Below are 144,179 nucleotides of genomic sequence, written 5' to 3'. Positions count from 1 at the left end.
ACACAAAAAACCAGAACCACTCCAACATGATCCTCAGGACATTCACAACTTCAAAAATGTGATTGCACTTTGCTGAACATACTAGCATACAGATAGTGGGAACAGAACACAAAGGTAAATGGAGCCAGCACATGTCCTTCTTAGCATGAGGCTCTGAAGAGTCTAAGAAAAACTTTACTTTCTTCACTCTTTGTTTTTTAGTATTTGGTGTGAGTCAATCCTTGCTATCCATAGACCTCTAATTTGAAGTGGCGGACGAGAATAGCAATGACATAAACCTGCCCTAACATGTGGCTATATGTAATGAGAACCTACAAGAAATTCTCAGATGAGATACTGCTTTGGCCTACAGCAGTGCAGTCAATGATCAAGTATGATTCTAGGGACTTCAAGATGGGTGATGATTAAAAAGTTCCTGGAAGCTAATGAAAATGAAAACACGACCTACCAGAAACTATGGGACAGAGCAAAGCCAGTCCTAAGAGGAAAGTTTATAGGCATTATTGTATATATTAAAAGGACAGAAAGATTTCAAATCAATGACCTAATGCAACATTTAAAACCCTAGAAAAACAAGAACAAGCAAATCCCAAAACAAGCAGGAGAGAAATAATAAAAATAAGGGCTGAAATTAATGAAATAGAAACAAACAAACAAACAAAAAAACCATACAAAGAATCAATGAAACAAAAAGCTGGTTCTTTGAAAAAATAAATAAGATTAATGGACTCCAGGCAAACCTGACTAAAATGAGGAAAGAAAAAAACCAAATCAGTAAAATCAGAAATGCAAAAGGGGAGATAACAACAAACACCATGGAAATCCAGGAAATCATCAAAGACACTTTGAGAACCTATATTCTACTAAATTTGAAGGTCTTGAAGAAATTGACTGATTTTTAGATACCTATGACCATCCAAAATTAAACCAAGAAGATATTGATCACCTGAATTGATCTATAACACAAAATGAAATTGAAGCAGCAATAGTCTCCCAAAAAAGAAAAGTCCAGGACCTGATGGATTGTCTGCTGAATTCTATCAGACCTTTAAAGAAGAACCAATTATCAACCCTACTTAAACTGTTCCATGAAACAGAAGGGGAAAGAACATTGCCTAACTCATTTTATGAAGCCAGTATTACACTCATCCCCAAACCAGACAAAGACACCTCCAAAAAGGAGAACTATAGGCCAATCCCCTTAATGAACATCAGCACAAAAATCCTCACTAATATAATGGCAAACCGAATGCAACAAAACATCAAAAAGATCATTCACCAAAACCAAGTCAGCTTCATCCCAGGGATACAGGGGTGGTTCAACATATGCAAATCTATTAATGTAATACAGCACATCAATAGAACCAAAGGCAAAAACCACTTGATCAAATAGATGCAGAAATAGCTTTCAACAAAATCTAACAGAACTTCATGATAAAAGCTCTAAGAAAACTAGGAATAGAAGGAAAGTACCTGAACATTGTAAAGGCTATATATGACAAACCTATAGCCAACATCATACTTAATGGTGAAAAACTGAAACCATTTCCCCTAAAATCAGGAATAAGACAAGAAAGCCCACTATCTCCTCTCTTATTCAACATAGTACTGGAATTCCTAGCCAGAGCAATTAGGCAAGAAGAAGAAATAAAAGGAATACAAATAGGTAAAGAAACTGTCAAAATATCCCTAATGGCAGACAACATGATTCTATATCTTAAAGACCCAAAAAACTCTACCCCAAAACTCCTAGACACCATAAACAGCTACAGCAAAGTGTCAGGATACAAAATCTACTTACAAAAATCATTAGCTTTTCTAAACACCAATTATGAACAAGCTGAGAAAGAATATATGGAAACAATTCCATTTACAATAGCCTCAAAAAGAAATCAAATACCTAGGAGTAAACTGAATGAATGATGTGAATAACCTCTACAAGGAGAACTAAAAATACCTGAAGAAAAAGATTGAGGAAGACTACAGAAGATGGAACGATTTCCTGTACTCATAGATTGGTAGAATCAACATAGTAAAAATGTCTATACTACCAAAAGCAAGCTCCTTGTTTAATGCAATTCCCATCAAAATCCCAATGACATTTATCACAGAGATTGAAAAATCTACCCTAAAGTTTATTTGGAAACACAAGAGACCGTGAATAGCCAAGGCAATACTCAGCAAAAAAAAAGCAATGCTGGAGGTATCACAATACCTGACTTCAAACAATATTACAAAGCAGTAGCAATAAAAACAGCATGGTACTGGCAGAAAAACATACATGAAGACCAGTGGAACAGAATAGAGGATCCCGATATGAATCCACACAGCTATGCCCACCTTAATTTTTGACAAAGGTGCCAAAAACATATGGAGAAAAGACAGCCTCTTCAACAAATGTTGCTGGGTAAAGTGGTTATCCATCTGCAAAAAAATGAAACAAGATCCATGCTTATCACCCTATACTAGTATACACTCAAAATGGATTAAGGACCTTAATATCATCCCTGAAACTCTGTAGTTAGTACAGGAAAGAGCAGGGAACACTCTGGAAGTAATAAGTATAGGCAAGGACTTCTTCAATAGAACCCCAGGAGCTCAGCAACTAAGAGAAAGTATGGACAAGTGGAACTACATAAAATTAAAAAGCTTCTGCACAACAAAAAAATGGTCTCTGAACTGAAGAGACTACCCACAGAGTGGGAGAAAATACTTGGCAGCTATAATGAAAGAACTGATAAACAGAATACATAGGAAAATTAAAAAGCTAAACTCTCCTAAAATCAATGAACCAATTAAAAAATGGGCATCTGAACTAAACAGAACTTTCTCAATAGAAGAAATTCAAATGGCCAAAAAACACATGAAAAAATGCTCACCATCTCTAGCCATAAAGGAAATGCAAATCAAAAGCACACTAAGATTCCACCTTGCCCTTGTTAGAATAGCCATCATCAAAAACACCACCAACAACATGTGTTGGCGAGGATGTGGGGAAAAAGGAACCCTCATACACTGCTGGTGGGAATGCGAGCTAGTGCACCCACTCTGGAAACAAATATTGAGGCTTCTTAAAAATCTAAATATAGATCTTCTATATGATCCAGCAATCTCACTCCTGGGGATATCCCCAAAGAAATGTGGCACAGGTTACTCCAGAGGCACCTGCACACCTGTTTCTTGCAGAGCTATTCACAATAGCCAAGTTATGGAAACAACCAAGATGCCCCACAACTCATGAATGGATTAAGAAAATGAGGTACTTATACACAATGGAATTTTACTCAGCCATGAAGAAGAATGACATCTTATCATTTGCAAGTAAATGGACGGGACTGGAGAACATCATTCTGAGTGAGGTTAGCCAGGCTCAGAAGACCAAAAATTGTATGTTCTCCCTCACATGCGGACTTTAGATCTAGGGCAAATGCAACAATGTTTTTGGACTTGGGTCACATGCTAGAGGACAGCACATACGGGTGGTATGGAGATAGGTAGGAAACCCACAACATGAAAGTGTCTGATGTCTCCACTCCAGAGGAACTAATACAGATATCTTAAAGCGACAGTGGTCAATATGGGAAAGGGATCAGGAACTAGTGAAAAGGTCAGGTAGAGATGAATCAATTTGGGGTGTAACACTCTTGTGCATGGAAGCAATGCTAGGAATCTCTTTGTATTACTATCCTTATTTCAGCTAGCAAAAATGCTTTGTCTTTCTTATAATTGCTTATGTCTTCTCTTCAACAAAATTGAAGAAAAGGGCAGAACAGGTTCTGCCTGGAAGCGAGGGGGTGGGGAGGAGAGGGAGGGGACAGGGGCAGAGGGGAGAAATGGCCAATTTATGCATATGTGAATAAATAAATAAATTTTTTAAATTTCTAAATGAAAAAAAGAGATAGGTGATGAGTACTTTTGTAGAGTTTGGACATCCTGGTCCAGTATAAAATGAGTGACAGTTCCACACTTACACACCATTCAACAGTGCTAAAGTTTGAGTCTACTTCCTGCTTAAAAAGATGTGACAGAAAATGAGATGGATCTAATACACAGGTTTTATAAATATAATCTTTTGCCTGTAGATGACTGGGGAAAATATTTTAACTTCTGTATGTCCACTGTTTTGGAATTGAGGATTTCTCCTCCTTGTGAAAAAAAAAAACTTTCCAGTACATTGTGCAATTTGTATCTTTACTCTCAAATGCATTCTTGCAAGAACGGGAAAATAACCATTTCTTTATCTGGGCATTCTAAGCTTGAGGCTTTACTAATGTATAGTGGTTTTTAAAAATGTGGCTCCCCAAAAGAGTTCTCAGGAAGTCTGAGTACAAATAAAGAACCTCAATGTCTGCTTCTCTAAGTTAAGATGGAGCAGAAACTGAAGAGAGATTGTTCTTGTTGAGAAAGAGTGTTTATTCCTAACAGAGGTAACTTGAAATCTAGGTTATAACTCATCTTTGTCCTATTATCCTAGGTGTGCCTGGAAGGATGTCACAATCAAGGTCTACTGTTATTTGGTATGTGAGATTCTGGGTATATGAACTAAACTTAGAGTACCAGTATAAAGAAGTATTTATTTTCCTATTCTTGCAAGAATGTATTTTGAGAGTAAAGATACAGAATGTAGCAAGTATTACATTTTTTATACAAGGAAGAGAAAGTTGTGGGGGTCTTAGCATGCTCCCAAGCTTTATTTCATTTAGGTTTTTGACATGTGTGAGCATACTTAGAGAACTGGTGATAAGCAATTCCAGGAGCTTAGCAACCAGAGGAGCCAAAGAACCTCCTGCAAATGAATTCTTTCTTAGGCAAGAAAATGTCACAGAACTCAGGATGACTTCAAATCTAATGGCTGAGTGTTGAAGTCATTTTAAGAAGGAGAGGGGAGAAGAGAGAGAATAATGGAAGGAATTAACCAAACCAGGGTACATCGTATGTATATATGGAAATGTCGCAACGAATGCCCCCTGTGTAACTATCATATACTAGTAAAAACATTTAAAAAAACAAAGTTAATGAGTCAGTTCCATTAGAAAGGTGATTCTAATTGTAGAATAGGTCTTGAGAACTCAGTTGAAATAGTCACAGACTCAGCTTCTTCATGGGTACTCATATTTTGGTACTAAAGGGATACAAGAAAGAAAGAGTTAGAAAGAAGGAACTGTAATGATCTGTTTTACCAACATTTTCATGACACATTAAGACTTTAAGTATGATGCTGATATATCAGGAGCTTTAATATTAGCAATCTCAGATGGGAGATGGTATCTTCATTCCATATAGGCATCTCAAGCAAGGACATCAGTGACCTTTGTGCAAAAATGTCCAGGATTATCTAGGTGCTACTGGCTCACGCCTGCAATCCTAGCTACTCAGGAGGAAGAAATCAGGAGGATCGTGGTTTGAAGTCAACCCAGGCAATTAGTTTGTGAGACCCTATCTTGAAAACACCCATCACAATAAAGGGGCTGGCAGAGTGGCTCAAGGTGAAGACCCTGAGTTCAAGTCCCAGTACCACAAAAAAAAATGTCCAGGAGTGCCAGCAGAAGCAAGAACCATCAATAGTCATCAGTAGTGAATTGCACCTTAAGAGGAAATGGATCCCATAGCTTATTATAGCATAGAAGGCATTACTAAAGCAAGAAGAGGAATAAAATAGGAGGCATAATGTTGCATCCAAGAGAATTGGTGAGTCATGTGGCATTTGAGAAATACACCCTCAGTACTCTCAAACCTATTTGTGATGTGCTGGGTCAATGAGTGGAGTAAAACATAGTAGGCACAACATTTTTTACAGCAAACATGTCAAGAGTAATAGTGATATTATTTGATGATTGTTAGCATAACTGTACTTTATAGCCATGATGATGTGGCCTGGAAAAAGGAAAAATCACTTACGGTTATATTGTTTTTCTATTAAGAATTTAAATGTATACCAGAAAAAGAACTTAGTATTTTAAAATGAAATGAAAGTAGGCACAATCACTTTGTCTAGTAATATTAATTTCCTAATTCATAAAACTATAAGTGGATGCACTAAGTGATGGCTTAAGCACAATCAATAAGAGATTATCAATGCAACATATCATTGATGAAATTATCAATGAGAGATTATCAGCTCACCAGTAATGTATTGAGCATAATGAGCATGTACTGTGTGCTATGTACTTTGTATAAAAGCTATCTCACTCAATCTTCCAGCAACTCTGTACATTAGGTTCACATTCTACAGATGAAAAATACTGAAATCAGGAAACTATGACTCTCTGAGATACTACAAATACATAGTAGAATTGAGTGTGTGATCCTATTCTGGACTACTTTAGTGCTGATGTTCTCTTTGTTACAATAAACTTCCTTATAATAAGGTTGATTTTAAGAGATTGACATAAGCATAGAAAAATGTATACAGATTTCACAAGAATAGCACATTACTATGATTCACTGGGATTGGCTTTTATATTAACATTCAATTCATATATTCCAAGCTCCTCAAATCTCAGTTGGTGAATATTATGTGATCAATAAAAGGTACTTTGGATATCTGTACATGAGAAAATAGGATTTTTACAAATGGGCCAACTAGTAGTGATGAAATTGTAGCTTTTAACACAAAAAACACATCTTAGGTAAGTAGGAAGGAAAATGAAAAGCAGTGAGGTAAGATCTGAAAAGACGAATATATGAATTTTCTTTTTTCACAAATACAACTAATTTTCCTTCAAATGGAAACTTTTAAACCCCGAATTACCATATGTCAGGTAGTATGTCAATTCTAGTTCTCTATAAACTTTGGAAGTTGGTGGAAATGTGGACAGAAAGGTAATGGCATGTTTCTTGGCTTGACAACATAATTTTTTCTGTTTTTTAGAATTCACTCAGTTTTGATTCACTGTAGTCAGTGAGATCCAAACTGCTTACATTCCTCTGTATATTTTTATCAAATCTGGTTAATCAGACATAGAAACATTGAGAATTTTCCTGAGTTGAATGTATGCAACTGAAAAATGAAAACTTTTCAGGCTTCTCATGTCTTCAGTATAAAACCCCGATCTTTAATGAGCAAAGAAAGCACTACAAAATATAACATCTGCCTTTCTTTTTGCACGTCATCTTACCTCACTCCAATCCTTAAACATAACAATCCAACCATACTGGTTCAGGATCACTGTACGTACTGTGTCCAAATTATGAAACATTTCCAATGTTATTTAATCTTCCTATTAGAAAATATTTCAAATACAACGGTAAGTATATAAAATGAGAACTGATAAATATGGTCACAAAGAACTCTTTGAAGAATCATATACTATTGCTATGAAGTTTAGATTTATCAAAAACAAATTACTTTTATGAATCACTTGTCCTAGCTGGGCAAAGCTAAATGTTATTGTTTAAATCCTCTGTCTTTTTCTTCAAATAATTCTATGAGACTCTAAATCCATTATCGAAGAGCACCATTGCACTCTTCTGTTTTTCCTCTGTTTCTTAAATGTATGTAGATAATAGGGGGAAAGAAGAGTACACTAAACAAATTGAGAGATACAACACCCAAACCAAACATGATATATGGACTTTGTTTACATATAATGAAAAACTAAATGTGTAAATAGACATCTTTGAGTTAATCAGGAAACTTTTGAACTAGTGAGTATTAGATGGTATTAAGGAACTGTCAATTTTGATGAGTATGATAATGACATGTAGGAAAATAAGTTCTTTTAGTTAGATAAACACACTGAAATAATGGAAGGGTAAATTGAAACCGGATCTGAAATTTCCTTTAAAGTATTCCAGTAAAAGCAGAGGAAGTAATAGATGTAAAGTGACTGTCATAAGGTATGCTGAACACCCAGCATAAACACCAAATTCCAAAAATATATAAAATTATAAAAAGACAAAGAGAAAATACAGGCAAAATTTCTTTATAATAGAAAGAACAGAAAGTAACTAATAGAAGAACAGGAAATAATAATAATAACAATAATAATGGAACAGGAAGACCTTTTACTATTGTTAAAAATCCAGATGAAAGGAGAAAAGATTGAGCATGTTAACCATTTTAAAATAAAAACTTCAACGTAATTTTGAAGGACAAATGAAAAAGTGAGAAAAGTGAGAAAAATATTAACAGACAAGAGTTAATATTCGAAGTTAACAAATGCCCCTCTGCAAGAAATTGAAACTAGATCAATGTCTATCACCCTGTACTAGTATCAACTCAAAATGGATCATGGACCTAAATATCAGACCTGAAACTCTGAAGTTACTACAGGAAGGAGCAAGAAACACTCTGGAACTAATAGATATAGGCAAAGACTTCCTCAATAGAACCCCAGCAGCCCAGCAGCTAAGAGAAAAGATGAATAAATGGGACTTCATAAAATTAAAAAGCTTCTGCACAACAAAAGAAATGGTCTCTAAATTGAAGAGACCACCCACAGAGTGGGAGAAAATATTTGCCAGCTGTACATAAGACAAGGGACTGATAACCAGAATATACAGGGAACTTAAGAAACTAAACTCCTAAAATCAATGAACCAATTAAGAAATGGGCAACTGAACTAAATAGAACTTTCTCAAAAGAAGAAATCCAAATGGCCAAAAAACAAATGAAAAAATGCTCACCGTCACTAGCCATAAAGAAATGCAAATTGAAACCACACTAAGACTCCACCTCATCCCTATTAGAACAGCCATCATCAAAAATACCACCAACAAATGTGTTGGCGAGGAGGTGGGGAAAAAGGAACCCTCATACACAGCTGGTAGGAATGCAAGCTGGTGCAACCACTCTGGAAAAAAATTTGGAGACTTCTAAAAATCTAAACATAGACCTGCCTTATGATCCAGCAATCCCACTCCTGGGGATATACCCAAAGGAATGCAACACATGTTACTTCAGAAACACCTGCACACCCATGTTTATTGCAGCACTATTCACAATAGCCAAGTTATGGAAACAACTAAGATGCCCCACTACTGATGAATGGATCAAGAAAATGTGGTATTTATACACAATGGAATTTTATGCAGCCATGAAGAATGAAATCTTATCATTTGCAAGTAAATGGATGGAACTAGAGAACATCATTCTGAGCGAGGTCAGCCAGGCTCAGAGACCAAAAATTGTATGTTCTCCCTCACATGTGGACTTTAGATCTAGGGCAAATGCAGCAATGTTGTTGGACTTGGATCACATGACAAGGGGAGAGCACATACGGGAGATATAGGAATAGGTAGAAAATCCAAAACTTGAAAGTGTTTGATGTCCCCACACCAGAGGAACTAATACAGAAATCTTAAAGCGACAGAGGTTAACATGAGAAGGGGATCAGGAGCCAGTGTAAAGATCAGTTAGAGATGAATCAACCTGGGCTATTAACACATGGGTACAAGAAAGCAATATTAGGAATCTCTCTATATAGCTATCCTTAACTCAACTAGTAAAAACGCTTTGTCTTCCTTATTATGCTTGTGTCTTTTCTTCAACAAAATTAGTGATAAGGGCAGAACAGGACCTGCCTGAAACTGAGGGGGGGAATGGGAGAGGGGGGCAGGGTGGACAAATGACCAAACAATGTATGCATATGTGAATAAATGAAAAAACAAACAAAAAAAAGTTAACAAACGAGTTATAGAAATTGATAGGAAAGAGACAAAAAATCTAACAAAACATGGGAACAGGATGTAAATGCACAGTTCACAAAAACAGAGTAGAAATTCCTTATACATATAAAAATGCTCAACTTCAATTATAATAAGAGAAGAAGAATAAGAAAAACTCACAGAGCTACAATAAAAGAGAATTTCCATTAATCAGCTTCAGGAAATAACACTCATACATTTTTATAGCATAATAGCTATGGAGGATATTTGGCAAAATTTATAAAAAATACAAATGATTTTTTCCTTTGGTTCAGCAATCATACTGAAAAGTTATATCTACAGGTAAGCTTACATTTTTTCAAGTTTTATCAAGGATTTATTTTAGTATAACAGGATAAAGTATGGGGGGTATTTCCAGTTCCCCACCGGGAAATGGGAGCAAAGATTCAAAATGACAGCCCCCATCTCCTAGTTTTACACTGGAAAGCTGGGGTAAGATAAACTTTCATTTGTATGCAAAGCCATTTATTACTATGTTGTTTGTAATAAAATATCAGAAATAACTTAAATGTCTATTACTAGAGAACCAGTTAAATAAATTATGGTTAATAAACAAAGAATGAGGACCTTCTATCTCTCTGTATGTGCTTACATGGGAAGGTTCTAGAATACAAAGTTAAATGAAAACAAGGAAAGGAAAGAAAGAGTATGTACACCATACTATTTTTTAATAAAGAAGGGAAATTATAATGTATGTATCTTCATTTTCTTGTATTTATGTAAAGAAACACTTGAAGTATCCACAAGAATGAATGAAAGAAGTTAATGGAAGAAAATGAGAATAGGACTTTTTGACATAAACCTTGTTATATTGCTTTACTTTGAACAATCTGATTACATGATCAAAACAAAATAAGTAACATTTTAAAGGAAAAGCACCTCAACAAAACTTCCTATTTTTCCCAAGAAGATTCAGTCTTTCCTTTTATTGTGCTCCCACAGTATTTTATGTAGTCTGTTTTATATATACTGTTTTCTACAACACTCCTCAGTGCTGTAATTTTTGGCTTCTCATCAATCATTCTTACAAAGCTATGAAGATCTTAAGTGTGGCAATCTTGTGTTATTGTATCTATGTCTCTCTCATAATGAGCCCAGTGCCTGGCATTTGGTAGTTGCCCAGTAAATTGCCTGTTGCATGTTATTTTGTCAAATCCACCTTGTCCTAATGTATCTCTTCACATAGAATCTTGCTTCTTTCTATTTTGTTGCATTTATCACTATCTTGTATTAGAGTTACTTACTTGGAAGTGTTTAAGAGATTAAGCCCCTGGAGAGATAGTAGGTGTTCAATTAATATGGTGAATTGAGAGACCTTGAAAAGCTAGAAATATTTTTCTGTAGTTCCTAAGCAAGTGATGCCAGTACTATCATATCTAAGATAATAGCTTTCCAGATAAAGAACCTAGAGGTTCTTTAGGGGAAAATAAAAATTAAATCTTAACATCTTTGTTCATTACAGGGATACATTTAGCTATTGGCATTTTTAACTTTATGAGAAAGGGATTCATACTCTATGTAATCTTCTGTAACTTATTATTTCATTTAATGTTAAGATTCATTTATTGCTAATATTAATCCATATCATTGTATATATCTTTAACTTATTAATTTAAAACAGGTTTTTTATTGTATACAAAAAGTATACAAAGCATAGGTACAGTTTGAAGACGTGTTATAAAGTAGGTGCACATTTGTAACCACTACATATATCAAGAAATAAGTGTATTATTAAGTATTTGATTTTGTATTAATCAGTTTTTCATCACTGTAACAAAATTACTGAGAACATAAACTTATAAAGAAGAAAGGTTATTTGGGATCATGGTTTTGGAGGTTTTAGTCCATGTCTGCTTAGCACATTGCTTTTGGGCCTGTGGCAAGGTATTAAATTATGGCAGATGCATGTGATAGAGCAAGCTGCTTACCTATTGGCAGCCAGGAAGCAAAGAGAGGGAGAGGAAGAGGCTGGGGTTTCAATATCTCCTTCAAATGCATTCCCCCAACATCCTCACTTCCTTCTACTAGACCCTACTTCCTAAAAGTTCTACCACTTTCCAATAGCACCATGGGTTTCAGACCAAATTCTTAACCTACAGGGCTTTGAGGACATTCGAGATACAAGGTATAGCAGATACTTTGTGTATTTTTTTTCATTATGTAATCACAATAAGTTTATTATTTTTAATAGAAAAGAAAACAATAAAGAAGTTATAGGAACAGAATTTGACATGAAATGGAAAATAAGAATTTACAAACAGATGGAACTGACTCTAGCACATGAAGTCAAGGGTTTTAAATTAACTAACAGCAAAAAACATATTCACCTTCTCTGTGAAAACGAGCTAACAATGCCCTTTAATTGTTATGTGATTAATATCAGCCTAATATTAAATGGATATTCATGGAGGATATAGTTCCAAAAAATATGGTTAATAAACAGGTAAGATATCTTACTTTAAAAATTGGACAGCATTCAGCAGCCCTGTCCCCTCCACAAGTACTTCAAAATCCTAATAAATTTCTAGAAGAATTTAATGCACATTTCTAAGTTTTTGACAGAATTGAAAACTCCAGCTATTCAGTAGCCAAGTCACTAGGAAAAAATGAAACCACGTACAATGCTGAAATGGTTACTTTTCCATCTTGTCATTCAGTTTTCCACTTCTGAACACTGGGAAATGTCACAGACTTCGTAGCATACCTCTGGATTGCTTGTGAAACACCATGGTCCCACTTCTTCCCCTCGAGGATTTCGACAGTAGTTTTCTTGCAGGTCTTTACCCCGATAGCTCGAAGGCAAAAAGCTGTGTTCGTGTGGTATCATGGAATTCCAGGGCTGGCATTTGATGCCACTCTTTGTGATAGACACTGTTCCCTTGTAGCTGCCTCCTTTACCTATGATGCAATTTCTAATGTAGTCTTTGTTTTCGTAGAGGTCAAATTCATGGCCGAACCCTTTTTTCACTCCATTTGACATGCTACTGAAAGGGAACCAGGGGCATCGTTTTCTTGCTTTATCAAAAACAAAGGCCTTGCAGGTCCTTTATTCCTTATACATCTGTTGGCACACTGGTCTGCAGCATTCATTTTTTTTGGTTTTAATCTTAAGTAACGGGTCTTCTTTGATTAGAGTAGTCTTGGCTGACTTTTTGAATTCATGAAGTGTATTTTTTCTTTTCTTTTGTCCCTCTGCATAGGGGATGGCGATGGGGAGCAGAAGGAGATGAAGGAGGACATGCTGCAGCAGCAGGACTGGCAGAAGTTTGGTCACCCACATGGTGCTGCGGGACGAGCTGGCGGACCCCACAGGAGGAGATGCCCGGGTGAAAGAATCCTGTTCGGAGTCAGTGCAAAGAAGAGGTCACCTGGCCCAAGGCCAGCTTTAATCTACTTTGTGTATTTTTATATGGTTTATTTTTTCGAGGAGTTTTAGGTTCACACCAAAATATAGCAGAAGATATAGAGATGTCCCCCTTTCCCTAAACATGCATCGCCTCTTCAGTTATCAACATTCCACACTGGAATGGTCCATTTGTTACAACTGATGAACCTATGCTGGCACATCACAATCATCCAAAGTTCATACTTGTCATCAGGGCTCACTCTTGGTATTGTACATTTTATGGATTTAGACAAATTTATAATTATGCTGTTATAGCACCATACAGTGTAGTTTTGCTGCCTTAAAAAAATCCTTCATGCTTTTCTACTCATCTTTCTCTTTCCTCTGAACCCTGTAAGCCACTGACTTCTACTCTACCCATAGTTTTGCCTTATCCACATGTTGTGTAGTGCCTTTTTCAGATTGGCATCTTTCACTTAATAAGGTAGATTTAAGTTTCATATATGTCTTTTCATGTCTTGATAACTCATTTTATTCAATTTTGGATAATATTCCATTTCTACATGTACCATAGTTTACCTATTGACATCTTGGTTGCTTTTAAGTGTTAGAAATTACAAATGAAACTGTTACAAACATCCATGTGCAGGTTTCTGTGGACATAAGTTTAAATAGCAAGGAGACCCATTGTTAGATCATATGGTATGAGTATGTTTAGTTTTGTAATTGTCTTCCAAAGTGCTTATGCCATTCATTTTGCATTCCCACCAACAAAAAATGACAATTCCTATTATTCCTCACCCTCACCAGTGCTTGATGTTGGTGTTCTGGATTTTGATCATTGTAATAGGTGGGTAGTGGTATCTCATTGCTGTTTTAATTTGCATCTGATGACATAGGTTTCATATACTTATCTGGCCACCTGTATATCTTCCTTGATGAGGTATCTGTTAAGGTACTTGTCCTATTTTTCAATTGTGTTGCTTGTGCTTTGTTGTTTACTTTTATAGTTTTTGTATATTTTGGATTACAGTCCTTTATCAGGTGTATCTGTTGTCAGTATTTTTTTCCAGTCTGTGGATTCTTTTTTTTGTTCTTTCACAGTATCTTTTCAAATGATGTCCAATCATGTTAAGAGCAGTAAGCCAGGCTCAGAAAGACAAAGGCTGGATTTTTCTCATATGTGGAAGACAGATCCAAACGATAAACATATAACAAAAACAAGTATGATAATACACAAACTCATATAGAACATGCTTGAAATAGTGGAACTACTCTATGGAATTCAGTGAAAGAGGGAAAGGAAAAGAGAATGATAGAGCATCAATAATATCATGAAACATAACATCTGTGAAGATACAGGCTATAAGGATGTGTATTGAAAGCTGTTGAAACTTGGAGGGTAGAAAGTAAAGGGGTAAGGGAGAATAATGTAAGGGGTTGAACAGACCAAAGTAAAGTATGCACACAGTGGGGATACATTGAGAATCAATTTAAATATTAATAATGAAAGACAGAGCTGTAAATTAGGTGCAGTGTATGAATGGGGGATACTACTAGAAGAGGGGAGGGTGAATGAAGGAAATTAAGGAGTGGGTATATGGTTGATAGACTTCATATGAAGTAGGGTGGGGAGAGGGTTGAGAGAGAGATGATAGGAATGATTTAACCAATGTACAATATAAAATTAATCAGAGTACAAGTACCACATTTTCTTCATCCATTCATCAGTAGTGTGGCATCTTGGTTGTTTCCATGACTTAGCTATTGTGAATAGCGCTGCAATAAACATGGGTGTGCAGGTGCCTCTGGAATAACCTGTGTTGCATTCCTTTGGGTTTATCCCCAGGAGTGGGATTGCTGGATCATATGGCAGGTCTATGTTTAGATTTTTAAGAAGTCTCCAAGATTTTTTCCAGAGTGGTTGCACCAGCTTGCATTCCCACCAGCAGTGGATTAGGGTTCCTTTTTCCCCCACATCCTCACCAACACTTGTTGTTTGTACATTTATTCACATATGCATACCTTGTTTGGGCCACCTTCTCACTTCTCCTGCTTCTGGGAAGAACCTGTTCCACCCTCTTGTTCTTTGATTTTGTTGAAGAGAATACATGAGAAGTAATAAGAGAGACATAGTGGTTTTGCTAGTTTGAGGTAAAATAAAGATAGCTATGCAGAGAGATTCCTAGCATTGCTTCCATGCACTTGTGTATTGCAACCCACATTGGTTCATCTTTACCAGACCTCTTCACTACTTCCTACTCCCCTTTCCATAGTAGCCTCTGCCAGTTTAAGATTACTATATTCATTTCTCTACAGTGAGCACATCAACCACCTTCAAGTTTTAAGCTTCCTTCCCTTTCCCTATTCCTCCCATGAGCATTCTCCCTTTAGTGTGTGACCCATGTCCAATAATATTGCTGCATTCGTTTTAGGTCTATAATCCTCATATGAGGGAGAACATACAATTTTTTTGCCTTCTGAGTTTGGCTAATTTCGCTTAAGATGATGTTCTCCAGTTCCATCCATTTACTTGCCAGTGACAAAATTTCATTGTTCTTTGTGACTGAATAAAGTTCCATTGTGTATAAATACCACATTTTCTTAATCCATTCATCAGTAGTGGGGCATCTTGGCTGTTTCCACAGCTTCATTATTGTGAATAGTGTTGCAATAAATATGGGAGTGCAGGTGCCTTTGTAATAACCTGCGTTGCATTCCTTTGGCTATATCCCTAGGAGTGGGATTGCTGGATCATATAGCAGATCTATGTTTAGTTTTTAAAAAGCCTCCATATTGTTTTCCAAAGTGGTTGTACTAGCTTACATTCCCACCAGCAGTGTATGAGGGTTCTTTTTCCCAACATCCTTGTCAACATTTGTTGGTGGTGGTGTTCTCGATGGTACCTATTCTAACAGGAGTGAGGTGGAATTTTAGTGTGGCTTTGATTTTCATTTCTTTTATGGCAAGGGATGGTGTGCATTTTTTCATGTGTTTTTTGGCCATTTAGACTTCCTTTGAAAAAGCTCTGTTTAGTGCAGTTGCCACCTCTTTGTTGGTTCATTGATTTTGGAGGTAGTTTAGTTTTTTGAGCTTCCTGTATATTTTGGTTATCAGTCCCTTGCCTCATGTATAGCTAGCAAAGATTTTTTTTTCCCACTCTGTGGGTGGTCTCTTCAATTTACAGACCATTTCTTTTGTTGTGCAAAAGCTTTTTAATTTCATGTAGATCCATTTGGCCATATTTTCTCTTAGTTTCTGGGCCACTTGAGTTCTACTGAGGAAGTCCTTGCCTATACCTATTGCTTACAGATTATTTCCTGATCTTTCCTGTACTAACTGCAAGGTTTCGGGTCTGATCCTTAGTCCATTATGAATTGATACTAGTATAGGGTGATAAACATGGATCTAGTTTCAGTTTTCTGCAGGCAGATAAACACTTTTCCCAGCAAAATTTTTTGGAGAAGCTCTATTTTCTCCATTGTATGGTTATTGCCCTCTTGTCAAAAATAAGATGGGCATAGCTGTGTGGATTCATATTTGGGTCTTCTATTCTGTTCCACTGGTCTTCATACCTTTTTTTGTGCCAGTACCATGCTGTTTTTTCTTGCTATGGCTCTGTAATATAGTTTGCAGTTGAGTATTGTGATACCTCCAGCATTGCTCTTTTTGCTCAATATTGCCTTGGCTATTTGTGGTCTTTTGTGTTTCCAAAGGAACTTTAGGGTAGATTTTTCAATCTCTGTGATGAATGTCATTGGGATTTTGATGAGAATTGCATTGAATATGTAGATTGCTTTTGCTAGTATAGACATTTGTACAAAGTTGATCCTCCCAATCTATGAGCATGGGATATTTTTTCACCTTCTGTAGCCTTTTTTGATCTCTTTCTTCAGTGGTTTGTAGTTCTCCTTGTAGAGGTCATTTACATCATTTGTTAAGTTTATTCTTAGGTATTTGATTTTTTTTGAAGCTATTGTAAATGGAGTTGCTTTCCTATATTCTTTCTCAATTTGTTCATTCTTGGTGTATAGAAAGGCTACTGATTTTTGTAAGTTGATTTTGTATCTTGCTACATTGCTGAAGCTGTTTACAGTGTCCAGAAGTTTTTGGATGGAGTTTTTTGGGACTTTGAGGTATAGGATCATGTCATCTGCAAATAGGGTATTTTGACTGTTTTTTTTTTAACCTATTTGTATTCCTTTTATTTCTTCTTTTTGTCTTATTGCTGTGGCTGGGAATTCCAGGACTATGTTGAATAGAACTGGGGAGAGTGGACATCTTTGTCCTGTTCCTGACTTTATGGGAAATGGCTTCAGTTTTTCCCCATTGATTATGATGTTGGCTATAGTTTTGTCATATATAGCCTTTATAATGTTGAGGTATATTCTTTCTATTCCTAGTTTTCTCAGAGCTTTTATCATGAAATGGTGTTGCAATCAAATGTTACTTTCTCAAAGATCATTTGATTGCATTTATTGAGGTTTGTTTCCAGGCTCTCTATTGTGTTCCATTGATCTCTTTGTCTGTTCTTTCACGGTTACCACATTGTCTTGACTAATGTTGTTTACTGTAAGTCTGAAAAATGGTTAGTTTCAGCTCTCTGAATTAGCTTTTGACTTTTAATTTTGGTTTTACATTATTTCACATGCTATATTTAATTTTTTATTCCTTGAATCTGCTAATGATATGTTAGAATCCTATTATAATTATGTATTTATCATGTAAACAGCTACCTTGTTAAATCACATTTAAAATACTTTACATATTGATATTTGCATTTTTATATTATTCACAATTAATGACATTTAAATTTATTCCATCCTAATCATTATGTCCTACTTTCTTAATATTCTTGTTTTGTCTAGAATATCTAGGATAATGTTGAACAGAAGATGCAATAGTGGATATTCATTTTTCATTCTCACTATCTGAGCAAAAACTTTAGTATGGTGTTTGCTTTAGGTATTTGTATAAATCCTCAATAAGTTTAAATAAGCTCTCTTATTTCTAGTTTGGTATTTTTAATCATAAGTCATTGTTGAATTTATCAAATTATTTTTCTCCATCTATAAAGTGATCATATGATTTTTTCCTTCCTTTAGTTAATGGAGTAAACTACATTAAGTACTCTTTAAATGGTGAATCAACCTTGATTTCTTAGTTTTGGGAAATCTCTCTCTCTTGTAGTATTTTGACTTCTACTCAGTCAATAAAAATGGGCCTCCTTTCCTTACCAAGAGATAAAGTGCCCATGGCCTGTTTCTAGCATTGTTGTCCTTAGGAGAATATCTTTCCCTGTTACTGACTTAATGACTGTTCCTTTTCTCTGATACGTATATGCATCAATGGTCCACAGGTATGGCCCCGGCTTTCAACATTTTATTTCAGATTTGGTAGGGAGGTCAGAGTCCTTCCTCTGAGGCACAAGAGAGGTGTGCTTGGCCAATTGCCTTGTGTTGGCTGCAGAAGATCTACTAGCCATGGGGTAATAGACTTACACAATTAAGGCAGATCTTGCTCTGTTTTTTCTGTTTTTGAGTGTTGTTCCATCCAGTGCTTGAGTGCATTGCATTTTCCTTGGTGACTTCAAAACTCATATGCAATGGGCAAAAGTGATTACTCTTCCTCTGGGATTTTAACTGGCACTCAATGTTCTGCTTAAGAATTAGAATAACATACTTAGTTATAAAGAATTACCACTTTGGTATACTACTGCATGGGTTTGATAGCATTTTGTTTAGTAACTATACTTCTATTTTTCAAAAATTTGGATTTCCTTTTTTAATGCACAGTTAAACTTTGAAATGAATACTAAGCTGGTCTTGAAATGATTGGAAAATTTCTTTTCCATTACCTGGAAGAATATGGGCAAATTGTGTTTACATAGTCCTTAAATGTTTTGTGGAATTTTCCAATGAAATCATCTGGTCCTTAGTTTACTTCATGGGAAAGTTTGTAATTATGTATGCATTTAAAATTTTTTCTCTAGCATTTTAGTTCTATGAATATTTTAAATCCACAAGATATTATTATCATGGTTTTGCATAGTCTCGCTCATTCCAGATTTATTCAAATACTTATTATTTCCATGGCTCTTCAGTCCTTACTATATCTCTCGGTTTCCATCTATAATCTGTTGTTTTTTTTTCTTTTTCTGCATGTAACAGTTTTTGCATGTAAGCATTTTAATTCATGTGGAGCTTCTGATGAAAATTCTATTTGTTTATCAGAAATTGTCTTAATTTCACATTAGTATATAAGTGAGTATATATGAGTTTGAGGTCATAGTGGGTTACATAGTGAGTCCCAGGCCAGCCTGGGCTATAATAGTGAGATCCTTTCTCAAAAACCAAACATAATACACACACACACACACACACACACACACACACAAAACAAAACAAAACAAAAAACAGCACATGGTGACTCACACCTGTAATCTTAATTACTCAGGACGCAAACATTGGGAGGATTGAAGTTTGAAGTGAGCCTGTGCAAAAAGTTAGCTAGATCCCATTTCAACAAACAAGCTGGGCCTAATGGCCCATATCTATGTTCCCAGCTATGTGGGAGAAATAGGGAGGACCACAGTCCAAGTTGGCCCAGGCAAAAAATATGGGACCCTATGTGAAAAACAAAAATCTAAAAGGATTGGGGGTGGCTCAAGTGGTAGCATGCTTGACCAGGTATGACACCCTGAGTTCAAACCCCAGTAATGCCCCCCAAAATTGTTTTGTTATTTTATGCCATTAAACTTTGGATACAACACAAAAATTGTTACAAAACAGCATTAAGAGAAATGAGTTTGGAAGTGTCACTGTAACTAAAAAATGAAAATAAATAAAAGAATAAGATTAGAAATGAAAAATGCTTGTAATCTTAGCTACTCAGGAGGATCGCGGTTCGAAGCCAACCCAGGCAAATAGTTCCACGAGACCTTATCTCAAAAACAAAAATTCACAAAAATAGGGCTGGTAGAGAAACTAAAACAGATACCTTAAAAGCAACTGAGGCCAATAGGAGAAAGGGACCAGGAACTAGAGAAAAGGTTAGATCAAAAAGAATTAACCTAGAAGGTAACACACATGCACAGGAAATCAATGCAAGTCAACTCCCTGTATAGCTATCCTTATCTCAACTAGCAAAAACCCTTGTTCCTTCCTATTATTGCTTATACTCTCTCTTCAAAAAAATTAGAGATAAGGACACAATAGTTTCTGCCGGGTATCGAGGGATTCAGGGGGAGAGGAGGGGGCGGACTGGGTGGAAAGGGAGGGGGTGGGGGCAGGGGGGAGAAATGACCCAAGCATTGTATACACATATGAATAATAAAACAATAAAAATTAAAAAAATAGGGCTGGTGGGGTGGCTAAAGTGAAGATCCTGAGTTTAAGCCCCAGTACCACAAAAAAAAGTAATGAAAAACTGGGATTACAAGTATGTACTACCAAATCCATATTCTGAATCTATAGTTTACAAAAGAAAATATCCAAATGACAATAAAAATAGGAAAAAGTGCACATTGCCTGTATCAATGTCTTGAAGTGCTTCCCCTGTGTTTTTGTATAGTAGTTTCAGAGTTTTGGGTCTTACATTTAGATCTTGAGTCAGTTTTGAACTGACTTTTGTAAAGTGTAAGAAACAGGGGTAAAGTTACAATCTTCTGGATATCCAGTTTTTCCAGTACTATTTATTGAATAGGCTTTATCACAAGTCAGTTGGCTATACATAAGCGAGATCATTTCTGGGATATCTGTTCTATCCATTGGTCTATGTGGCCATAAAACATAGCTATACCATGTTTGGCATAACAAGTTTGTGTTAGTTACTGTGATTATAACAGTGGTACAGGCCCCCCCAAATCACAGGAAACAAAAGCAAAAATAGTCAAATGGGATTGCATCAAGATAAAAAGCTTCATGCACAGCAAAGGAAATATTCAACATAATGAAAAGATAACCTATTAAATGGGAGAAAATATAATGAACTCAAAAAGCTTAACAATAAAAAATAAGTAATCCAATAAAATAGGCAAATGAACTCAATAGATACTTCTAAAAAGAAGAAATACAAATGGTCAACAAATATATTTTTAAATGTTTGCTGTTATTAGCCATCTGGGAAATGCAAGTCAAAATTAAAATGAGCTATTTTCACCCCAATTAGAATAGCTGATTTAAAAACAAAACAAAACAGAACAAAATAACAATAACCCAAATGCTGGTGAAGATGTGGAGAAAAAGGAACTGTTATTAACTATTGTTGGGAATATAAATTAGTAGAGCCATTGTGGAGAACATTGTTGAGGTTCCTCAAAAAAGTAATGATAGGTGTATTAAATAATCCATATATCCCAATTCTAGATACATATCCAAAGGAAATGAAATAAGTTCACAAAAGAGATACCTGCACTATGGCACTATTCACAAGCTATGGTATGGAATCACTCTAAGTGCCCACAACATATGAATTGGTAAAGAAAATGTGACACACACACACAAACACACACATGCAGTAGTATATTGTTAAACCACAAAGAAGAATGAAATCCTGTTATTTCCTGTTATTTGCAGCAAAATGGATGGAAAGGGAGGATACTACATTAAGTGAAATAAGCCAAAAATACAAGGTTGAATATTGCATACTGTGTCTCATATGTGGAAGCTAAAAAAGCTGACTTGAATTAGATCAGTGATTACTGAAGATTGGGAAGAATGTGGGGGGAGGGCAGAAAAATGGTGTTTAAATTTGAGCAGTGCATTCTGTATATCCCATTGAACCCAATTACATGTTCAATTAATACATGTTAATGCAAAATTTAAAAATATGTCTGATTGAGAAAAAACTACACAGCTTCTTAGTAATCAAGGAAATGTAAGTTAAAACCACAAAGAGGTAACCATTCCATACCAAATAGAAGAAGTAAAAGAGAAGCACAGGGTCTAGACTGGGAATTCCACATGACTGTATATGTTGCTAGTCACATAATACTTGGATTATGACTTTCATTTTACAGACCAGCTTTTGTAGAAGCGAGAAAAGGACAAACTGAAACATATTTAGAAGATAGACCTCTGGAAAAATAAGAAAAATAGAGAAATTGAAATTTTCACTTGGAGGGGAGTTTTCCTATCAAAAGGATAGAGATAAATTTATAACTGTGAGACATTAGTATAAAAGAAACATAAAAGGATGTCAGGTTAACCTCAAAAAACTTTTCAAATATTTTGAGTTGACCCAAGCCAGATTGGGGATGCCTTCAAGGAATTGTGAGTTGACTATAGCTGAAAGTGTTCAAAATTGACTGTTGGATGACTGTTTTATTTCTCCTTTTATTTTATCATTTTAAATTTACTTACATGTGTATAGATTGTTTGTACCACCTTCCCTCTCACCGCCCACCCTGTTGGATGATGGTTATTAGTAGGATATTCAGAGTCTAGGAGGTGAGGCTGAATGACTTCTTAGGTGTTTTTCAAGTTTGTAATTTCATAAATCATGGTGTGTGTGTGAGTTGGATTAAATAATACCTAAGCAGTTGTCCTCCAGCATAATCTTATTTCATCTTTTCTTATGATAACTGAGTTGACTTATTTTTCTGGAATCAGTGATACATAATGAAAGAAGAGTGTGTCAATAGCCTCACTCCAAGTATCAGCAGGTTTTAGAAATAGTTACTCTTGCCTAGAGTCTTATTGTTTCTTGAGACCTTTCATTGTAACTACTTAGAAATGATGGCTGACAGGAAATTGTATCTTTCTGCTGTACAGAGCTGATTAAAAATTATATCTCAAAATTTTTTTCCTTACTCAAGGACTTTTATTTTCCATAGGTAAGTGGCACCCTCTAGTGGCTACAACAATGCACTTACCATTTTTGATGTGATCAGAATTCTGAACTCAATACTTTCAATATATCTTTGGCATAGAGTCTTAAATTTGCTTCCTGATTATGCACATCAGGTGACTTATGCAGGTGCCTGAGACAGGCTGAGAACCCCTACACTCAAAACTCTCTTATATGATTTATTCTAGCTCCACTGCAGATATTACCCTTCTGCTGATACTTGGGAAGAATAGCAGGAAGTCCTTCAAAATGCACTGTATTTTTGTGTGTGTGTGTGTATGTGAGTGTGTGTGTATGTGTGTGCTTGAGATATGTATGCATTAATGTCTCTGTGTCATGTGACTGGTCTCCCATCTTCCAAAGCAGGCAGAAAAGTGGGTACCAGGACATCTCTGAATAATATTGATGTTTCATTCATCAAGTCTCTTTGAAGACCATTAAGACTATTCTTATTTTGCAACCACACTCCACAGTGTAACAGACATATAAAATGTAAATGTACCCACAGTTTTACTTAAGTACAAATATTAAGCTAATCTATTCCTGTGAATTTAATAACTTTGATTTTAATTTGCAATTATTCAGTCAAGCAATTCATTAAACTATGCTTGGCAGTGATTTCTGTGCAGACATTATACCTGGGAATTCTGCTAATGTGGGAAAAATCTAAACTTTATTTTTGAATGAAATTTTTATGAATACTAAATTTAACATCTAATAAAGTTGGCATGGTAATGTTTAATAGACATTTCATTAAACATTTCTTAAGTGTAATTTTGTAGTGTTTTTGCATTGTAGGATTAAATAATATTTTTACTTTTTCAAAAGTTAAAAAAGGAAATTTTCTGTCACTGGCAATGGTGGGATAGATTATCTGAAACAACTCTCACAATTTAAAATGTTAGAAGATAATTCGCAAAATCTTTCTTAAAATAGCAAAGACCTAAACAAGGAAGTGAGGAATTACCAGGGTAAGAACAGGGAATAGGGTGCAATTACAAAGAGGTCAGTGAAGAGTTAGAGCTACTTCTGCCCAGGAGATTGGAGTATTTTGCTGAGCAAGAAAATACAGTTTCTTTTGGCAGTGGGGTTGAGGATGAACTACATGAGAGTCCCAAATCTGAGTGGGGCATTGAATCATAAACAATCCCCACTTGAGAAGGAAAGTGCTGTCCTGAAGAAACAATGATAAGGCAATGAAGTGGAAAGGTCAGAGAAAAGATTGACGATAAAAGGAAAATTACCTCATTATAGAGTGGAAACTTCAGTGAGTACAATGAAAGATTTGGGAGGACAGAAAGATGGAGATTGAAACCTGGGGTAGAATTTGTGAATGGGAGATGTTTTCTAGTTCTTATCCTATGTTATCTGTATAATCTATATAGACTAGAGGTTATCGAGGTACTTTATGGAGCCCATCCAGGAGAGAGATTATCAATTCTGTCGTCCTATTTTGTCTGTTCACCTATGCCCATGCCACAGACTCTAATTCTCCCATTGCGTCTAGCTCACTAAAAGTGTCATATACCTTCCAGCTCATCAACTGTTCCTGGATGGTTATCCAGGACAGAAACCAAAATTGTATTTTGAGAAGTTCTATGCTCATGCTAACATCATTACTACATGAGTGCCTACTCCTTCAAAGGGGATATGGGGCAGGGGAATACTGTTTCCCACCTCAGAAAAGTGCAGAACAGTAGAGTACTACATCAGGAAAATCAAGGGGATGTGAGGAACAAGTAAGTAAGGCCTGTTAAGAACTGTCCAATTGGCCAGGCACAGTGGTTCACATCTATAATCCCAGCTAGCGATCAGGAGGATCTCGGTTCAAGGCCAGCCCATATGAAAAGTTAGACTCCGTTTCCACCAATAATGCTGGGCATAATGGAGCATGCCTGTCATCCTTGCTGCATGGGAAGCATAAATTGGAGGATCGCAGTTCAGGACAGCCCCAGCAAAAACACAAGACCCTATTCCAAAAATAACTAAAGCAACAAAAGGGCTAGGGGTGTGGCGCCAGTGGTAGAGTGCTTGCCTAGCTGGTGAGAGGCCCTGAGCTCAACCTCCAAAAACAGAAAAAACAAAATAAGCAAACAAAAGAAAAAAAACCACATTTCTCACTCTATTCTCCACAACCATAGTCCCAAGGCCTCAAACTAAATCTGAACCCAAGTTCTTCAGTGAAATAAATATTCTTATCCCACTCCAAACAAGGGCAGTACTAGTTCTAAATTATAATATCGTAACAACAAACTAAAGTGCCTGTTCAGTTTGCCAGCAGTTCTACATTATGGATTTATTCCTAAGAAATTGTTTGAGATGTAGGCAAAAATGTATTGATATATGTGGCAGCATTACTATAGTGTAGAGTAACTGAAAATGAACAATATGCTTGATAATAGACAATTGGTTACAAAAATAGAATCATGTAGAGTCATTCAAAATCTTGTTGGAAAATATGTTTTCTGGCATGTGGAAATTTTAAAATACACTTTCTAAGTGAAAAAAAGGCATTTACAGAATAGCACTTCGTAATTTTTTTGGGGGTGAGAGTGGGGTTTGAGTTCAAGGCTTCACACTTGCAAAGCAAGTGCTCTACCACTTGTGCCACATATCCAGTCCATTTTCTCTTGGTTATTTTGGGCATGGAGTTTCACGAAGTATTTGCCAGGCCTGGCCTCAAATCTCAATCCTACCAGATCTCAGCCTCCCAAGTAGCCAGGATTATAGTCATGAGCCCCTGGTGTCTGACTTCATGACAAATTTTTTTAAAGCAACTTTCACTCTCTACTCTACCCCTGACTTCCTATTCCTAGCCTCACCTACCTATATCTAACTAGACCTAAAAAGGCTTACAGCAACAAATTATCAGTGGTTATCTTCAGATACTGGGGATATTGTTACTTACTTAATTTTGGTGGTACTAAGGTCTGTACTCAGGACTTCATGCTTGCTAGGCAGGTGTCCAACCCTTTTTTACTTTATTTTTCAGAGAGGGTCTAGCCTTTTTTCCCAGACCATAATCCTCCTGACTATTTCTCCCCCATATCTGGGATTACAGCATGTACCACCACATCTGGTTTATTGAAGTGGGGTCTCACTAATTTTTACCCCAGCTGACCTGGAACCAGGGTCCTCCTGATTTCTACTTCCTGGATAAGTGGGATTACAGTTGTGAGCCATCTCATTGGCTTTGGTTATTTATTTATTTGTTTAATTGTTTAGAGACAAGGTTTTACTTTGTTGCCCAGGCTGGCCCTGAACTCCTGGACTCAAGACATCCTCCTGCTTCATTCTCCCAAGTGCCTGACTATAAGCATGTGACACTGCACAGCTTGAGTAATTTTTAATTTGCAGTGTTTTCCAACTTTTCTGCACACAGCATGAACTTATTTTGTATTAATGTCTCGTTAGTAAGATTTTCTGTAGTAATAGGTCACACATAATATTTGAAAACTCCTTGATCCACCCTACTTTATTCAGGCCTTAATCTTTCCAGTCAAATTATATGAGCAAATGGTTTGAGAAGACTGCTCTATGAAAAATTAACATGAAAAAAATAATGACCATTCTAGAATAACCATTCTAGGGATGGTTGAATATAGTAATGAGCAAGTCTAACATTATCTATAATATTAATGTCTGTGATGGAAATATTGGTAAAGTTCTCTCCCAAGAAATGTATACCAAGTCCTGTCAATAGGATCATAGATTTTATAAATCAATTTATTGGAAACATTTTCACTTAGACTAATGTATATGTCTATGTGTGGTTCTGGAGATAAAACTCTGGGCCTCATGTGCTGTAGCACTTAGTTATATTCCCAGCCCCAATATATTTACATATAAAGAAATAAACTCAGAAATCATCTTCTCATTTCTCAAAGGTCCAGGTAAGGCCCACCAGGCTCAATGCTAATGTTGCAATTCAGTTCTCTAGGGATAATTTCATCTTGTGGGAATGTAGAAAAAATAGGATTTTCCTTTCTCTTACTTTTTTCAAAATTTGAAAAGACAGTAGAGGTCCAAAAAAAAGTACATGTGGATCATTGAAGGGGTAGAGGTTTTACAATAGTAGTATGAGACAAATCATGTCTATTTTGCCAAATCAAAACCAGAAGGAAGATTTTTCTGTCATGTGGGCCAGGAAGCAACAGCCCTGGTGTTGGAAATGAGAATAGTTAGAAGAATAGTTAGATCACCTTGACTTAGTGTGCCTGATCATTTGTATGAAGATTTTGAGTTGTATCACAAAAAGGTTGAACTTGATAGGTGGAAAAGGCAGAAAAAGATATGAAAATATAGGAAGAAGATAAAGGAAGGGAAATAAAGAGCAAAGGCATGAAAGTGGGAAAAATATGGTGACTATAGTGGGAGTTTAATAGTGATCATGTCAGAAACTTATTTTGAGGGAGCAATGGGCAAGATTGTATGAATAGTGCAGGGCAAGACTATGGCGGTGGCTCCTCAGCAATATATTTAACTTTGTTTGACAATGGAGAGCTATCTTAAGTACTTCAACTTACATTGTTTTTAGCAATACATAAAAGTGATGTCTTACAAAGAAAACAGCTAACATTTTCTGGGTACTTCCCTTTTCCAAGCAATGTGTTACAATAATGGGCAAAAGGATGGTCTTTGGAGTTGGTTGGATTGAGTTTGAGTTCTCACTCTGGAAGTTACTTAGCTATATGATTTTGGGAAAATTACTTATTTTCCTGGATTTCAGTTTCTTTATCTGTAAAGCTGATGTAATAGTACATACCTAGTAAGGTTGTTGTTGTATGGACCATATGTAAAGGGATTAATTTGGAATTAGTGTATAAAATAGTTTGGAGAAGAGAGAACCCATTGTAAGAGGTGCTTCAACTGCTTTTGCTGAAAAGCAGTGACCCCCCCCTCCCTTACTTGGGACCACTTATTAACTACAATCAGGAGAAGCTTAGCATCCCTGCCTCCATTTTGTATCTGTCTTTGCTCTAAGCCATTGTTTTTGCAGTCACTTTGTAATCACCTTGGATTCCAGAAAGGACAGAACTGATAATGTCTTTATAACAAGGGACTGAAAACTCCCCATAAGGGCATTGGAGAGTTGCACAATAGACCATTCTTCTAAATGAGGACAATTACCTGTAATGACGAGGCTGCACCCTGGAGCAGGGGCAATCATCTCATGGAAACCAGATCACAGGGGGAACCTTTGGACTGAGATAATGATCAACCAGAACACAGGTGTGACTTGAATTTTTAAGTATGCATACCTTTTGTCCCCTGCCCCCAGTTCTTTGTCTTCTTAAACCTATAACTCATGTCTGTACCCCAAAGATGGCTGAAGATGAGCTGAGTGCTTACTCTGTGTCTTTCCAAGGCATATCTTGAGCAGTTAAATAAACTTCCTTTCTCTGCCTTCACCATGCCTCTTTATTTGTCCTTTAGGGGCTGGTGACAGGACCTGGCATATGGAATCTCAGGAGTTTGGGCCTTGGGTCCAAAACTCCTGTTTCACTGTGGTCAGGGAGAGGTTGGGAATCTACTGAAATTTTTGAGCTTAGCAAAGGTTCTAAAGCAGTAGAATGGAGAGGGAGGACAAATTACAAAGGAAATGTAAAAAAGTAAGACAGGTGACTGACTCCCTCTCAGACATCTTGTAAGTTTTTTTTTTTCTGTTCATGTGACATAATATGGGAAATTCAAACTACATTTTGAAGTAAATGGGCCATTGTTGGACATTAACAATTGTTTGCTTATTTCCCTAGAGCTACAAATAACCATCTGGTCTCTACACCATTTCAACATGTCCTGCAACATATGCTCCAAAAGTCAAAGTACTTTTGTACATAGTATTTTCATTTTTTTGTTTGTTTGTAATTTCCTCCTCCGTTTTTGAGTTTGGCAATCAGGCCTCCGGCAAAATCCCACAGAAACATGGTTCCCTATTTCAACCAAATGCAAAACAAAAAGAAAAACAACCCTTCCTTTTCCGGGAAACCTGAAACTTCTCTTCAACCCTCTGTGGCATCGCCTTAGCATTTCAGTGCCCAGTTCCTGCAACCAGCTAACATTAAAAAGAATCACTACATTACAGAAGTCTTAAAATGTGTAAAGGTTTGAAAACATGGATTTTCTTACTAGTGCGTGGATTCACCAAAGAGCTTGCTCTTTGAGGAAGATTTATCTTCTGATTTGCATACATTTCTGAGCAGGAGGTAATGCGCAAAACTAGTTCTAGTCTCCACAGCAAAAGGTCCTTTATTTTAATCTAAAGCAGTTCAGCGTCCCCTTTTTCTTTTCCTTTTTCCGTCTCCTCCCCCTCTTCTTGGGAAGGGAATAGACTAAAAGATTTGTTTCAACAGATCTCGCGGTGCTGTTCGAGATTCTCCATTAAAAAAAAAAAGCATTTAGAAATGATGCAAAGGAGCCTGAGTCTTCCGGGTTTGAGGCTGGGACCGCAGAGCTGAAAGCTCATTGAAAGCAGCTAAGGGTGGAGGCGGGACTCTGGCAAGTTCCCCTGGCACCTTCCCCCACCCTTCTCTTCCAACCTCTGTTCCGCCCCTAGCTGGATTCCAGCCGTTGCAGCAGCTGCGCCGCAGCATTTTTCAAGACCCCAACAACCGCAAGTCGCTGTTCCCAGGATGGTGATCCGTGTATATATTGCATCCTCCTCTGGCTCTACTGCGGTAAGGATAGTGGGGAGCCCACCTTTGTTGTTTTCTTATACACTAGTCCTCTTCTTCCCCAGAACCGTTAAATTGCAGAAGTTAGTCTACAGCTTCTCCTTCGGAAGACACACGCATCCTCCACCCCACCCCCCTTCTTCCTTTTCTTCTTTTGTTGCATCGATTTTATTTTTCCACGGAGTTTAGCTTTGTTTTACTTATGACGCTGGGGCCATATTTATCCACTGAAGAAAAAAGAAAACCACTGAGTTTTTGGTAGAAGGGACATGGTGGTATAAGGTTTTTAGGATTAGGTAAAGTCAAGTAAAAATCACACACTGGTGGTTTCGAGAGGGAGGTATTTGACAAATACTCTCTAAGTACTGAGTAAAGGGGAAACGGCGCGTTTCTGTAAAGGATGGAAGTGCACTTGCTCTTAAAGATGGGGGTTGAGTGGAAGCCTACTGAGGCACTGGGGTTATTTTAAGAGTGGGAACGCTGTAATAGAGTTATCTTGAAAGTGTGTAGGAGAAAGTGTTTTAACTTCATCTTGAAGGCCTGTTAGGACTGGACAAAATGGGAAAGGAAATTGGGAACAATGACACAAAGCTGGTTTTCTTTTTTAATCTTAATGTGATGTGGGGCATGGTTTTTCCCAACATTGTTCCTTATTTTGACTTTTTTCTTTTCTTTCAAAAGATTTTACTTCCAACATTTTTAACTGCTTTACATACATTGAGAACTGAACAGAGAACTAACAAGCGGCTTCTTATGAAGTAGCAGGCTAAGTTGCTGCCTCTTCAAAACACGAGTTGTTCTCTTCGGATTCATTTGCTAATTGTTAACAATTTTTCAACAGCTCAGAAGAAAGTAAAACTAGAAGGAAAGCTGAGTGTATGTCCATGTTGAATGAAACTGCCTCTGTTCTTCCCAACTCAGGAGAAAAGCCAAGGATGGCAGGAGCAGATGTGTGGTTTCAGGATGTAGGATGTAAAAAACCCTCCCTTTTCCTTAAGCTTCAGAGCAGCAGCAATTCTACATTTTGCTTTTGTTTTTGTTTTCTTTATGTTCACATCAAAGAGGATTTGGAACAGAATTGAAGATTACATGAAATCACAAGAACCTTGAACCTTGAACTTTGTCTTCTCTGGCTGCTCTGTGTGGGTGTGTTCAAACTACTTGAAAATATAGGAAAATATGATCTTACTATATTTTTGGAACAAGTTGCAGTTGAAAAACAGAAAATTCTTAATATTTCTTTTGAGGCCCTCTTTGTAAGTCTCTTGCCTTACTATTTTCCATACATGTTAATTCTGACACTTCAAAATAAAATGAGTTACTCAGAATCTCAACTTATTGCAATAGCTGTAAAGTATCAAAGACCAGCTTAATGTCTTTAGTTAAGCCCCTAATTAGATTGACCAAATCAAACAGTTTCGCTTTAGGAGCCATGCAGTTTCAATACTGCTGTTTGTTTTTTGCTTTCTCTCTCTTCTAATCCTTCCCAGAAGAAGATTCAGGGAAAAATGGCTTTTAGAATTTCTTTTCAAATAAGAACAACTGCACCTCTCTCTTTGTTAATACTTGAATTTCTAAGAGCCTGAGGAGTGCTTGAGACTTTTACTATTTCTTTTATTGGATTGCATTGTTGAAGACTATGCAAAACGTAGATGTTTATGATTTACGTGTTTAGATTCAATCTTTTTCTCACAGGTAATTGAAGATTTGTCCATTGTTGCAGTAATTACCGTTTATAGGAACCTGTTCTCAAAATTCTACCACATATTGCCAAAATGCTTTTTTTGTAATCTTACAATACTTTTTGAGATAGGGTCTTGTTATGTAGCCTTGTTTGGCCTCGAACTCACAATCCTCCTCCCTCAGCCTACCCAGTGCGAGGATTACAGGCAAGTACCACCTCACCCAGTTTAATTTTACAATACTTCACAATGATACTAAAACCGTACAATGTGATTATGCTTTAGGGAGAGCTCCTTTACAACATAATTAGGCAGTGGTTATTTCAGAAAGGAACTCTTCAGTTTGCAATACTAAAGTTTTCCTTTAAGATTGCTACAGTATTGTCTTTAGCAAGTGATTTGAAATTTTGAGGCCAATGTCCTGATGGAACCCAACAACTGCACAGAGTGAGGTATTCCTATAAATAACTAAATACAGTTATCTTAGAGTATTTAGAAGTCTCTTAGCTTTGGATTGGTAGTATCGACTCTTTTCTTGCTGAATGTCATAAAAATAACCAATCTAATATTGGTTATCTAGATCTATGATAATTGGGAAGACAATATTAAGTTATTTGTAGTCCAAAAGTTTTCAAACTTGCACTCAACTCTGCCCCAATATAGACAAGTAGCATTTGGTTCTTAAAAAAGTTTAGAAATGAAAGCAAGTTGTGTTGGTCTTTGCAATGAGTTCTTGAGAGTAGCCATAGTAATGACAGCCAGTAGGAATATTTAAGTGTCTCAGGCACTATGTTATTTTTTCTTAACAATTGTCCTATGGCTAACTTTATTTTTTTCAGGGAAGGAAATGCAAGTTCAGAGAGGTTAAACAACCTTCTCAGTGTCAACAGCTAGCAAGCAACAGAGCTTGAATCCAGTGAAAGCTGTTTGAATTCAAAGAGCCTGTGGTCAACCACCAAGAAATACGTCTTCCCAGTGATAGACAGCAGCTAGGAGGCAGGAACAGATAAATGTGAACATGAGCTAAGAGATTAGGGGAAGGTGTAAGTCTTATAGGTAGAAGAATTGCCTGGGCATGGACATATAGAGGGAGAGCAAAAATGAGGAGCTAGCGTGGACAAGAAATACTATGCTTACAGATGAATGTAGTAAGTAGGGTAAATGGTTATTCACCAAAGCCAGGAACATAGACAAGACATAAACACTTTGGAAAGCCTAAACTGGCCTTTTATTGGTTGAGCTATGGAAATTCAAACTTTAATTCTGTTTCTCTTGATGGGAACCATTTAGTGGGAGTGCACTTGCCAAATTGTCCATAGGAAGTGATTTCTGTCTGATTAGAGTTATTTACACGTCTTTACGTGTTGTAACATGGTAGCATATGTTACAATTTGTTTTTTTAGATTGTAGTGCCTTGTAAAATATATTTAAAGAAAAGGGAATTTTAAGTCCAGTGTTTATAAAATTTAATAAATTGCAATAATTTTTAACAAAACCAACATCATCCTTTGGTTAGAATTCACTAAAGAAGTGATAGATTGGAGAATTTTAATTGGCGTGGGCGTGTTTTTTTAACTTGTAGTTCATTACCTCAGATTCCTAATGATTTCCATTTTATGTCTTCTATGCATTGTAGGTGTGCCCTGTATAGAACTTTGAAGATTGTGCTAAACAGATGGATTCTTCTTTTTTTGTATTTGTTTTTTTTTGTTGTTTTTATTCATTTATTTACATGTGCATACATGGTTTGGGTCATTTCTCCCCCCTGCCCCCCTCAGTTTCAGGCAGGTCCTGTTCTGCCTAAATCACTAATTTTGTTGAAGAGACAAGCATAATAAGGAAGACAATGTATTTTCGCTAGTTGAGATAAGGATAGCTATCCAGAAATATTCCTAGTATTGCTTTCGTGTACACATGTTTTACAACCCAAGTTGAGTCATCTCTAACTGATCTTTACCCTGGTTACTGATCCCCTTCTCATGATAACCTCTGTAGCTTTAGGGTTTCTATATTAGTTCCTCTGGAGTGGACACATCAAACTCTTTCATGTTTTGGGTTTTCTACTTATTTCTATATCACCCATATGTGCTCTCCCCTTGTCATGTGATCCAAGTCCAACCACATTGCTGCATTTGCCCTAGATCTAAAGTCTGCATATGAGGGAGAATATATGATTTTTGGTCTTCTGAGCTTGGCTGACCTTGCTCAGAATGATGTTCTCCAGTTCCATCCATTTACCTGCAAATAATAAGATTTCATTCTTCATGGCTGAGTAAAATTCCATTGTGTACAAGTACCACATTTTCTTGATCCATTCATCAATAGTGGGGCATCTTGGTTGTTTCCATAATTTGGCTATTGTGAATAGCACTGCAATAAACATGAGTGTGCAGGTGCCTCTTGAGTAACCTGTGTTGCATTCCTTTGGGTATATCCTCAGGAGTGGGATTGCTGGATTATATGGCAAGTCTATGCTTAGATTTTTAACAAGTCTCCAAATTTTTTTCCAAAGTGGTTGTACTAGCTTGCATTCCCACCAGCAGTGTACAAGCGTTCCTCTTTCCCTACATCCTCGCCAACACATGTTGTTGGTGGTGTTTTTGATCATAGCTGTTCTAACGGGTGAGGTGGAATCTTAGTGTGGTTTTGATATGCATTTCTTTATGGCTAGAGATGGTGAGCATTTTTTCATGTGCTTTTTTGCCATTTGAATATCTTCTTTTGAGAAAGTTCTACTAAGTTCAGTGGCCCATTTTTTAATTGGTTCATTGATTTTAGGAGAGTTTAGTTTCTTAAATTCCCTGTATATTCTGGTTATCAGTCCCTTGTCTGATGTATAGCTGGCCATTTGTTTTGTTGTGAAGAAGCTTTTTAATTTTAGAAGTCCCATTTGTCCATCCTTTCTCTTAGTTGCTGGGCTGTTGGGGTTCTATTGAGGAAGTCCTTGCCTATACCTATCAGTTCCAGAGTGTTTCCTGCTCCTTCCTGTAGTAACTTCAGAGTTTCAGGTCTGATATTTAGGTCCTTGATCCTATTTTGAGTTGATTCTAGTACAGGGTAATAGACATGGATGTAGTTTCAGTTTCTTGCAGATGGATTAACAGTTTTCCCAGCAACATTTGTTGAAGAGGCTGTCTTTTCTCCATCATATATTTTTGGTACCTTTGTCAAAAATGAGGTGGGTATAGTTGTGCAGATTCATATCAGGGTCCTCTATTCTGTTCCACTGGTCTTCATGTCTGTTTTTGTGCCAGTACCATGCTGTTTTTATTGCTATTGCTTTGTAATATAGTTTGAAGTCGGGTATTGTGATAGTGCCATCACTGCTCTTTTTGCTGAGTATTGCCTTGGCTATTCGCGGTCTCTTGTGTTTCCAAATGAACTTTAGGGTAGATTTCTCAATTTCTGTGATGAAAGTCATTGGAATTTTGATGGGAATTGCATTAAACATGTAGATTGCTTTTGGTAGTATAGCCATTTTTACTATGTTGATTCAACCAATCCATGAGCATGGGAGATCTTTCCATCTTCTGTAGTCTTCCTCTATCTCCTTCTTCAGGAGTTTGTAATTCTCCTGTAGAGTTCATTCACATCTTTTGTTAAATTTTCTCCTAGTTATTTGATTTTTTTTTGAGCCTATTGTGAATGGAATTGCTTCTATATATTCCTTCTCAGTTTGTTCGTTGTTGCTGTGTAGAAAAGCTAATGATTTTTGTAGGTTAATTTTGTATCCTGCCACCTTACTGTAGCTGTTTATGTTGTCTAAGAGTTTTTGGGTAGAGTTTTTTGGGTCTTTAAGATATAGGATCATATCATCAGCAAATAAGGATATTTTGACTGTTTATTTACCTATTTGTATTCCTTTTATTTCTTCTTCTTGCCTAATTGCTCTGGCTAAGAATTCCAGTACTATGTTGAATAGGCTTGGGGATAGTGGACACCCTTGTGTTGTTCCTGATATTAAGGGGAATGGTTTCAGTTTTTCACCATTAAGTATGATGTTGGCTGTAAGCTTGTCATAAATAGCCTTTACAATGTTGAGATACATTCCTTCTATTCCTAGTTTTCTCAGAGCTTTTATCATGAAGTGTTGAATTTTGTTGAAGGCCTTTTCTGTATCTATTGAGATGATTAAGTGGTTTTTGTCTTTGCTTCTATTGATGTGCTGTATTACATTTATAGATTTGCATATGTTGAACCACCCCTGCATCCCTGGGATGAAGCCAACTTGGTCATGGTGGATGATCTTTCTGATGTGTTGTTGGATTTGGTTTGCCATTATTTTATTGAGGATTTTTGCATCAATATTCATTAAGGAGATTGGCCTATAGTTCTCCTTTTTGGAGGTGTCTTTGTCTGGTTTTGGGGTTAGAGTAATATTGGCTTCATAAAATGAGTTAGGCAGTGTTCCTTCCCTTTCTATGTCATAGAACATTTTAAGGAGAGTTGGTATTATTTCTTCTTTAAATGTCTGATGGAATTCAGCAGTAAATCCATCAGGTCCTAGACTTTTCTTTTTTGGCAGGCTCTTGATTGGTGCTTCAATTTCATTTTGTGTTATAGACCTATTCAGATTATTAATATCTTCTTGGTTCAGTTTTGGGTGGTTGTAAGTTTCTAGAAATTTGTTCATTTCTTCAAGATTTTCAAATTTATTAGAGTATAGGGTCTCAAAGTAGTCTCTGATGACTTCCTGGATTTCTGTGGTGTTTGTTGTTATCTCCCCTTTTGCATTTCTGGTATTACTGATTTAGGTTTTTTCTCTCCTCATTTTAGTCAGGTTTGCCATGAGTCTGTCAATGTTATCTATTTTTTCAAAGAACCAGCTTTTAGTTTCATTGATGCTTTGTATGGTTTTTTTGTTTGTTTGTTTGTTTCTATTTCATTAATTTCAAGCCCTGATTTTTATTATTTCTCTCTTTCTTCTTGTTTTGGTATTTGCTTGTTCTTGTTTTTCTAGGAGTTTGAAATGTTGCATTAGATCATTGATTTGAGATCTTTCTGTCCTTTTAATATATGCACTTATGGCTATAAACTTTCCTGTTAGGACTGGCTTTGCTGTGTCCCATAGGTTCTAGTAGGTCATGTTTTCATTAACTTCTAGAAACTTTTTAATTTTCTCTTTTATTTCATTGATGACCCATTCGTCATTGAGCAATGTGTAGTTCAGTTTCCAATTGTTTACTTGTTTTTTACTGCTGTTTTTGTTGTTGATTTCTAGTTTTAATGCATTGTGGTCAGATAGAATGCATGAGATTATTTCTATTTTTCTTATATTTGCTGAGGCTTGCTTTGTGCCCTAAGATAGGATCAATTTTTGTGGTCATTCCATGGGCTGCTGAGAAGAATGTGTATTGTGCAGAAGTTGGATGAATTATTCTGTAGACATCAGCTAGGTCCATTTGATCTATGGTGTGATTTAGTTCTAGGATTTCTTTATTGATTCTTTTGTTTGGATGACCTATCTATTGGTGATAGAGGACTATCAAGGTCTCCCACTATCACTGTGTTGGAGTTTATATATGGTTTTAGGTCCTTCAGAGTATGTTTGATGAAATTGGGTGCATTAACGTTGGGTGCATATAGGTTGATAATTGTCATTTCCTTTTGGTGTATTTCCCCTTTTATTAGTATGGGGTGTCCTTCCTTATCTCATTTGATCAATGTAAGTTTTAAGCCTACTTTTTGTGAGATAAGTATTGCTACCCTTGTCTGTTTTGGGGGACCATTGGCTTTGTAAATCTTCTTCCAGACTTTCACTTTCAGCCAGTGCTTATTTCTGTGGATGAGGTGAGTCTCCTGTAGGCAGCAGATTGTTGGATCTTCCTTTTTAATCCAGTTTGCCAGTCAGTGTCTTTTGATGGGGGAATTTAGTCCATTAACATTCACTGTTAACATTGATAAGTATGTGGTGATCCCTGTTATGTAGTTGTCTTTGTTGTTTAAGGGTTTGATTATGTGTAGCTCAGTCAATGTTACTCTTTACTTTTTTGCCTTTTAGACAGATGGTTTCTGAAGATTTTTTATGTAATAACTTCTATAAAATGGTGTCTTTTTATAAAACTGCTAAAACAGAGCTGGTTGTAGGTTGGATTGTCCATATATTAAATTGAATATTCATAATTTTCCTCTGTGGTGGTACTCAATCCAAAAGTTATAGGAAGTGAATAAATCAAACCCTCTTTTTTACCAAAGCATGAGTCACTAGTCGTATTTTTTTTTTGATTTGGCTAATATGGATATAGAACAGAAGCCACAGTTTTGTATTACCTGGTTCTTAAGTAATTATATCTCAGTTGACAGAATGTTTTACTTCTCTGTCTTTGTATATATAAATTGAACATTGATTTGCTATACACTTTGGTTTTTTTTGGGGCTACCAAGCCTTGTTCAAATGCTGTTTAAAAAGTTTGCATAACTACCTAGAAGATCAAAATCAGAAACCATTCACTGAATGAATGGATATGATTTTTGGATGTTCCAAAGAGTAGATAACGACAGCTTTTACATAACAAATGTGAAGACTAAAGATCATTGTCTTTAATTTGGTAGCCAGAATTTGATGAATGATTTCCTAGATTTCATGGTAGTAGTGACAAAGCCATTGGAATGATTTAGCCCTATTTAAAGAAGACTGGGAAACACAGATCTCAGTGGTGGTGATTCTTGGGCATTTAATTTGTTTGAAGGTTGAATGGTTACAAGGGAGGATGTATTGTGGATGTCTAGCAAAAGATTGTAATAATCTGGGGCTGAGAGCATGGCTCAAGTGGTAGAGCTCCTGCCTAGCAAGTTCAAGCCCTTGAGTTCAAACACCAGAACCATGAAAACAAAAAATAAAAAAACAATAATCTTTTAAGAGAGAAGGGTAAAGCATATTCATTTCAAGCACAAAGACTACTCAGTTAAGGAAAAGCTATGATCAATAAACATTAATGTCAACCTTCTCTCCTCCTAGAATCACCTGGGAAAAAAAATAAATGAAAGCCCAGACACAGGTGGAATATTCTTAATTCTCCATGGCTATACTCAAATGTCTTTTCTAAAGTATACACAGCAAAATGAATTGTGTATCTTTAAATTTAATTTCTTATTGATAAAATTAAACAGATTAAGAGAGAATATTAGTGACTATCTGACCAGCTGTTTGCTTTTAATTCTACTTTGCTACCCACTTAAGAGGCCTTTTATTTTTTTCCTTTTATTTTATCATTTTTACATTTACTTACATGTGTATACATTGTTTGTGCCCCCCACAGAGGCAGAACCTGTTCCACACTCCTAGAGGCCTTTTAAACCTAGAATTTTATTACTTCCTTCATTCCAGACCAAGATTAAATAAAAGTACTTTTAGATAAAAGGGGCAGCTCATGTATGATGACTGTTTGTTAATATGAGAGACAAAGTTGACATTTAACACTTGGCTGTCCCAGAAGAATTTTAAGCAAGAGGATTGTTTTCTGGGCCAGTGCCTCAAATTTTAGATATATTGGGTTGTTTGAAATGTGCAGATTGCCAGAAAGGCAAAAATTCAAATATAAATTAAAAAATATAATGACAAATTCAAAGACTGTATATTTCAAATATTCAGTGCTCCTGGAGTTTTTGATGTTGTACTACCTTTTCATTAGAATGGTTAATCAAGGTTTGACTGTGATGGTAGTAAAGACTTCTTATGAACAACATATATCAGGTACTGTGCCCAGTGCTTTGCATACATTGTCCCATTTAATTTAAACCTTGCAGTAATAAGTGCTGCTAATAGAACCATTTCTATTATCTGTGACATCCAGAAGAAACATTAGGTGTATTGCTCAAGACCAAATTTGGAACTAGAAATGGCAGAGCTAAGATAAGAATCCAGTTTGTTTTGACTTCAAAATCCATTCCTAAACACTGTTATTTACACATCCTCTGTGTATACATATTGAATATAAATTATGTCAGTAGTACATTAAAATTTTGTCCTGAGATTAGAAATATAATTACCATTTGAGTTGGAATGATACATACTTAAGGCAAATGTGTTGTCATCCATAACTGTGAGGTAGGGAAAGTAGGGAGGTTAGCATCACTATTTTTTTTATAACTTAGTTTTTTTTTTTACATAAAATGGTTCAACCAAAATAATACTTCAAATAGTGTTTGCCCTTTTTATGGTGGCTTGTGGTACATATTGAACTTTTATGACTTTGATTCTCTTTTCTGAAAATTATCTTTTTTGCTGGGCATGTTAATACATATCTGTAATTCCAGCATTCAGGGGGCTGAGTCAGGAGGATTGAGAGTTCAGGCCAGCCTTGGCTATGTGGTGAGACCCTGTATCAATTTCTCCTCCCAGTCAAAAAACCCCAAACACAACAAAACTGTGTTTTTGTGTCTAAAGACCAATATGATAAAAAGGTGGTTTTTTATGATTCTGTAAATATAAGAAGATAATATTCCCATAACTTATAAATTCTAGCTTTGAACTCTTCTAGTCTTTGAGTTCTGTTGCTTTGGCTTAGTCTTTTCTGGATATAAGACTCTCATCACAAAGTTGGTTTGGAGCCAAACATTTCTCCTTGGGGGATTTCCAACAATGAGTCTTGTCTTGACAAGACCTTTTAAATACCAGAGAATATTCACCTCAGCTAACACTTACTACATGAGATAATTCTGTCTGTTTCACCACCACTCATATACTTGTTTCATCATAAGTGCAGGATATTTCTCAATGTTAAAACTGTGACCATGAGTATACTTACTTGTAGTTGTATGGTATTGAAAACCATTCTCTCCTGTGTGGTACTTGAAAGTTGATTTTGAAGGAGGACAAGGATAGACCATTACTTAATTTGTAAAAACTATGATAGGTCATCTCACTTTAATTTCTTATGCAAATAATTTGTCAGTTTTAGTTGATAATAATATTAAGAGGAGCTTAGTGGTAGAGTACTTGCTTAGCATGCACAAGGCTGTGGGTTCAATCCTCAGCACGACAAAGAGACAAACCAAAAAAGCCACAAAATAATCTTAAGTGCTATAATTCATGGAGTACTTGCAATGTGCCAAGTATAGCAGTGAGAACTTTATATGTACCTTATTATTTAATTCTTGTGACAATTCAGTGAAGTCAGTATTCTTATTATCTTCATTCTTTGTTATTGTTTTTGAGACAGGCTATGCAACACAGGCTGTCCTCAAACTCACAATCCTCAGGCCGTAGCCTCCTGAGTGTTGGGATTGCAAGAGTGTACTACCACACTTGACCTTCTCTCCCAATTTCAAAGAGGAAACGTGCTAAGAGAGTTAGCAAGGTCATAGAGCTAGCAAAGCATCCCCTAGATTTACCTGGTTCTGAAATCAATGATCTTAAGAAATTCCTTACTGAAAATTATGGAATCTGAGCTCACACGTTCAGAAACTTAAACATAATTGGTCTTGTGTATTAGTTAATTATTATGAACTTCTTAAAAGAAGCAGTAGTTAGAGTGAAGCTTTTCTAGTGAATTTCTACTGAGCAATTTGTGGAGGCAATCAGAGTTGATGATGGTGATAATAGAGGTTACTGTTAAGACAAACACTTGATGAGTTTTGAAGGGATTAAGTAGGAAGTATGATAAGACCAAACTTATATCAGATTTTGAATTCATGTGTCTTTTTTTAAAAAAGAATCCTGACAGACAAGTACACAAATATTCTGGACAAACTGTGACAACACATTTACTTATTGTTAAGTCAGATTAGGATTTATGATTTGATTTTGAGGTTGAAATTGAAGAATGAGCTTTATTTAGTATATTGTTTTAAACACTTTGAAATTGTGTGGTTATAATCAGGTTCTGTATAAGGAGCTTAAGAGAAGAATGTTTCACACTCGAATAAATATTTTTTGTGGTGCTGGGGATTGAACTCAGGACCTCATATATGCTAGGCCAGCACTCTACATCACCATTGAGCTACATCCCCAACCCTTCACAGTTGAGATTTAGTCTGACTAAACCAAAAAGTTGAATTTGGAAACTAAACTACATTTCTCAGGAGATCCTTAGCTCAAATGTCAGAGACTGTGTGGTAGTCATCTTACCAGCCACATAGCGTATTGTGTACTTTGAAATGTTAGTCTGTATTTTTCATGAAATCCTAAATTAATCTAAGACTTTCTTGTTTAGATCATTTATGTCTAGATGTCCAAGTGGATTTACTATAAATCAGTATTCAGTTTTTGCAATTCATTCATTTAAAGAGATGGATTTGATTTTTTTCCTTGCACAATATATTAGGGTAGGATAGTTTTAGAATTACGTTTTTAGGTTAATAAAAACAAAACTGTGCATAAACATCGTATTGCTTAGAATATAGAGAGAACACATGAAAAAGGACTTTGCACAAAAATGAGGTGCCGAATTGTGTAAAAGCACATACAAAGAAATTGTGGGTAAGAAAACAGTAAAATCTGACTTTGTTATCAAAAGATAGATTGCTTTGACAGTAATTACAAGAAAAATTATTTAAACAAGCTACTAATAATTGAGTTAACTGTTCAAATTCTACACCCACACTTTGAAAAGGACCACCATTTAATGTCATTTCTTGAAAATATTTGAATTGTGAATATTAAGCATTAATTTGTGTCCACTTTTTAGTAAAAACAGCACTTTTTATTTTATATGATTAATGAGTCATGTAAAAGCATATCATAAAAAGACACATGACACTTGTAGATAGTATTATCAAAGTTTTTTCTAAGCATTTTGTCAAGCTGTAAAGATTGTCTCTACTATAACTATTTCAAGTCATATAAGGATGATTTCTATACCTAACAGAATAGATTTTGAGACCTAGTTAATGTTTTCACAGTTTATTTCCTAGCTTTCCTTCTCATTTAATAATGGGCTTGTCACATGTTAAAGATATTTTGCAAAGCTCTATTTTAGAGCTATTTAAAAACTCAACAGTCATGAACAATTACCTACCTTCTCCACTTCTTACCCAGAATATAAGAAGTTTCTAAATATTTGTTGATGTATAAATAGATGGCATGTTGAAATTCAAGTGAAATTCCAGTGCAAACAGGCCATCTAAGTGGAGATTTGCAGTTGCTATCTAGAAATGGGTGGCTAGAGTTTGGGAAAAATGGTGGCTGGAAAGTGGTAAATATGGGAGTCATTCACATAGAAGTACTTAAAACCACAGAAAAGAGTGAACTCAGAAGGAGGAGTTATAGAATGCAAGAAGAGGGCTGAGAACAAGGATAGAACCTTGATGAATGCAAAAGGAACAGACACAGGGAAATAAGAAAATTCATTAAGAAAGATCACAGTAGAGTCCTTTAACAGAAACCAGAGTATGGAAATGTTTTCAGGGAACGTGAGCATTACTTGGTAGTGTTATACAGGAATCATGAAAAAAAATTTTTTAAGAAAGTCACTGAATTCAAAATAAGGAAATTATTCACCTTGGAAATAGCAGTTTTAGTGGCATAGTTATGTGTTAAGAAATACAGTGCATAATGAGAAAAAGAGTTGTATGTAATTGGGCTGACGATGTAGCTCAGTGGTAGAGCACTTGCCTACCATGTCCAAGGCCCTATTTTCATTCACCAGCACTGCAAAAAATAATTTAAAAAGTCAAAAACCAAACAAACAACTAAGTGAAACAGAATCTTACTTTGAAAAATACTGTATGTCTACTTACCCACTCTAGATTTGTCAGGTCATTGTTGATTTTTAGTTTTTCTATAGATTTAACATTAAACTAACTCAATTATTAATGGCTGAAATATTCAAAAGATACTATTTCGAAAATAATAACAGAGATGAATATTTCTGATAGAGAACAATGAAGTGAAATAAGTAACTCTGCATTATTTTACTTCAAAATGTCCAATGAATGACTTTTATCAAGATATTTCCAACATTATCAGAAATCTTTCTTTAAAAATAAAAAGCTTTGCTAGTTTCAGTTACCATGTAAAGTCTGTGTTGACCATGTAGCAAGTATCTTGTATTTTTACTGGTAAAATTTAAACTGTACTTATAAGAGAATAAATAGTCACAGTTCTTATAGAAAGTATGAAAACTGGATGATTTTCATTTCCCCTACTTTACAAACTTCAGAAAAGACCAAGTTGACTGTTTTAGAAAACATTGTTTTTGGGCTAGCTCAGTGGCAATGTTTGGTCAATATACCTAAAGCCCTGAATTCATTCCCAGTACTGCAATATGTGTGTGTGTGTGTGTGTGTGTGTGTGTGTGTGTGTGTATAATGTAGTATAGATAACTATAAGATGGATTATTTTAGTCATAAGGAAGTATAACTGATGTAACCATTTTTTTTCAATTCAGCCTCTTACAGGCTGCGTCATTCCTAATGCTAATCTAGCTTATAGGAGGCTAAAAGAACAGGATTGGGAGATCAGCAAGCACATAATGATAATTGCAATTCAATGAAGAAGATAAAGATTAATGGGATATTTGTGACTCCATGAAAGTAAAATTATTACATTCTAGATTAGAGAGTTTATAAAGCTCTGGTTCAAGACTTCTACAGAGAACTAACTTTATGGTATATGCACACACGTACACAAATATATAAACAACTGGCAGAAATGCTCAAATGAAGAGCCATACATAGGATGGACAATTCAAATAGATTAAGTAGATCAAGTTCTACTGATTCTGGGTCTATGATTTGTTCTTTGGATTCTTTTCCTTTACCCCCTTCCTTGGAATTCACTCATACATTCAGAAAATGCATTTGCCAGCTACTGGACTAGATTCTGGACCAAGGTTCTCAGCAGCATGACAGGACCAGGAATAAACCTCCTCCTTGAGCTAGAAGGAGAAAGTATGGAGATGTCAGTTTGAGGGACTAAATTACATGACCTGCAAATCACAAGGTGTATATGAGAGGCTCTGAGGCAGAAATATTTTGAGAAATACCCTTCTTGCATGTTGGTAAGGTGTCTTACAGGAGTCAGTCTCCAACAAATGTCCAATATATTTTGCCTATTCCTTCCTTGACCATGATGCCCTTGAATAACTATTCTGAAAGCAGTAATAATTTATTACTTCTACTGAACCTTTACCCAGTTTTCCTGTCATTTCACTAGAGAGGAGTGTGGGAAGCAGATGCTAAGCACAATTTGTGCTTTCTTCTATTCTTAAACTTTTAATTCATGATGACTGAAATCGTGATTTTTTTATACAGTTAGAAAAGATACATGATTTGAGGGACATGATTATTATACAGTTCTGATTGAAACCAAAGGTTGCAGTTATGACAAGTTAAGGATTTGTGGTTTCACCTCCAACTATTTCTATCAATTACATTGCAATTCTGGAAAAAACATAGTAAGCCCTTTTTTGTTTATCTGAAAAATGCCTTCAGACTTATCTATAACCACTTCATCTTGGGATCAGCCTGGCACTGATCTTTTGTGTAAATAAAAAATTATGCCTTACAAACATCTGTAATCATTAACTCTTTTATTTATAACACCCCAACCATTTTATTTTGTCTCACCCTTCCTGGAGTCCTTGGTTCTTTCCTTCTCTTTTCCAAGGGTTATAAGATTCCCAATAAATTGGTTTGAAGTTTTGCTCAGGGTTCTATATATCACTTTGCATTATGTTTTAGTTCATGCCACTGCTACAGTTGAATTTGATAAGGATTATCTCTTGAGGCAAAATTTCCAGTGTGAGGCCTATTCAGTATGTTTGCCTCTGGCCAAAAATATGACAAAAAGGTAAGTGTGGAAATAATTGATATTTCTTCTTAGATTTCCACCAAATAATTAGATAGGTAGAGATAATTTTATTTCCTCCTTCCTCTTTCCACTGCCCACAACATATTTCTCACTTCTTCACCACAAACATTTTAATTCACAGAAATGGTTGCCTTACTACTGAGAGTTAAACATCAAAGTCCAGTTGGGCCCAGTTGTTCTGGTGGATAATTTTTCCCTAGCACCAAGGTTGTTCTTTTTAGCATAGAACTGCAACTTTGAAATTTTTGTAATGGTACTTTAAGTGAACTAAAAGATGGTATCTAGGTAGAGTCATAAATTGAAAATTATTTTTTGTTATTAATGTCATTTATTACTAAGAAACCTTGAGCATATCACTGAGCTTTTTCTCTATTGTGTGGAAACTGGCTTTCAGCCTCCCATTTTAATAAACCTCAAACATACTGTAAGTAAAATATTTGAAGCATCTGGCTAGAAGAAATTTTGGGAGGTCATCCAATCCATCCACGTAAGAACTGCCTGTGAGCTGTTCCAGAAAGATTGTTATCAGTTTGCTCTTAGTAAACTCTCCAAAGAAGAAAATTCACACCCTCCCCTGGTAATAATGTTGCAGTACTACTTTCTATTCCTTGTCCTAGGCTCTAGGACTAAGATTGTGGAAATCTCTTTGGCCAGTGATTGGTATTCTTGCCTCTTTGTGTGGTAAAGAGGGAGAACACATTCTTGAAACTGGAAGCAAAGGAAGTAAAGCACTATGTACAGCATACAGATTTACAAGTTATCAATTCAACATATAGTCCCTATAAAATATATTCCCTGATAAAATATGCAATTCTGTAGGGGACAAGGCCGTCATCCTGAAAAAGGCTCTGAGACAGAAATACTCGCTTCAGAAAGCTTTAATTAAATCTGATATTTCTTATCTCTTCTCTTCTGCTCCACTTTTTTAGTATTCTGGGTGTTGCTCATACCTGTGAATGAGTACAGCATAAGATTATAAGTGAATATTCCTATATGTTGGTTATTTCATGAGATTTGCAACTTAATGGATCTAAACACATTACAAAATCATTGCTATAAAACATTTTTTTTGGCAGTACTAGCGGTTAAATTCAGGGCCTCATGCTTCCTAGGCAGGAGCTCTACTATTTGAGTCACTCTGATAGCCCTTTTTGCTGTTGTTTTTTTTTTTTTTTTGAGATAAGGTCTTACTTTTAATCCGTGCTGACCTGAACAGCTATCCTCGTAATTGTGCTTTCCTGTGTAGCTTAGGATGACAGATGTGTCCCACCTTGTCAATCTATTGGTTGAGATGGGGTTTATTTATTTATTTATTTATCTATTCATATGTGCATACATTGTTTGGGCCATTTCTCTCCCCCCCCCCCCAGATGGAGGTCTCTTGAACTTTTTGTTTGGGCTGGCCTGGAACCTCCATTGATTTCCATCTCCCAAGTAGCTAGGATTTCAGACTTGAGCTACTAATGCCCAGTCAACATTTTTAAGTTGATTATTCCCTAAAGCTTATGTATTGAGCATAGTTGATGGGGTTAATAATGAAGAAAATCACATGGCATGGCTAATGTGAGATCCAATGCAATGCCTTTAAAAGGTTCAATTTTTAAAAAAAATTATCATAAAATGTTAACTAAGCTGCTGTTATAGAAGTCTGAACTGGAGGCTGTGACTTTTTAAGGTAGTTTAATGATAATTTGTCAGGAATCGGTGTACTAATCAACTAGTGAGCTCTGGATTTGGGAGTAAAAGGCCTTAGGAAAGTGGTTTAACCTCCCTGCCCTCATGTAAAATAGGAGAAATGACCTTATTCTTGCTTCCCAGGAATGTTAGACTTTTTTTTTAGATGTGAGTGACAGGAAATATTTTGCATTCCTTTGAAAGAAAGGAATTTTTCATTAGCAGCCTAAAATATTTCTTAAAAACTGTTCAGACTGAATGACCTTCCTATTTCTCTTAATAAAACAGAATTTTGTGTTTGTTTTTAGTTGTTTTAGATGGGGCTTCAGGACAACCTCAGCTCCTTGTTTTGCTTGGAAATTCTAATATTGGCACAGAAGAGATTCTTATTATCACTTTGTCATTGAAAATGAACTGAGGGGAAATATTGTTCATTTGTTTTTGACTATTTTTCTCTGTGTGGTCTCTCTCTGGCCCTGTCTCTTTTTCTCTTTTCTGCTTGTGTTCCTCCTTCTGACTCTTGTTCTTTTTGTGCTCTTGTAAGAATTCACAGTGATGTGCAGTTAGTTGAATGTGACGTTTGATAACAAAGTTAGTGTCCCAAAGAAGTTATATTTTAAGCAAGGAAAAAGGTACTAAGAAGGCTATAAAGGATCTGAAACTCTAGAAAATATGCTGCTATGCCACTTGTGACACTCACATCTTCACATTAGAGTGGTCATATATAAATATTTTTGTAGATTGCTAGTTTTAAAAAGAGAATCCTATGCTATTGAAAATGATTGCATTCTTTTCATTATTAGTCTTTATCTCTTTTTAAGATGTTTTCCTCCTCATTCACTGTTTCTTTAAAAATCCAGTATTATTTTATCTATAAAATGTTAAGAATCTCAGCAGGGTGCCAGGATAGCTCATGTCTGCAATCCTAGCTATCCAAGAGGCAGAAATTAGGAAGATTATGATTTGAAGCAGATAGTTTAGGAGACCCTATCTCAAAAATCCCATCACACGAAAAGGGTTGATGAGTGGCTTAAGCATTACTGCCTAGCAAGTGTGAGGCCCTGAGTTCAAATCCCAGTGCTGCCAAAAATAAATAAATAATAAGTAAGAGTCTCTCCTTGGGCGTTTTCAGCTATTTAAGGCATATTTGCAGTAGGTTTCAATAGCTAGACCATCTTAAAATTATTAGCAAATTTTGTAAATCCCTACTTTACAAACCCCAGATATGACAACTTGTTTTTCCCTGGTGCTGAGAATAGAACCCAGGGCCTCACAAATGCAAGGCAAGTGTCTACCACTGAGCTACATCCTAAACCCATGGAAGTCAAGAAGACAAACTGAGGTACAGGTTATGAACTTAACCCAAAACCACATAGTTGGAGACAGAATTTAGAGTGTATCAAAAATAGTTATTAAACGGCATTATTTGGGGTTACAATTAATCTGTGAGTTTAAAATGGTTTGTATTTACTAACTTCATTTTATGCAAGAAGTTTATTTTGAGCCTCACTTGTGATTCTACTGTTTTCCTTAAATTCCATTTTTTGACATAGTATAGTAAATGGACCACCAATTATCCTTGTTCAGACATTTTGTCAACAGTCTTTTTTTCCTTCCTTTCTCTAAACTCTGGAATTGGAAACACAGATTTTTTTTAAGTCTTTCAGAAACCATGAAGGGGGTATTACTAGTTTATTACTGGAGATTGCTCATTTAAAGCTAACTCAAGCTCAGTCTTTTCTGAAGGAGATGATAGATCACATAATGGCCTGATGAATGATACACAAAGGTAAGTAAAGCTAGCTTCCTTATAAAAACTGTACAGCTAGAGTTTTTATTTCACTTAGCACCCTCGCCTTCTTTCAAGTCTGAGGTAAGTTCTGCCTCCTCTAGTACTAGTTCCACTAATTTTATATAATTAAGACTAAGGAACCACGTTAATCTTAATTGAACTGTTAACCAAAATTTGGATCGTTACCAATTATGTTGGAAGTAAAGACCTCAGAAAGAATAATTGCAATAGGTCTGCACGGTGAATTATTTTTTCTTCTAAAATTGGAATTTTTTTTGAAATTAAGCTTTGGTCAGAGTTTTAGACCTCTACATTCAGCCCAAGGTTGTTTGGGATTTTTTTTTTTGTGTGTGTGAAACTCTTGGATTTGCAAAAATTAGCTGAATTTTTGCTCTCATGATAGTTTATTTTTTCAATAATGACTGAGGTTGTACTGATAATGTTAAGCATAAGAAATAGGAGGGCAAGGCTTAAGAGTTTTTGCATCCACTCGACAATATTCACTTTTTTGAGAACTACAGGCTGAATTCCCAGCTGAATTAAATTGATACTTAAGGAGTTTCTCAGTTGTCTCTCTTTTTCCAATCCATTCTACTCAGAATGCCTATATTACTTTAACCACCTCCAGAAAACTCCTTCAATGTGGATTGTTTCTTATTCTTAATAAATCTTGCATATCTTTTCTTATATCAGTATAATTTTCTGTTTATGTGTTTTCCCCACTATACTATAAATTCCTTGAGGTCAGGAACTGTGTTTTGTTTATCTCTGTTTTGTTCTCAGACAGCCCTACAGTGCCCACTCCTCAGAAAGTATATAATGAATACATACTTATGGAATCAGGGCATGTATGAATGAACGCATATGTATTCAATTGATCCTCAACATAATGTATGAAATCACGGATTTGATATGCTAATTGCCTATTTTTGATGACATTAGCATAAATATACTCAATTAAATAAACGTTCTCATTCATATACTAAAAATCATCAAAAAGCACTACACTGAAGGCACTCTTTGGTACAGAGATTTGGTCTTATTACTTTGTACATAAGCCAGATATGTCTCCACCACTGTGTTTTTTGCTAACAGATTTTCTTCCACTTGAAGTTACCCTTCTCCACCTCTTCCACAGGCTTTTGTCTTACTGTGTACTCTTTTCTCTAATGAAGTCTTTCCTGTTTTCTTCATGTGATACAGTTCTTTCTACCTCTAAATTCCTTTAACACTTATTGCCTATATTATGTCTTTCAGAAGAGATGCTCATCATATTGTCACCTATCCTTTTGTGACTATATTCTGAGTAATCCATTAGGCTGTTAAACTCTCTGAAAACAGGTATGTCATTTTTTTCAGTCTCTGGCACAGAAGAGATGTTCTCTAAATGCTTGAGCTAAGCAATACAGATAACCTCTAGAAGCTGAGAAAAACAAGGAAAATATGTTCCCCTAGAGCCTCTTGAAAAGAGCCAAGCCTTGTCAACACCTTGATTTTAGCCCAGTTCTGACTTCCAGAACTTTTTAATATGATAAATTTGTGGTGTTTTAGGCCACTGAATTGACGGTAATCTGTTTTAGAAAGAATAAGAAACTAATTCAGTGATGTTCACATTAGTATAAATTTCTGCTGACATACTTTAGGGAATTGAGAAAGGAGATTTTAGAATAGTATCAGTAATCAAGAGGCAGCATAGAATTCCTATGAGAAACTATTGAGCATTTTTCCAATGATTTCTTCATTTTTCACTTATCCACATGGGATTATGATCAAAGCTCTGAAATATCTAATCTGGTATAACAGGAGTTGAGGTCATCTGCCTCTTTTTGTGATGGAGACACATCACTCTAGGAAGAATCATTAGATTGTCAGTACAAATCAATCTCCTTGTGAACATTTTTTGATCATTTAATATATAGACAGTTGGAGAAACAGCTTGCAGAAGGAAAAAAATATAGGCCTTTCTTTCAGTTTAATCCCAAATTTTTTTGTCTATCTTCAGGGAAATTTTATTCAAGTGTTCTTTTCTGTACTTAAGATCTTTGTGAATAAATTAATGTGCCATAATCTGTCCTGTCTAAGATAGTTACACACTACAGAATAATTGTTGTATTCCTTTCAGAGTTTTATGAAGAAGATGGGTAGGTCATGAGAAATTTAGTTTATATGAAGGTAGTTAACCATCTGAATGGCAGATTATTTTTGAGACAAATTCTTTATGTAGGCCATAAAGGATCACTCGTGATCCTTCTGCCTCTGCCTTTTGAGTGCTGGGATTACAGCATGTGCCACCATGCCAAGTTCTAGTCCTGACATTTCTATAGAAGTAGTAGCAGAAGAGTGAGGATTAGAATTTTGTTGGTTTCAGTGAGAAATTTTAGATTGTACAGTCTTTCACTGTAATAAGAACTTCTATTCCTTTGTGGTGATTTATGTCATTTATAGTATTAACTTTTGATCCGAAAGGAACTTTTAAATCATCCTGTCTGACATCATCTCACACATAAAACTGAGGCTCAGAGAGAAAGGTCATTATCAAAGTCATGAAACACACTGGTGACATCACCTGAGAATGCATGGTATTTTACATAAATTGTTGATGTCAAAACAAATCTTTCTAACTCAGATGGAATCTCTAGATTTTCTTTAGATAGACAGAGACATTTTGAGGACAGGGTGTGATAGGGATAGTTTTGGGGTTCACCTAGATTTTTTGCAAGTTGTAATACCTGAATTTACCAGATAATTATCATCCCTCCTCTTTACTTTCTGGTATATAGGCCCCACTTTAAGTTTTTCTCTACATTTTGGCCTATTGGTGGTTGGTGGCCATCTTGAAGCTACAGTTTATTGGAATTCAATTTTTTTTGGCGATATTTTGCTTTGTTGGAAATTGACTCAAATATGTCATTCTTCATTATTATGTTTTTTTAAAGAACTCCCATATTCTGCCTTAACAATTGTATGTGTGTGTGTGTGAGATAGAGAGAGAGAGAGAGAGAGGAAATTTTTTTTGAGAATCCCTGAGTCATGCAGTAAATGAACAACAACCTACAGCAGCTGTATAGCTGTGGGCAAGTTACCCTTGGCTTAGTGCATGAATCATGAATATGCATGGACTCAGTCTTTTTACTGAAAATTAGGTTGAATAATGGCCCCAGATATATCCATGTCCTAATTTATGGAAACTGTCAATGTGTCATAAAGAAACTTTATAGATCTTATTAAAGATTTTTAAAAGGGGATATTTCCCTGGATTATCTGGGTGATCCCTAAATGTGATCAAAGACACAGAGCAACAGAAGGAGATTTGTTGCCAAAAGAGGAAATAGGAGATGTTATGATGGAGGAGATAAGAGGTTAGAATGATGTCAGGAAGGGGCCATGAGCCAAGGAATGTAGGTGATCTTGAAACTAGAAGAGACAAAGAAAATAATCTCCCCTAGAGCTGCCAGAAGGAACCAGTTGTGCCACCTCCTTGATTTTAGCCCTGTCAAACTAACTTCAAACTCTGTTTTCCAGAACTGTGAGGGAATAAAATCTGTGCTATTTTGAGCCATTGGGTTTGTGGTAACTTGCTATGGTAGCTTTAGGAACTATAAGAGAATTCCCAGCTCTGCCATAGAAAACTCAAGTATTGTTGGCATTTAATTCTTTCACTGCTTTTATTGTTCTTAAGTGAGATTGGGTTTAACATTGCCTGTATTATAGATTTCAAACCTGTTGAAGAAATTTGTAAAGTTGCACTTGAAATACTTAAATACTGAAATACTTAGATCTTCTTAAAAAAATGTTATTGTTGGCTGGGCACCAGTGACTCAAACCTGTGATCCTAGCTACTCAGGAGGATGGCGATTTGAAGCCAGCCTGGGAAAATAGTTCGCAAGACCCTATCTTGAAAATACCTAACACCAAAAGGGCTGGTGGAGTGGCTCAAGGTGTAGGCCCTGAGTTCAAGGCCCGGTACCGCAAAACAAAAAAAAAATGTTACTGTGAAAAATGGAATGTCAAAGGCCAAATATTAAATAATCTGGATTGTTAGACACCATGCCAGTTAAAATGGAATTTTTCAGTTACTTTATGGATTTAAAACTGCCACATTTTATTTTGATCTGAAGGACATCACCAGAGCCTGCTAAAGCATTCTACTTAAGAGTTCTATTTTATTTTTCTCCTTAAAAACATCCAAAATATTCTCTTCAGCACATTTCCTAGCCCATATGCTCTTACTCTGCTGCGTCTATTTCAGAACAGAGAGCCTTTCTCCTTACTTGCAAAACCCTTGGAGTTAAAGTCTATGTTAAGAATGCCCAAGAATTCTTGAACAAGCTATCAGAAAGGACTGTTAAAAGCTTCTTAGCCTAAAGAAAACGAGGTGTCTTATGTTTTTACCTTTTCTTTAGACTTCTTTTTTACTTGCAACCTTGATAAGTCTCTAAAAGACATAATGGTTTCATTTGATTTTTTTTTCAGGCTTAAAAATAATCAGCTACCTGCAAATATTTTTAAATCATGGAATTTTATCTATTTTTATTTGTTTTTTTTTTTAATTTTTGTAAGACTAAGCAAGAGTGGGATAAGTATAACAAATAGTGAGCTAATGCCTAGAGTATTAACTCAAGTGATAAAATACTTAATTTCTTTCTTAAATTTCTGCCTTCTGCTGCAAATTTACACAAGTTATTACAAAATAAACTGCAACCATGTGGTTTGTTATTCTCTCATATATTGCAGCAAGTAGACAGTTTAGATAACCAGAACTCTAGAAGATATGAATTCAATGGCTACCTGTAAAAATGTTAGGTCTTTCCTAGTGGTAATTGATAGTAATGGGCTTGCATGGGAAAACAATCCATTTTAAGTCATAGTACATAATTAATATGCGTTATTTGTTTAGGTGTTTTTGGTATATAATCTGAGTTCCATGTCTCAAAAAAAAAATTACATTAAAGGTCTGTTGCCACAAATGCCTTATGGCTACAACACATAAACTCTAGCTTGTTAGTTACATATGGAAGCTGGAGGTCATATCGGGAAAAATTTTTTGTCTTTGCTTCTGTTTTTTGAGACAGGGTCTCACTATGATCCCAGGCTGGCCTTGAACTTGAGATTCTCCCTCTTCAGCCTCTTGGCATGTTGGGATTATAGGTATGTACCATTACACCCAGCTGGTTTGGGAATCTTGAGTGGCCTTGAAAAGAGCATTAATCATTGGATAGCTCTTTTTAAAAGAAATATGTGATCTGTATTCATGTCTGCTGCTTAGAATTCATTTCCAGAGGCTATGGAAAAGTCATCAGTGATTGTATGACTTGGAGTTATTAGCAATTAGGGAGATTCTAGTCATATGAGGTAGTGGAAAGAGCATTGGAATGGCAGTAGGAAGTTTGGTGATTGAGTTTCAGTTCCATTATTCATGGCTGTGTTATAAGTTCCCTAGTTTCTACTAACCTCCATGTCTTTAACTCGAAAATGAGAATACTAATACTTCCCTATGTGTTCTATGAGACTGCTGCAAAAAAGAAGTAAGTAAGTAAATAAATAAATAAATCTATATACATATATATATTCATTCACTTATTCATCAAAAATTATTCTTTGTTCTGTGCTAAGCCCTGGGGATTCATAAGCAAAGAAGATTGACATAGTCCTCTAATTAAGCTTATATTCTAATTAAAAATACAGACATTAAAGGAGTAAATGCATAAATAAGCACATGTAATTTCAACTTGTGAAAAGTGCTACTAAGAAAGAGGATAAGGTTTAATGGGATAACATAACAAATGATTTACTTTAGATAGTATGGTCCTAAGAATGTTGTGCAAGGAGGTAATATTTAAGCCTAGTCCTGAAGGAAAAAAGGAAGAATCTGGTAAGCAATATGCAAGGAAAAGAACATTTCAAGCAGAATACTAGCAGCTGAAAAGACTTAGGGGAGGAAATGAGTTTGGCATATTTGAGTAACATAGGTGTGTCTGGAGCAATTTGAAAAGCATGCAATAAAATTGGAGTTGAAGTCAGAGAAGAGATCAATACAGCCTTGAAAACACAGTGGCAAACTTAAAAAAATCCTCTCTACGTTTGAAGTGATAATATTATTGTCATTACTGTCATCCATATAATAATCCCTGAGTTCTTTCATCTCTGTAATGTGTAGGCCCAATTGACTCTTGACACGTAAGGATAAGCCTTTGGATTATTATATTTGTACTTTGATTCTCAAACTGTGGGAATGCAAAAAATGGGTTCAAATATTATTATTGTAGAAGCCCGTCAATTCAAGCTTTGTTCACTCTTAATCTTTCAGTAAAGTCATTTTCTGCCAATGAGAATGATAGGTTTCTTTAGATGCATATTTTAAAAGGTAAACTTGCAAATGTAGTTTGGGACTACATTTGGGACTAGGCAAATTCTCATTACTCCTAACTTAATTTATCACTTAAAACAGCCATGAAGTCAATGCCGTTAGTTGTTTTTTAAATGAAAAGAAATGACTTATTTTATATATGTTAATAACTTTGGAAAGTGTTGGTAGCCATAGTTTTTAGAATAGAGAAATTACAGTATTGTTCTGTACACTTTCTTTTTGTGATTAATTTCAACTGAACCTAGGGATCTAAAGGTGAAGAGAATAAATCTAACTAAGATATATTGTAAGCACTTTTATAAACGTCACAGTGTACCTCCCAGTACAACTATAATATGCAAATAAATAAATAGAAGAAAAACATCCTCCAAAACCCTAGAGTGGTATATTATTGGATTTTTCCTTGGCTAGAAAGCAGTCACTTTGTTGTTCTAGCTGATTATGTGGATTCTAAACTCTAATAAACTCCAAGCAGTTGTCAACTTAATTGAAATTCTGACTGTTGATAACTTTTTGATGAACCATTCAAATTTTTCCTGAAAATTTAAGTATACTTATATTTGAAACCGAGTGTCCAATTTGTGCAAAATTATTATGTGCTAACAGTTATTTTAAATGACTTACTTAGGTTTCAGAATACTACTGTGGTGTAATATATATTATATACATGAATATATATTATGTCTATACATATAGTCTCTCTATATATCTATCTGTCCCTAAATCTATATCTTTATATATATCTATAGATTTATCTATGTTTATATTTATAGATATAGAGAGTGTCTTCATGCCTAGTTTTTGACATAAACCTCTTTAAATTTCCTGAGTGATAAGGGTGTAGATGAGTGTTTTTTTCATTTACCCTGCGTTTATGTTAACAAAGTGACATGAAGGATGGAGGTGAGGCTAGATTGCTTCAGGATGGGGGTTGGTTTTCAAAGGTAGTTTCTCTGAAACCCCTGTATGACAAGTTTCAGGGGCACAGAACCATACTGATCAGTTTGCTTTGAAATTGAAATGTATTTTCTATTTAAATTCCAAGAGGCTTTCTCTTTCTCAGTCCTTGTTGTGGTGCTTTTATTACCTTCTGCAGATTATAGTTGTAATGTCTTTAAACAGAAACTTTCAGAGCCTTATAGTGCGCAGGCAGAAAAAGACTAATATCAATCTGCTAGAAGATCCAAGTTGCAAAAGTAACAGCTTTGAGTACAAGGTTGTGATACCAATATTCTCTGGACACTATCAAGTGAAATTAAATGGAACAATGTATATGGTATTTGGCATAATTTCTGGCATATAGTAAATGCTAAATATAGTATATATGTATACTCATATGTGTATATTTCTCTCTGTATATATGTACGCATGTATTTATACTAAATACACTCCTCCTTCTATTGTCAGTAAAAATGAGAATAATACTTACTGGCCACTCAGGAATTAAATGAGATCATATGCCTAGCATAATGTTCAAAATGGTAACTGTCCAATAATGTTATCTGATGTTATTGTTGTTTTTGAGCAGGTATATCTGAGTAAGTTCATATTGTCCCTAAAATCTTTTACTAAATACAGCATCTTACACAAAACTAAGAAAACTCTCCTTCTAAAACTTAATTAATAAAATGTGTAAAATACATATACATCACACAATTGTTGTGATGGTTAAATAAGATGAAGATCTCTCTGTGCTTTTTGCATACACAGAGTATCAGTAAATATTAGTGATGATGATGTTGATAAAGATGATGCTGCCTCCTTTCTAGAAAAGAAACACAAGGAGCCCAGTGAGCTTTGTGAATAACAAGATTTTACTACTTAGTTAACACTCTCTGAACTGTTAGTAGGAAATTCAGACTTTCAGCATGCATACCCAGACCTCCCTCCTCAGCCTTGTCTTTCTCTCTTGCTCTCACTTTCTTGCCAAACGAAGCCTTTTCTTTGTGAAAGCAACCATGTCCAGTTGTACATTTTAACACTTGTTTGTATTGTGCAATATGACTCAGTCTTTCCTTCTTCTTTCAGTATGAGGAAATGTTTTTCTTTATTTACTCTTTAATCATCTTTAGTGAATTTTACCATGTGCTTTTAAACAGAATAGTTCAGTGCAGCTTTTTGTTGTTTAAGACTTTAGTAATTCTTTTTTCCAGTGTTATTCTGCTATTTGGTACAAAAATGTGGCTGGCAGATGTAATTGTCAATTACATTGCTTTATGATCTATGTTACAATAAGGTTTCTTGAATTTTTTATATAACACAGAAAACCTGTTGTGAGAGGATGTGTGATACTGAATAACAATCAATTTTATAAAAATTTTGAAGTTCTTAGATGGGCTTTATTGGAACTTTCTTCTCTTTTTCAATTTGATCTCCATCTAAAATCACTAAAGCTCTTTAGGTCTTGAGGGACATGACTACATTACTTAGATTGTTATACCTGGCCATGCATGTTTCCCAGGCATATTCAAATATCATGAAGAATTGTAATTTTGGGTTTCAGGCCATATTCTTTTTCTCTGCCATTTAGATTTTTATACCAGTAGTTATTGTGGATATTTATAAGTTAGAAGTAGTCATGAGACATCTGGATTTCCACAGGCTGTAATTGGGCAATTAAGAGCACAGATTTCAGATTTTAGCTGCATGGATTCAACTCCTATTCAGTGGTTAAAACTACCGTTTGCTGTTCGTTATTTTAAATAGGCTACTTAACTTTTCCCTCCTAAAAACTGCCTCTTTATCTGCCAAATGAAAACTATGATGCCAAGTTTACAGATTAAAAGATAACATGAAATGCTTCACACTGTGCATAGCACATATTAGGCACTCAATACATGTATGGTTAACATTATAATGGTGGTGATTATGTTTAATTTTAGCAAGGAAAATGAGTTTATAAGCTTGAGGGTTTAGGATCTAATATGCCAGCTACCAAGCTGTCTCAGAAAGAATGTGCTCATTTCTTTTGGGAAATTTCAAGGGATTTTCTTGTTTTCAAAATCCAAAGATTAGAAGGGTGAGAGAAAGATGAGAGTGTTCAGAAAATTTGTCTTTTTAATGCTTGGACTTAGTATGTAGTTGAATGTGTTTGAAAGGTTAACATAGAAACTTCTCAGTTGATAAAAGTTAAAATATAAAGAGGGTGCAGAAAAACAGTGCCTCAAGTGACAGTGAGAAGCATTAATTCACTGTTTCTCTAGTATAATTTACACACTGACAACCTATATATAATTAGAAGGGTTTTTTAAAATGAAGAGTCCTAGTGCAAGGTCTTTACTTCTTGAATTATATTCATATTAAGATATGAAAATCTATTGGAACAGCAAAAACATATTGATCTAGGTTGAAATTCTTATTTTGTCACTTACTACCTGATCCATAGCTGCTGTCTTTCTCATGTGTCATTACTTATCTTGCCTCTTTCTCTCCTCACTTTTTCCTTATTATTTAGCCCACACCAACTGTATACATTCAATTAAGTAGTTGTGCTACTGGCCAGTGCTTGCCCTTAAATCATTGAAACATTATCACCGACCCGAACTTTCTGAATTTGTACAGCTTTCTAGCTGACAACTATTTTTCTCTTATTTCTTTACTTCTCATCCTCAGTCTCTGGTCCTAACATGGCTGGCAATCCTCTTCTTCAGTGTCTAGGTGGTATGAGTTACTACCCTGGCTAATTACACCTAGTATTATTTCCTTTTATTAATGTGTCCAACTTAGAGCCTTGGATACAAAATTTCAGTTTCTAAAGTTTAGAAACTTTATAATCATTCAATACTTCCTTGTACCCCAGTGCTAATAGTGCCCCATATCTCATTCCATATGAAAGAGCACATGTGCTGGGTATGGGAGAAATGGGTCAGGAGACTGCATTTCAGTTGGATCTAAAAAACTGAGCAAGACTTTCTGACCAGAAATGAAGGCAAAGGATATTCGTGATAGCAATAATAGCAAGAGCAAATATATGACTAGGGGTATGGTGAACAATTCAATGTTAGGAGTTCTATGAACTTATTGCATTGTTTCTTAGTATGAGGACCACCTGCTTCAGAAATCTTAGAGAATGCCTTTTCAAAATTTTATTCATGAATTCTCTAGACATACTGAACTAGAATCCATGGGAATGTGACTCAATTTTTTGTATTTTGAACACAGTTGTTCTTTCAAAACATCAAGTAGTGACATATAATCAAGGATACAGAGCTGAGGACCTGAGAAGACTAAGCCATGTTTTTCTTAAAAGAGCTGAAAAAACTTACATAGTTTAGAGAGTGAATAGTGACTTCTAAAAGAACTGGCAGTGTTTGCATTGAATGTCAGTTCAGGGAACCAGTTGAAATACAATACACAGGACTCTAGGAGAAAAAAAAATAATCTGTATAATCTGTAATTCAGTAAGTTTTCTGATGATTGTGTGTGTGAGATGATTGTGTGTGTGAGAAGATTGTGTGAGAAGAGAGAATTAAGTTGACAGTGTAAAGAAGCCCTGATAAGTCCCAAGAACTCCCAGGAAGAAAGCACACATCGTTTAGTGACTTGGACCATGAAAATCAGACTCACCTCATGAGATGTATGGTACTGAGAGAAAAATAAAGTGATATTATTGAATTTAATCCTCATTTGATTGCATTTACAAATGTCATTCATATCTATTCAATTTGCACTAATATTCATAATAATGTATGAGGGTAAGTACTCGTTTCCTTCTTTTAGACATTAGCAAATTGGTGCCACGAAAATTTAAGTGATGTGCATATGATCACATGTGTAGAGGTAGAAGAGACAAATTTTGAGTCAAGTTTTCTGACTTGGAGTCCAGTATTCTTGTCAATACACCAATACTGCCTCTCTTACCTAGTAGTAATAGTAACACCAAGAACTGACATTAGTTGAATACTTTGTGTGTCAGATATTGATTTAAGCATTTTATATGTATTAACTCATTAGGTCTTTTTTATTGATTTTTTTTATGCAATGATTATTTTCTTACCTAGACTTCTAAAATCCTTGTATTTAACATATGTGTCTCTTCTATGCAAATCCTGAGAATTCTTTATGTAACACAGACTGAAAAAAGAAAAGAAAAAAGAATGGTGGGGAAACATTTACAAGTTGCAGGGCTCGACGGGTCATGTTTATTTGGGATCATGTTCATGTAGTTCTCTTTGCCTATCAGTTGTAAGGTTAAGTAGCAAGTCACTACACAACTCTGGAGACGGTGCATGTTTTCATGAAAAAATTAGCTGAGCCTTCTCTTTAATGAACTGGGTGTGTGTAAATAGTCTTTTTGAACTTAAACCAATTTTAAATAGATCTTCTAGCGGCCTGAGCATCAAGCTTCTGGTTAAAAGCTTTAAGGAAGATTGTTTACTGTCCATAAACAGAAGACATGGCTTTGGGGGCTGAAGGTTGGAAAGAGGAAGATAAAAATCCAGACATCAGAGATGTTCATCCCTTTGCCTACCTCTTTTCTAGTTTAGTTCTTGGGACTGAAATTTCTTATCCACTGTTCTTTTTCAGTTCATTGTCTTTTTTATTTAGAATTGTATCAAAACAGGCTTGATTGAAAGATGAAAACACTACTAGCAACTAATTTTTACATTGGTTACGATGGCAATAGAATAGATCTGTTTAACATTCTCATGAGAGGAGAATCATGAAGTAATGCATCGTGATTCAAATAGGACCTTCTGCCATGAATGGACCTTTTCATAAAATACTGTTTATATAGAATGTATTTTCTGTATTCTGAGAGACACAAATGTAAACAAGATATGGGATCTGTTCCTGAGGAGATTGTAATCTATTAGGGATAATAAGACTATATGTGAATACATATATAATTTTTTCAGAAATATTCCTTTCTATGCAAGGACTAGGTTTGCCAAGCATGTTATGTGATAAAAATTCTGTATAGGCCGAAACACCTATAGCAACAGCTAACTGGAGGGTAGAAAGCAAAAGAGAAGCAGAAAGCACTAATTTACTGATTATTCATGCCTCATGAAAAACTATTAAGTAGCAATGGTTTGTTACTTTACTTTTAAAGACAGAATTTAGTGAATGTATCATCCTACTTTTGTGTACTAATATAGTTTTATGTGTTGTTTCAAAAGTACTATCTGCTGTTGTACACATGGGTTTGATCTTTTTTCCCCTAAAATAAAAGGACTTCTATTGTTCAATTTACTTACAACTTAACTCATCATTTTTATTCCCCTGCCTCTTAGCTCACCATCCTTCCCTTCTTAAACATACCCCCCTAAAAACTTACATAGTGAACATACACATATATAAAGTCCAGCTTGCTACCATGGTCTAACAGTGGTTCCATATTATTGTCATTATCATTGTTTAATTAAATGAGATAGTTTATCTTAAAAGGTTTGTTCCTTAACTGCCATACAACCTATAACACTTGCCAATTAATCATTATCTGAAAGTATTTTGTCTATTAATTTATTTTCCTATTTATTATTTGCTTCCCCTCATCAGATTATAAGCTTCATGTTGATGGGGATCTTCCTTGTCTGTCTTATTTTTCTTTTCCTGATTCCTAGAACAAGTGTTAGGAATCAAATAGGCTCAGCTGAAGGAATACCTGTGAAATAAGTAACTGATGGAATAAATCTTGATTCTTAATCTTTCCCAAATAGTCCATGAATAAATTCTCTTAATTTTTCTTTTAATAATATCTCTTAGATTGTCCACTTCCTCTGTACTTTTATAGCTTACATCTTCACTTTACTCTTGTTCTTTCAGACCTGCATTAAAGAGTAATTTCTTGTGTATGGTCTCTTCTCAACTCATCCTGCATACTATTGCTCTGCTCATTTACCTCAAAAACCATTTCATTCATCTTATTTTATTCTTTAAGACACTTCCAAAGAGGGCGGAACAGGTTCTGTCTGGAAGCAGATCGTTGGGGGGGGTTAGGAGGGAGCACAAACAATGTATACACATGTAAGTAAGTGTAAAAATGATAAAATAAAAGGAGAAAAAAGAGAAACTTCTCCAAATAGTTCTTGGTTCAAATGGACGAAATGGATCAAGAATATAACACCATGTGAAACTCTTTTCTGTTATCTTTTAGATTATAAGAATTAGCAGCAATTATTTCCACGCTACCTCTTCATTCTTATTTCCTTTTTAAAACATCTACAGAACTTCCCCTGTAGTCAGCCTGTGGAGCCACTTCCTAAAGATATTCAAATACATATATTAGAGGGCTAGTAGACCTGAACAACTCTTTTAAAATGTAAATCTTGAACTTAAACATTTCATTATAGAATTTCTTATATTTCTGAAGTTTCACTTCCATATCATCTGATGTAGTATTTTTATCTTCTCTTGTGGTCCCCAGGGCACTCAGTAAAATCCTGGGCCCAGGACTAGTGCTTAATAAATATTTGCTTTTCTGACACAGATCCTTACCCATTTGTGTTTTTGTGAAAAACCTAAATTCTAATTCTACAATGTTGGCTTCTCTCTTATTCTGAGAAAACCCAATAAATAACTATATAATAGTAGTTAGGGAGAATACCTGTGAAGTGAAAATTTAATAATTACAAACTAATGCTACAAAGTGGTAGCACAAAGAAATTTTGTGGGAATAATGGAATTCTTATGTGTCTTGATTATACTAGTGGTTATACAACTGTGTACTTTTCAATAGCCATAGAAATGTGATGCAAAAGATTAGATTTCACAGTGTATAATTTAAAATAAAATTTTAAATACTTTAGTATAATGGAGGTTGTAACTATTTTCTTTCTTTCTCTTTCTCTCTCTCTGTCTCTTTCTTTCTTTCTCTCTTTCTCTCTCTCTCTTTCTTTCTTCCCTCCTTTCCTTTCTATCTTTCGATGAGGTCTTGCTGTGTGTCCCAGGCTGGCCTTAAACTTCTAAGTGATGGCATTATAGGCATGCACCACACACCTGGCTTTGTTTTGTTTGTACTTAATCTATCAAGCAGCATCTGGTCTCTGTATTACAGTTATTGACTTGCATATTCTTTCTTAAAAATAGTACCAATTATTTTTTAAAATTATTTTTTAAAGGACAGGAGAGGGGAAGGGAAGGGAGGAGAAGGAAAGGAAAGGAAAGCCTGAGAAATAGCAGACTCCCATGTGGGAGGGGCTGGAGGAAAGAAGTCCAAGCCCAAATAGTATCAATTATAATGATAGGTAAGTATATCTCTTCCTAACTCAGGCATAATGTATTAGTATAACTCAAGTTTGGTATTGTACTCCAGTCACTTCTTTTTTTTACTCGTCTTTTTTTAAAACAAATCATTCATTATAGATTTTGAAAGTTTACATTCATTGATAGGCAGTAGCCTGATTTATATCAAGCCTACAATTTTCTATTTCTTTTCTTGGAACCAATTTTTAGGGCCAAATTCTGGTTTTTCATAAGAGAAGCCCTATGTGCATTCTTAAAAATGCAGAACTTAGACTTAACTTTTAGCTTTTCTTTTTCTCAGTCTTTCCTTTTACAAATCGGTCATGAAGCATGCTTTGTTTTTTAATTGCATTAGTAGATTTATTGGCCATATGTATTCATTGAATATATCCAGAATTTGCCTCTTTTCTTTTGTTGGATGAAGGAGCACAAGAGATTCATTTTTTGATTTGATGCCCTGCTAGAAAAGCACAGCTGAAAAGGCGTTTCCTTTCTAGACCAGACAGTTCCATGGAAATAAGTTCTTAGCCCTGAGAAAGATGTGGATTCCTCTCTTCTCTTCCTAGGGAAGATGGGAGAATTATTCCAATACACCAGACATCTTGATAGAATAGTGCAAAATAGCTGCAACTGTTCTTCAAATGGGAAATTGTAACATTGCATATAAATTCCATCTGTATCTGCACATGTAGTAGTTACAGGAAATATTCCAGCCTCAACTTTTGGTCAAATTGACTACACCATGGTGCAATGAGAAAGACCAAAATTTGCTGACCTTCAGTAATCATATCTGTGTGTAGATGAATCCCACAGTCATATTGACTAAATGTGACAGAATCATTTCAGAACCATTCAGTCAAACCGAAAATATTACTAATGAACTCAATATTGATAAATTCAAAACTAAACAAAAAAGGCATGGCAGTTCATGCCTATAATCCCAGCACTTGGGAGACTGAAGCAGGAGGATCGAGAGTTTAAGGTGAGCCTGAGCTATAAACCGAGACCTGTCTGGAGAAAAAAAAGAAGAAAAGCTAACACCAGATGTTAGAGTGTTTCTTTCATATACTTTACTTTCAATGAGGATTCTGTAGTGATAACTGCCAGTTAGGTTTTCTTTTTAAAAATTGAATGGAATTAGATTTACTTTAACATTTATCCCTGAATGTGTGAAATGTATGTTTATTTTGTAAATGAATGTATTCAGTATAGCCTCAAGGAACATTTATTTGAAAACATACCACCAGGTAAAGTAGAGAGTAAAAAATTACTGTTCAGTTATGACACAGCTCCTAATCTTAAGTTTCTGGTATATTCTTAAATACCTGCTCATTTTTTATGAACTACACATAATGCATTTCCTAAGATTCTTTTGAAGCAAGGAACATTTTGCTCTTTTCTCTCCTAATTATCATAAAGTACTTGAGTAACCTGAGATATAATGTGATTATTACTTGCCTTTTAATGGATTTTATGTAATAGCATTTAAAATCCGTTTTTAGGTTCAGATCCAGATTTGAAAATAAATGAATGCTGGGAAGTATGTTTGACAAAGCATATATTAAAATGGGAGTAACTATTGAAAGTGTGTCTTTCAAATCTTAAAAATAATTTTATACTTTAATCCTATAGTTTTGTCTAAAGACACAGGTTTTTTTCGTTGGCTTGACTAGTTAGCCTTCCCCTTTTCAATATTTAGGATGAAAAATTTCCTGGGCTGGAGATGTGACTCATGTAGTAAAGTGCCGTTCTTGTAAACACAAAACCCTGAGTCCAAACCCCAGTGTAGTCAAACAAAAAAAATCCTAATTAAAAAAATTATTGGCATAATTTCCTTATTTATAGCTTACTTAGTTACTTGATTCCATGACTCGATCTGCTTTCTTTGAATTCATTGTTCTATCATTTTCTAGCTGTATCCTCATGGGCAAGGAAGTTAACTGCTGTGCAAACTGTATTCTCATCAATGAAAATGTGAAGTGCTTAATATAACCAGAATATAAGCATTAAAAATATATAACTTTCATAAGGATTTTCAGAAGTGTGGCAAATTGAATTATAGTGTCCTACTAAATTTTAAATGTTTCTAAAACAAATAGTATTTTCTTCTTTCATGCTGCCTGCAGACATAGGCTGTGGAACAAGAGCTAACCAAAGGGATTTGAGGAGTGGGTTTCTTTGCTGTATGTCATATTACTTGTTTTTACATCAGGAGAAAGTAAGATTATTTATAAGGAGTTCCAAGCATTGTGGAAGGCTGGGAATATTTAATGCATTTTCCCTATTCCCCTACAAAGTTAGTCATTAAAGTATTGCTATTAAAAAGGTACAAGATTATATGATGAAGAATTATTAACAGATACCACATACATCTTCTAAAAATCCATAAATGTTTAAGAAAACTTTACATTAGAAGCAAAGAAACATTCCTGAGATGTTAATACCTTGCTGGATTTCATAAAGTTTATCATTAACATATTCAAATTTTAGAAGGGCCATAATAGGCAGGGATCTGATACTTTTTTATATATAGTTGATTATAGGCATGATTCTTTGGTAATCAGGGAGTCATCCGGGCAGTTAGATACATTTCAATAAATTATCTATTGTGGGATCACAAAGTGATGCCTTAGGATAAGTCAATCCACTTATGAGTATGAACTCATCACTTTAATAAATAGAAATATATCTTACTGGCTGTCTGAAGAAACTTGAACCTCAGTTCTTAATATGTGGATTCTCATTGCATCCTAAACAGCTTTTGACTACATTTGCAGTAAGCAGTTGAACACTTTTAAAAACCATAGGGTAAAATGAATATTTTAATTTCTGCAGTTTTATTCCCAATAAGTCATGATTACTCTTAGTATTAATAAAATCAAAGTTAAACAAATGGCTTTTAGCAATTCAATATACATAATATTTTAGTACTAACACCAAACATTAGAGTTCTTGTTCATGTTTTACTTTCAATAAGGATTGTGGTGATAACTGCCAGCTTTTCTCTTTAAAACTTGAATAGAATAAGATTTATTTCAGCAAATCATTTTTGAATCAGTATCAAAATGCTTAAGGCAGAAACATGTTTATAGAGAGAATAAATGCTCTGCAGCTTGTCTAGACTTTAAAATGAAGTCATGACTTACTTTTTGTCTTTTGGTAAACATGGAGATTTGGTTTTAGTGTGAGAGATGTTAAAGGTATAACGTTCGCAAGAATTGATTTCACAATTAAACAACCTACCGTATGAAGGATTATTGAATAAATATGTTATCATACTGGGAGGTAGAAGAGCTCTGTCTGCTTGATGAAGTCTGAAAAATTTGACATATTTTTAGTGGAATTTTTATACAACTTACTTTGCAATTTTTTGTTCAACTATGTGGTAAAATTAGAGACTTTAATCACTCAATACTAATTTGATGCTCAGATTAGCTTCACTTTAAGAAACCTGTAAGAGAAGAGCTGGAAGTTACATATTACCGAAAATAGGCTTTAAATGGTAGGTATTGGCAGAAAATTCTCCATTCATCTCTTGCTTTTGTGCACATCTTGTGAACAGAGACACTGACTGCCTTTGCCTCAAAGACACAGTCTGGAAAAGTAAAAGGTCTCTTTCCAGAGCAAAGAACACATTTGTTTATTGCTCATTATAAAAGATTTAGTTTCCCTCACCTAGCTGTCTTTGTCACTCTTATTGAAATTGAGAATTAGAGAATAGGTACAAGAAAATGCTAATACTGTGGCTACTGCTGTGTCTATGGCTCAGGAATTTCATGTTTTCTACCAGCATCCCTTAAACTGGCAGGCTTACTTTTTAGTTTGGAAGTAGGATAAACTCTCAGACTCCTCAACCTTCCTGAGGGTAGTACTTACAGACTGATGCTATTGTTTTCAACAGACATAATCCATATTATTATGGTAACAGTTGAATTGCACAGAAATTCAGAATTATATGACCCAGACGCCTCTTGTTGCAATCTGTTATTTCCTGATTTATTAATTTGTTGGATAATTTGGTTCTGCCCTTTTTTAATTAATTAGGTAATATACAGCAGTTGTTTTCAGCAGGGTAACTTGGAACATGCTTTATTGGTTTGAGTCTGTGAGTACATTCATAGAGTTCTCTGGAATATTTTTTGGGACACACTGCACACCTAAGGCTTCAGACTAGCTCTTTTTTTCCTATGGAAAATGAATTTGTTTTCACCAGGATACAGAATTTTCTGAGTTACCAGAACTTCTTGAAAGAAAAGTGTTTTATTTTCTTTGTAATGAAAGCTTAACACCTTACCAATTATTGAGGGGGAAAACCCACAGTGCTATGGCTAAGTTAGTCTGAAAAGGTAGTATTTGGGTTTATTGTGTATGTATTTTCTACAGTCTTGAGCAACTCTTTATGTATAAAGATTATGATAGAGTCTTACCATTAGCTTTTATGTGTTTTGCAGTTATGTTCCCAGAAAGGCTTAGAGAGAGTGACCAGGGACTGCAGGACTGCAGGGGTTTTTTGTTGTTGCTGTTTGTGTATGTGTGTGAGTGTGTGTGTGTGTGTGTGTGTATGTATGTTGTGAAAGTAACTGGAACAAGAATTATTTACCAACTGAGCCTATGCAGTCTTGAAGAAACACTGAAATAAACAAATTTTAGATTGTTAACATTAGTATACATTTATTTGTGGAGATTTTTAACAAATTCCTTAAGAAAGCAAAATAAATTGCAATATCATATGTTAGTGTAAACCCACTTGAACACCTTTACTTTGAATAGACTGCTGCTCAGGATTAGTTTTGAATTGGGTGTCTTTGTTTAATTTTTCAGTGTGAGAAACATAGCCATGCCTATTGTCTCAATTATATGAAGTTAATAAAGCATACTTTTTAGCTAAGAAGGTTCTCATTGCTTAGAATATTGAGCATGTGATCTCAAAATCTAAAAGAACTACCTGAAAATTATCAAATTAGATAATGTATACAAAGATTTTATATTACGCACAGTTGTCAATTTAATAGAATAATAACTACAAATGGTAAATAAAATTGAACTAAAAAAGTTGAATTGGGGCATTGTGTACTGTTTGCATGAACTTGATCAGTATCCAGATGGATTATGTCCTTCCAGCATTTGTATGGTTTACTTCATAGTAAATCTTAGGTTTAGTTTCTCTCTTGACTTAAGTGATGCCATTAGGAATAGGTCAAAATTCCCACAAATATTTTCTATGTTTGCACCCCTTCTTTCTGTTTCCACCATGTTTGAGTCTGAAAAAGCCATTGACTTAAAATATCTTTACTGTGTTGAGAGGAATTTGGTCCTAGCAAAGAGACGTTTTACTTGGCTGAAAATATAGCAGGGCGTATGTAAAAACATCTTCTTTTCCCTTTGAAAAAATAAAAAGTAGTGGATAAATAATTTTCTTTCAACCTAATATACAAGAATTGCATTTCCGAGAATTGCATGCATCTTTGTGTGGGTATTATTGGCCTTCTCTATAGAATGATTTGAGGGACTTTCAGAGATTAAGCCAGTAACTTCCTTACTCCTTGTTTCACAATATTTTTGGTTTTCCCTTTTTCTCAGAAACAAATGCTGTTGAATTTTTTGCTGTGAACATAAGCCAAGTATGTGAGTGGGCTTTGGGGCTTTGAGTGTAAGAATTGAGTGCCACTAGTGGGAGGAAGAGGGCAAAGGAGGGTGAGTATGGTTGATGTACTTTCTATACCTCTATGAATAGGGAACACTGAAACCTGAAGATGTTATCTTAAGGAGGGATAATAATGGAGAGGATGAGCCAAAATAGGGTATATGTATATGTATACATATGTATGTATAAATGTTATATATACATACATATGTATGTGTAAATGTTATACATACATATATAGATACATAGACACATGAAAATGTCACAACAAAACCCCTGTATAACTATCATATACTAATAAAAATGTTTTTAAAAAAGAATTGAGTGATAATTCTTTTGGTTTTGGAGCAATTAAATAAATGTCACATGATCTCAATTTAAGAAAAAATAACGTGTAACCTGGCTAGATCTTTTTATGGGAATTGACTGTAGTACTCAAGAAATGTATTGTTTGATGATATTTAAATGCCAGTCAACTTTCTAATAGACTTACATTACAAGTACCTTATTGTGAACTGTTATCAGGATATAATTTCTTATGTTGGTTGTCTCTTTTCTGAGAATAACACTTTTGGAGTACCATTGTAATATAGTAAATAGTTGCATTTCTTGAGTTTCACAAGAAGGAATTTACAGCTTCCTATGGGTCCTTTAGATATTTACTGGGTGTATTAAGCAGCCTTTTTGTTTCTGAGAACTTGATGCAAGTGCAGAAGCCCACTAAGCCTTATGAATTACTTAGGCATCAACTCAGCATGCTACTACAAACCACTTGCCTTATAGTGACTTTCTAGCAACTACATTGCTTTCTTGAAATACCTTATATGTATAGTTTTTATTGATACCAATAACATCTCCAGAAAGGTTGTATTGAATTGTAGGCACACAATTTTATTGTGCTTAATTATTGTGTTTGATTTCAAAGTCTGGTTCCTCATCTGCACACCTTCACTGCTCCAGAAAGACATACTTGTATTGTGCTTTATGTACTATGGTGTAATTAATTATTTTAATACTTTGAAGGCTGGAATTCTGTCATTTCTGAATATCTACATTTCCTTGTGTGTATTTACAATAACACAGCTTACTTTCATTTATTTATTCATTCAGTACATATTTATAGAATACCTGATATGAGTTTGATATGCTGGAAAGTACTAAATAATATAATGAGAAAGATAGACAAGGTTTCAGCCTTGAGAGCTTATAAATTACAATCTAGCCTATTTTGTGCAAGCAATGCAATAGACACATGGTTTCTCTACATCTATAATTTTCTTTGCAACAATTCTGAGGGGTAGGTATTGTTACTCTCAACTAATACATGAAGAGTTCGAGACTCAGGTTAATCAATTTGCTCAGTCATACATAGTAAGTAGAAGATGTGAGATTCAAACCCAAGTTTGGTTCTGTGTTGGTTTTCTGACCTGTGTAATAAAAGTTACAATTTTGGTGGCTGAAAACAACACATACTCATTTTATTACAATGTCTATAGGTCAGGAGTATTGACATGGTTGAGCTGAATTATCTTCAAAACTGCAATCAAGGTGTTCATTAGAACTGATTGATTTCTCATTTGGAAGACCTACTATGGCAGAATTCAGTTTAAAGTTCATGTGGTTAGCAGAATTCATTTTCTTCATGCTCTAGAACTTGTGGTGGCTGCTTCTTCATAGTAAACAAAGGAGAGAGACTTAAGTGTGAGTCTTCTAGGAAAAAAAAACCTTATATAACATAACATCATTAGAGTGACATCCTTTGCCATATTCCCTTGGCTGCAACCATGTAACAAGTCCCACCCACTCTTAAAGTGAGGGAAATTATTCAGGGAAGTGAATGCAAGGAGATGGGGATTATGGGAGGGGGACACATTGGAGTGTGTCTGCCACAGATTCCATAGTCCATGGTCTTTCCACTATAATATGCCACCTCTAGTAAGAGCTTAATAGATATGAATTATTTTTTAGTTATGAGAAGCAATATAACACTACTGGAAAAGTCTGGTAGTAAAATTGCCACATGATCTCAATGTAGCTCAATTGGTCTCTTGAGAAAGGTGCTAAGTACTCATTGCTGCTCTCTCTAAACAGTTATAATAATTATGTTTGAATTATCCTGTTATAACATCTTTTTAAAAATAGTTTATTGTTGTCAGAGTTGAAGTCAGAGAAAATATGTTCTAGGCTTATTCTTTCACATTTGATGTCATAAAAATTTTTTCTTCTTGGTACAAAAATCACACAGCATTTGCTTTCAGTGTGCACATAGCATTCTTTCAGTTGACATAAAAATTTGTTTAATCACCTTCAAATTGTTGGATATGCAAGCAACTCTCAATCTTCCACTTCTGAAAAAGAAACAAACAGTGAAAACACACTAAAATGTTGCATAACTTCTTCAGGCATTCAATTCTGTCCTCTTTTAAATTATCTACTTAAACAAGGCATCCAGAAATGAAATTACTGGATAGAGGACTGTGAATGTTTCAATAGCTCTTTGGTGCCCACTGGGAAAATGGCTCCAATTTTATTTGACTTTTGACTGAATTAACAATCTTCAGCATTGCCAAACTATGTGATAGAACTAACAGGAATTTTGTGATCAGTAAATATTTTTACTTGCTCTTAATTCTGGGGTTTTGGTAGACAGAAGTAGGGGGAATTATTTTCTCTTTATGGCCATAAGACAGTTCTCAGGGTCTAGTTCTACCCTGTAGTTCAAGTAGAGGGCATGGATCCCCTCAGGACTTATCTTTCCTATCAAGTGATGTCATAGCTATGGATATTTTTTCTGGTTACAGTGTGCTATCCCACAATGAGAAGGGTATTCTCAGGGGACACTTGGGAAATCTGTTTCTTTTTCTGTTCAGGAAGAGATTGGACTAATTTATTTATTAAGATACAGCAGTGTGCTGTTGTGTACATCCACTTCAGCAGCATGTTTCATAGTAGCCTACCCTAAAATAAAAAAGGAAAAGTAGAAAAAGGCTGAGTTAATGTAACACCTAGAAGACTAGCCCATATTTGCTATTTAGTTATCACTAATCAGAACAAATTAATTGCTTATTACTTTTCTTATGATTCAAGAACTAATAGAGTTACAACCTTCATTAAAAAAAAAGTATCTTGTGAGCTGGAGAATTTAGCTACCATATTTGGTTCTCATATGCCTGCTCTGTGACCTCACATCAGCTTGCTGAAGGTTTGTGTGTTTGTGCTTATCCTTATATGGGAAGGCTGCCTGACGAATCTCTCTGAAAGGAATTAGAAGCCCTGTAGCATTTGCAGGAAGTGTGGTGTTAGGACATGGTTTGTCTAAATTTTCTCTCTGTCAGATTTTGTTGCATAGAGAAGGTGGGTTGGAGAACATCTTTATTGACTATAAATATCACCATTATTTAAATTCTTAATGGACTTTATAACAAATCAAATTCCATTGTTTTGATTATGACCAAGTTCTTCTAAAGAGGATTGAAATCTGTATAGAAGCTCATTGTACTGAGTTGACAATTACAGTGATCAGGAAGTTGGGAGGCTGGAATAAACTAGTTTATTTTTGAACTCTTAAGGCAACTTTAAACTTTTTGAAATGGAAGGTTCACATATGTTAGACTAATGGTTGCCATGAATATTTATTTAGCTTTGATACTTGCTTGCAACCCTGTGATTTGTTTTAATGAAGGATTTTCCTTTAAGGCAATTCCCAAAGCTGCCAGAACTGCTTAAGACACATTTTGTGTACCTGTAGTCACAAGGCAATGGGGTTGTGGAAGCACTTTGCAACGCTCTTAATTTTACACTTTTATTTATCCAAATTCATGAAAATGGTTTCAAGTAGGGATAACTTTTTTTTTGGTAAAGTCAGTGTAATTCCTATAAACCATTGCTTCTTCACATAACTTTTTCTTACCAAATCGTAAAATTCCAGGAGGTTTTTATGGCTTTGGCAGTGTTTGTTCGCTTCATTACAGAGAGCCTCTGAGTCAGAAAAGACACAAGGAATCATGTTGGAATACCTTCTCCCCTCTTCATTAAGCTCAGGGACTAATTAATAATGAGAAAATAAGAATGGCAGTACCTTATTTTTTAATTTTGTATACTTGGTGTTGCGAGATGCTTTTTATTCTGACAGAGCTTGTGTGATTTAGAGCAAGTTCCTTTTTAAATTTTTTATTAGGATATATTTATTATACAATAGGGGAATTCATAGTGACAGTTCCAGTTAAGCTTATATTGTAGCATCCTCTCTCCCCCTCTACCGCTTCCCTGCCCCACTTAGAGCAATTGCAAGAGGTTTCTTTGTCCTATTTCATGTAAGTTTACGAAGTCCATTCACCATATAATCTCGCCTTAATCTCCTTCCTTCACCCTTCCCCCTCCATCAAGTTATCCCCCACACACACTGTACCTGTTTTGCAGTCCTGTCTTTCATTATTAATATTTAAGTCTATGTTCAAAGGGTTTCTCAGTGTGTCCCAGGTGTGAGTATACTTTTCTTTGGCTGGTTCAACCTCTGCCATTGAAGAGCAAGTTCCTTAATCCATCTGAACATTAGTTTCTTTGTCAATGAATATGGAATAAAGATAATAGAAACTAATCACTGTATAAAGAGTTTAGCACAGTGCTTGGCCCATAGGAAGCATTTAACAATCATTATTACATTCTTTGCAGTGAAATTGCATGTAGTGCAATGCAGAGAGGGGCCTGATACATACAGGATTCTACTGCCTATTGCCAACACACTCAGTGTGTCCAGTTCCTAATCCACCCACTGCCTTGAAGCAAGAAAGATGCACGAATTTTTTTTTTGGTGGAACTGGGGCTTGAACTTAGGGCCTTGCACTTTATTGGCAGGTGCCCTATCACTTGAACCACAACCAAGAAGCAAGACTGATTAAGAGTTGTTTAGATCCCATTATTTAAATTATGTGTTAGTTTAAAATTTGTAACCCTAGAATTATAATTTATAATTTCCTTGAGACCATAAATAATATCATTATTTTATTTTTACTTGTATTCGTTTAAGAACAGTAGCCTTGAGGCTCAGTTTGTGTATAGGAACTACATTCTTTTTTTTTTTCATTTTTCTTTTATTATTCATATGTGCATACAAGGATTGGTTCATTTCTCCCCACTGCCCCCACCCCCTCCCTTACCACCCACTCCGCCCCCTCCCTCTCCCCCCCCAATAGCGAGCAGAAACTATTTTGCCCTTATTTCTAATCTTGTTGTAGAGAGAGTATAAGCAATAATAGGAAAGAACAAGAGTTTTTGCTGGTTGAGATAAGGATAGCTATACAGGGCATTGACTCACATTGATTTCCTGTGCGTGGGTGTTACCTTCTAGGTTAATTCTTTTTGATCTAACCTTTTCTCTAGTACCTGTTCCCCTTTTCCTATTGGCCTCAGTTGCTTTGAGGTATCTGCTTGAGTTTCTCTGCGTTAAGGGCAACAAATGCTAGCTAGTTTTTTAGGTGTCTTACCTATCCTCACCCCTCCCTTGTGTGCTAAAGCTTTTATCATGTGCTCATAGTCCAATCCCCTTGTTGTGTTTGCCCTTGATCTAATGTCCGCATATGAGGGAGAGCATACGATTTTTGGTTTTTTGAGCCAGGCTAACCTCACTCAGAATGATGTTCTCCAATTCCATCCATTTACCAGCGAATGATAACATTTCGTTCTTCTTCATGGCTGCATAAAATTCCATTGTGTATAGATACCACATTTTCTTAATCCATTCGTCAGTGGTGGGACATCTTGGCTGTTTCCATAACTTGGCTATTGTGAATAGTGCCGCAATAAACATGGATGTGCAGGTGCCTCTGGAGTAACAGTCTTTTGGGTATATCCCCAAGAGTGGTATTGCTGGATCAAATGGTAGATCGATGTCCAGCTTTTTAAGTAGCCTCCAAATTTTTTTCCAGAGTGGTTGTACTAGTCTACATTCCCACCAACAGTGTAAGAGGGTTCCTTTTTCCCCGCATCCTCGCCAACACCTGTTGTTGGTGGTGTTGCTGATGATGGCTATTCTAACAGGGGTGAGGTGGAATCTTAGCGTGGTTTTAATTTGCATTTCCTTTATTGCTAGAGATGGTGAGCATTTTTTCATGTGTTTTCTGGCCATTTGAATTTCTTCTTTTGAGAAAGTTCTGTTTAGTTCACATGCCCATTTCTTTATTGGTTCATTAGTTTTGGGAGAATTTAGTTTTTTATGTTCCCTGTATATTCTGGTTATCAGTCCTTTGTCTGATGTATAGTTGGCAAATATTTTCTCCCACTCTGTGGGTGTTCTCTTCAGTTTAGAGACCATTTCTTTTGATGAACAGAAGCTTTTTAGTTTTATGAGGTCCCATTTATCTATGCTATCTCTTAGTTGCTGTGCTGCTGGGGTTTCATTGAGAAAGTTCTTACCTATACCTACTAACTCCAGAGTATTTCCTACTCTTTCTTGTATCAACTTAAGAGTTTGGGGTCTGATATTAAGATCCTTGATCCATTTTGAGTTAATCTTGGTATAGGGTGATATACATGGATCTAGTTTCAGTTTTTTGCAGACTGCTAACCAGTTTTCCCAGCAGTTTTTGTTGAAGAGGCTGCTATTTCTCCATCGTATATTTTTAGCTCCTTTGTCAAAGATAAGTTCCTTATAGTTGTGTGGCTTCATATCTGGATCTTCTATTCTGTTCCACTGGTCTTCATGTCTGTTTTTGTGCCAGTACCATGCTGTTTTTATTGTTGTTGCTTTGTAATACAGTTTGAAGTCAGGTATTGTGATACCTCCTGCATTGTTCTTTTGACTGAGTATTGCCTTGGCTATTCGTGGCCTCTTGTGTTTCCATATAAATTTAACAGTAGATTTTTCAATCTCTTTAATGAATGTCATTGGAATTTTGATGGGAATTGCATTAAACATGTAGATTACTTTGGGGAGTATCTACATTTTTACTATGTTGATTCTACCAATCCATGAGCATGGGAGATCTCTCCACTTTCTATAGTCTTCCTCAATCTCTTTCTTCAGAAGTGTATAGTTTTCCTTGTAGAGGTCTTTCACATCTTTTGTTAGGTTTACACCTAGGTATTTGATTTTGTTTGAGGCTATTGTAAATGGAATTGTTTTCAGTTTGTTCATTATTAGTGTATAGAAATGCTAATGATTTTTCTATGTTGATTTTATATCCTGCTACCTTGCTATAGCTATTGATGATGTCTAGAAGCTTCTGAGAAGAGTTTTTTGGGTCTTTAAGGTATAGGATCATGTCATCTGCAAATAGGGATATTTTGACAGTTTCTTTACCTATTTGTATTCCTTTTATTCCTTCTTCTTGCCTAATTGCTCTGGCTAGGAATTCCAGTACTATGTTGAATAGGAGTGGAGATAGTGGGCATCCTTGTCTGGTTCCTGATTTTAGAGGGAATGGTTTTAATTTTTCTCCGTTAAGTATAATGCTGGCTGTAGGTTTGTCATATATAGCTTTTATAATGTTGAGGAACTTTCCTTCTATTCCTAGTTTTCTTAGAGCTTTTATCATGAAATGATGTTGGATCTTATCAAAGGCTTTTTCTGCATCTATTGAGATGATCAAGTGGTTTTTGTCTTTGCTTCTGTTAATGTGGTTTATTACGTTTATTGATTTTCGTATGTTGAACCACCCCTGCATCCCTGGGATGAAGCCTACTTGGTCGTGGTAAATAATCTTTTTGATGTGTTGCTGAATTCGGTTTGCCATTATTTTGTTGAGGATTTTTGCATCAATGTTCATTAAGGAGATTGGCCTATAGTTCTCCTTTTTGGAGATGTCTTTGCCTGGTTTTGGGATAAGTGTAATACTGGCTTCATAAAATGTGTTTGGCAGTTTTCCTTCCCTTTCTATTTCATGGAACAGTTTAAGGAGGGTTGGTATCAGTTCTTCTTTAAAGGTCTGATAGAATTCAGCAGAGAATCCATCAGGTCCTGGACTTTTCTTTTTGGGGAGACTCTTGATTGCTGCTTCAATTTCATTTTGTGTTATAGGTCTATTCAGGTGATTAATTTCCTCTTGGTTCAGTTTTGGATGATCATATGTATCTAGAAATCTGTCCATTTCTTTAGGATTTTCAAACTTATTTGAATATAGGTTCTCAAAGTAGTCTCTGATGATTTCCTGGACTTCCATGGTGTTTGTTGTTATCTCTCCTTTTGCATTCCTAATTCAACTAATTTGGGTTTTTTGTCTCCTCATTTTAGTCAGGTTTGCCAGGGGTCTATCGATCTTGTTTATTTTTTCAAAGAACCAACTTTTTGTTTCATTAATTCTTTGTATGGTTTTTTTGGTTTCTATTTCGTTGATTTCAGCTCTTATTTTTATTATTTCTCTCCTTCTATTTGTTTTGGGATTTGCTTGTTCTTGTTTTTCTAGGAGTTTGAGATGTATCATTAGGTCATTAATTTGGGATCTTTCAATCTTTTTAATATATGCACTCATGGCTATAAACTTTCCTCTCAAGACTGCCTTAGCTGTGTCCCATAGGTTCCGGTAGGTTGTGTTTTCATTTTCATTGACTTCCAGGAACTTTTTAATTTCCTCTTTTATTGCATCGATGATCCACTCTTCATTAAGTAATGAGTTATTTAGTTTCCAGCTGTTTGCATGTTTTTTGTCTTTACTTTTGTTGTTGAGTTCTACTTTTACTGCATTTGGTCAGATAGTATGCACGGTATTATTTCTATTTTCTTATATTTGCTGAGGCTTGCTTTGTGCCCTAGGATATGATCTATTTTGAAGAAGGTTCCATGGGCTGCTGAGAAGAATGTATATTGTGTAGAGGTTGGATGAAATGTTCTGTAGACATCTACTAGGTCCACTTGATCTATTGCATATTTTAGATCTTGGATTTCTTTATTGAGTTTTTGTTTGGATGACCTATCTATTGATGATAATGGAGTGTTAAAGTCTCCCACAACCACTGTGTTGGCGTTTATATATGCTTTTATGTCTTTCAGGGTATGTTTGATGAAATTGGGTGCGTTGACTTTGGGTGCGTACAGATTGATGATTATTATTTCCTTTTGGTCTATTTCCCCTTTTATTAGTATGGAATGTCCTTCTTTATCTCGTTTGATCAATGTAGGTTTGAAGTCTACTTTGTCAGAGATAAGTATTGCTACTCCTGCTTGTTTTCGGGGGCCATTGGCTTGGTAAATCTTCTTCCAGCCTTTCATCCTAAGCCTATGCTTATTTCTGTCGGTGAGATGAGTCTCCTGTAAGCAACAAATTGTTGGATCTTCTTTTTTAATCCATTTTGTCAAACGGTGTCTTTTGATGGGTGAATTAAGTTCATTAACCTTAAGCATTAATACTGATAGGTATGTGGTGATTCCTGCCATTTAGTTGTCTTAGTTGTTTGAAGGTTTGATTGTGTGTACCTAACTTGATGTTACTCTCTACTGTCTTGCTTTTTCTTATCCTGTGGTTTGGTGCTGCCTGCCTTTTCATGGATAAGTTGGGTGTCACTTTCTGTGTGCAGGATCCCTTGCAGAATCTTTTGTTATGGTGGCTTTGTGGTCACATGTTGTTTTAGTTTCTGCTTATCATGGAAGACTTTTATTGCTCCATCTATTTTGAATGATAGCTTTGCTGGGTAGAGTATCCTGGGGTTGAAGTTATTTTCATTCAGTGCCCGGAAGATCTCACCCCACGCTCTTCTTGCCTTTAATGTTTCTGTTGAGAAGTCTGTTGTGATTTTGATGGGTTTACCTTTGTATGTTACTTGCTTTTTCTCTCTTACAGCCTTCAGTATTCTTTCCTTAGTTTCTGAACTTGTTGTTTTAATGATGATATGTTATGGAGTAGTTCTATTTTGATCTGGTCTGTTTGGTGTCCTGGAGGCCTCTTGCATTTGTATGGGAATATCTTTCTCTAGATTTGAGAAATTTTCCATTATTATTTTTTTGAATATATTACGCATTCCCTTCGCTTGCACCTCTTCTCTTTTTCGATGCCCATGATTCTCAAGTTTGGTCTTTTGATGGAGTCAGTGAGTTCTTGCATTTTCTTTTCACAGGTCTTGAGTTGTTTAATTAATAGTTCTTCAGTTTTTCCTTTAATTACCATTTCATCTTCAAGTTCTGAGATTCTGTCTTCTGTTTGTTCTATTCTGCTGGATTGGCCTTCCATTTTGTTTTGCAGTTCTGTTTCGTTCTTTTTTCTGAGGTTTTCCATATCCTGGCAGTTTTCTTCTTTATTGTTGTCTATTTTTGTCCTGAGTTCATTTATCCATTTATTCATTGTGTTCTCTCTTTCACTTTGGTGTTTATACAGTGCTTCTATGGTTTCCTTTATTTCTTCTTTTGCTTTTTCAAATTCTCTATTTTTGTTGTCTTGGAATTTCTTGATTGTCTTCTGTACATTTTGGTTGACCCTATCCAGTATCATCTCTATAAAATTCTCATTGAGTACTTGTAGTATGTCTTCTTTTAAATTATTCTTGTGGGCTTCATCGGGTCCTTTGGCATAGTTTATCTTCATTTTGTTGGAGTCTGGATCTGAATTTCTGTTCTCTTCATTCCCCTCTGGTTCCTGTACTAACTTTTTGCTGTGGGGAAACTGGTTTCCCTGTTTTTTCTGTCTTCCCATCATTGTCCTTCGTGTTGTTACTGTCCCTGTACTGTGTGTAATTAAGTATTTTCTAGCTTGTAATAATAACAATGGTAATATTGAGAATGGAAGAGTGAGCTGAGATGGAAAGCAAGAAGTTAAAGAAAAGGGGAAAACAAATATACAGACAAGAGGGAGAAAGCAGAACAAGGTATCAGACAAGAGAGTTTCAAAGGTATAAACAGGGAGTGTTAGTGTACTAATCGACAGTAAGCTGAACAGACATTAGAGAGACAGAGAGAGGATTGAAAATCAAAGATAAAAAAAATAAAAAATAAGTAAATGAAAGAAATATCTATATATAAAAATGAATTAAAATAAAATGGATATTGACTCTATATACTTATACATTCTAGACAAGCACTGTACCACAGAGCTATATTCTAAACCCCAGGACTACATTCTTAGCTAGATTTCTTTTGGCAGCGTTGTTGAACTCAGGACCTCATGCTTGCTTAGGCAGGCACGCTTTCCGCTTGAGCCACTACGCCAGCCCATAACTTTATTATTCAGGGATCAAACACTGATCCATCTATCCAGCAGAGAATTCTAGAGTTGGAATTGGATATTCCACTTGTTTTTTTCTCCATATGATGTGGAGATTGATTCATTTGCATACACACTTGATCTGGACTATAAAGGAAGGAAAACCATAGTTTGTTACATAGAACTTAGAAATAAATTACATAGTAAGAACACATCAAAAAGTGATATTCTTTTCTTTTTAGATGGGATGTCACTGTGTTGCCCAGTCTGGTCTCGAACTCCTGGACTCAAGTGATCCTCCTGACAGCCTCCGAAGTGCTTGGGATTATAGGCACACCCCATTGTTCCTGGAAATACTACTGTTTATAAGAAACTATTGGCCTTATGTAAAAATATCTTAAGAAAACAATTGAAGTATTCTGTAGCTAGGCTTGGAAATGTAGTGTAACAACTTAAAGTTTGGAGTTAAGGACATCTAAATTTGAAATTCAGCCCTGCCACATACTACTTTTGTGAATTTGAGTAAAATTCCTTAACCTCTTTGGTCCTCTGTATTTCAATCTGTAAAATAGAGATAATGATGCATATCTTACAGGGATTTTAAGAATACTAAGTGAAATAATATCCATGAAGTACAACTATAGCCATTTAGTTGACCTACAAATGGTAGTTGTTATTGATAAGAATAAGAAGATAAGTCTGCCTCACAGTCTTCACAACACAGCTACAATTTGAGAGTCCTGTGAATTTAGAAGTAATTATAGAGAATTTCCTGATACCCCAAAGTGTCTCTGGGTGACCCCATAGCTTCTATGATACTAGAAGCTTTAAATCTTGTGAAGCTTTTGAGCTGCACTCTGTGTTTTACTTATAGCAGCTGCTATCTCCCTGTCATGGAATATGTAAGCATTTAGGTACTTTGCAGAGCTGTGAAGATGTCTGAGGGCTCAATCTTTTGTTTAACTTTGTTCTGGGATTTGCAAGTGTTATTTTGAAAAATACAGGAATGGAGGAAAATCTGTATGCACACAGTAATTCTTAATAGTGTTTCCTTTTATTCAGATCCTAGGTAGAAGTAATAGGTATAAGAATACCATACATTCTGCATTAAGAGTAGTAAAAGTATCTGACAGTGAGAAAGGTGATAAAACATAACTAAATTCCACTAATAAATAGAAGTCTTCTCCAATCCATTTTGGAGAAGTGATCAATATAATACATGAAAAGATGTTTAATTCATGGAATTTCTTTGAAGACATATTTCCAAATAATAGTTGAACCATGAAAAATCCAGCCCAGTACATTCTCAAGGATGGATGTATATGACTTTTGAATAAGTTATCGACTATAGCCCTCTGTCTTTTCTCACATTTCCCAGGAACTCTAAATAAAAGTATTGTCCGATTCTCAATGTGACGTAGGAGTTGGTTTTTTTGTTTTTCATTTATTCACATATGCATGCATTGTTTGGGCCATTTCTCCCCTCACCCCTTGCTCCTTCTATTTTCCCCCAAACCCCCTTCGCTTCCAGGCAGAACCTGTTCTGTCCTTATCTCTAATTTTGTTGATGAGAAAACACAATAATAAGAAAGACAAAGCTTTTTTGCTAGTTGAGATAAGGACACCTATACAGAGAGATTCCTAGCATTGCTTCCATGTACAAATGTGTTATAACCCAAGTTGATTCATCTCAAACTGACCTTTTCACTAGTTCCTGATCCCCTTCTCATATTGACCTCTGTCACTTTAAGGTTTCTGTATAAGGTCCTCTGCAGTGTGGACATCAAACACTTTCATGTTCTGGGCTTCTTACCTATCCCCATACCTCCTGAGTGTGCTCTCCCTTTATCATGTGACCCAAGTCCAACCACATTGCTGTATTTGCCCTAGATCTAAAGTCTGCATATGAGGGAGAACATATGATTTTTGGTCTTCTGAGCCTGGCTAACCTTGCTCAGAATGATGTTCTCCAGTTCCATCCATTTCCTTGTGAATGATAAGATTTCATTCTTCTTCATGGCTGAGTAAAATTCCATTGTGTATAAATACCACATTTTCTTAATCCATTCATCAGTAGTGGTGCATCTTGGCTGTTTCCATAACTTGTCTATTGTAAATAGAGCTTCAATAAATATGAGTGTGCAGGTACCTCTGGAGTAACCTGTGTTGCATTCTTTTGTATATATCCCCAGGAGTGGGATTGCTGGATCATATGGCAGATCTGTGTTTAAATTTTTAAGAAACCTCCAAATTTTTTTCCAGAGTGGTTGCACAAGCTTCCATTCCTACCAGCAGTGTAAGAGGGTTCCTTTTTCCCCACATCCTCGCCAACACCTGTTGTTAGTGGCGTTTTTATGATGGCTATTCTAACAGGGGTGAGGTAGAATCTTAGTGTAGTTTTGATTTGCATTTCCTTTGTGGCTAGAGATGGTGAGCATTTTTTCATGTGCTTTTTTGGTCGTTTGAAATTCTTCTTTTGAGAAAGTTCTATTTAGTTCTGTTGCCCATTTCTTAATTGATTCTTTGATTTTGGGAGAGTTTAGTTTCTTAAGTTCCCTGTATATTCTGGTTATCAGTCCTTTGTCTGATGTATAGCTGGCAAATTTTTTCTCCCACTCTGTGGGTGGTCTCTTCAGTTTAGAGACCATTTCTTTTATTGTGCAGAAGCCTTTTAGTTTTATGAAGTCTTATTTGTCCATCCTTTCTCTTAGTTGCTGAGCTGCTGGGGTTCTATTGAGGAAGTCCTTGCCTATACCTATTACTTCCAGAGTGTTTCCTGTTCTTTCCTATACCAGCTTCAGAGTTTTGGGTCTGATATTAAGATCCTTGATCCATTTTGAGTTTATACTAGTACAGGGTGATAAACATGGATCTAGTTTCAGTTTTTTGCAGACAGATAACCACTTTCTTACTTGAGTGTAAGATTGACTTACTATCTTACTTCCAAGTATACAGCATGGGAAGGGGAAAAACAGCGGACAAACTTGGCCAAGTAATCATGCTAATGTCATCATTAATAAGCCATGTTGCTGTCATAAGCTATCTGATATAATGAGAAAGGCACTTACCATTTATGATATTTGACCCTAAAGTCCACAGTCCCAGTCTAACAGAAAAACAGACAAAACTGACTAGAGAGGGATTACAAAATATGTATTTAGTACTCCTCAAAACTGCCAAGGTCACTGGAAACAAACAAAAAACATCTGAGAAACTTTCATGGACCAGAGGAAGCTAAGGAGACACGATGACTAATTATAATGTGGTATCCTGAAAGGAACAGAAAAAAAGGTATTAGTGGAAAAGCTGGTGAAATATGAATAGTTTGAGGCTTAGTCAATAGCATTGTACCATGTTGGTTGCTTAGTTGTGACAAATTTACCACTGTGAGATAAGATGCCAACAATAGGGGAAACTGGATGACAATGTGTGGGCACTCTTTTGCATTTCTGTAAATTTAAAATTATTCCAAAATTAAAGTTTATTCAAGTTAAAAAATTAACAATAAGTAGTTTGGTTGTGTTAAATTTAAATCAGAATTGTAGGACCAGTCAGTATCAAGTATCTACTTTGTGCCCAGTCCTGTGGTGAACACTATATGGGAAGATAAAAGCAAAAGGCATGGCCCCTACATCCAAGTGACTTATCAACTACCTGAAAGAATGCACCTTTGACATGTAAAATCACTAGCATTATTACCAGTAGTCTTCTTTTACCCATGCTTTCACTTTCTGTGGTTTCAGTTATCTGTGGTGAACTGCACTCACTCCAAAAATATTAATGGTTTCAGAATGAATTCTTAAGTTTTAAATTGCCATTCTTAGTAATGTGATGAAATCTCATACCATCTTATTCATACCAGAAAAATATTAGTGGATCCAGATATAATTCTCAAGTTTTAAATTGCCATTCTGAGTAACATAATGAAATCTCATGGCATCTTGTCCATAACATGATGTGAATCATCTCTCTGTCCAGCATATCCATGTCATATATACTAGCCATTAGAAGAGAGAGAGAGAGAGAGAGAGAGATAAAGAGAGATATTGAGACCACGTTCACATAAGTTATGCTATAAGTATGTTATTATAATTATTATTTTCTAATTATTGTTTTTCATATCTTACTGTGCTTAAAATTTATGTTAAACTTTATTATAGGTATGGTATGTATACAGAAAAAAACAGTGTATGAGAGTTCAAAACTATCCACAATGTCAAGCATACTCTTGGGGCCTTGGAGCATATTTCCTGGGGATAAAGTGGGACTACTGTATGATTTGGTTAAGTTCAAACTGGATGATCTAGACTGCAAGAAGTCAGAAGAAGATAGAGTGGCCCCTGAGCACTTCACTGTGGGACAAATAGGTTAGAATGGCATCAGTGGAAAGAAAGAGGCACAACATTGGTCTCCCTTTCTTAGACATCTTTATTTTGTGCAAACATTAACTCAGCACTAACATATAGTAAGGTTTGGAAGTATACTCTTGAGATTATGGGGAATGGGCTGTTTATGTCACTTTATCATATGTCCTTTAAACTGTATACAAGGACAACTCTACACAAAAACCCTAAAGCAGACAAAAATCTTCATCACAAACCTTACCTGCTTCTCTCCAGGCAGTACTTCCATCCACTCTAAATATACACACTATCTGCCCTTTCCATGAATACCATAGTAGAGAATCAGTAATATTGGGTTTTAGGGATTGAGAGAAGAATTATATTTTAAGTTAGGATGTTATTCACAGTACTCCTTATTTCACAGCCTCCTGGATCTATATGTAAAGCCATCACTGAAGGGCTAAGAGATGGAATAAAGTTCATTATGACTCTGGAAAAAAGTATGGACAAATAAGGGCTCTGCATAAGGAATGGCTGGATGAGTGGTTAAATTGAAGCAATTGTTAAAATGAAGAAAAGCCTTTTTAACCTAGAAACTGGGCATGATGGGTACTTCCTTTATTCTGAGCACCTTATGACATAGCTCTTTTTGAAAAATTGCCTTTAAAGATCTACATTCTTCTCCTTTCAGATTAGAACTTATTTTGAAATTACTTAGGCTTTAACCTCCCTTTAGAAATGATACTTCAGATGTGATTGTGGTAGAAGTGCAACTAAGAAAGATGACAATAATGGTAGGTTTTTTTCTTTTTGCTATTTTAAAAAGACAAAATATATACCAACAAAATTGTTTTTATTCATTTGTAACCAGTTATGCATAAGACATTTGGTAGCAGAAATTTTGAACATCAGTTTAGAGCATTTTTTTTGTAATACTATACCTTCATTGTTGTGGTACAATATGTTGTCACTTTGTGATCTCAGGTTCACCATTAGTCTGTTTTATTAATCTTTACTAAGTACATCTTCCTTTCAGTAAAACTGTAGATTACTTGCAATATGGATGGATGGAGAATCTAGCATTGGTGCTGTCCTTATTAAGCTTAGTCTAAGTGGCATTGCTAATAGCAGTAAGTACTTTGTCCTTTCTCTCCTTGGCTTTGTCATTCACCAGGCCCCTTTAATCATCTTGTACTGTTGACTTACCTAGTAATTAAAATGCAGTTTTGCAATTGAACTTTTAAATATGTCTATGTTTAATCTCTTCCACTAGATTGTAATATTGGGAAATATATCTGCTATTTTTCTCTAGTCACTTTATAACCCAGTAAAGTGCTCAGGGTGCCACTAATGAAGCACCTAAGAAATGCTGTTAAATAATTTTAGTTTTTAGCACCACCTACTCAGAACCTCCATCAATGTTTATTAAGTATCAGAGGAGAACATTGATTACAAAACAAGGCAAAAACTTCATCTTGATTGTTGTAAGCTAGTGCTTTTATGAAAAATTACCACTTATTTTCTTATTTTAAGTATCATTACATAAATTTTGTTGTTCTTTTAGCATTTGAAATACATACTGACACCTTCTAAAGCAGAAACATTGTTAGTCTCATTTTTTTTAAAAAGAAACTTGAACCTTGGCATGACAGACAAGAAGCCTAGTGAAGCTTGTTGAAAGACAGCTATTTCCTCTGGGCAACAGTCATTCAATACCTCTGCCCTCTATCTTTGGAGGGAAGAATACCTTGAATCTCAAATCTCTGACAGTCTCTGACATGTGGGCAGAAATGACTAAGTACTTTGTATGGGTGGAGGCAAGAAATATGGTTTACTCTTTGAAAAAGATTGAGTAAGATTCCTGGACAGTGCCTTTGTTCACTTGCAAATGTATTTGTGTGCCCAAAAGATTATCAATAACTTTTAAAATTTTAGTGTATATTAATTGTACAAAGGGGTTTTGTGATATTTCTATACATGCATGTAATGTACTTTGTTCATATTCAACCCCTCTATTATTTTCTTATCACCTCTGCTCCTTTTTAAAATTTTTTTTGAAGGAACTCGGGGCCTTGTAGCTGCCAGGTAGGTTTTCTACCACTTGAGCCATACTCTCAGCCCTTTTTTGCCGTAGATATTTTTCTAATAAGGTCTCTCATTTATTTCCAGGCTGGCCTGGACCATGGTTCTATTACACTTTCCACATGGCTGAGATGATAACTGCACACCACCACATCCAGCTTTTATTGGCTGAGATGGGTTCTTGCAAACTTTCCCTGGGATGACCTCAAATTGCAATCCTTCCCATCTCTGTCCCCTGAGTAGCTAGGATTGCAGGCATGAGCCATCCCGCCTGGCTTTTTTTTTTTTTTACATATTTTAATAGGTTCCATTAAACTATTTTCATACAAAGTACTTCAATTATACATCCCTATCACCCACTCCTCTCCCACTGGTTTCTTTCCTACAAACAGTCCTCCTTTTACATTTATGTCATTTTTTTAGGTCTGAATTCCCCATGAGAGAAAGCTTGATATTTGCTTTTCTGAGTCTGGCTTATTTCTCTTAATATGATGTTCTCCAGTTCCATCCATTTTCCTGCTAATGACATAAATTCATTCTTGTTTATGACTGAATAGAACTCCACTGTGTATATATAACATAGTTTCTTTGTCCATTCATCTGTTGATGGGCACCTGGGCTATTCTATGACTTCACTGTTATGAATAGTGCCACAGTAAACATGGACGTTCATGTGTCTTTATTGTAGGCTGACTTACATTCCTTCACATACAAAAATCAGATAAAAAGATTATCAATAGCCTTTTTGCTACAAAGTCATTTTTGTAAGAAATCTAAATTTTACTCCTTTATGAAACCCATTTCTATTTGTTCTGGCAATGTGTGTTTTTCAATCACATCTGTTCATTGTGTGCCTTTAAGTCCCATCAGGGAAAGTAGAAAATTAGCATCTTCAGATGTCCCTGTCAGGGTACATTGCAGAGAACATATGGTCTGCATATAAGAGAGTCAATAACTAATGAACTTACTATATGAAATTTTGACTTACGTATGTGTTCAAATTAGGAAACTATTTTTTACATGTCCTGAAGATTCAAAGCTGAACAAATTTTCATGTTTGACATGGCAGAATGTATTAACAATGTATGATTATAGCCCATTCTGTGCAGCTTTATGGAAATATCAACACTCTAGGAAGTATGTGGTCTTGTTAGGCAGTTTCAGAGCATGGGAGAAATGCTTGTGTTCCAAAGCTGATGGCTGAAGGGTAAAAATATTAGTGAAGATATACTCTCATGCTCAATGATATCATGCCAGTCCACCATCTTACTTCCACAAAGTATTCTTAACATAGCAAGCATTCAATAGGTGGGGAAGGCCTTCAAGAATCATTTAGTGTAAAGGTCTTCTGCCCTTTCATCACAAAAATATGATGATGATACTTTCCTAGGGACATGTATAATTCTTAACATATTAGCTATCTTAGCTCTTCATTCATTTAAAAAAATCTGTTGAAATGCAGGATTCCTGAAAGTACCACATTTAATGGAATATCTTCCATATCTACTCAGATTTGTGAATAACTAATAATTTATAAATTATTGACACATTTCATATTGAACCTCCCTACAATATTACAAAGGTTGTAAATCGCTAACTTAAATGAAACTCATTTATTTTTTCAATGATTTTCTTCAAAATTCAAAAGAAAATGTTATATTTAGAAATGAAAGTTTAATTTTATATGTCATGAAGAAATAACATTCTATTAGAAAAATTACCTTGTAGCAAATTTGGATTATAACTGTCTTTTAAGAAGGACATTCAGTGTTATGCCCTAAATAAATAGCTTTTAGGAAATCCAGTTTTTGTTGGAACAAATTGAGATATTTTCCCCTTGGGCTGTTTTTATGAGAAAGAGAATTATTTATCCACAATCACAAATAACCTTGGACGAAAGTATATCCTGTGTGCCTCTGTGCATGTAGGGGTAGAGCTAAGAGGTGTAACTACAGAGGGGGCATTACTGTTAGTCTCTTATTTTGCATTTTGATTCCCACTTTCAGGGCTGCTTTTTTGTAGGTGTTTTTTTTTTTTTTTTTACGTTTCTGCCCGTCATGATTTTTTAGTGTAACTTTATGAAGACATTGCTTTACTGATTGATCTCTGCTGCTCAAAAGTATTAAGCAGTGGTTTTAGATATTAACAAATTAACACAGATGTGTGAATTCAGGTTCCCATAAAAGAATCATAACTCAGAAGCATTAGTTTTATTCTCTCAAAGATCCGTCCTACCAGGAACTAGAGAAAAGTTTAGTTCAAGAAGAATTAACTTAGAAGGTAACACACCTGCACAGGAAATCAATGCAAGTCAACTCCCTGTATAGCTATATCCATATGTCAACTAGCAAAACCCCTTGTTCCTTCCTATTATTGCTTATACTCTCTCTTCAACAAAATTAGAGATAAGAGCAAAATAGTTTCTGCCGGGTAGTGAGGGGGTGGGGGGGAGACGAAGGGGGCGGGGGAGGGGAAGGGGGGAAAGGGGGAGAAATGACCCAAACATTGTATGCACATATGAATAAAATAAAAATTAAAAAAAAGATCTGTCCTAGGTATGATAAGGAGATGAAAATAAGTGTGTCATCTCTACCTGTTAATTTAACACACTAGCACAGACATGTATGAATAATAGCAGCATGTTAAAAGCTGAATGATATAAGTATGTTACAAACTTAGTGCACAGTCAGGCTTAGCACTTACATCTTAATTTGTGACCTGAGCAATAAACAAATGAGACTTCAGTGACTCTAATGCTTGTGTTAGTGCCAAAGAAAGAGTTATTTCTGGTGACTATAAGATGTGTGGTAAGACTCAAAATTAACTCAGATCATTTCACCAAGGGCTGAAACTAAGAAAAACTTGTAGATAATCAGAAAACATAGTTTCCCATTAGGAGCAGTGGCTTATGCCTATAATCCCAGCTACTTGGAAGGCAGAGATAGCAAGACTCTACCTCAAACAACAAGAGGGGTGCAGTAGAACATGAGCTGTAATCTCAGCTATGCAGCAGGCATAGGTGGGAGGATCACAGTCTGAGGCTGTCTGAGGTAAATAAAGGAAAGATCTATCTGAAAAATAACAAAATCTAAAAGGCCAGAGGGGTGGCTCAAGTGGTAGAGTATTTACCTAGTAAGCATGAGGCCCTGAACTCAAAATCTCAGTATCACCAAAAAAAAAAAAAAATTACAGCTTCCTTCTGCACATACATTTGAATTAAGTACACATCTTTTAGCAAGACTTGTGTTGGCATTACTAAATATGGGAATTTTCAGTGGAAAAAAAGTCAGGTGGATAAAAGGACCTAAGGGATAAATCTCATTTGTGAGACATCATTAACAAGAGAGCAACGAAGAGGAAATTCTATAAAACCACAAATTTTGATTCATGTCTGAATCAATTTCTGCTAGTTCATAAACAGTGGCTTCTGTTGAAATTGAAAAATGGAAACAACAAAAGCTGCTTGCTCAGGAATATGGTTTCTTATCTTTTGTGTCCTAGATTAAGAAGAAACAACAAGATGTGCTTGGTTTCTTAGAAGCCAACAAAATAGGATTTGAAGAAAAAGATATTGCAGCCAATGAAGAGAATCGGAAGTGGATGAGAGAAAATGTACCTGAAAACAGTAGACCAGCTACAGGGTATCCCCTGCCACCTCAGATTTTCAATGAAAGCCAGTACCGTGGGGTAAGAAAACACTTTTAAATTCTTGTTGATTGAAATAGACTGCCCCAAATCTATCCTATTCCTTTCACCCTCACTTCCAAATCTGAATATAGCCATTTCTCCTGCATGCAATCATTTGTCCTCTGCATTCATTTTAAGCAACTGGAGTATTTTGCCTTCTACTAGGATCTAAATGTATGAGTCATTCACAAAAGGACCTATGAATGTATAAATACAGACCTTGGACATACAGTTGATTTTACATTTTTCATCTTGATTCCAGCCAGAATAATTGTATTGTTTCTGATGTGTCCATGAAGAAAGCTCTGAAAAGAAGTCAGCTACTTTAATTATTTAGATAAGAATTAGTTTCAAAGAAGGCCATTTTATTTTCTGCTTGAAGCTCATAATACTTGTATTTTGGTATCACTAATGGATTTTCTTAAAAGTTTAAGTTAGTTAATTGAACTAATACAAAGGATTAGGGAAGGGAAACACTGAGTTTGTACTTTATGACAGGAGCTTTCAAGTATGCCATCTCCTTTGACTAGATCACCATTAAGCAAATACTTGCTTAATGATGGTTGTACTTGCTTTCATTCTTAATTCTTCATTCCCTACATATTTAGGTAGCATATATGGCCTATGGACATTCTAGGCACTATGACAAGTAAAACCCACTTTCTTCTCTTGAGCTGGTTGGGAGTAGGAGGTGGGAAAATCATACACACCTGAAACAATTACAGTGTTCATGAAACTACATACATGTATGTTATAGAAAGCACATATATTCGCTATAGGAATTTGAAGTAAAGAAGTGTTTATATTGCTAGGTCTTTGGGTTTATCGTGACTGAGGAACAATGAGGAACTAATCCAAATTTTCTGCCTCTTAGGTTTGTAAAAATTTAAGAAGGACACTTTTTGATAGAAAGCCTTTCAAGTGCCATATTGAAAGCATGTAAAAGATGAATATGACAAAAATAGGGAAGTTTATTGTTCTAAAGTATGTTCTCTGTTAGTGAATTTGTCAGTAATAAGGAAGACAACTGTAGTTTTCATCTTCTGTTATAATCAGGACAAATGTGCAAAAATACTCTTTCAGATAAGGTGAAGGCACCTAGGCTATTCTTTTGGTGACTGAAACTTCAGCATCTGCATATTCAAAATATCTGCAAATCATTGAAGAGGCCTCAAAGTTCATTTAATCCAATTTAAGCCAGTATATAGTATCTTGATCTCTCCTTTTAAAATTTTTAGGTTTTTAAATTGACACATAATTTTGTACATATCAATCGGGTGCTATGTGATGTTTTGATTAATTGTGCAACGTTCAAATCAGGGTAAACCTACCTATCTCCTCAACCATTTATGATTTCTTTGTGGTAAAAATATCCCATATCTTTTCTCCTAGGTTTTTTGGAAATATATAGCACATTATCATTATCTCCTTTTTGAAGCAGAAATTTTGATTATCTGACTTTTTAAAATAAAGATATTTTGGATTATAAGGGTACATTGAGAAGCTATATTTATCTGGTTTACTTCTCCCTTGGAAGCCACACTGCAAGGGAATGGAGAGTGTTAAATAAATAAAATAAATAAGACAAATAATCACTGGGAAATGGAAAGATGGAAATGAAGGAGCAGGAGATACTAAACCATATTTATTAATGGAAAAGGAATCCAGTTTCTATTGATTGCCTGCTTTGTGCTTAGCACTAAGTTTGGACTTTAATAGCAGTAAGAGTTAAGAATTTTCATACTATAAACTCTTAGGAAGAATAGTCATTAACAGAAAACTTATTAGGGCTGGCAGAGTGGTTCAGTTGTTAGAGTGTCTGCTTAGCAAGTGTGACACCCTGAGTTCAAACCCCAGGGCCAAAAAAAAATCACATTGCCTAGAAAATTTACTGTATGTTATCCATTATGCTATATGCTTTATGTGCATTGCAACAATCAGTTAGCATACTAATCTCATGAAGTAGTTTTTGTTATTTATATTTTATAGATAAATAATATGAAGTCTAGAAGACATCAACTGTCTTCCTAAATCACATAAGCACTGCCATAACTAGGATTTAACCTAGATGTGCCTAACTCTGAAGTTCCTACTCTCTTAAAACCACTTGGTTGTTCATTTTCCTATAAGAGTTTGATTTTCTTAGATTCTACAAATGGGTGAGGACATGCAGTATTTTTGTTTCTAATAGTTGTTTCATTTAACTTGATGTCCTCCAGATTCAGTGGTATTCTCAGGACAGGATTTCCTTTTTTTAAGGCTGATATATATTTCATTCTGATATATATTTCATTCTGTATATATTTCATTCTTTATCCATTCACCCACTGAAGGACATTTATGTTGTTTTCATTTCTTGGCTTATTGTGAATAGTGAAGCCATGAACATGGAAGTATGAATGTCTCTTCACCACACTGACTTACTTTCCTTTGGAAATACACCCAAAGGATATGAATCATATGATAGTTTTATTTTAATGTTCTGAAGAACTCCTATGTAATTTTTCATAGTAGCTATATTAATTTATGTTCCTACACAACTATACATGAGTGCTTTAATTTCTCTACATCTTTACATCTTGTTATATTTTGTCTTTTTGCAAAAGAAAAAACCCTCATTCTTACAGGTGTGAGATTCTATCTCATTCTAGTTTTAAGTTGTATTTCATTGCTGATTAGTTATTTTGAGCATTTTTTATAAACCTATTAGCCTTTTTTTGTATATCTTGTTTTGGGGCATGTCTATTTAGGTCTTTTGGTCCACTTTAAATCAGGTTATCTCTTATTTACTTTTTACTTGTATGTATGCAGTGTAGTTTTGCCCACTCCTTTTTATACATTTAACCTTTCACAGTCAGTTTGGTAAAATACACATACACCATACACATACAACATGCACACATTTCTTCAATGGGTAATTTTGTCTCACTTATGTATTAAAATTTTCTACCATATTCTCTAAAATATGAATGCATTACATGTGTCATTTTTAACAGTGTTTGAGCTATCAGTTCATAGAGTTGACTTTTTTGTTTTACTGTTTTCTATGAATTATAAAACATGTATAGATTTCTGTAACCAGTGCCACCATTAAGATATAAAACTATTTCAAAAATTCTCTCATGTTACCCCTTTATAGTTACATGCTCTGCCTAATCCTAACCTTTGGCAAACACTTATCTCTTCCCATCACAATTATTTTGCCTTTTTTATATGTCTGTAAATGGAGTTATAATGGGATTGGTCTTTTTCAGTCCATCCAAGTTGTTACATGTATAAATAGTTTGCTTCTTCATGTTGCTGAAGATATCATTCTAAAGATGTGCCACAGTTCATTTAATCACTATTCATTGATAGACATTTTCATTGTTTCCAAATTTGAGCAATTGTGACTACAGCTGCTTTAAACCTTTGTATTCAAGTTTCTGTTCAACACAAACTTTGTTTTCCAAGGGAAAATACCAAGAAATCTGATTTCTCTCTGATATGGTAATTGTTTTTTAATTTAGAAGAAACTGTCAAAATATTTCCATATTGTCTATTCCATTTTGTATTTTCATGTATGAACATTGTACATACTGAGCATCCTCCCTTTCCAGTATGTTTTATTGTCAGATGTTTTTTGTTTGTTTTTATTTTGTTTTTGTGGTGATAGAGATTGAACCAGTGCCTTGTACATGTTAAACAGGTGCTCTAACACTGACATATACCCTAAGCCTATTGTCAGCATTTTTAACCAGTCTAAAAGATATTGTCTAGCATCTCCTGTCAATTTAAATTTGTTTTATGGTTAGTAATATTGAATATTTACACGTGGTTATGTGTTATCTTTGTATCCTGTTTAAATGTCTACTTAGTTATTTTTCTTTTTTTATTGTTTTATTATTCATATGTGCATACAAGGCTTCGGTCATTTCTCCCCCCTGCCCCCAACCCCTCCCTTACCCCCCACTCTGGCCCCTCCCTCTCCCCCCACCCCCTCAATACCCACCAGAAACTATTTTGCCCTTATTTCTAATTTTGTTGTAGAGAGAGTATAAGCAATAATAGGAAGGAACAAGGGTTTTTGCTGGTTGAGATAAGGATAGCCAAACAGGGAGTTGACTCACATTAATTTCCTGTGCGTGTGTGTTACCTTCTAGGTAATTAGGTTAATTCTTTTTGATCTAACCTTTTCTCTAGTTCCTGGTCCCCTTTTCCTATTGGCCTCAGTTGCTTTTAAGGTATCTGCTTTAGTTTCTCTGTGTTAAGAGCAACAAATGCTAGCTAATATTTTAGGTGTCTTACCTATTCTCACCCTTCCCTTGTGTGCTCTAGCTTTTATCATGTGCTCAAAGTCCAATCCTCTTGTTGTGTTTGGCCTTGATCTAATGTCCACATACGAGAGAGAACATACGATTTTTGGTCTTTGGGGCCAGGCTAACCTCACTCAGAATGATGTTCTCCAGTTCCATCCATTTACCAGTGAATGATAACATTTCATTCTTCTTCATGGCTGCATAAAATTCCATTGTGTATAGATACCACATTTTCTTAATCCATTTGTCAGTGGTGGTGCATCTTGGCTGTTTCCATAACTTGGCTATTGTGAATAGTGCCGCAATAAACACGGGTGTGCAGATGCCTGTGGAGTAACCTGTGTCACAGTCTTTTGGGTATATTCCCAAGACTGGTATTCCTGGATCAAATGGTAGATCAATGTTTAGCTTTTTAAGTAGCCTCCAAATTTTTTTCCAGAGTGGTTCTACTAGTTTACATTCCCACCAACAGTGTAAGAGGGTTCCTTTTCCCCGCATCCTCGCCAACACCTGCGGTTGGTGGTGTTGCTAATGATGGCTATTCTAACAGGGGTGAGGTGGAATCTTAGTGTGGTTTTAATTTGCATTTCCTTTGTTGCTAGAGATGGTGAGCATTTTTTCATGTGTTTTTTGGCCATTTGAATTTCTTCTTTTGGGAAAGTTCTGGTTAGTTCACTTGCCCATTTCTTTATTGGTTCATTAGTTTTGGGAGAATTTAATTTTTTAAGTTCCCTGTATATTCTGGTTATCAGTCCTTTGTCTGATGTGTAGCTGGCAAATATTTTCTCCCACTCTGTGGGTGGTCTCTTCAGTGTAGAGACCATATCTTTAGATGAACAGAAGCTTTTTAGTTTTATGATGTCCCATTTATCTATGCTATCTCTTAGTTGCTGTGCTGCTGGGGTTTCGTTGAGAAAGTTCTTACCTATACCTACTAATTCCAGAGTATTTCCTACTCTTTCCTGTATCAACTTTAGAGTATGTGGTCTGATATTAAGATCCTTGATCCATTTCGAGCTAATCTTGGTATAGGGTGATATACATGGATCTAGTTTCAGTTTTTTGCAGACTGCTAACCAGTTTTCCCAGCAGTTTTTGTTGAAGAGGCTGCTATTTCTCCATTGTATATTTTTAGCTCCTTTGTCAAAGACAAGTTGGTTATAGTTGTGTGGCTTCATATTTGGGTACTCTATTCTGTTCCACTGGTCTTCATGTGTGTTTTTGTGCCAGTACCATGTTGTTTTTATTGTTATTGCTTTGTAATATAGTTTGAAGTTAGGTATCGTGATACCTCCAGCATTGTTCTTTTGACTGAGTATTGCCTTGGCTATTCGTGGTCTCTTGTGTTTCCATATAAATTTAACAGTAGATTTTTCAATGTCTTTGATGAATGTCATTGGAATTTTGATGGGAATTGCATTAAACATGTAGATTACTTTGGGGAATATAGACATTTTTACTATGTTGATTCTACCAATCCATGAGCATAGGAGATCTCTCCACTTTCTATAGTCTTCCTCAATCTCTTTCTTCAGAAGTTTATAGTTTTCCTTGTAGAGGTCTTTCACATCCTTTGTTAGGTTTACACCTAGGTATTTGATTTTTTTTGAGGCTATTGTAAATGGAATTGTTTTCATACATTCTTTTTCAGTTTGCTCATTGTTTGTGTATAGAAATGGTAATGATTTTTCTATGTTGATTTTATATCCTGCTACCTTGCTGTAGCTATTGATGATGTCTGGAAGCTTCTGAGTTGAGTTTTTTGGGTCTTTAAGGTATTGGATCATGTCATCTGCAAACAGGGATATTTTGACATTTTGTTTACTTATTTGTATTCCTTTTATTCCTTCTTCTTGCCTAATTGCTTTGGCTAGGAATTCCAGTACTATGTTGAACAGGAGTGGAGATAGTGGGCATTCTTGTCTGGTTCCTGATTTTACAGGGAATGGTTTCAGTTTTTCTCCATTAAGTATAATGCTGGCTGTAGGTTTGTCATATACAGCTTTTATAGTGTTGAGGTACTTTCTTTCCATTCCTAGTTTTCTTAGAGATTTTGTCATGAATTGGTGTTGGATCTTATCAAAGGCTTTTTCTGCATCTATTGAGATGATTAAGTGGTTTTTGTCTTTGCTTCTGTTATTGTGGTTATTACGTTTATTGATTTTCATATGTTGAACCAACCCTGCATCTCTTGGATGAAGCCTACTTGGTTGTGGTAAATAATCTTTTTGAGGTGTTGTTGAATTCGGTTTGCCATTATTTTTTTGAGGATTTTTGCATCAATGTTCATTAAGGCCATTGACCTATAGTTCTCCTTTTTGGAGGTGTCTTTGCCTGGTTTTGGGATAAGTGTAATACTGGCTTCATAAAATGTGTTTGGCAGTTTTCCTTCCCTTTTTATTTCTTGGAACAGTTTAAGGAGGGTTGGTATCAGTTCTTCTTTAAAGGTCTGATAGAATTCAGCAGAGAATCCATCAGGTCCTGGACTTTTCTTTTTGGGGAGACTCTTGATTGCTGCTTCAATTTCATTTTGTGTTATAGGTCTATTCAGGTGATTAATTTCCTCTTGGTTCAGTTTTGGATGATCATATGTATCTAGAAATCTGTGCATTTCTTTAAGATTTTCAAATTTATTTGAATATAGGTTCTAGAATTAGTCTCTGACGATTTCCTGGATCCGTGGTGTTTGTTATTATCTCTCCTTTTGCATTCCTGATTCTACTAATTTGGGTTTTTTCTCTCCTCATTTTAGTCAGGTTTGCCAGGGGCCTGTTGATCTTGTTTATTTTTTCAAAGAACCAACTTTTTGTTTCATTAATTCTTTGTACGGTTTGTTTGCTTTCTATTTCGTTGATTTCAGCTCTTACTTTTATTATTTCTCTCCTTCTATTTGTTTTGGGATTTGCTTGTTCATGTTTTTCTAAGACTTTGAGATGTATCATTAGGTCATTGATTTCGGATCTTTCAATCTTTTTAATATATGCACTCATGGCTATAAACTTTCCTCTCAGGACTGCCTTTGCTGTGTCCCATAGTTCCTGTAGGTTGTGTTTTCATTTTCATTGACTTCCAGGAAATTTTATATTTCCTCTTTTATTTCATTGATGATCCATTGTTCATTAAGTAATGAGTTACTTAGTTTCCAGCTGTTTGCATGTTTTTTGTCTTTACTTTTGTTGTTGAGTTCTACTTTTACTGCATTGTGATCAGATAGTATGCATGGTATAATTTCTATTTTCTTATATTTGCTGAGGCTTGCTTTGTGCCCTAGGATATGATCTATTTTGGAGAAAGTTCCATGGGCTGCTGAGAAGAATGTATATTGTGTAGAAGTTGGATGACATGTTCTGTAGACATCAACTAGGTCCATTTGATCTATTGTATATTTTAGGTCTTGGATTTCTTTATTGATTTTTTGTTTGAATGATCTATCTATTAATGATAATGGGATGTTAAAGTCTCCCACAACCACTGTGTTGGCATTAATGTATGCTTTTAGGTCTTTCAGGGTATGTTTGATGAAATTGGGTGTATTGACATTGGATGCATACAGGTTGATGATTATTATTTCCTTTTGGTCTATTTCCCCTTTTATTAGTATGGAATGTCCTTCTTTATCTCATTTGATCAATGTATGTTTGAAGTCTACGTTGTCAGAGATAAGTATTGCTACTCCTGCCTGTTTTCGGGGGCCGTTGTCTTGGTAAATCTTCCAGTCTTTTGATGGAGTCAGTGAGTTCTTGCATTTTCTTTTCACAGGTCTTGAGTTGTTTAATTAATAGTTCTTGGGTTTTTCCTTTAATTAACATTTCATCTTCAAGTTCTGAGACTCTGTCTTCTGTTTGTTCTATTCTGCTGGATCAGCCTTCCGTTTTGTTTTGCAGTTCTGTTTCATTCTTTTTTCTGAGGTTTTCCATATCCTGAGTTGTTTCCTCTTTTATGTTGTCTATTTTTGTCCTGAGTTCATTTATCTGTTTATTCATTGTGTTCTCTGTTTTACTTTGGTGTTTATACAATGCTTCTATGGTTTCCTTTATTTCTTCTTTTGCTTTTCCAAATTCTCTATTTTTGTTGTCTTGGTATTTCTTGAGTATCTCCTGTACATTTTGGTTGACCATATTCAGTATCATCTCTATAAAATTCTCATTGAGTACCTGTAGTATGTCTTCTTTTAAGTTATTCTTGTGGGCTTCATTGGGTTCTTTGGCATAGTTTATCTTCATTTTGTTGGGGTCTAGATCTGAGTATCTGTTTTCTTCATTCCCCTCTGGTTCCTGTGCTAATTTTTTGCTGTGGGGAAACTGGTTTCCCTGTTTTTTCTGTCTTCCCATCATTGTCTTTGGTGTTGTTATTGTCCCTGTACTGTGTGCAATTAAGTGTTTTCTAGCTTGTAATAATAACAATGGTAATATTTAGAATGGAAGGGTGAGAGGAGATGGAAAGCAAGAAGTTAAAGAAAAAGGAAAAACAAACAGACAAGAAGGAGAAAACAAAACAAGGAATCAAACCAGAAAGTTCCAAAGGTATAAACAGGGAGCATTAGTGTACTAACCGACAGTAAGCTGAACAGGCATTAGACATAGAGAGGATTGAAAATAAAAAATAAAAAAAAGATAAAAATAAAAATGAAAAATAAGTAAATGAAATATGTATATATATATATATATATATATATAAAATAAAACAAAATGAAAAATAGAAAATTTAAAAAAAAACCAAAAAACCTTCACGTTCAAATGCAATGAAGTTTCAGTCTTAATAATTTGGGTGTCCGTCTCATTCTCCATTCCTGGAGATGGTGCCTCAGATGTTGTTCTGTGGTTTTCTGATCAAAGGGGACACATAAAGTAGAACAAAACTACACCCCCCCAAAAAAAAAACCCACCAAGTGTCCCAAGTTCAAATGCAATACAGTTTCAGTAAGTTTTTCAGCATGCAGGTGTAATTCGGTTGTTCTCTCATCAAAGGTAGGGAGAAAAAGAAAAAAAAAGAGTTTGGAGACAGTTCTGTGAATGGTATCTGGGGCTGTAGCTTGGCTGCCTGCTGCTGTCAGCCTGCTGTTGCTGGAGGCATTATTTATGCAGATCTCTGGGGTGAGCTTAGCACTCACCTGGCCTTGCAGGCTTTGTTTACTCAGAGTTTTCCTGTGGGCCTCTGCTACAAGCTTTCCCCTTTCCAAGCACTGGGAAAGGTGACACTGCACCCGCGTTCTCAGGCCTGCGTGTTTTTTTACAGTTCATATAGGAAGTGGGTCTTCCCCCCTCTCCTGTGCAGTTTTCCTCCCACTGCCACTTTTAAAAGCTTTCCTGCTTCTGATTACTGGGTGGTGCTGCTGCTCCTGCCAGCTGCCATGTTTGTTTACAGCTCTCGTGGGAAGTGGGTCTTCCCCTCTCTCCTGTGGAGTTTTCCTCCCTCCACCACTCTCACAAACTTTCCCACTCCTGGTTGCTGGGCCCGCGGCCCCGCTCCTGCCGGAGCCTCTCCTGCCCACCTGGCTTCTTTATTTACAGTCCCGGGAAGGATTCCCTTCCCCCAATCTTCAGTGCTCAGTGCACCCCACCCTCTTTCCCACTTGTCTTTATTGTTCCTATTGCTTATTAGTCAGTTTCTCTTTTTTCCCCGGTGGAGGTCAGTCTGTCCAGGGGGCTATGCTGCTTTGGCCCAGGTTTGTCTGTGGGAGTACCGCGGTACCACAAAGCTTACCTTGTCCGCATCTTCCCAATCTGTCTGGGCGTGGACAACTGGCAGCCCGGGGGCCCTCCTTGTTTCTCCATTTAACATGAAGTGGAGATTCTCTGTGCTGGCTGGAGGTGTGGGGGTGTCAAAGTTTTGTCTCTTCTCAGTGGTTTTGCCTGCAAGGTGTGTCTCCAGCATCTCTCCAAGATTTCACTATAGGAGGCTCGCTTTCTGCTTCCTCCCTCTAGCCACCATCTTGGAATCTCCCCTATTTTTCTAACTTTTAATTGGGCTGTTTATTTTATTATTATTATTTTCGTGAGTTTATGTACTCTGGGTGCAAGTTTTTTGCCATATATGTGCTTTGCATATACTTTCTTCCAAACTGTAACACATTTTTTTTGTTCTTTTAATAGTGTCCTTCACAAAGCAAATTTTCTTTTAATTCTGGCTGTGCTGAATATGAGGGAAATAACTATTCTGATATTTCTTGGGGTAGAATCCAAACTTCTAGGGTCATTGTGGCTCAAGAGGCTTAGGCCTTTTTGTCTCCAGATCCTCGAAGTGCACAGAAAAGAGAACATACCTAAAAAGAACCCTGGCATTGGTAATCTGCTGGTGAGGTATTCTTTACAGAAGCCAGCAAATCATGAAGCTTTTCAGCTTTAATAAATCAGCCAAAAATACTGTGTATACATGCATGTAAATGCAAAAATGATACCTGTTGAAACTATTCCAGGAATGGGGGAAGGGGATAAAGGAGAGTGATGGAAGGGGTGAGTTCAAGTATGATATATTTGATACACAGTAAGAACTTTTGTGAATGCCACAATGTACCCCCACCCAGCCCAACAATAAAAAACATCAAAACTAAGTCAGCCAAAATGATAAGCTTCTCTCCCTGAATTTAAAAATCAAACAAAGTAAACCCAAGTATAGACAATGGCTGTGTTTTTAAGTATGTTTGCTAATGTTTATAAGTCACAATTTAGGGAATTTTGTTTGTTACTTTTGGAGAAGGCGTAGTGGGTTAAAAGATGTCAGTGGGAAGCCTAACCACATTCAGTCATGTGAGACTTCTCTTGAATCCCTAAAGCTGAAACCTCATAGTAGTTTCTTTTCTGGTGTGTTTCATTTACTTGTCATTCTCTTCCTTAAAACACAGCATGGCCTCACTATTCTTCTGGCTTCCAGTATATGTAACAATAGATTTTGAGGAAATCTCTATTTGAATGAATACTGGAAGAGAAATATGGAGAACTGTAACAAGAGTTTCTTAGCAGAAATAAGCAATTTCTTACTGAAAAATACCTGCAAGCAGATATAAATTCTGTATGATACAGAATAAACCATTTTTCATTTTTGCACACCTTCTAATCCACATTAAGTGACCTCCAAGGAAGTAGCTGATCCTGTCAACAAGTCAGGTTATTGTGAATAAATTTCTTTCCCTTGTTGGTTGCAGATTGCTAATTTTTTTTGCCTTCTTTTCACCAAGGACTATGATGCCTTCTTTGAAGCCCGAGAAAATAATGCAGTGTATGCCTTCTTAGGCTTGACAGCACCACCTGGTTCAAAGGTATGATTCTTGTTTCTTCCTATTTTTATTGTTGTTGGGTTTTTAAATCAGAAGTATTTCCACCTTTATTAAGTATTCAGGTTAAGTCAAAGGCAGTGCTTCATAGCTAAAGGTAAAAGTCCCTGTTCTGTATAAACTTAATGCCTAGTGGTACAGACAAGTGTGTATAGTCCACACACATATAATTATAAAGCTTGTTTATAGGAAGGAGGTGATAAGTGGGCTCCATCAAGCTTACCAAGAAATTTGTCTTTACCTATTCAAAAATAAGTGACTAGAAATTTTAAAGACTCCATAATTCCAGCTGTCATACACAGTTCTACATGGGCAACAAGCATTTTAGTTCAGGTAATCTTAGCAGCATTTATTTTCTTTGTGTAAGAGCAAATGATAGAGTCATCCATTCAAGCTAACTAAGCATATTTGAGTTATAAAAGTGGTCTCTAAATTTTTTGTTAAATTTGTTTTTCTTTTCCTAGCCAACACAAATTACCCACTATCTCACTCTGTGCCATACAGGATGTGAATCATTCCTCTGTGCAGCTCATCTTCTCTGTATATACTGCCTGTTGCATGCAGTAGACAGAGAAAGAAAGAAGGAAGCTGGGCATGGTGGAACATGCCTGTGATCCCAAATACAAAGGCAGAGGCAGGAGGATTGTGAGTTCAAAGCCAGCCCAGGCAAAGTTAGGGAGACCATTTTTGAAAAACAAAATAAATGGGCTGGGAGGTATAGCTCAAGTGGTAGAGCACTTGCCTATCAAGAAAGTGGAGTTCAATAGTTTCTGCTGGGTATCGAGGGGGTTGGGGGGAGAGGGAGAGGGTGGAGTGGGTGGTAAGGGAAGGGGTAGGGGCAAGGTGGAGAAATGACCCAAGCATTGTATGCACAGACGAATAATAAAAAAAATAAAAATTAAAAAAAAATGAAAGTGGGGTTCAGTCTCCAGTACTGGGAAAGAGAGAAAGAAAGGGAGCATTCACAGAATTTTTATTACCCTATATTGTTATAATTTTCTTGTTTTGTTTGGCTATACTGGGGTTTTGAACTCAGGGTCTTCCACTCTACCACTTGAGCTAGGCCCCCAGTCCTTTTTTGCTTTTCCCTTGTAATGTGTTGAGGGAATACAGGGGGCTGGTTAAAGAAAAGTTTTCATAAACTTTGGTTGAATCATCATGCTCTAGTGAGGGGCCATGGAGTTTGCCTCTGCTGTATTTGAAACAATTCTATTTCCATTGAATTTACCTTATTCTTACTGCATCTTCAAGAGATATTGCATGTTACTAACACTTAGCTGGGGTTTGGTTTCAGTTACTAGGCAAAAAAAAGGAGAGGGGGGAAAAAGTGGAAAGGAGGATATATGCCTGCAATGGCTGAGTTATGCACTTCACATACATCTCTTTTTATCCTTCTATCTTTCCTGTGAGCTAAGTGTCCTTAGTGGCAGTCTGCAGAGGAAGAAGAAATTGATACTTAGATATATAATTTTAAGTAATTTGTCCAAAGAAACATAATTGTAATTGAGTAAGCAAAGCTAAATTTTGAAACCTGATTTGTTTGACTCAAACATAGTACATGTAAAGAATGAAGTTTACATTAAAAGTAGGGGAAAGAGCATCTCATATTCTCATTTTCTAAAGCTCTCTGATTAGATGACTCATGGTTTTATTGACTGTTTACTTTCATGTAATAATAAAGCTTCAGATTAATTTACATATTTGATGAATAAGACATTAGAAAAGTAAATAACTTACTGCAAATATGATGCATTCTAAGGACAAATTAGAATTTTGAGTTAGCTTTTTTTGGATGCCTGTGTTAGCGATTTCCTTCATTAAGAAAGATAATTGAAAGCTATGAAATATATGACATTATATTTAAGATTGTTAGGTGGGCATATAGGGAAGGAAACTGCTTTCAAACTGCTGATTATTCAGAGGTGCTACACACTTATTTAGAAGAAAGACTTCACATTAAGACATATTCACATTATTATACAAGTGTTTTCCAAACTATATGCTAGGTTTTTTGTGGGGGCAGTATTGAGGTTTGAATTCAAGACCTCATGGTTGAGCACTTGTTAGACAGGTGCTCTATTATTGAGCCACACCTCCAGCCTGTTTTGCTTCAGTTGTTTTTCAAGGATTGTCTCATGCTTTTTGTCTGGGTTTGCTTTGGACTGTAATCATCTTGCCTCCACCCCCTGCATAGGTGAGATTACAGGCATTCACCACCAAATCTACCTTGTTCTTTGAGATGGGATCTCACTAACTTTTTTTTTTTATTGCCCAAGCTGAACTAGAACCACAACCCCCTCTATCTCTGCAAAGGATTACGGGCATGAACCACTGTGCCCAGATATGTTATGCCTTTGGTGGGTGTTTGTCTAAAATCTGTTGTGCTGTGTGAGGAAATTGTTAAAGGCTTGTACTATAAAATAAAATGATGCATAATGTGGATACAAGATATATTATGAGGGTTTTTGGTTTTTTTTTTTTGGCAACCTCAGTTCATTCTGAGTTTTGAACTTTAGGGCTTTGTGCTTGTTAGACAGGCCCTCTTCTACTAGAGTCATGCTTCCAACCCTTTCTACTCTGGTTATTCTGGAGATAGGGTTTCACTTTTTGCCCAGGCCAGCCTGGACAGTAATTCTAATTTTATGCCTACTGCTGTCACTGCGATGACAGGCACATGCCACCACACCCAGCCTTTTTCCATTGGGATGCGTCTCAGACTTTTTTGCCTGGGTTGGCCTGGAACTAGGATCTTCCTAATCTCAGCCTCTTACATAGCTTGGAATAACAGGAAGAACACACCTAGCTATTGGTCAAGATGGGATCTTGTGAACTTTTTGCTCAGACTGGCCTCAAATCACAATCATTCTGATTTCAGCTTCCCAAGCATCTGGGATTACAGGAGTGAGCCATCAGCACCAAGCTAAGATATATTCATTTGGACATATAAATACTGTGTTAGAAAGTATAAAAAAGCTTATACATTTCCCTTCCTTCCTTTTTTCTTTCCTTCCTTTCTTCTTTCCCTCTAGGCATTTTAAAGAGTGGTCAGTAGCATATTTCACGTGCTTTGTTAAGGATATATTAAGGATGAAGTATGGTGTCCTTTTCTCTTTTTTGCCTTGATAAAAATCTAGCATCTCTCTTTGCTTTCTCTTCTTCTTTTGGACCTAACATCACAAACTCATGTTGGAATATTCAGCTGTTCCTGGTTCCTACTGATGTTATCATTTAATCAGTTAGAGACAGGCCATTTAGAGAGCTATTGTCTGGCGTACTTGTTTTTACAACATGGGCTAGTTCTTTTGCCTTAGTCAGTCTTGCCATCCTTCTTTAGCTCAATAAATTTTCCTTGAAGTTTATTTTGTGTAAAGTATTATGTTGGGAGCCAGAGCATACACACAGTTCAGAGTTCCTATTCTAGAGGTACTCCCTGTCCAGAAGAGAAGGAAGACAATCTTCTCTCCTTTCCTATCTACTGTCATAAAACATAAAGCCACAATATTTGAATGAATAGTAATTTAATCCTTAATTAAACAAATCTCAACTTACTGTAACCTTTAGATGACAATGTTTTTTAACAATTTTTGTGAAAACTCACTCCAAAAAGAAACTAGCTATTTTGTAATAAAATATCAATTATATAGTATATATTTGTATTTTATTTATAGACACATATGACCTACTAAAATTGTGCAAGAGGATACAAGTAACTTAAACAGGTCTGTTAATGAGATTAAAACAGTAATAAAAAGTTTCCCAACAAAGTAAAGCCCAGAACTGGATGCATGCACTACTAAAATCTACCTGACATTTATTTATTTATTTATTTATTACTGTTGTGTTAAGGGTACACTGTGACATTTACAAAAGTTCTTGCAATATATCATAGCTGAATTCACCCCCTCCATCATTCTCTTATATACCCCCTTCTACCTGACTTTTAAAGAACTAACATTAAAGCTCCTCAAACTAGTTAATAAAATACAAAGGAAGAAATGTTATGAAATTCATTCTATGAAGCCTTCATTACCCTAATACTAAAATGAGGTAAGGACACAGACAAAAAAGAAAATTATGAACTAACTTCCTTAATGAACATAGATATAAAAATTATCAACTTCAACAACACATTAAAAATATCATACACCACAATCAATAAACATAATACAGCATATAAATGGAATTAAGACAAAAACCACATGATCATCTCAGTAGATGCAGAAAAAACCCCTGACAGTATTCAACATCCCTTCATTGTAAAAGCTTGGAAGAAAGTAGGAATAGAAGGAACATATTACAACTTATTAAAGAATGTATATGACAGACCTATAACCAACATAATAAAGGCAATATATGACTTATCTCTAGCCAACATCATAACAAACAGAGTAAAACTGAAATCATTTCTTTGAAGTTAGGAATGATGCAGGAGTGTCCTGTCCATTTTCTCTAGTTTTACTCAATATAATTCTTAAGTCCTTAACTATAGCAATAAGGGAACAGAAAGAGACAAAAGAGATACAAAAAGGAAAGGAAGAAGTCAAATTATTTGCAGATGATATGATCCTATACCTAAAAGACCCTAAAATCTCCACAATAAACTCTTAGATTTGTTAAACACTTTCAGCAAATTGGCAGGATACAAAATCAACTTACAAAAATTAGTAGCTTTCATATATATTGACAACTAACAAGCTGAGAAATATACAAGGCAAACTACCCCATTCACAATAATCTCAGAATACCTAAGAATAAATTTAACTAAGGAAGTGACATACCTCTACAATGAAAACTATGAAACATTGAAGAAAGAAATCAATGGAGACACTAGAAAATGGCTCTGTAGTGGAATTTGAAGTTAGGTATTATGATACCTCAACCATTGCTCTTTCTGATCAGTATTGCCTTTCCTTTTTGAGGTTATTTGTGCTTCCATAAGAACTTTAGGATTGATTTTTCTGTGCCTGTGAAGAATATCATTGGAATTTTGATGGGGATTGCACTGAACATATAGATTGCTTTGGGTAATATGGTCATTTTCATGATATTAGTTCTGTTGATCCATCAGCATGGGGGATCTTTTCCATCTTCTGATGTCTTCTTCAGTTTCCTTCAGTGATTCTTAGTTTTGTTGTAGAGGTCTTTCACTTCCTTTGTTCAATTTATTCCTAGGTTATCTAATTTTTTGAGGCTATTATAAATGGGATTGTCTTTTCTGAATTCTTTCTCAGTCTGTCTATTGTTGGCATATAGAAAAGCTACTTATTTTTTCTTCTTTTTTTACTGTTGTGCTGGGTGGGGGTACACTGTAGCATTTTCAAATGTTCTTATAATGTATCAAATATATCATACTTGAATTTACCCTTCCACTGCTCTCTTTCATCCCCCTCCCCTGATTCCTGGAATAGTTTCAACAGGTATCATTTTTGCATTTACATATATGTGTATACATTATTTGCACTGTATTTATCCTCCTATCCCTATATACTATAAATGGCTTGTTTTTATGAAATTATTTCAAACATTAAGTAATGGTTACAAAATCTTTTATTATATGTTTCTAGATAGGAATTTTTTTTGTAGCTTTGTAAAAAGGATTTCTAAAGCCTTCCTTTCCGGGGTTAATTACTCTGCTTTTGAATATTCTTAGTAATTTAAGGTAATGCATTCCAACAAAAATGTCTGTTTTGTGATACTTAAACTTATCTATTTTGTTTCTTTTTCATTTCAGGAAGCAGAAGCCCAGGCAAAGCAGCAAGCATGAACCTTAAACATTCTGCCTTAAGCATCTTGAAAAATGAGTCTCCTTTGCTTTTAAAAATAGCAAAATTATCTTGGCTTCAAAAGAAATAGACTTAATGCTGAAATAATAGATTAGTTGGTGTTCTTGCATGCAAACAATCAAAATGAATATGTAATTAAAATGTGAATGTCATGTTGAGTAGAATGGGAGAGAAACATAAAATTTTAAGTAGATATCATAGTATTGTTACCTGCCAAGGATTTTATGTAGTTCAATGGTTTTACAAAGAAAACATCCTTGTTTTTTGATATTGTTATTGCAGCTTAATTATATCTGCAGCTCGGCATTAAGGAATTTAAAGAGAAGATTGAAGAGGGAGAGAGGGAGAAGTAAGGGAGGGGGAGAGAGAGAGAGAGAGAGAGAGAGAGAGAGAGAGAAAGTCTGTCTCATACTACTCCCAAATGGCCTCATTAACTTCAATGAGCAAAAATAAGTGCTATTTTGATGTTATTGTGATTAAAATGTGCTTGCAGTAATGTTTATGATATATTAAGCATTGCTATTTCCTGTGGTAATTATAACATTCCCATTCCCATTCTTTTGTAGAAGAAACATCTATGTACTGAACCACAGGTTTTCCAGGCTTCTAAATGTAGCTTTCCATTGCACATTAAGTGATCAGAATAGATGAATTCCCACAAAAAAGCATAAATGCATTCAGTTAACAAGCTCCTTATTTTATTTCACCGCTATGATGGAATCATGCTTCTAAGTTGTTTGCCTCAATGAAATATGCATGTCTATGTCATAGAAGTAGGATAGATGTTAAGTTTAAAATGGCACTATTGCAGAGGGCTCCAACTTTGTTTGAAAATATGTTGGCACGGCCTAGAATTTGTTTTCCTTGGGGTTTTGCTAAAAAAAATCTTATGGCTCCTTGCCCCCTTTAATACAATTTGTGATCATGAATGCCTGTTATCTCTTGACATTTCATTTCAGTTTAGGTATATATTGTGAGAATACATTAATCTAAGCAGAGAAAATTTCCTCTGTGCCTCTATTTCAACAAAAAGCACAAGCATCAAATAAAAGGGGCAACTTTTAAAATATTTTAAGACATTTAAAAAAAGATGATAAACAGCCTAAATCACTTATCCAGAAGCTATACATGTTGTACTTTAGTTCCATTTTTTTATGTCTAAAATTAAACACCTTTCACTTTAAACTTCTTTATCATATCTGTTGTTTGCAAGTCTGTAGTCTGCAAAAATCAACATATAATGAAGACATGGCTTTGTTTACTGAGATTCAAACTTGATGCGACCACTTTAAAATAAAGTCAGTAGTTTTTGAAACAACATTTATGAGGTCCTGAAGTTTCTAAATAGTGTAACAGTAATTTTAGATGATTAATGCCTTATTTAGAAGGTTTGGAAGGAGAAAAGAGAAAATAGCAGAAAGAAAACAATTTGAATGAAATTTCTAAGTTTTCTTTTTGTGCCCAGAATTTTGTAATACACATTTTTTATTATTATAAATTTTTATTAGGATATATTTATTATATGGAGGGATTCATAGTGACAATTCCGATGAGACTTATATTGTACATTATTTATATTGCCCCCATCATTTCTCCCCCTTAGCCCCCTCCCCACCCCACTTAAAGCAATTGCAAGAGGTTTCTTAGTTCTGTTTCATATAGGTATATGAAGTCCATCTACTTCATATACCTTAATCTCCTTCATTCACCCTTTGCCTTCCACTAGTACCCTCCTGCACACACTGTAACTATTTCTCAGTCCTTATTTTCGTTATTAATATTTAAGCTGACCTTCAAAGAGGTGTCTCAATGTATGCCCTCTGTAGGGATTCCATTGTTTTCTTCACAAAAATGTGCTATAGAGAACTCTGTAGAACACAGCATACGTTGTTACAGATTCTGGGAAATGCCAAAAAAAAAAAAAAAGCAGTATTTTCTCCTAAGCTTTATTAAATGCTACAGATGACTTTACTTTTGTTTCAAATAACTTAACACTGTCAAAACAGCTATTATTCAAAATAGATGTATTTTGGGGATGCTTATATCTAATAGACAATACCCTGCAATTAACACATGTGTAGATTTAAAGTAAAAGGTTAGATCAAATCTTCTTAAATTGAAAACTTTCATTTTGTCAGCTGAGAAATATACATCTGGTAGATAATAAAATAAAAGTGAAATTCTAAATATTAAGGTGAGTTTTATAAAGAACTTCCACAATATTTGTCTGGGAAATATAATCCTTGCTACTTTTTGTATTGCATTTGGCATATTTGTATTTATAAATTGACCTGGTCACTTGTTTATTTGGCATTTTAGAGCATATTTGCCCTTTGGAATTTTTGATGTACAGGAAGATTTCTATTTTCACAAAACAATTCAAATTAATTGATTGTATTGTCAAATGTCAGCACTTCTTTGGGAATCTGAGTGTGAGGGGAAGGAGAATTTTGAAACAAAAACTGTTAGTTGCCTGCCTGGGAAAGTAAATCCAGGGAATTTTAGTGACATTAGGTTTCGTTGCATATATTTCACTCATTCAGCAAAAGTAATAAAGGAGGAGTCCCATGGATTTCTTGTCCAGTGGGGGATGTTGAAAATATAGCAGGATTACATTGATCTCATCTTTTCCTGTGTAAAATAAATATTCCTTTGCTTTTGAAAAATTCTAATAAAACCAATTAAGATTAATTTGAATCTTCTGGTCTTCTGCCTCCCTTCCATGACTGCTGCTTCTGGATATTATCATTTATCGCCTTACTTTTTTATAGTAAACAAAATTTTGAATTCCTGTGTAAAGATTAACCATTCTTTTTAATATAGTTATTAATTTGCCATGGTTGCCTTTTTAAACATCTTCATTGAGATATAATTTGCATATCATAAAATACATCCATTTAAAATGTACAAATCAGTGGATTTTGGCATATGCACAGAATTGTCTAACCATCAATGCAATTTAGAACATTTCATCACCAAACTACATACCCATTAGCTCTCACTCCCCATCTTCTACTCCCTCAGCCATCCTTAATCATTCGAAGGACACTTGGGTTCTTTCCAAAGTTTTGGTTATTATGCATAATGTTCCTATGAAGACTAATACACATTTTTTATTTGAACACTTTTTCAATTCTTTCGGGTATATGTGCAAATGTGGGTCAGTTCTATGCTTAACAAGTTGAGTAACTGTCAAATTTTTCCTAAGTGGCTTCACCGTTTTACATTTGCACTAGCAGTGTGTGAGTCTTCTAATTTCTCTAGTTCCTGGCCAATGCTTCCTTTTTGTGCTTTTGATTATAGTCATACCACATTACAGTTGTATTTACATTTCTCAGATGGCTAAATATACAGAGCATTTTTCATGTGATTATGGCACTTGCATATTTTCTTTGGAGAAATGTCTTTTCAAATCGTTTGTCCTGGTTTGATTGGATTACATGTCATTATTGTTAAGTTGTAATAATTCCTTATGCATTGTTATTATTTAAATGTTATCATACACCTGAAATGAACATATATTCTTCCATTCCATGGGTTATTTTTCACTTTCCTGAAGGTGTACTTTTAAATACAAAAGTTTTTAATTTTGACAAAGTCAAAATTTTCTATTGCTTATGCAATAAGCACTTGGACAATTTCTCATATCTGAGAAAATTTCCTAATTCATAGTTGTGAATCAGTAACTTTTTTCCTCTAACAGTTTCACCCTATATACTCATGTGTGTGTGATCTATTTTGAGTTACAGTTTGTATATGATGCAGGCTAAAGATTTAAGTTCATTCTTTTGCATATGCATGCATATTCAGTTGTCCAAGTGCTGTTCTCTGAAAAATCCATTTTATCCCTATTGAATTTTAGTGGCACCTTTGTCAAAAATCAGATTATAATAAAGTGTGTACTTTTTAATATATTTTATTTACAAATTATAACCACATATAACTATGGGATACAAATTGAGGTAATATATAATGTGGAATGAGAAAATCAAGTTAATTAACATACCCGCCACCTTAAATACTTACCATTTATTCTTCTTGTCTAACTGTAATGTTGGACCTTTTGTCCCAATCTCCATATTCTGCCAGTCTCTGGCAACCACCATTCTACTTTCTGCACCTATGAGTCTGTTTGAGATCCCATATATAAATGAGAACATGCAGTATTTGTTTTTCTATGCCATCTTATTTCAGTTACTATAAAATCCCCCATCTTCATCCATGTTGCTGCAAATGACAAAATTTCCTTCTTTTTAAAGGCTGAATATTTCATGGTGTGTATATACCACATTTTCTTTGTCCCCATTCATTCATTGACAGGCATCTATGTTGATTTCTATTACTTAGTCATCGTAATAATGCTTAATGTTAAAGTATATTTCTGGATAGTCAATTATATTGCATTTCAACAGTCAGAATGTCTGTGTGCTATATGTGTAAGTATGACACTATCACACAGTTTTGATTTCTGAGGTTCTAATTATTCAATTTACCTCTTATAAGGCCTCCCTGAAAGAGAAATTTAGTGAGTAAACAGTTTTTTCCCCCAAAATGTGCATTTCTGGTTTGATACCAGTCAACATGTATTTGAAGCAATCGCTAGGTAGTGGCTTCTAAAAACTGATTTTTAAAAAAATTATGATGGATAAGGCTGGTGTGGAAAACATGTACGTGGAGCATTCCTGATTGAAAATTCCAAGTAACTCTAAGGACCCCGTAAGTGTCTACCAAGCCATTGTACTTGAGGAATGAGTATTTCTAACTAAGGAACTAACAATTTGATATGTACAGTATTTTAAACATTTTTCCACCCCAGGTTCCATATTTTCTCTCTAACATAAAAAGTAATAGATGGAGGTTTTATTTATGCCTTCAAATTAAGACAATGGACTGGCAATACATGCCTGTGTATGTCCAGGAATTTGGCCATTTTTCCTAGGTTGTAAAAATTGTTGAAATATAATTGTCCATAATAATCTCTAATGATCCTTTGCATTTCCATGGTGCCTGTTGCAATGACTCCCTTTTCATCTCTGATTTTTATTTCATTCTTCTCCCTCTTCTTAGTCTAGCTAAGTTTGTCCATTTTGCTTATTATTTTAAAGAACTCCCTCTTCATTTCGTTGATCCTTTGTATTTTTCTACTCTTTTTCATTTCTGTTCTGATCTTTATTACTTTTACTAGTTTTGGTTGAATATTTTCTTGCTTTATAGTTCTTTGGGAAGTAGCAAGAGTTTATTTGAAATTTTCTGTTTTTTTAAGTGTAGGCATTGTTTGCTATAAATTTCCCTGTTGGTATTGCTTTTGCTGTACTTGATAGGCGTTAATAAGTTCACCTTCCATTTTCATTTGTTTCAAGAAGTTTTTAAATTTCCTTATTGGTTTCTTCCTTGATCCAAAAGTAAGTTGTTTAATTGCCATGAATTTTTGTAGCTTCCAAAGTTTTTCTTGTTACTGATTTCTAGCTTTATTGCATGTGGTCAGAAAAGATACTTTATAGGGTTTAATTTTTTAACTTTGCTAAGTATGGTTTCGTGGTCAATCATGCAGTTAGTCCAGCAGAATGTTCTATTTTACTGATAAGAAAAATGCATATTCAGCAGCTGTTAGATGGAATGTTTTGTATATGTCTGTTAGACCCATTTGGTGTGGAGTACAATTTAACTCTGCTATTTCTTTGGTGATTTTCTGTCTGGATAATCTTTGTGTTGCTGACAGTGGAATTTTAAAGTCATAATTATTATCATTGTGGTCTATCTCTTTTAGTTTATTAATATTTATAATGTGAGTGAAATGACACTGGGTTCATATATATTTAGTTTTATTTCCTCTTGCTGAATCTCCCCTTTAGCATTATATAATGGCCATATAATGGCCTTCCTTTTTACCTCTTTTTATTTAAAGTGCATTTTTTTCTGAAATCATTATAAGTATTCTTGCTTTCTTTGGATTCCATTTACAGGGAGATTCTTATTCCATCCCTTTACTATCAATCTATATGTGTCCTTAGAGGAGTGAATTTCTCATTAACAACACATTGTGTACATCTCTGTTTCTAAGAGAATTCAATCCTTTAATCTTGCTTTGGGGTTACCATGAGGCTTGCAAAAAAACATTGATTATAACAAGGTATTTTGAAACAATAGTGAGATAACATAAAGATAAGAACAGAAACAAATTTTTAAATAGAACAAAAGAAAATATGCAAAAATATCTTAAATTTTCTTCTTTCTCACATTTAAAAATTTTGATATCTCATTCTAAAGTCTATCTCTTAACATATTAATGTAGTTCTTATTTTTGTATTTCTTATTTTTCATAGTAAATATATGGTTTATGCATGATGTTTACATTATTAGAACATTCTGAATTTAAGTGTATAGTTACTCTTCCTAGTGAAATTTATAGCTTCCGATGTTTGTTTTCTTCTTACTAATTAATATCTTTCAATCTAAAAAACTCTCTGTAACTTTTTGTAGGACAGAGACAAGAAATTAAGATATAATTTCATTGTGTAACAACCTGTCTTTTAACAATGTCTGCATTGCACAATTTACATACTTGGGACTTTAGAGTGACCTTTCCCTACTACCAGCTTTGTCACCACTTGTATGACTTTAGCAATATCCTTGTGTCCAACTTCTAATAGTATAAAGGTACGCCTCTTTCTCCATTAACCTCATCTATGATCCCAAATGTTATTATTCCCTTCTGTCTTTATTTTGCACTTGGTGAATGTAATAGTTTCCTGTAAATGCCATAATAAAGTCCCACAAACTCAGTGGATAAATGCGAAACATTTATTGTTTCACAGTTCTGGAGGCCAGAAGTTCAAACTCAAGGTGTCAGCAGGATTGCATGCCCTGTGGAGGCTCTAGGAAAGAATATATTTTTTTGCCTTTTTCAGGTTTTCTGTTGGATCCAAGCAATCATTGGTATGTGGCCATATCAATTTAGTCTCTGTCTTCACAATCACAGCTCCTTCTTTTTCTGACTAGTCTTCCTTTGCCTCACCCTTTTTTGGCAGTACTGGAATTTGAACCCAGGGCTTTGTGGTTGATAGGTAGGCACTTTGCCACTTCAACTATTTACCCTTATAAAAATACATGTTATTTGATCTAGGACTCACCTGGATAATCCAGGATAATTGCCTCATCTCAAACTCCTTAATTACACCTGTGAAGACCCTTTTGCCAAATAAGGAAATAATCAGGTTCTAGGGATTAGGATGTAGACAAATGTTTTGGGGTCATGGTCACCTTTCAATCCATTACAGATTTTCTTAGTGGATGGCTGTCACAGTGTTGTAAAAGCAAAATTACTAGAGTTTTTATGGTTTCAAGCTGTGCAGATTATGGATCCTATGGGCAGCACCAGTGAATGTTAGTAGACACAGGGACAGTCCTCAGTTTTCTACTCTATACCTCAAAGCTGGCAGAATAAGGTGTTAAGGTGGAAAAACTCATTTGTATGTTATGTGTTTTCTCTATTTTAAAGGAGAAACTGGTTTTAAATTGTTGACTGCTATGTTTAAATCCCTCTTATTGGTCACCAGGTTCACAAGTGTTTCTCACTATTTCCTAAATTTTATGACTTCCATATCTGCCCTCTCAGTCAGCCACTTTATAACTTCTCTGGGAGTGGAACGATTGAATTTACAGACAGGCAGTGGCCAGTTTCTTATATTAAAAAAGCAGAGTTCTGGCCCATAGCCTTTAACAACCGTCTCAGAAGTCAAACTACAGCCTCTGTGGCAAACCATCCAGAAAGTCAAACCCCAATCTGTAGCAATCAGCCTAAGACATCCAGGATTTGGTCAATAACTTCTAGCTTCCCTAATTTTTGTCCTCAATGGAAGAAAGAAAGCCAGATATATTCCCCTAAGCAATCACTTCTAGTTAGCCAAACTTCAGCTTCCTTAAGCCACCAGCCTCCAACCAGAGCATACCCGAACTCTTATTTTATCTACATTTTTTCCACTCCTTTGTCTGTCTTTGATTCTCTGCAAAATACAAGTGATGAAACCTGGCACCTTTGCTATATCCTTTACTTGTTCTCATCTGGGTGGTGTTCATTTATTTCCACTGGGGACATGGGAAATTTGGGGGTTCATAAAACCCTGTAAGGCTGACTTCAGTTCTCTCATCCTAGACTCTCACTTAAGCACAGCAACTCTGCAGTTGTGTTGCAGTGAGAGGCTGACAGACTTCTCTGGCTAGACTTTGTAAAGAACAGGCAGTAGTCCTTTCTCCTCTTGTTCCCCTTTATAAATAGCTGAGGTTTTTCTATTTCCCCCATTTCACTGGTGATCTTAACCATCAGAAGGGTCAAACTGTGGAACTTCTTTTTTTAGGTAGCCATACTGCAGCCTCACTTTGTTTTTGCTTTCTATCCTTTCAGATCCAATAGGATCTAGTAGGTACCTTAGGCTCTGCATCTGTAATGTACTCAAATCCTCACTATCACTCATTAACTGTGTAGTTTTGTGCAAATTTCTACTTGGCAACTCATTTTCTTCATCAATAGAATGGGCATTATAACAATGAGTGCCTGCCTCATAGGTTTGTGAGGGTTAAATTTATGCAAAGCACTTTAGAACAGTGTCTGGCTTATAGTATTCAAGAAGTGTTAGCTATTATTACTTTCAAGGGAGTCTGATTCTAAACTGTTATTAGTGTTGCAATAGAAGGAGGTATGGGTGACATCTGGGTCATAAAAATTGGAGTTACTTTCTACTTGGGAAGAAGACATCCATCACAAAAGGCATCATAAGGGAGTTGTACCTGAAAGATAAGTTCTTTGTCAAGCATATGGCAAGAGGATGCAAGAACTCCAGGTGTGGAAAAGTACCAAGAAAATGCAAAGCTACAAAGAGTTGAATAAAGTTAATAGGGGATAAAGCTGGTTGTAACCTAGAGGTGAGGATAGAGTGATCTACAGATACCTGTTTCAAAGAATGAGTATGGAGTTTAGATTTTAACCTAAAGATCAGCATTTCTCAAAAATTACTGGGCATGAGAACCACCTGGAGCTGCTCACTAAAATATCTTTGTGATTTAAAAATCTGGGAGAAGATTCAGGATTCTGAATATTCAGTAAGCACTAGATAATTATGAAGAATATGGTTTTCCTACACCACACAGTAAGAAACTTCCTCTTACAGGCTATTAAAATTGATTAAACTTACATCTTTAAACATTGTTCTCAACCTTAGTTGCCCGTTGAATTAGTAAGGGTGGGATTTAGACATAAATTTCTTAGGTGATTCTATTGCTCATCCAATGTTGAAAGCAACAGTGTAAAGATATTACAATAGTAAAACTTGAAATGGGAGTTAATCAAGATAACATTCTAAGATTATAGTAAGAATAATGAGGACATGAACAAAAGCAATAGGGAAGTGGAGGGTAGCTGACAGGATAAGACCAGCTTATCTAGGCTTAGTGTTCCATTTCATATGGGGGTGAGGCATGGATGATAATGAAGAATGACTCCATGATTTATGAATTGGAGTTTGAGTGGATGGATTTGCTTCTCAAGAAGAGACAAGCCATGAGAGAAGAAACAGATTTGGAAGAAGACTCATTTTATAGGAATCAAGGGAGAGGTGATCTACAACTACTGTTATTTTTTCTTACTGATTTCCAGGTTTACTGTATGAAAAATCACCTGGGGAGATTATTATGAATAGAAATTTCCATTCCCCCTTACATTTTTCCTTTTAGGGGGATTTGGAATGTGGTTGAGAGTTTTGTCTTTCATTTTATTAAACAAAGCACACCAAAATGGTATTTAAGACTGTGTTAATTTACTGACAAACATTTAAAAATAAATTGGAAATAAAACTGAAATTTTCATTAAATGTCTTCTCCCATGTCTATAAATGGTCAGCTACTATTGATTTTTAAAAGTTTGATGCTTATAGAAACCTAACATTTTTCTTATACAGCTATGTAAAATGTTCATAGTGAATAAATGATGTTAATGCACCATTAGAATGTTAAGAGTCCATGTATTAAAGTGACTGCTTTAATGAAACAGTTGTTCTTATAATTAAAAATAACTGATGTATATGTAGAAACATCTCATCTTTTGTCATAACTACCCATTCGCTCCATCTTCAAGAATTTCAGAATGTCTTTTTTCTCCTTTGCCTTGCGAAACATTTCAAAATCCTAAAAAAGAAATTAAAATTAACCTGTAACATCAGTGCTGATAAATCTCCATTATGAAGTCATAAAACCCAAATGTCCAGATTAACTATGCTAAATATCTTTCATAGACCTCTGCAAACCTCTGCTAGTTAACTTAGATGAAAAAATTCCACAGGATACCACTTATAGCATATTATAATGTATGACAAAAAATACTGCCTTATTATCCCCAAACACCATGGTGTACTTTCTTTTCATGATAAACTTTTCATCATAAAATGCAAATTACCTTGCATTCAGTTATTCATGATTAAGTTACTGTACAGATGAGTAAATGCCTTATGCTCCATACATGTATATGACTTTTAAGATATGAAATGTAAATAGAATAAAAATGGGCATTCATTCTTACTCCACAATACTCTTCGCCATTGAATATCTGAGGTGGTAAAGCCTTCGGGGTAGAAACCTTTGTCCTCATTTCTTCAAGTGCTTTCAAACTGGTAGAAATGTCTACTAACTCATACTTTATTTTGTAAGTATCTAAAATTCTTATAACTTCTTCTTGTCTCTGCTTCACCTAGAGATACAGAGAAATAGATATTATTCAAGAAATCCTAACACTTTTTATGTTTTTCATCTTCACTATCCATTATGTTCTACAAGAGGAAGAGCATTTATTGGTGTAAAGCTTTTTTGTGCAGCATAAGTTAGGCAATTTTCTCATGAAATTTATTATATGTATATGTGTGTGCTTATATATAAACCCCAATTTTATATATATTATATGTTTAATGTGTGTATGTATATAAGTGTATGTATATATATGTATATATATAGAGAGAGAGACAGAGAGATTTGACCCTTGGACAACATGGATTTGAACTGCATCAGTCTATTTATATACATTTTTTTTGAGATTTGCAACCAGTTTTTAGAAACTCACATACAAACCACCTAGTCTAGAGATATGGAAAAAATTTAAATGTTGGATGTCATGAATGAATAAAATATGTGCAATTGTTTGATCACTACCATATGATATACATAAATCTATTATAAAAGTTAAAATTAATCAAAATCTGCATACACAGACCATCCATGGCATGATTTGTAGTTGACAGAAATGTAAAATGTAAAGGTTCAGTATTAAATCATAACTTCATAAAATTAATGTATTCTCTAATAATTTTGTAACCACCTCCTGTTCCTATTTCAATGAGCTCAAGTGTTGTATCTACTTTAAAATGCCACGTGATTTTAACTGTGATGCTAATCATCTCTGTATGAGTAGATCTTTCCAGGTAATTGAGCATTGCAGTAAAAAGCTGTTGTTTTTGGATCTCATGCATTTTTCACTATTATAGTATATAGCATGGAAAACGTGCTGATCAAATGTTTACATTATTTGTGAGGCTTCTGGTCTTGAGTACAAAGTTATATGTAGATTTTCAATTGACTTTGTACTTCCTAATACCTCCTACTCTCTCTGTATTGTTCAAGGAAAAAATTATAGTAAGATATCAGTGGGAGTTGAAAACCCCTTATGAATTACAGACCAGATTGATTTCATACTACAGTTGAAATGGTAAGAACATTTTTCTAATAGTTAAGGTAGGCTTTTACACTCATCACTGCAATAGTTTATACTGATACATAGCAGCTCTGGGTAGGAAATAGATAAAACAGGTTGTAAAATTTGTGGCAAACAGACTGAGCATGGTGGTAAATGCTAATAATCCCAGCCATCAGGAGGCTGAGGCAGAGGATCTGAATTTAAAGTAAGCATGAGCTACATATTGAGACTTCATCTCAACCTGTTAGGGAAACATACTACAAGTTCTAAGTCACAGAGACTAAATCAGAGGGAAAATTTATGAGATAGAAAAATATACAAGGGGATTAAGGTTTACAAATATTTGAGGAGGAAGCCAGTGATTAATACATATAAACCTTGGTACTTGGGAGGCTGAGGTACTTGGAAGATTGCAGGGCAAGGCCAGCCCTGGCTAAGCTTGCAAGATCCCATGTCATCCAATAGCTGGGCACAGTGGCCCACCTGTCACCCCAAGCTACACAGGAGGCTGAGATCTAGAGGACTGCAGTTTTCTGCCAGCTGGGACAAAAAAGTTTGTGAGGTCCCCATCTTAACAGAAAAAGCTGGGCATGCCGGAATGTGCCTGTCCTCCTAGCTAAGGTAGGAAGCCTAAAAATAGGAGGATCATGGTCCAGGCCAGCAAGGACAAAAAGGGAAACCCTAGCTCCAATATAACCAAAGTAAAAAAGGGCTGGGGGCAAGTCTTAAGCAATACAGTACCCGCTTAGCAAAGCGCAAAACCCTGAGTTCAAACCTCATTATCATAAAAAAAAGATTTACAATATTTGAGTGTGCAAAAGGGGTGAACTGGCCTATTAGCCAGTTTTTGCTGTGTCCTCCCATAACAAACCGTTAAATTTGTAGTGCATGATAATGTACTATACTTCACACTTTTCTTTCTCTTAAAACTTACACTATGGCAGGGGGCAGGGGGAAGAAATGACTCAAACAATGTATGCACATGTGAATAAATGAATAAAAAAATACACTACAGTTAAAGTAAATTTGTAATAGCTGGTTATCATTTAAAGTTATTATGTAGCTACAATTTTTTAAATAACTGACATAAATCTCAGGTAAAGGTTGAGTTTTCTACATTTTCATATGACAATCTTGGGCAATTTTTTTCACATAAAACCTCTAATGCTAGAATGAAAAAATATGTGAAAGCAATTTGACAAACACAAACCCCGGTTTTTTCAAATGGGATTTCTGCAAAAGTCATGTCAGTAGGCTTTTTGTTTGATAACTTAAAATGTAATCAGTCATGTTTAGAAAACTTTGTCTATATGCAGGGGATAGCAGAAACAGTTCAGATATTCCAAGATGCAGAATTTCCACTTTTTAAAGTTCATTACTTTTTTAAACTGCAAAACAATTTGCATGAGATTTAAGTCATATGCTTGTAGTAGTTTTCAAACCCTTTCTTTAAGGGAAAGAACATTTCCCTTAAGAGAAGAACAGTTCCCTAGTTCCTTGGTATTCTGTGTGTGATTCACAGACTGGTAGGATCAGCATTGTTCCACCTCAAATCTATAGCATCAGAAGCTCTGGGGACATTAACAATCCCTCCAGATCATTGTTAGGCTACAATTTGAGAGTCATGGATTTACATTTGTGAGAGTCCTTTGGGGCATCCACTGCAGTTTTTATTTATTCCAAATTATTTCCTTTTCTAGACTGTTAATGCTAAACCCAGTAACATAAATCACAATGTTAAAAAAAAAAACTAGTCATAGCCCTTAGTTTTCTTCCTTTCAAACTGCTACTTCTTATTGTTGTATACTAGTACACAGAGGAAACACTAATCTATCTGACCAGGCTTTATGCAAAAGCAACCTATTCTTTCTAGGCGGAAATAAAATCTTATTCCTCCCTGCAGATATGGTATCTGACACACAACATGAGTGTGTTGAATTTTTGCCAAACCATTTATAATCAATTCTAAATCCTTTAGTTTTCATGCTTCTCTAAAAACTTTGAAAAATGAGGTTCTTAGCCATATGGTCTTTTTATAATTATATTGTTTAATGTGATAATCACTAGCCACATATAACTATTGTGTCCTTGAATTGTGGCTACTCCAAAATGAAATGTGCTCTATGATCACAACATAGGTTGTGAAGACTTAATAATATATATAATAGTGATTGTAATAATATATAACATCTCTATTTTTATACTAAGTACATGCTGCAGTGATGACGTTTAGGATATATTGTGTTAAATAAAATGTATTCGAACTAATCTCACCTATTTCCATTTTTTTGTAATGGCTATTAAGAAATTTTAAATTACATACGTGACTTTCATTATATTTCTGTTGGACTGCACTGTTCAATAATACTTCTTACACTTTGGTCAAAAAAGTTCACCTAAACTTTAATTCATCTAATACATGTCTGATCTATGCAAATATACCAGCTTCTTAGAGACTGTCCTTTTTTGGGTTGCCTGGTCTTCTCTGAGGATTTTGGTCATTCACTTACTGGAATTTTTCCTCTCCCATCCTCAATAGGGTTATTTTTTCCATTTGAAACACGAGCAAAATTATTGGAGTCCCTTAAGGTAGTTAACTTTAAGATAACAGAAACTTCCCAGATCAATCTGTCCTTAGAGCACAGCCTGGGTGGGAGAGTTAGCCACCTTCTCTGTTCTTCCTTGCACCTCCCATCTCCAAAAGTCTGCAAGTATGGCGCTAAAGAGTAAAGAAAGGGTATGGTAAAATCTGAGCAAAATCTTGAAGTGCTGGACTAGAAGGTTTTCACTTTAGTGGTCTCCTTTGGCTCTCAGCTCCTCCCTCAGTACCATTTCTTCCTACTCACCTCTCTAGAGCCCGACACACTGGTATAATAAATTTTAATGGAACTCGTTGTTTCGACCATGAGGCTACTTTGCAGAAGTAACACCAAGTCAAATACTTCACCGCTTCTTCACTCAGCTGAGCTTCCCAAATTCTAAACACCTAGCTCTACTGTTTCCATGGAGGTTACTAAGGGCCGGTGCCCCTGCGCCCAGGATTGGCTGGGAAACGAGTGTCCCTGTGGCGCAGGCAAGCACCCATTGTGAAGAACGGTGGTGCCTGGTGACAAGAAGGGTGAAGATTCCACCCATGAGGGGGTGGAGGTGGGGGTGGGGGTGGGACTGGGGGTGAAGAAGAGGCAGTGGTAAGGGGGTGGGGGAATCTTGATTCCCAGGGGTGATAAGGACTAGGTAACTCCTCTTGTCTTTCTACATCTCCTGGGCCCAGTGGCCAAGGAGCTGGAAGAGCAAGTGGACGCTATAGTTCTGGTACCCATTTTCCCTCCATGCTTTGGGAAGGGAGGCAAGCGCAAAGTTTTGTGCAGCCAACTTCAGCTATGATGAAGGACTGAGACACTTGAGGGATAAAATGGCCAAAATATAATGTGATGTGTGAAGAAAAAAATAAATAAAATTTATGTTGCTTGCGTTTGTAGGGATAGAGCAAATGGTACCAGTGGGATTTAGCCACCATGGCAACCTTTGCTACCTTTTCTCTCTTACCACCGTGGGTTCTGTTTTTCTCTCTTCAGTCCCCCCGCCACCATCCCTCTTGGGGACATGCTTTGCAAGTTGTCCTTTCCCTTTGGTAGTCAACTTTTTAGTTTGTGCTGCAGTCCTGGCCTTCTACCATTCTTTCCCCTGATATATAAAAAGATGACCTCTTGCTTAAATGCCTGCTTCCTCTTCAACACATTTGTAGCTCATTTCTCCAACATTTATTTTCTAGTTAATCTTTTTCAATAGTGGAAGATAGTAATAATACTTGTAGGGTTTGGGTGAGGTGTTGTCAAAAGTAGGTAGGTAAAGGAAATTGAGAGTGAAAGGGGAAAGAACCTCAGCTCTAGCTTCAGAGTGAGGCAAAGTTGTATTTTATGGCTGTCCCCTTAATGACTACTGGTTTTGGTCAAATTAACTCTTTCTTGAGTGTCAGTATCTGTATTATTAAAGTGAGAATTATGACACCTACTTAACGTCATCATTGTGAGGATTAAATGAATTGAATATGTAAAAGTGTTTGGCACATGGTCTGACATGTGGTGGGTATTTCAGAAAATGATAATAATTACTACTAATGATAAGTGCCAGACTCAGCATATTGCTTGAGAACACATCAGTGAATAAGATAAAACATTTATCTTCAATGAATTTAGAGAATGATAGCTGATAAGATGAGTTAAATACAATATGGAGAAAACTAAACCACACTAGGTGGGTCAAGGCAGGTATGTGTGAATAACTGAGAGCTAAACTGAAACCTGAAGGATGTATAATATGCTGGGAAATTACTAGATTAAAGAATTTTAGGCAGAATGACAGTCATGGAACAACATGGCAATTGGATCTTTGAGAGCAAGTGGAAGAATGAAAAGATGGAAGTTGAGGAGGTAATCAAGGCAAATCAACAGAGCCTGGTTTTCCTGTGAAGATAAAGCACACAATTTGCCTAAATGCATGTTTCTCTTTAAAGCATTTAATGAGTTTTATCTATTTTCAATAATCCATGGGTGATCAGAAGTCTTTGAAGATTTTGCAGGTTTGTGGTGAAAGGTAGATCAACTTACCCTGGCCAGTGAATTAGAAGGAGCAAGATTGAAAACAGATATACCAATCCAAAACTGAAAAGTCATGACAGTAGTGAAAAGGCAGACATTTTAAGGACAGGACAATGGTGCAACTTAGATCAGCAGAATATAGGAATGAGGAAGGGAAAATAAATAGAATATACCAATGAAGGTGTCTAATTTAGGAGCAATTTGAGACCTCTATCTTCTTTTAATATTTTTTGTGATAACATTGGTAGAAAATCTCATTTTCTTTCTGCTGTGGGATTGTGACATATTTCCTCACTTCAGTGTGAACAATTCCCTTGGCTCTATTCATTAATTTTTTCTTATAAGATAACTGACAATCTAAAAGAATTTCATTGGTACAACATATAAAATGAGAAATAACCTACAGTGTAGGATATTTGTGATAATTATTTAAAATGGGAAAATGCTATAAAAAGCTATATTAATAATTGCAGCCAAAAATATAAAATACTTAAAATTTTTTATGTTTTCCAGTTTTCTTTGGCAATTTGTATTTCAGTTTAAAATCATTCTGAAAAAATGGATGAGATATTTGAAGGGATGATGAAACAGTCTAGAGGCAATAGTAAAGTCTTTTCTTGTCCTTTTATGTGTGTGAATTATTCATTCATTCAGTCATTCAAATGATATATGAATACATTCTCATTGTATAAGAATTCAATCCCTGTAGAAATGTAGGAAGTAAAAAGTAAAATTGTCCCTTTACTTACATTCTGCCTTCCTCCACCAAAGAAACTACTATCAAAAGTTTGATTTGTACACTTTCCACCAGCACGATTCCATATATTAAGGTTACTTAAAAGGAGGAGAAAGTCAGTTCAGCAAGTATGTTAAACATAGAGACTTTTATACTAGGCTATTTGAGTTAAATCTCAGACTACCATTTATAAGTTGCCTGAAATTGGGCACGTTATCTAACTTCTCTGTGCCTCAGTTTTTTCATAGGTAAGAAAATACCTGTTTCATGGAGATGTTATGAAGATTAAATTAGCATGTGGGAAGTATTTAGAATAGTGTTTGGCACACAGCATACACAATTCACGATGGAATTGTAGTGCATATACTTTACTGTGACTTGCATTTTATACACCTAACCAGGAAATACAGTGTAGTGATTAAGAGCATGGGCTCTGAATCCAATTGCCTGGTGCTAATCCTAGATCCATTGTTTACTAGTTTTGTGACTTTCAACAGTATATAACCTTTCTGTCTACCTTGCTTCCTCTGTACAGTGGGGATAATTATGTCTGCTTTAAATTAAGTAGGATATGTACAACATTTAGAATGACTGTCACCAACTATTCAGCACATACTTCGTATCATTATATCATTAAAAAACTCAATTTAGTATTTCATGTTACAGATACATTGTAGTTTATTTAACTATTCTTTTATTACACTCATTTAGGTTATTCTAAATTATTCATTTTCACAAAACATGCTCCACAATATGTTTTCTTCTACTTAAACATTAAAATAACATTATCTCTAACTTCTCCTACATTAAGGAAGCTATTGCTGCTAACAGTTTCTCACTTTCATTGTCATTTGCAGCTTGAATAAACACTTTCAAGATCCTCTTTTGGTAGGTGATCATAACCATACCATACATGTGATCAACCCACATCATTTTCCTATTAGTTTGTTTCAGTCCTAGGATGTGAATGGAAAGCAGAACCATCTTAAGTGGTAAAAGCTAACTTTCTGAGGTATAAACAGAAGCTGAGAAACAAACGACACAAAAAGTACTTTTCCTGTGTCTGGACTGTTGAATTTCAGAAGACCAAATCTTTAGGTATCCAGAAATTTAGAAAACGTAAGTCTAAATTCTTACATATTTTGTCTCATGTTATTTTATTTTCTTCCAAAACTCTTTTAAACATAAATATAAGTAGATTTTTCTGGAAGTACTTATAATAGACATTACTGACCTATAAGAGGAAATTTGTGTCTCTTTCTTTCACATCTCATAGAGTTTATTTTTAGTTAATTATTTAATTTTGAGACAAGGTCTTCCTATACAACCCAGGCTTGCTTCACATTTGTGATTACCCTGTCTCAGCCTCCCAAGTGCTGGGATTACAAGTGCATGATACCGGCTTGGCTTTTCTTATACAGTTGGTAGTGAACGTTGAAAAGCTTAAAAATTGTACCAAAGAACCATGCAAAAGACTGAAATAAGTAAGGTTAAAGTCCAAAAGAAGATATAGTAAGAAAGAAAGAAAGAAAGAAAGAAAGAAAGAGGAAAAATAGGTAAAAATGGTAAAGAATTTGAGAAACCTATTTGTACTTACATTATTGTAAAAACAAATGGCTATATTTATAGTTTAAATCAGAAAGTTTAATGAGACCAAACTTTCACTTTAGGTAGACTGTTGGAAGTTAAAGGGTTGGGCACTTTAGTCATCTCTAAATAAATCCTAAGACAGTTAACTATAATTATATGTCTCTATGAGTTTGTACTTTATAAAATACTTGGATAGGCATCATATATATTATCTTCATAATAATCTTGTGAAAGGCATAGAGGAAGTATTATTATTATTATGAGAAAATTGAGATCTAGAAATAAATGTTAAATAGACACTGGTACCAAAGTATCTTTATTACTAGTTTTATTCTCTATCCTTTGAGATAGAGAATCTGAATCACATTTGTTTCATGTAGGAAATAAATCCTGGCTTGACATTTTAAACTGTATTGCCTTAATGAGTTCTTTTATATTATAGGACTATACTATACTTTTCTTTTTTGTTTTAGAAAACTTGTCTAATAAAATGCTTGGAGAAGCTTTTCTAATTGAACTCCTATACAAAGAACAGAAATGTGCAAACTTTTGCAAACCATTAACATGTAAGAAGACCTCAAATGATGAAAAGAAAACTTCAAAAAATAAACTTTTAGATATAGAAGACAATTCACTTCCCCCTCTTAAGGTGGAAAATCAAAAAAAAGTTATAAAAGGAAATTTAACAGAACAAAGTAATGGTGCAACTCAAATTAAATCTATGGATGAGCTATCTGTGGCAAAATGCAAAAGTATAACTGTTCCAGCAAATGTGTCAATTGCATTACCCATTCCAAAGAGAGAACATGATGAAAGACAGTTGGATTTATATCAATCCTGGTCATGTACAAGTATTTGCCAGAATTATCCTGACTTACAGATTGGAGGTGACCACGTGGGCAACATGTATGATTCAGGCTGCTTTGTGGAACACACACATGATGATGTTTTTAATGGTCCTCTTTTACTTTCAGTGGATATACCATTGGGTCGTTCTCCTATCATTGAGCCTTTAGAGAAAACATCCAACTCAAAATTATTGAATGAGGATGAAATTCGAGAAAAAAGTATCTTGCTACATAAGCAGCCCCTTTCTAATTCTATGCTTAATAGTTATATGGAAAAAAAGGTAGATGAACTCTACAAACAATTTTTGGAAGAAAATCTCACCAGATGCCGCTCTATAACCAATCTAATGGCTTCCAATCTGCTGATGAGTAATGTAAATCAGATTAGTCTTCAAATATCTCAAGAACAGAACATAGAGGCATCAAAAGCTCGGGAAGCTCTCCTAAACTCTTTAGCACTATGTAATCTTCGTAACTTTTCCTGTGGAAATAGTTCTGAATTTAGCACTCCTAATTTACAAATATCAAACCAGACAAGTAGGGAACTTGTATCACATCTATAGTGCTATAGGTTGGTGGGACTGACTGACTTAAGAGACTGCAGTAACAACATTCTTCTCTGGCTTATTATGTCACTTTAAGTCTCTTTTGTGGTATAGTTATTACAGTTTTTGAGAAATGATTGGACTCATGGTTTGTCTGAGTTCTTGTAGAAGATAACTATAATGACTAAAATCTATAAACAAAATATTGTCTTACTATTTTGACATCTTTAATAGTTTGCTGCAGTTTGTATGTTCTGTTTGTGCATATGTATCTAATTGCCCTTGGCACCCCAAGTAGAGTACCTCACTGTCAATCAATTTTATTTTTCAAGAGAGTGAGAAGAGGAGTACATGATTGCTCCAAGCTACTGAAAAGACCATAGAAGCTATATTAGAAAAGGTCATTTATTTTTCTATAAAATATTTAGAGACGTATGAGTAGTGGTTAATATTCTTATTTCTGACATACAGGATCTTTTACACTGACAACCAGAATTGCCTAGGAGAAATTTACATATACATATGGTATATTATATGTAATTTAAATATGAATATATGTATATATATCTGCGTATATGTATATATGTGTTTATATATATTTATGTGTATATACATGTATATATGGGGTATGAGAGCCTACAGAATAAAATAGGACTTAGCTGATATTTGAATGGAGGAAAGCTTAAGGAAAAATGGAGAATATCCCAGTGTCATTGGAATTAAAATTTTATACTTTGAATTTTCCTGGCACAAGTGTCAGCTTTTTTACATCACTAAGTTATGCCTGTTTTTTTAACAATGAGAGGAAGGACAGCATACAGTTAAGCGATCAAAGAGTGTGGAGAACCACCATCTAGTAACAAAGAAACTGTCTTAGCAACTTTTTACATTACTTAGCATGATTCTGGCTTAGAATAGAAATTTTGGAACCTAAAGTGTATTAACAAAATAAACCTTCTAGAATTATTTTATTTATTTCAGACTTGGAAACAAGATTGCACACTTAAGAGCTCACATTTCTCCTAGAAATAATAAAATGGTTGTCATGTACTTTCGCTTATAAAATGAAATGGTTTGAATGTATGTTATACAATTTGAAAATTTACATTATATATTATGCATTAGCAATCTCATATTCCTCTCCAATTATTACCTTGGTATTTATTAAGTTTTATAGAATGAATCACCTCATTGCCTTTGTATCTTGTTCTTTTTGACCACATGTTCCTTGTTTTTTTTTAGTAGCTTTAATTTTTTTACAATCTATTAGTAATTATTCCTGATAAATCTTCTGTTTTTGTTTTCATCACTCCTTTCCTCATCATCTTCTCACATAATTTCTCCAATTTCCATAATTCAAACACTTGATTCTGAAAATAAAATGGATAAAAGTTTTGAAGAAACTGTCTTAGTGTTAGGAAGATACCAAAAACAGTTATGTGTATATTTCCTTCTAATTTGTTAACTTGGTAATTTTTAGTATGAGTAATCAACATGAAAAGATTGATGTTAAAGTTTATAATTTCTAAAGTGAATTAAACATTGGAAAACGCTCCTGGTGTGAATAAATTTTCTGAGGTACAGTAATATATGTTAACACTTTATTTATGATGCAGATATATTTATAGATAGCTTAAGACTGCATAGTACTATATAAAAAACCATAGTATTTAGCCAGTGTTGAATTTAACAATGCATTTAAGTATACTCTAAGAGTTAACAATTTTCCTTCTTATCTGTTTATGTCCTCTGTCATGAAAATGCTATGTGCTAATATTCATGACTAAAATAGCCTAAAACTTAATGTAGTAATTAAATAACAAAAGATGGTGAATTTGGTGTTTCATTTCTGACCTTATACCAGCTGACTTCAAAATTTGAATGAAACATACAAATGAGGGTGCAATTAAGCATAGTTTGAATTTAAGTAGTCATTTTCCATTGTATTATTCACTATGGCCATTATATATATGACTATACATCTCCCTTTCAAAACATTTTCGAAATATATGGAATAATGAATTTCTTTCTGTCTCAAAGGTGAAAGTATTAGTTTTGTGCTTCTATGAAAACTGAAAATGTCAGCAATTCAGCAGATGAGAAGGATTATTATGTTTCTTAGCAGGAATAAGTTTAGAAGGTCAAGAATGATGCATAATATATTACTGCTATAGGATATATAGGCTGTTTAATTGATATTCTGTCTTTGGATTTTGTGTAAATATTATAGAGCCTAGATAGGGTTTGGCTTCATCTCAGGTAGTGTTTTGTCAGGAGACCCCCCGAAACATTAAAACTTATACAAGGGATAGAATCTATTCCTGGTTGCTAGAATTTTAAGGCTTGATCTGCCTCATGGGTTAGTTCGTGTCCCTGAGGTTCTTAAGACTGGAGCTTACACTAAAATGATAAAAATTCAATGTTGTATACGTACACACAACCACCCCCACACATCATGCTTATATACATATATACATATATGTATAGATATATATATATACATATATATGGTCAAATACCACACATTCATTTTTCTTTTAAGAGCTAAATTTAGTTAATCTAGCTAATCTAGCATTACTATATAATGTTTGTTTGGATGAAATGTATAGGGCTGGTTTGATGAGATAAAGTGTGGTGGAATAAACTGGAATAATTGTGCAGTTAATTGTACAGTTGCTTTCACTCATTACTGGAAGGAAAGAAATGAGTGAGTTAAATCAAAAGTGATTAAATGTTCTGTGAACAGTTATTAGCACGTAAAATTAGCCAATTGGTTGTATGTGTGTGAAAACCATGAAAAATGAAGTAATTATTTGAGGTTTATAAAAGAAATGCTAATCAAAAAAGTACTCATAATATTAAAATAAGGTAATTGCCCTTTAAAAATTGGGATAATTTGGAACTTTTGATCCTCAATCATGTTACTGTGTGTTTTTCCTGAAAGCCTACTAGAAATTTGAAAAAATGGCCTTTTATTTTGCAGTGCTGAGGATGGAACCCAGGACCTCTTACATGCTAGGCAAGCTCTCTACCATTTGAGCTACAGCTATAGTCTCATTATTATGTCTTGGTTTAGTATATGTAAATGCACATTATCACTTATTACAATTTTATAAAATATCCTCCAAATAATTATACTGAATAACATGCTTATAAACTTATGAGAACCAAATCAGGGCATATTAACTTCAATTTAAAAAGTACCAAATCATTGTTATGAGCAACATACTCTGTGAGCTGTTCTGCTAATTCTATTTAAAGATGAGAAATTTGTAGCTTACAGGATTGCAATATAGTTCTGGTTTTTACTTCCTCAAGTGAATTGAGGTAGTCTATCATGAGAAAATTTGTCAAAGTCCTTTTTTTTTTAATCTGAGAGTTACTGAGGCTCATAGGAAGGCTATTTCCTGAAAATTATTTCTCTCTATAATTGCAAACTGGACCTATTTCTGATGAATAGAATTTAAGTAGAATCAAAAAAAGTTAAGAAACAGCTCAGAATCCCAGAGACCTGTGTGGTTCTTCGCCTTTACTTTATAGATTTAACTCTACTTTAGAGAATCCATATAATAATATAACCCATATATAGGAAATGACACTTAAGTGTTCTAATGAAATGGGACCAGCTTGAGTCTGGAGAACTTCAAAACTAGAATGAAATCTTAGAGCTTTCTGTTTTCCTGAGACACAATTTCAGGACACTCCAGGTACTAGGCAAAACTTCCTGGTTCTTCATTTATTATAGTATTTTTTGAGCACTATGATAGGTGATAAGTATAAATGATCAGCAAAATTGGTGCAAGTCCTACTTTTCAATGAATTTACAGCCTAGTTAATATAGAATCAGACAGCAACACTAAATCATCACAATTCATCTTTATGGCCATGAATGGTATAAGCATGCAACTCTAGCTAATCTATGTTACTAGTTCTGCCTGCTTGGCTTGTTCATAATCTGATCAATCTTGTATCCAGGACTCTTATTTTGTTGATGCCCATCAGTGTGGCTCTAGTGATTATTAAATATGTTGGGATATTTCTGTATCAGCTGGCAGTATGAAGCTGCTGTTCTCAGCCCTCCAAGTCCTCCAACCACAACTATACTGGCCACTCTATCCCCTTCCTCTAGACCCTTATCTTCTCATTATCTAGCAACTAAACTTTGTTTCTACATTTTCTTACAATTGCTAAGTAAATGAAGACTTATTCTTAAACCTCAGGAGCTTCCTCACTTTTACTCATTTCCCTTAATTCTCTCCTGTATTCTTTTTAATCTTTGTTGCTGTGTGTTTCTCTAAGGTCACTCACTTCTTGATATACTATACAGATGCAGGCTGCTTTATAGAATTATTGCTTTGCATTTGTTGACCAAATTGAGTGACCAAGACTAAATATTTTGGGAACATTACATCTTGTGTGTTAGATATTGATTATCCCAAACATTCACTTTGCATTGTTCTTGTTTTGTGTGTAATCTCAGACTTAAAAGATGCTGATACTGTATTGTGCTTCATAGTGAAACAGTTAGACTTTAAACTTAACTACAAAAACAGTCCATGCCCAGAGAGATCTATTGTCTATGTGAAGTTTCCTAAATTTCTACCATCGAGATTTGTCCTTATAACTGAAGATTTTATTACTATTAAATGTCTGTATACTTAACAGATAACATGCTCTTATTAAGTGTTGTCACTCAGTGATAAAATTTGTTGAAACTATTTTAAGAATGGGGGAGGGAGATAAAGGAGAATGATGGGGGGATGAATTCAATTATGATATATTGTAAGAAATTTTGTAAATGTCACAATGTACCCCAGCACAACAATAATAGAATAGTAAAAATAAATAAATAAAAATAGTTATGAGTTTGACTATTATATAGTAGGTACACTAATACGAGTTTTACTCACATTACTATATTTAATTATTTTACTTGTTTTAGCTAGGAGAAAATTAAAGTTCAGAGAAGTTAAAAAATATCTACCCAAGATTATATAACTAGTCTAGTAATTGACTAGTTATAAAAAATTGACTAGCTATATAATCTAGTAATTATACAGCTATAATTATATAGTAATTGAAGTTAAATGAAGTAATTTTAACATCAGAACCTGTAATTAAAGCAGAATTGCCAAATGTATCAAAAACATTCTAGATGCACAGACAACTTTAAATATCAGAAAAATAATTTGTTTTTAGCATAAAATGTGTCCGTATGCAATATCTTGGATACACTAATGCTAAACCAGTACTCATTGTGTATCTGAAATTCAAATTTAACTGGGTGTCTTGTTTATCATCTGCCAATGATATATTAAGTATTAACTCCAATTTGCTTTTTCCAGGGTGATTTAAAAAGCAAGGAAAGCACTGAAGGTGGAAAGGGAGAAGTGAAGCAGAACATGAAGGCAGTGGGCAGAAAATTGAGGAATTCAATCAAGGGGGAAAATGAAGAATTTTTGAGGCTGTAAACCATGATACCATTTTATAAAGTCATAACCTTAAAGGAGAGCTTGGGGAAAAATTCATCTTCTAGAGATTTTATAGCCTAGTAGAACTTTTCTCCTGTGGTAGGTGTGTCTGTTCATCCCTGTTTTAGTCCTGTTACATAAGTAAATAATTCAGTGAAACAAATGGAAGAAAACCAAAAAGAGCAAAGGACTTAGAATGAGAAGATGTATATTTTAGTAAAGTCCCAAACTGATCACTATAACTATCTGATGAGACACTGCCTCTCTGAAACTCAGTGTTCTTATCTGAAACATGTTAGCATGCAACATTGGTCCCATCTGTAATATAGGACTTTTATGAGGATTAAAGGAAGGTGAAAAGACTTGGTAAGTGGTAAAAACTATAAATATAAGGTTTTGGTATAAGACATCATCATGTTTAAGATTTCTTTTTTTGTCAACTTAATTAATGCTTGTAATAAATTTCTCTGATCATCTAACAGGACTACCTGAAAGTAAAATATGAGATGGGAGTATACACATGCTACTGTTTACTGCTTGGGAGGGACACTTTGTGATGTACAGGAATATATTATATGAAGAAAAATTATCTGGGTTTTCTCTGATGCTTATGAAACCTTATACCACATTGATTTAAAATAATACTTTTTTAAGAAGCCTCCAAAATTTTTTCCAGAATGGTTGTACCAGCTTGAATGCCCACCAGCAGTGGAGTAGGGTTCTTTTTTTCTCCACATCCTCACCAACACATGTTGTTGGTGGTGTTTTTGATGATGGCTATTCTAACAGGGGTGAGGTGGAATTTTAGTGTGGTTTTGATTTGCATTTCCTTTATGGCTAGGGATGATGAGCATTTTTTCATGTATTTTTTGGCGATTTGAAATTCTTCTTTTGAAAAATGTCTGTTTAGTTCAGTTGCCCATTTCTTAATTGGTTCATTGATTTTAGGAGAGTTTAGTTTTTAAAGTTCCCTGTATATTCTGGTTATCAATCCTTTGTCTGATGTATAGCTAGCAAATATTTTCTCCTACTCTGTGGGTGATCTCTTCAGTTTAGAGACCATTTCTTTTGTTGTGCAGAAGCTTTTTAATTTTATGAAGTCCCATTTTCCCATTCTTTCTCTTAGTTGCTAGGCTGATGGGGCTCTATTGAGGAAGTCCTTGCCTATACCTATTAGTTCCAGAGCATTTCCTGCTCCTTCCTGTACTAACTTCAGAGTTTCAGGTCTGATAGTAAGGTCCTTGACCCATTTTGAGTTGATACTATTACATGGTGATAGCAATCCCACTCTTAGGGATATACCCAAAGCAATGCAACACAGATTACTCCCGAGGCACCTGCACACCCATGTTTATTGCAATGCTATTCACAATAGCCAAGTTATAGAAACAACCAAGATGACCCACTGCTGATGAATGGATCAAAAAAATGTGGTATTTATACACAATGGAATTTTACTCAGCCATGAAGAAGAATGAACTCTTATCATTTGCAAGTAAATGGATGGACATCATTCTGAGAGAGGTCAGCCAGGCTCAGAAGACAAAAAATCGTATGTTCTCCCTCATATGCAGACTTCAGATCTAGGACAAATGCAGCAATGTGGTTGGACTTGGATCACATGACAAGGGGAGAGCACATATGGGAGATATGGGAATAGGTAGAAAACCCAAAACATGAAAGCTGTTGATGTACTCACTCCAGAGGAGCTAGTACATAAACCTTAAAGTGACAGAGGTTAACATGAGAAGGGGATCAGGAACCAGTGTGAAGATCAGTTAGAGATGAATCAACTTGGGTTGTAACACATTCGTACATGAAAGCAATAAGGAATCTCTCTGTATAGCTGTCCTTAACTCAACTAGCAAAAATGGTTTGTCTTCCTTATTATGCTTATGTCTTCTCTTCAACAAAATTAGAGATAAAGGCAGAATAAGTTCTGCCTGGAAGTGAGGCGGTGGGGGTGGGGGGGAGAAATGACACACACAGTGTATACACATGTGAATAAATGAATAATAAAAATTAAAAAAAATAAAATGATAATTTTTTTTATTCGTTTATTCACATGTGCATACATTGTTTGGGTCATTTCTCCACTCTGCTCCTTCCTCCCCTTCTCCCCCACCTGGCTTCCAGGCAGAACCTGTTCTGCCTTTATCTCTAATTTTGTTGAAGAGAAGACATAAGCATCATAAGGAAGACAAAGCAGTTTTGTTAGTTGAGTTAAGGGTAGCTATACAGAAAATATTCCTAGCATTGCTTCCAGGTACAAATGTGTTACAACCCAAGTTGATTCATCTCTAACTGATCTTTACACTGGTTCCTGATCCCCTTCTAGTGTTATGTGAAAGGAAATTTAAGCTGAATGCTTCTTAAAGGGAAATCATATTATAAGCACTGGATGAGAGAAATAGAAATTTTAAAGATTGCCACAAGACTGTGGGAACCTCTGGGGAAGAGTCTTTTAAGGGGTGGTAGCATTCAGTAGCAAATTTTGTAACTACAATAGTTTGCTTGTTTAAATAAATGTAATTTTTGCAGAGGTTATGATATCACCTGAAAGAGAAATGTGACTCCATTTTCTCAAGAAAGTGTGATAGCAGCAGCCTGCAATTGATGAAATTTGTTTTTCTAATTTCCTTATTCCAGATCCCTTAAGCAGTAATAATAATAATAGTAAAATAGTGATGATGTTATAAGTAATTGTGTCTCTATTATGCAATAGATAATTCATCTATCTTATTACATTCTTGTGAGAATGGAATGGAATGGTGTAAGTCGACTGTAAAATATGATGTTTGGTACCTAGCAAATACTCAGGAAATATTTGGTTAGTGTCATTGTTGCAATTTTTATTATATTTATAATTATTCCTTTTTTATACACGAGCAAACTGAGACTTGTTCTGTCTTATAACTTGAGGCACTTAGTTCTTTTTTCTATAATCAAAAACTTACTCTCAAATAAGAGTAATCTCTAACTGAATGCAATTATGTTAGTGATCCTTCTCCCATAAGTGTCTGCATTATAATTTAAAATTCCTGATATGTAACAACACATCCCATTCTCTGGAAAAAAGTGTTTCAGCTTCAGTCAGCAGCCTTATGGGACAAGGATGTGAACCTCCTATCCTAGTTCCTCAAAATTTGACTACCTAGGCAATTCTGAATCTGCTTAAGTCTAAAGTGAGTCCTGTGGAGGTAACAGGGCCTTTTCCCAAGTAATGTTTAGTGAGCCTTCCTTATACAATGCTTTATGACTTTATGGCTCATGAGGATGGAAATAGAGGGATTTCACAAGGGTATGATAAAAGTAGCAATATTATTTTTTCTCTAGAGGACAAATAAAGGAGATATATATTATGTGCTCTTGGAAAATAATTGCTTTATAATTTTAGATATTGTAGAGTTCTAGAACATCATAGTTGTAAAACTCCATGGGGATAATCTAGGTTGATTTTTCACCCTTAACAAATCCAGGAAACTAAATATTAAGTCTCTATAAACTAGGGTACATTGTATGCATGTACAGAAAAGTCACAAAAAATCCCTTATAAAATTATTATATACTAATAAAAATGTTAAAAAATAAACAAAATAAAAATAAATCTCTCTTTCCTTCCCTTAAATGTGTGCACATACATACACACACATTTATGGAGTAGCCTACTGTGCAAAACACACTGTGAAAGAGTTGCTCTGATTAAATATGGTGAATAAAGATTTCCTATGCTTCTTCTTCATTTTGGCAGCCATTTATAAGGCTCCTTAAATAACACCTTGAAAATAATAGGTCTAATAAAACACTCTTATTTTACAGATAAAAAATGATTACCAAAGAGGGAAAGAGAAATTTCCCAAGAAGCCAGTGAGTGACCAAATAATTGGCACTGGCTCCTATGCCTTCTGATTCTCTGGTTTGCTTTCCTCCCTTTTTTTTTTTACTTTCCTCTTCTTAAATCAAAGTACTAGGCTCCCATACACTAGTCATCTGGAGATTTCATGGACCCATGCTGCTTCCTGTCATTCTGGAACCATAGTATCATCATCACCGTCATCCTGAAGAGTCAAGGGAGATTGTATCCTAAGGCATGCATACTAGAAATGGCATTTGGGGTTCTGTATAGTGATAAATGATGCCATAAACTGTTAGCTCCTGGCTTCCAAGCATCACAGGAGTTAGCTGTCACACAACCACTGCCAGTCACTCATTTTTTCTTTCCCGATACCCAGATCAATTAAGAGTGAAGGTTGACACACCATGTATATTGTATATTTATTCATCTTGGGGATACTTCTCAAAGGTAAGTAACAATGTGTGATGTGATGATTTCTCCACTGGTTTAGTTTTTGCTGACTGGGCAGTGGTGAGTGAATAATCAAAATGGGTAATAAAGAGTTCATAAAATGGAAAAGAAGATGACAAGCAATGAGTACAGAATCTCCCTAGGATGAAAGAAAACCCATTAAAAACAAATATAACAACCATTGTTTGTTTGAAGAAGCAGTGACATACAATTTCCTTCTTTTTTCCTGTCACTTCAGACCATTAAAATGCTCTTTAACATATAAAAGTAGGTGACATTCACTTCAGCATTGCTAATGTCCAAAGCAGGACAAGATAAATTTCATCACTTGTTACAGTTAGAAAACTGGATGGATCCTACTGTGAGAACTGATGGATGATTGCTACAGAGAGGAGACTGAACAATATGGAAAGTCTTAAACTCAAAAGATCTCAAGAAGGGCTGGTAATTTTCATTTGGACTAAAGAATAATATCATGTTTATAGCCTGGTATATTTTGTACAGCCTATTTCTCAACTTCTCTGATATAGTCTTTATTGACTTAGAACAACCATATTTGATGTGGGGTTTTGTCTCGAGCAGGTGAAGGTGTAAAGTTGACCGTCAGTCAGACACTAAATAAATTAATTTAAGTAGGAACTAAGTTGCTCATACACACACTTTATTGCAGGGAGTTACAACCTAACACCCGATAGTGCCTCAGCCTTCCCCAAGCTGTGCTCACCTTGCGACGTGATCTTAGTCCTTTGGCGGCTGGTTCCAAACTGGTTCTGGCTAGTTCTCAGTCTCCATATGCCTCCAGGACACCCAGGGAACTGACAGGCTGTGTGGAGAGTCTGGGTCCACCTTGTTGGGGTCTGCTCTAGACCGACATGATGCATGTTGTCAATTGGGAGGAAGTGGTGATGGTCTCCTGGCAAGTGGAGTTTAAGTATTCATAGAGGAGTGGTTTATTGGAGCCAGTTTAGGGTTGCTTCATTTGCATATCAGCACCAGCTTAGGGTTGGCTGATTTGCATATCAGGTACCATATGGTATGTGTTTACATCATAGGGCTTCCAAGTGCACACAATATTATTTTCATATAGGTTTTACAATATGTTATATTTCTATATAATTTTCAATATGTTTAATGCAAATCAAACATGATACTCATGACAGGTTTGATCTTGGAAATATTATGTAGGTCCTGATACGGATGATTGGTCAGAAACTCTGGTCTAGATCAACTCTTTAATTATAAGGGTAAGGAAACAGATTCGAAAAGGGTATGTGACTTACTGAAGATCACTTTTTTTTCTTTTCATCTGTGTCTATCTATAATGAATACTGGTGAAGGTAGGAGGAAAGTAATGTAGAAGGCTACCCCTATTTGAGAGATTAAATTCTTAGTGGTAAGACAAGATGGAGACACATTAAACAAGTAGAAAACAATTCAGGGTAGTTCCCTTCCCCCGCAATGATTTGTGGGATTAGACAACAAATTGGGAGACCTAAAATTGAAGTATGTAGCTGTCTTCAAGGGATCCATCCTTGCTTTACAGGATCTATAATATAGCATTTATGAGAAAGACAAGAGATTCCGAAATGTGGATGTGATTTTTAAGATTATTTAATAAGTTTATTTACTGATTTTCATCCTTTAGATACAGTCTATTTCAATTTATTACAATGGAAGGCTATGCTACACTGGGCACTCCTGACTCTTTTAGTTATTTGGCTTGCTGCTTTAATTTAATCATTAGTTTTTCAGTTATGAATATTCCATTGTACTTTCCCCTTGAGACTACAGTGATACTGGTAATATCAATGGAGTGTATTAGGTATAGAGCATTAGTGTTGTTACTGATATTGATACTCTAAACCATAGAATAATTACTCCACAAGCAAAAAAAAAAACAGTGCTGGAAGGTCAAACTTTCAAGTATATAGCTTTCATGCTGTTGACAATCTAAATCATTCATCCAAGATAGTAGTTATTTTGTTGTATTATTTTGTTAAAGTTTTTGAGAAATAAATTTTTAGTTGTGGTATGGTGTTTTATTATAAAGCTAGTAAATAAAATTCATTCTATACTTATTGCTCTTATCATTTGAAATACTGAGAATAAATATTCAAAGTTCCCTCTGACCAGTCTTTTATACCATTGAGCACAGCAGGGAAGGCATTTTCCAGCTTCATGTCTAGCATTGATTAGTTATAACGCACCACATATTTAACACCCTTATAACACAGGAGAAAAGAGCACACTAAATTTTAATGGATTTGATCCAAAATAGTGCAAGGCTTGGTGTTAAGAAGCATCATGGTAGATCAATGATTGTGTATGCTATATTTTTCTGAGAGCAAGGCAGAGTTTTTGTTTAAATTTTCTCGAAGGCAAAGTGGTTGGTGCAGAAGATTTTTAAAACAGGAACATTGGGGTCTCATGTGTGGAAAGATCAAATATTAATAGGGAACATTAAAAACAGCTCTGAAGAACAGGTACAGAAAGCAGGAAGTAAGCCAGTGAAAAGTCTTACCTGAAGGAATTTTAGAAGGCTATTATACCAATGTTATCAAGAAAATAATGATAATGTTCTGAGTAATATTTTTAACCTTCTTCCTCCACATTATAATTTCACAGAGCTGGACTGGTTCTCCTTCTAAGGTTTCTTTTTCAGCTCTATCATTATTAAGGGAGGAAGAAGAGAATAAAGAACAGGAGATGTAAGGTCAAATGACTGAGGCTCACATAACAGCTGGCCTCTTATCAGAACTTTTGGGAGTCTATTTACTTCCCCAACTATAAAATCAGGTTTTTACCTGTGTTACTTATATATCATAAGAATATCATGAAATATATACATACACATATATATATAATATGTGCATGCATGTTTGGAAATGCTTTGTAAACTAAGTGTAAGGTCTATACAATTGTTAATATATTTATGCAGTTTTATCTAGCTTACAGTGATCCCTCCTCAACTCCTAATTTATAAAGCTCTTCTGGTCTTGTGACTCTTCCCCAAAATTAAGACAATGGTAATAAGACTAATGATAATAATAATAAAAGTTATCATTTATTAAATGCTTATTATGTGACAGGCAACAATTTATGTTGTTTATATGAAACAATTAATTTAACTCAGTGGTGATAAAATAATATCTGAATGTATATTTTTTGCTGTGTGCTAGAAGACAGATTTCAAGTTTGTTCTTTAGTCTGCTGTATCTGTTATAATTAAATGCCAAAGACTGGTAGCGTAAACCATAGACAATTATTTTCTCACAGTTCTAGATATTAGAATTGGAAGATCGTGGAATCAGTGGATTCAACTCTTGGTGACAGGTTTCTGTCTTCCTAACAGACATTTGCCTTCTCATTGTATCCTTGTATGGTAGAGGAGCTCCTACCTCTTCCTGTTTTTATAAGATTACCATTATTATGACCCTATCCACATGAATTCATCTCAACCTAATTACCTCTCAATGGTTGTACCTTCAAATACCACACTTGGACAATAAATCTTAGGGGATGCTACCATTTAATCAGAACAATTGGAAATGGAGATATCAAGCTGCAATATTACCAACAGATGACATTATTGAAATGACCCTCAAAATACTTTAACCTCAATTAAGCATTCTGTTTCCTCATAACACTGTCCTAGCTTCCTGGAGTGTACACTCAAATTCTCCCACTATAATTATTCTTTAACTTCTAATCCATTGACACTTCTGATTTACTCTATCCAGCTGCCTCCCCTTATTTTCACATTCCTCCTCATCTATCTTAAATTGGATGAGCAATTATTTCAATAATTATCTTGCCAAATATGCACTGTTTGTAGAAATTTGACTTGTTGTATTTACTTTCTTGAAAATTTCTTTATAAACTTATGACTCCTTAGAAGCCAGGAAAATATTAGGTTGCTTGGTCTATATTTAATGTGTTTTCCCACTACACGGTGTTTGTCTTGTTTCCTGTTGTAACTTTTGCATCTACCATGGTGGCAATTACATATTTATCAAATGAATTAGCAAACCAATGATGTCATAATTAAGACCAGTTTGCAGGCATTAAAGATAGACTTTTTAACCACTAAAAATATTCCCAAGAGTCAAAGCAATATGGCAATTGAGTAAGATCTTCCAGGGATTATTTCCTCACAGGCATACAAAGTTGAACAACTGTTCATGTACCAAATTATCTTCATAAGACCTGGGGGAATCAGGTGAGAGATAATACTGCTTGCTTTTTGTATAGCAAAATGAAAAGAAATATTGAAGAAGGCAGAAAGTAAATGATTGCCCATGTCCTCAACTCCAAACAGAGTAGCTTATGTGTAGATACTTCTTGTCTGGGGTAGGGAAAATAAGTAACTCCAGACCTTAGACTCAAAACTCAGTATCAGTCTGATCACAGTGAAACCTAAGGCTGGGCAAAACACCAAGACCACTATATCCACAAACTTAACCACTGCAACTGCATTAGACCAGGTGGTTGACTGTCTGCACCACTCCTCCAATCTCTGGTGACAGAATAGGAAGAATGATTCCATCCACTGGGGAGCAGAGAACAAAAGCTGGTAGAGGGGTTTATCTCAGGACTTACTGTCAGTTTCACCACAGTGAGGCCCAGCACTCAGTGGAAACTGAAGGTCCTATTTGAAAGCCAAAGTTCACAAATGAAGCTTTTAGCCCAGCATTGGAATCAGGCACAGATCTGTGTGCCAGATGGACAATCTCAAGCTTCAGGCTGCAATATTTCTACCTTTGGAATAGGCCTAAGGCACACCTGCATTCTCCTGATTATGCAGGTCCATATGAATGTGAGAAACAGCTGCAATCCAGCTAGCATAAGTCTTCATAATCAAAGGGTTTTCTTCATTACCCATCCTCAGGCAGCCTGGTTACACCAGGGCAGTGTCCATAGACAGAGCTTTAGAACTTCCCTGGCACCAGACAGAGGAGGGTGCCCAAGTAGGACACACTTATATTTCTGTTGCATGAGAATCAGTGCTCCTCTGAGACTGTACAGGTCCTTGTAATTTTGAAAATTAAAAAATAATTCAGTTTATTATCAGCCTAGATTGCTAAAGGATTGCCTTCACCAATACTACCCCAATCTTGGGCAGCATTGTGTGGTGCAAGACTCCATTTGCAGGATGTAGGAGTACGTAAGGATCATAAAACTTTTCTCTGGAACTTAGTTCTGGACTAGTACAAGCTAACACAGAAGTGATTCTAATGATCCCAATCTTCAGGCCTCTGAAAAAGATCTGTGTCACAAGGAAGGCATATGATCCCCAAGCTACAGGATATATTCTAGTCAGCAACACCCATAGCTAGTTGAAACAGTCTTTGGCTATGTGTCCACCTCAGCAATAGATAGACCATAAATGTGTGGTCATTGTTCCAACCCTGGTCTTGTGCTGGTCTTGGTTGACTGTGGGCTCAGTAGTGACACAAGTTGGTGGCCTTAGAAGGCACAGGAATGACATTGGAGCTTGGGGCTGGTCCACGTGACTATCCAGAGCTAGACATAATTCCACAGTGCCGGACAATAGGCTGGTTGTGGGAGATGGGACATCTTGGACTACTCAGTCCCCCAGGAGAGGTTTATGGGGAAAGATTAGTATTTCTTGGTAGTTTTCTAATTTATTATGAACAATACAACAAGATTTTTGTGGAGAAACCAGGGTTTGGATTAACCTCTAGTACTTAAAGAGAAATAACACACCATCATCAGACTCTCAGAAAAATCTTGATTTGGGCACAAGCCAGTGCTGAAACACTAGAAGCATCAAAAGACTCAGGGAAAATAATCAGTGTACTTGGAATTCCTGGAGAGAAAGTTACAAACAAAATCAGATTAAGACAGGTGGGGTAAATACCTGATCACCCATTGGCCAGAAAATATTGCATGACACCAAGTATCAAGAGCTGCAAGGAAACAATGACCTTACCTAATAGACAAAATCAAGTGGCAAAAACTGACTAGATTATAATCAGTATAACAGAACTCTCAGAAAGTTTAAAACAGTTGATTTACTGAAACTCAATAAGCTTGGAGAAAACACAGAGATATACTTGAACAGGTAACTTATGAAGGAGATGGAAGCAATTGGCTGGCCATGATTTTACACACCTGTAATCCCAGCATGCAGAAGGCTGAGGCAGGAGCATTGTGAGTTCAAGGCCAGTTGGGTTACATGGTGAGACCCTGTCTCAAAAACAAAATGTATGGAAACAATTTGTAAAATCAAGCAATTTTAAGAAATCTCTCAGCAAAAAAATGCAAACACTAAATTTTCTTAAAGGCCAGAAGTGATCAAAAGCAGAATAGGTCAAATAGAAGAAATAAAGATAAACTATTGGAAAATACGTGAAAGAAGACAAAGTAGAGTAAGAATGAATAAAGAAAGATTGGGTTAGTGGGGTTCAAGAAGGTTTTGATTATTTCAAAAAGGTAAAATGCTTGTTCAATAAAATAATAACAAAAATTCTCAAAACTACAGAAGGATATAAATATTTAGGATCAGAAAGACCAAAGGTTATGAGTCAGGCTTTAACTTAAACAAGTCTATCCTAAGACTTTTTGAATTCCAGATCTAAAGGTGAAATATAAGAAGACTGTAAAAGCTGCAATAGAAAAGAAACAATACACCAGGGCATCTCAGTTTGGCTCATAGCAGATTTGTCAGTGGAAATATTACAGACCAGGAAAGAATTTCCTATAATTTATAGTACTAAAGGAGAAAGCCTGTCAACCAAGAATATTTTACCCAGCAAAACTATCCTTTAAAAATGAAGGAGAGATTAAGATATCCCCAGACATAAAAAGAATGAAATATATCACCATCAGATCTTTCTTACAGAAATAATAAATGTAACTCTTTAAACTGAAAGAAAGAGACATTAATGATTAAAAAGAAACATGGTATAAAGCTCCGTAGCAAGAGGAATTGCACAGATAAATTAAGAATGTTCTGATATTATAAGCATGGTATCATGGCATGTAAACTATTAATATCTTTAGTATGAAGACTGAAAAACAAAAATTAAAATAATAATAACTATATTAATGTGTTAAGAGATAGCCAATACAGAAAAATGCAAAATGGGGTATCAAAAATTTCAAATG

The 144,179-nt window shown here is 35.2% G+C and overlaps 2 protein-coding genes and 1 pseudogene across 2 annotated transcripts; 2 read left to right on the top strand and 1 right to left on the bottom strand.

Annotated features, from left to right (window-relative positions):
* Positions 1–11,960: 11,960 nt before the first annotated feature.
* LOC109686806 (hepatocyte growth factor-like) lies at positions 11,961–13,026 on the bottom strand (annotated as a pseudogene).
* Positions 13,027–29,295: 16,269 nt separating this feature from the next.
* Positions 29,296–109,920, top strand: Sh3bgrl (SH3 domain binding glutamate rich protein like). The gene is made up of 4 exons (XM_020164325.2): positions 29,296–29,541; positions 89,687–89,872; positions 101,345–101,425; positions 107,172–109,920. The coding sequence occupies exons 1-4, from the start codon at positions 29,497–29,499 to the stop codon at positions 107,202–107,204; spliced, it is 345 nt and encodes a 114-aa protein (XP_020019914.1). The 5' UTR covers positions 29,296–29,496; the 3' UTR covers positions 107,205–109,920.
* A 15,336-nt stretch (positions 109,921–125,256) lies between these two features.
* On the top strand, positions 125,257–128,822 carry LOC109686808 (TLR adapter interacting with SLC15A4 on the lysosome-like). Its single transcript, XM_020164326.2, has 2 exons — positions 125,257–125,407; positions 126,352–128,822. Exon 2 carries the CDS (start codon positions 126,369–126,371, stop codon positions 127,287–127,289), a length of 921 nt encoding a protein of 306 aa, XP_020019915.1. The 5' UTR covers positions 125,257–125,407; positions 126,352–126,368; the 3' UTR covers positions 127,290–128,822.
* Positions 128,823–144,179: the final 15,357 nt, after the last annotated feature.

This window comes from Castor canadensis, chromosome X, assembly GCF_047511655.1.
Source record: "Castor canadensis chromosome X, mCasCan1.hap1v2, whole genome shotgun sequence".
Lineage (NCBI taxonomy): Eukaryota > Metazoa > Chordata > Mammalia > Rodentia > Castoridae > Castor > Castor canadensis.
Note: the sequence above shows the minus strand (reverse complement) of the source record. Positions and strands in the feature narration are given on the sequence as shown.

Excerpts from the sequence above, each read along its gene's own strand:
- Sh3bgrl (XM_020164325.2), top strand. The coding sequence starts at position 29,497 with ATGGTGATCCGTGTATATATTGCATCCTCCTCTGGCTCTACTGCG. Across the intron at positions 89,873-101,344 it reads ATGAAAGCCAGTACCGTGGG|GACTATGATGCCTTCTTTGA; the intron begins GTAAGAAAACAC and ends CTTTTCACCAAG. Across the intron at positions 101,426-107,171 it reads CAGCACCACCTGGTTCAAAG|GAAGCAGAAGCCCAGGCAAA; the intron begins GTATGATTCTTG and ends TTTTCATTTCAG.
- LOC109686808 (XM_020164326.2), top strand. The coding sequence starts at position 126,369 with ATGCTTGGAGAAGCTTTTCTAATTGAACTCCTATACAAAGAACAGAAA.